The sequence below is a fragment of the Rutilus rutilus genome, assembly GCF_951802725.1.
Source record: "Rutilus rutilus genome assembly, chromosome: 18".
In the NCBI taxonomy this organism is placed as follows: Eukaryota; Metazoa; Chordata; class Actinopteri; order Cypriniformes; family Leuciscidae; genus Rutilus; species Rutilus rutilus.
Genome location: NC_140231.1, coordinates 31,961,506 through 32,105,684, shown reverse-complemented (window position 1 = coordinate 32,105,684; position 144,179 = coordinate 31,961,506). Strand labels below are relative to the sequence as shown.

The 144,179-nt window shown below is 39.6% G+C and overlaps 6 protein-coding genes and 1 long non-coding RNA gene across 14 annotated transcripts in view; 1 reads left to right on the top strand and 6 right to left on the bottom strand.

Moving 5' to 3' along the window:
- Positions 1–2,717, top strand: part of LOC311277508 (uncharacterized protein) — a 3,506-nt gene extending 789 nt beyond the window's left edge. Inside the window, exons 2-5 of the mRNA XM_084387834.1 lie at positions 1–1,310; positions 1,397–1,509; positions 1,580–1,683; positions 1,962–2,717. The exon at positions 1–1,310 is cut by the window's left edge and continues 313 nt beyond it. Coding sequence (XP_084243960.1) covers positions 1–1,310; positions 1,397–1,509; positions 1,580–1,683; positions 1,962–2,094 — 1,660 coding nt within the window. The 3' untranslated portion in view covers positions 2,095–2,717. The remainder of the gene's footprint in view (positions 1,311–1,396; positions 1,510–1,579; positions 1,684–1,961) is intronic.
- Positions 2,718–31,913: 29,196 nt separating this feature from the next.
- LOC311276823 (cytosolic 5'-nucleotidase 1A-like) lies at positions 31,914–52,817 on the bottom strand. 4 transcript variants are annotated; one of them, XM_084386766.1, is made up of 8 exons: positions 52,791–52,817; positions 52,518–52,647; positions 42,650–42,713; positions 42,415–42,512; positions 42,028–42,133; positions 41,320–41,433; positions 39,349–39,530; positions 31,914–32,463 (listed from the first exon to the last, which is right to left on the bottom strand). In XM_084386766.1, coding segments are annotated over exons 3-8 (834 nt in total). In that variant the 5' UTR covers positions 42,651–42,713; positions 52,518–52,647; positions 52,791–52,817; the 3' UTR covers positions 31,914–32,130. The 4 variants fall into 4 exon arrangements, with proteins under 4 accessions (XP_084242892.1, XP_084242893.1, XP_084242895.1 ...); XM_084386767.1 differs by having other exon boundaries at positions 52,518–52,572; XM_084386769.1 differs by lacking the exon at positions 52,791–52,817 and adding an exon at positions 48,066–48,125 and having other exon boundaries at positions 52,518–52,649.
- Positions 52,818–71,937: 19,120 nt separating this feature from the next.
- On the bottom strand, positions 71,938–81,678 carry LOC311276693 (uncharacterized protein). Of its 3 annotated transcripts, XM_084386536.1 has the most exons (4): positions 81,547–81,662; positions 80,511–80,627; positions 73,974–74,093; positions 71,938–73,611 (listed from the first exon to the last, which is right to left on the bottom strand). In XM_084386536.1, exons 2-4 carry the CDS (start codon positions 80,566–80,568, stop codon positions 72,929–72,931), a joined length of 861 nt encoding a protein of 286 aa, XP_084242662.1. In that variant the 5' UTR covers positions 80,569–80,627; positions 81,547–81,662; the 3' UTR covers positions 71,938–72,928. The 3 variants fall into 3 exon arrangements, 2 of the variants coding, with proteins under 2 accessions (XP_084242662.1, XP_084242661.1); XR_014625117.1 differs by lacking the exons at positions 71,938–73,611; positions 73,974–74,093 and adding an exon at positions 79,024–80,316 and having other exon boundaries at positions 81,547–81,678; XM_084386535.1 differs by lacking the exons at positions 80,511–80,627; positions 81,547–81,662 and having other exon boundaries at positions 73,974–76,234.
- A 20,064-nt stretch (positions 81,679–101,742) lies between these two features.
- On the bottom strand, positions 101,743–103,253 carry LOC311276694 (uncharacterized protein; the record flags this gene model as incomplete). The annotated part of the gene is made up of 2 exons (XM_084386537.1): positions 102,806–103,253; positions 101,743–102,425 (listed from the first exon to the last, which is right to left on the bottom strand). The coding sequence occupies exons 1-2, from the start codon at positions 103,065–103,067 to the stop codon at positions 101,743–101,745; spliced, it is 945 nt and encodes a 314-aa protein (XP_084242663.1). The 5' UTR covers positions 103,068–103,253.
- Positions 103,254–103,442: 189 nt separating this feature from the next.
- Positions 103,443–112,312, bottom strand: LOC311276692 (uncharacterized protein). 2 transcript variants are annotated; one of them, XR_014625116.1, is made up of 6 exons: positions 112,202–112,310; positions 109,427–109,540; positions 109,199–109,327; positions 106,047–106,983; positions 103,846–104,339; positions 103,443–103,732 (listed from the first exon to the last, which is right to left on the bottom strand). XR_014625116.1 is itself a non-coding variant. In XM_084386534.1 (5 exons), the coding sequence occupies exons 2-5, from the start codon at positions 109,482–109,484 to the stop codon at positions 104,264–104,266; spliced, it is 1,200 nt and encodes a 399-aa protein (XP_084242660.1). In that variant the 5' UTR covers positions 109,485–109,540; positions 112,202–112,312; the 3' UTR covers positions 103,446–104,263. The 2 variants fall into 2 exon arrangements, 1 of the variants encoding a protein (XP_084242660.1); XM_084386534.1 differs by having other exon boundaries at positions 103,446–104,339; positions 112,202–112,312.
- An 844-nt stretch (positions 112,313–113,156) lies between these two features.
- On the bottom strand, positions 113,157–115,486 carry LOC311276695. 2 transcript variants are annotated; one of them, XR_014625119.1, is made up of 3 exons: positions 114,895–115,332; positions 113,440–114,539; positions 113,157–113,224 (listed from the first exon to the last, which is right to left on the bottom strand). It is a non-coding gene; the product is annotated as an uncharacterized lncRNA (long non-coding RNA). The 2 variants fall into 2 exon arrangements; XR_014625118.1 differs by lacking the exon at positions 113,157–113,224 and having other exon boundaries at positions 113,902–114,539; positions 114,895–115,486.
- Positions 115,487–120,057: 4,571 nt separating this feature from the next.
- Positions 120,058–131,515, bottom strand: LOC311277524 (uncharacterized protein). Its single transcript, XM_084387844.1, has 5 exons — positions 131,401–131,515; positions 131,215–131,264; positions 122,467–122,680; positions 122,060–122,128; positions 120,058–120,368 (listed from the first exon to the last, which is right to left on the bottom strand). The coding sequence occupies exons 2-5, from the start codon at positions 131,227–131,229 to the stop codon at positions 120,316–120,318; spliced, it is 351 nt and encodes a 116-aa protein (XP_084243970.1). The 5' UTR covers positions 131,230–131,264; positions 131,401–131,515; the 3' UTR covers positions 120,058–120,315.
- Between the last annotated feature and the right edge of the window lie 12,664 nt (positions 131,516–144,179).

Genomic DNA, 144,179 nt, shown 5'->3' with positions numbered 1-144,179 from the left:
GACCAAAGTCAAAAGCCTCACTGCTGAGAAAAGCCAGTTACAGAAAAGCGTTGACTCTTTGAGTCAGAATAAACTACAGCTGGAGACCAAAGTCAAAAGCCTCACTGCTGAGAAAAGCCAGTTACAGAAAAGCGTTGACTCTTTGAATCAGAATAAACTGCAGCTGGAGACCAAAGTCAAAAGCCTCACTGCTGAGAAAAGCCAGTTACAGAAAAGCGTTGACTCTTTGAGTCAGAATAAACTGCAGCTGGAGACCAGAGTCAAAAGCCTCACTGCTGAGAAAAACCAGTTACAGAACAGTTTAACCTCTTTGATTCAGAATAAACTGCAGCTGGAGACCAGAGTCAAAAGCCTCACTGCTGAGAAAAACCAGTTACAGAACAGTTTAACCTCTTTGAGTCAAATTAAACTGCAGCTGGAGACCAGAGTCAAAAGCCTCACTGCTGAGAAAAACCAGTTACAGAACAGATTAAACTCTTTGAGTCAGAATAAACTGCAGCTGGAGACCAAAGTCAATAGCCTCACTGCTGAGAAAAACCAGTTACAGAACAGTTTAAACTCTTTGAATCAGATTAAACTGCAGCTGGAGACCAAAGTCAATAGCCTCACTGCTGAGAAAAACCAGTTACAGAACAGTTTCAACTCTTTGAATCAGATTAAACTGCAGCTGGAGACCAGAGTCAATAGCCTCACTGCTGAGAAAAACCAGTTACAGAACAGTTTAAACTCTTTGAGTCAGAATAAACTGCAGCTGGAGACCAAAGTCAATAGCCTCACTGCTGAGAAAAACCAGTTACAGAACAGTTTAAACTCTTTGAGTCAGAATAAACTGCAGCTGGAGACCAAAGTCAATAGCCTCACTGCTGAGAAAAAACAGTTACAGAACAGTTTAAACTCTTTGAGTCAGATTAAACTGCAGCTGGAGACCAAAGTCAATAGCCTCACTGCTGAGAAAAACCAGTTACAGAACAGTTTCAACTCTTTGAATCAGATTAAAGTGCAGCTGGAGACCAAAGTCAATAGCCTCACTGCTGAGAAAAACCAGTTACAGAACAGTTTCAACTCTTTGAATCAGATTAAACTGCAGCTGGAGACCAAAGTCAATAGCCTCACTGCTGAGAAAAACCAGTTACAGAACAGTTTCAACTCTTTGAATCAGATTAAACTGCAGCTGGAGACCAGAGTCAATAGCCTCACTGCTGAGAAAAACCAGTTACAGAACAGTTTCAACTCTTTGAGTCAGATTAAACTGCAGCTGGAGACCAGAGTCACATCTCTGACTAATGAACTACAGAGACTTAATGATAAAGGTAAGTACAGATTTGTTTTTGTGTAAGTACTTACTTTCCTTCTTCTTTGATGAATAAATTTTTTTTTTAAAGAGTGTTACTTTTAGGAAATTGGTTGGGCTGGTTTCTCATAACCCCTCCGTTGAGCTGGTCTGCCAGCAGGCAGTACTGCAAGGATCGTGGTGGTGATCTGGTCATTCTCAACACGGAAGCGAAGGAGGTGAGTTTGTGTGAGTGTTTGTTAATGAATGAGAGGAATAACACTTATTCCTGTTTTTATTAACCTACAGAGGTACGTAACTTCTATAGTCAAGGAGAATGTGTGGATTGGTTTGAATGACATACAGCAGGAGGGCATTATGAGATGGGTGGATAATTCAGCACTTACTCAAAGGTAAGTGCAAAAAAGCACTGTGTATTTATTAGTTTAGTATTTTTATTCTTGTTTAAAAAATCCATCACAACCACCAGCAAGTCTCTGAAAACACACCTCTTCCACAACCTCAACCATCACAAGCAAATCAACTTCCTATAAATAAATTCTATTATTCTTCTCTATTTTACTTTTATGCACTTTCACTTCTACTCCAGCTTATTTTGCTACTTTGATTATTGTTGATTTGTGAATTTTGGGGTTCTGAATAATTAACAAAACTGATACATGTTATTCAGGTATTGGTACAGAGGTGAGCCGAATGATGCATATAGAAATGAGGATTGTGTTGAACTGTATCCTTCAAATCCTCTCCAGAACTGGAATGATCTCTCATGCACCTCCAGCAGAAAAGGGGTTTGTGAGAAATAGGGTTCATCCTGGCTTGTGCTTTTATTTGTTTTATTTTATGGAATCATTTATATTGTGTTCACATAATTTTGAATGTAGGTTCCTGCCTTTTAAAACAGTCTGCTACTTTCATTTGATATGAACCGCTTTCATGATATCAATTTTGTTTTATGATTGTTCTGTAATGTACAAAATCAAGAATGTAAAATTGTCATTATTTTCTCATTGCTTTCTTAAACTCACAACATTCTGTTTCTCATGGGCTGAATTATTAATTACTTATTAATTACTGTATATTATTAAAACCTCGTAATTGGAGTCAGATGAAATAAAAAAGGAAGGAAATGTGTTTAATAGCTTGTTTGCAGTCACGTGATTCTGATGACGCACGAAATTCAGATGGAGGGCAGGAAGTGAAAAGCATTATGGATGAGATGGAAAATGGACGTGGAAAGTCCGTACTGTGCTGGTTTAAAACTGTATAAACAGAAAATCACAGCAATGTTGGATGTGATCCTTATGTTATGAATATGAGGGAATGTTTGTTAAATGAGTTTAAATGTAGTCAATATTGTATACATGTTAAAACAGTGTAAAATATGCTGTAATGCTGTACTCATCGACAATAAAGGCCAATGTCATGTATACTGGTGGTTGTAAAATTGGTTTTTAAATGTTTAAATGATAAATTATTTCTATTCAATTTTATTTGTTAATGTACCAGATGCAGTTACTCAGATTTACTTAATTTTTTTACTTGCATTTACTCAATTCATACAGTATATTTCATTGATTTCACAGCTTTAAAATCTACTCTTTTTTTTTTGGAGTGCAAAAATGTTTCACCAAAAAAAATGTAGTTAATCATAGCTAAAATTTTTAGAGTCTATACAGGCCACCAAGGCACCATACAGACTTTATCAAAGAATTTGCTGATTTTATAGTTCTAACTTTTGGTGATTTTAATATCCATGTAGATAATGAAAAAGACGCATTGGGATTGGCATTAACAGACATTATAAACTCTATTGGAGTAAGACAAAACGTGCCAGGATCTACTCATTGTCCTAATCATTTAGATCGAATATTGTCACATGGAAACAATGTTGATGCCATTGAAATTCTGAAGCAGAACAATGACATCTCAGATCATTATTTAGTCTCACTAAAGATTGCTTTATAATAATCTACCTGATCATGTTTTTACTCCATGGCATACCAGATAGCTTAGAGGAACTTGATGTTGCAACAGAAACTATTGACTCTCTTTTTTACAGCACTTTAGACACAGTTGCTCTTTTGCGTTTAAAGAAGTTTAGGAAAATAGTCCCACATCATGGTACAACGAGCACACTCGTTGCAGCCAGAAAAAAATGGAGCGCAGCAGGAAGAAAACAAAACTAGACGTTTTTCACATTTAGTGGAAAGAAAGCCTTATTGCATACAGAAATGCCTTAAAAACTGCTAGATCTGCTTATTTTTCGACTCTCTTAGAAGAAAACAAACACAACCCAGGTATTTATTTGATACAGTGACTAAATTACCGAAAAATAAAGCTTTGACTAAAGACGTTTCCTAACAGCACAGCAGTAATGACTTTATGAACTTCTTTACTTGCTAGATTGATCATATTAGAGAGATTATAAATTATAACCATGCAACTGTCTACTACAGTATCGCATCAGACAGTGCATTGTAGTGTCCCAGAGGAAAAATTAATTAATTCATTGGAAGAATTGTCTAAACTTGTTATCATCAAAATCAATGTAACGAAGTTAGTTGTTGTGGGAAGAAGGAGGCAGGAACTGGCGAACGTTCAAACAATTTTTTTTACTTTTGATACTTAAGTACTTTTAAAAACTTCCTTTTACTTAAGTAAGAAACCGTCTTTGCAACTTTTACTTGTAACAGAGTAATATTTGACCAGTAGTATATGTACTTTCACTCAAGTAAGGAAGTTGTGTACTTTGTCCACCTCTGGAATGGGGACAATTTTGTCTCAGAGGTCCCCTTTCTGACGACAGAATACACCCATGCGCCTTTTTTCTCATTGCCTAACTCCTTCGGAACGGAATGGTAAGAACGGTAAGCCCGATGCGCTCTCACGGATTGTTGAAGTAGAGGCTGGATCCACTTCTCCAGTAACCATCGTGCCCCCCAACCGGGTGGTTGGGCGGTTGCTTGGGGGGTGGAGTCCAGGGTCCGTGAGGCGTTACGCGATGTCACGATTCCTGCGGGGTGTCCAGCAAGTCTGTTGTTTGTGCCGGAGCTGGTCCGAACTAGCGCACTTCAGTGGGGTCACTCATCCAGTCTAGCTTTCCACCCAGGATCAACTCGAACATGTTCGTTAATCAAGCAACGGTTCTGGTGGCCTTCGATGGCGCGGGATGCTCGAGAGTTTGTTTCAGCTTGTCCATTGTGTGCAGTGGGTAAGGGCTCGAATCGACCCTCAGCAGGGCTACTCCGGCCACTGTCACACATAGCCGTGACCCTGGTCACACATAGCCATGGAATTTGTCACAGGTCTACCCCCGTCTAGTGGCAATACTGTGGTGGACAGGTTCTCGAAGGCGGTTCATTTCATTCCCCTCCCCAAATTGCCTTCAGCAAAGGCCATTGTCTTAGACCACGTTTTTCGCATCCATGGCCTCCTGGTAGACATGGTCTCTGACAGGGGTCCCCAATTTGTGTCTAGATTTTGGACAGAATTCTGTCGACAGTTGGGGGCAACTGCAAGTTTATCTTCCGCTTACCATCCGCAGACTAACGGTCAGGCTGAGTGAGCAAATCAGGACTTGGAGAGAGTCCTGCGCTGTGTGGCGTCGGCAGAACCGTCGACTTGGAGTTCTAGATTAACCATGGTCGAGTACGCACATAACTCACTCCTGGTCTCGTCTATGGGATTATCACCCTTCCAGTGCTGTTTAGGCTACCAGCCCCCTTTATTTCCCTCCCAAGAGACCGACGCCATTGTTCCATCCGTGCAGACATTCATTCAGAGATGCCTTCGTACGTGGAGGCTCGCCAGAGAAGCCCTTTCCCGGACTGGCAAAAGGAACAAGGTGTCGGTGGACCATCACCGTTCTAGGCCCCCACTTTACGTGTGTGGCCAAAGGGTTTGGTTGTCAACCAAGGACATTCCCCTCAAACCTCCCGCACGTAAACTGGGACCCAAATTTATTGGACCGTACATTATAACCAAGGTGCTTAACCCGGTGACTGTTCGGCTCAAATTGCCCCCCCACCAGCTTAAGAGAATTCACCCAGTGTTTCACGTTTCCAAGATCAAGCCCGTTATTCGCTCCCCACTTCAGCCAAAGACCTCTGCTCCGCCGCCTCCCAGACTCAGGTTCCCTGTTCTGCCACAGGTCAGGGTGTGTCACCGGCCCCTCTCTGTTGTTTGTTTTTGTCCTGCCATTTCTGCAGCTTGTGATGTGGGCAATTAGCACAATCACGAGCTGATCTTCCTCACCTGTCGCTCGTTTCCCCTACCCTTTATATTCCCAGCTGTGTCTATCAGTGTTGTCAGTGGATTGTTACGTGTCGCATGTGTGTTCCTTGTCTGTTTGTGTTCTCTCATTACTGCATTTGAGTCCTCCTCATCTCTATACACCAGGCCTACCCGACACAATCAATCAAAACATGTTAGACCCTATACGACTAAGCTACTGAAAGAGAGTAATATCATTAATTCCTCTTTGTTATTAGGATACGTACCAAAAACTTTTAAGCTGGATATTATTAAACCTGTTATTAAAAACTTGCAACTTGATCCTACAGAATTAGTCAATTACAGGCCGATCTCAAATCTACCTTTTCTGTCAAAGATACAAGAAAAGGCAGTATCCTCACAACTATGCTCCTCTTTAGAAAGAAATGGTATCTACAAGGACTTCCGGTCAGGATTTAGGATGTATCATAGTACTGAGACTGCTCTCATTAGAGTCACAAATGAGTTGCTCTTATCATCCGATCGTGGTTCGTGCTACATTTGATACCATCGACCAACACATTCTTTTGAATAGACTCAAAAATGATGTTTGCATGAGTGGAATTGCACTGGCGGGGTTCAAATCATACGTATATGACCATTATCAGTTTGTAGCAGTAAATGAATAGACGTCATTTCGATCACAAGTTCAGTATGGAGTACCACAATGCTCAATACTAGGACCATTCAGAGACCGTCAGAATGGGAGAACTGTATAGTGATAAGCCACCCCTAGAACGTGAATCTCAAGAACGTTTTGTAATGAGAGGCTATTTGGATATGAAAGTAAGCATCTTTCAGATCCACGGATAAGAACCAGTCCCTTGGACAAATTTGCGCAAGGATCTGCTTCAAAGTCAACACCCTGAATGGACTCTTCATTAATGTGCGATTCAGGAGCCTGAGGTCGAGGATGGGCCTGAGCCTACCATCTGTCTTTGGAACGAGGAAATAGCGGCTGTAAAAGCCTGACTCACTACTCTCTGGTGGGACAGTCTTGACGGTGCCCATCACCAGCAGACACTGCACTTCAGAGTGGAGAACGTGAGTGCCGTTGTCCTGAACTGAAGTTTGAACCACACAACTCGAATTGAAGCAAGTAGCCTCAGTTTATAGTCTGCAAAACCCAGTCTGACACGCCCGGGATGGCTTCCCACGCCTGAAGTCGGATGGCAAGGGGTCTGAGTCTTTCAGGTTGCAGTTCGCTGCACAGGGGCAACCACATTGACGACCACATTGTCCACAAAGATGAGACGTGCTCTTTATAGTTGGTGCGTCCGCTTTCACAGCGGTAGTTTGCTTGGGCGCGTGCAATGTTGGTGGGACTGGCCCAGTGTTGACAGTGTGAACAAAGCTTCCAATGCCCAGAGCTAAATTGGGGGTTGGAAGGCAAACACGAGACTTCTTCGAAGGTCTGGCCTCAGCGGGACTTAGCCCTCTCCTCTTCTCTCCTGACAGATCTCGACGGCTTCTGTTCCGCCTGCGAGTAGGCCCTACCTGCTCGGGCTGAGGTGGTTCTACAGGGCTTGGATGGACAGCCTTGGCTTTCCATCCCAGAACTGTGGATGGGCAGAGGTTCCTCTTCGAGAGGAGGGAGCTTCTCACAGCCCTTTTGCTCAGCATCATCAACGGCAGTGAGGGCAGTGGAGGCAGAAGAGTGGACGCGGGCCCTGGCAGGAACCATTCATCCAGGCGGCTGTGGCTGGGCTCTTCTGGGGCTTACCACTCCAAGCCGAGCTCTTCAACTGCCTTTGTGTGGACGTGGGTGAGCTCGCTATCCACGCTGAGCCATGCACCACCGGGTAAGCAAGCTCTTCATTCGCATTTGTGAGGACGCAGGTGAACCATTCTTAGCCTTGCACCCAGGCAAGCGATGCACTCACCGAGGACACCCCTGCACGATCCACACTCGTAGCTCAACATTTTGAACCAGGGGAGAAGTGCTGAGGGAGAGCGACAGTCTTTGACCGTCAAATGCAGACATCAAAACTCAGCGATGGTGACAATCAACAAAGCAAAAGATGCATGCCGCAGTGCATGATGGGTACCGGACCGGTATAGCGTCAAACTCATGGATATGCTGATTCATACATGTTTGAGTACCACCACTGTTGAAATCTGTATTTTGAGGTTTGAAGTCTTCTTCTTTTAGTTTTATGGCGGATTTCAGACTAGTGTAAAATGTGGATACCGCCGCCTACCATACTGGAGTGTGCAAAATCATGGGTTCATTGATTCTTCCTTAAATTCTTCTACTAAGAACAGTTTCCTGCAAAAACCCCATTAAAGCCATAACAACTTCTATCTTAGAATTATCTATGACCAATACACCATTAATATTCAATTTCCTTCCTCGTTCACTAGTTTTCTTTAAGATTCTTCCCTAAATTTCTTACAGTTTATTAAAACATGTTCTACATTTATTTGCATTTGCACATCTGACATTTACCTGTGTTTACTTTATTCATTAAAAAGAATGTATTATTAAGTCTTGTATGTCCTTACCGTAGTCTTGTATAAATTATTTCTTCTCTTCTATTTCTACTTTTATATGCTCTAACTTTAATTGTTTTTTGTATCTTGTAATATTCCCTTCCTTTATTATCTGAATCCCATATATTTAGTGCCCAATACCCAGTGTTTATTAATGTTGCCCGTAATTAATGATTTACCTTCATTCTTTCCTAGGGAAATTTCTTTGATATCTTCATGATTTAATGCTTTTTTTTTTGGTAATATATCAGATATTTCATTTCCTTGAACACCTATATGTGCTGGAATCCAACAAAATTGGACATCTATTTGTAATTTTTCTAATTTTAGCAGTGTTGTGTATATTTAAATTATAATGTCTTCTCTAGATGGGTTGACGTTTTACCAGTATTAATACTCTGTAATGCTGCTGTTGAGTCTGATAAAATCACCACTCTGTCTGTTTTGATTTCCTACACCCATTGTAAACCTAAATATATTGCAATTAGTTCTGCTGTGTATACAGCTACATTATTGGAAATAATTTTACTAATATTTATTTAAAATTCCCGAATAACAATGCCCACTTCAAGATGTCCAATTCTTGAGTCTTTAGTCCAATTCCTGAGTCTTTAGATCCATCAGTATAAATGTCTAAATACCCCAAATAGTTGTTGTTTATATATATTCTTGTACTAAAATATAAATATTACCCTTTCCATTCTCTAACCATTCCTTTTTCCTTTCAATTCTATCTAAGTTAACCAAGTTTTGGTTATATCCAAATCCAATATCCTTTGAGGAACTTCTTGTTTTGACTTATAACTTTGTTTTCTTCAGCTGCATTAATGATCATTGAACTGACTTTATAAGCAAATTACATCCACATTTCTATTCATTTGCATATGTTGAGCTTCCCTCTTGCATTGTTGCTTAAATTCTTTCCATTTTGCTTCATAAAAGCACCATCTGTACACATAATTCTCTTGTTGTCTATGCACTTCAACATTCATTTTACTTACAATTGGAAAGTGATCACTTTCCTAGATTTTCTTCACTTACTTTCCATTCACTTAAACTCGCAAGATGTGGTGAAACCAATGTAATATCAATGTTAGACATTTTATTTCCTCTGAAACGATTCTGGTACCCATTCCATCATTGAGACAGACTAAATTTCATTATTCCCTAATTCCTTCTTACACTGTTCCATTGCTATCTCTATGATTACTACCCCATAAACTATTATGGGCATTAAAATCACCAAACCAAATTGCTCTATTTTTTTAATGATTTCATTTAAATCAGCTACCACAATTTCTTTACAAAAGTTAGCAATAAAGACATATTTCTATGACTATACATTCAAACCTAGTATCCTAAATGCTAATCATTCCTTAACAAAAGTAGCACATGCTCCTCCTATTTTATATACCCTGTCTTGTCCAATATGACGAAATTTAAATGTGTCCTCAACCAAGTCTCTTGGATACAAATTACATCTGGTTTTCTTTTTAGATTACTTAAAAGTTTTTTTAATTCCTGACCGCATGCAATTAGACTCATTGAGTTCCATTGCAAGATAGTCAGCACCATTCTTAACTACTATTTGATTCATAGTTGGATTCATCATTTTAAAAAAGCCTTGGTTTCTGAACTAGAATTAGATACTTCTTTGCTGCTTCTAATACTGTGTCAATACTTTCTTCTCTATCATTCTGCTCAGTTCCTACGTACTTTACATATGAATGCTATAAACTTTGTTCTGTCTCTTTCTTTATTTTGCATTGATGAGAGGGTTCTCTCTCAAAAAAACAAAAACAAAAACACTTTGACCTCCTGTTTCCTTTCCCTGCTTTTGCAGGTTTATTTCCAAGATTCTGTTTACTATTGACACTTTCTTTAAAGCTTCGGCAAATGTGATTTTATATGTTATTCTGACTTTCTTAGCTTCTTTGGCCTGTATTTGTTTCACACATCCTTTGTATGCTGCATACAAATTTAGATATTTTGTTATCTAAATATTTATTTTGTTATTTAAATATTTAGCCAACTTGACCGTTCTAACTTCCTCTTCTATCACATTAGTAATCGAGATCAGGTGGAAATTATCCTCAAATGTCACAATAACTTTGAATTTTTGCTTATTGACAGATGTTGCTTTATCAAGACCTCTTACTTACAGTTTTCCGATCCTGAATCACTAAACTTTTTGAAGTCTTAGCATGTGTATTAGACAACAAATCTGGCAAAATGTTTTTCCATCCTTCAGAAGCAGAATCTGCTCAGCCCATCAACTGTATTTCATATTATCACATGTATTGCTCACTGTATTGCTAAAATGAGCATAGATTCAACACTACAATTACAATTAATTAAGTTATCACTTACCACTCATCTTGACATTAAGTGGCCCAATTTGTCCTCTTTTTTTAATATTCAACATTATTATTGATCTGCCTGCATTGACACCATTATATGAGAACTGAACTGAGTTGGACGATGACAGAGCATTTTCTCCAGAGCGGCTGTATAGATAAATTAACTAAATTAACTTTTTTAAAACAGAAATAAATCAACATTGAATTTACCTAAGCTGGATTATGACCTTTTTTTTTTTTTTTTTTTTTTGTGGCTGTACAGCTGATCTAAAAGAAAATAAACTTTGTTGCATTATTTTCCTGTTATCACTGTAAAGCTGCTTTGAAACAATCTGTATAGTAATAAGTGCTATATAAATAAAGGTGACTTGACAAGATTTTCTTGGTATAATGTGTTTTTGCAAAGACAGGAAGATAATTTAATATTAAACAAAGCACCCAACCAAATGGAACTAATACATAATGGTGACTTCAAAATGTTCAAAGAAACAACATCAGCAACACTATAAGCAAAACTTCACTAATTAAATAAAAAAATATAAAGAGTTTTAATAAGTTATACATAAATATGTATTTTCTTTGCAATTGAATTATATCTAAATCTGTATGGCTGTACGTTTGCTTCAGTCTTGTTCTCTTGTTCTTCCTCTTTCCTTCAGAAGACTCTGTTTATTAACATCAGATGTCATCGGTAATTGTCAATTATCACTTGTAAAGTGAACATAATGGATTCATTTACTGCACAAACAATTTAATTTTTAACACTACAGAGTAGATCCTACACTACTTCAGTGTTAGTTTTTAACACCTGTGGATGAGACTTAATATATGTAATATATACAAACCTAACAGTGAACATTTAACACCGGTGAAGTTGCTGTGTTCTCAACCTTTATGCTGAGGAAATCCAACGTGACTTAGAAGAGAAGCATGATTATGTATTTCTGCCCAGCTAGCGACATAGGGCATCAACCACATGGCAAACAATATAATTATTTTTGTATACCGTTTACTCTATGGATAACAGTTCTATCTAATAACGTACAGAGGTGTAAAGTCCAGGGGTCAGAAAGTAAAAGTCCTGCCATATGTTTACTCAGCCAGCTGATTTCACTAATTAGTTCTATCTCCTGGCTAAAAAACTGTGCTAATTAGCAAATCCACTTGATTGGAACAAAATACTGAAGAGGACTTTTACTTTCTGAACCTGGACTTTACACCTCTGATAACGTATTATACAGGACTGTTAAATAGATTGTAAACTAATGAAGACGGAGAATGGAAGCGCTAAGCCGTTCTCAGCGCCGTCAAAATAAAGTCCCGCACAACAATCAAAGTGGCAGGGCGTAAGTGACCTATGGAACCCAAAATTTCTGGGCCCCCTACATTTTTTACAGATAAAATTTAACCCAATAAACATGCCCTGTATACTTTAAAAAAGATACTTAGCACATTGCATAGTTAAAATGTCTAAAGATGAGTACAAAGCCTACAAAAACAAGAAAAAAATATAGAAATATGTACTTGTTTACATAAAAGGGAGAACATTTATTATCTCAATTGCAATCGCAAGCACAACAGAACATAATGTACACATATTGACATATACTTTACATGAACAAGCTTTAGCATGGGTCAAACTGCTCAATCAGGAAACATCAGCTAGAACTAACCCATAATTTAAATCAGTCCAGGAATAAAACTAGCTAGGCCAAAAGGGCTCAAAATCAAGACACACCAGGAGTAATGCCAGGCCTAAACCAGTCCAGGCCTAAACAAGTACTGAACCAGACATCAACTGTTTGTTATCCAGGTCTAACAAAGTTATGTTCAACATCACTTTATAATGGCCCAGCGGCGTGCCTTTCTGCTGGCAAAATCATCTTGCCAGTTTGCTTTCAATGGATAGTAGCCTATGGCAAGGTGACAATTTTATATTATTTTTTCTGGGGCATTTTATTCATATTAAGAACGTCAAGTTTGACAGCATCGATCGTAGCAGCAGCACTGTCACTTCACAGAACACACGACACACACGGCAAACTGATTTTGTAATTTTTGAAGCGTGTAGATACCTTTTTGTTTTGTAAAGTTATCATCATGTGGCGAACACAGTAGATAAGACGTGTTTAGAGGCTTCAATCTTCGTGAAGTTTCGCGCTCAGGCTCACCTTGTTCGGCTGAGGCGGGGACGGGGGACGTGGGGGAAGGAGGACGTGGGTGTGCAGCAGCCGCTGAATCTGTGTCTACGAGACATGATAACCCGGAGACAGCAGAGATGTTATTATTGTTGGATGTAAATCATAATTCAGTCATTATTTTACTAAGCTAGCTAGATAAAAGCAGGTCATGTAGCAACAAAAATAAGTAACTCTGAAAGTTTTGGAATACAGGAATAGGGCAAGCTACCTTTCTTTTTGAAAAACTGTGTGACATACTGTCGACTTCTGCGTTTTGTCTTCTCTTTCCTTCTTTTCTTTCCGTTTTTGATGCCCTGACTTTTGATGTGACATGCCTGTGTGTGTCACTGTCTGCACTGCATCATAGCAAGTGCAGCAATAAGCAAGAGACGCTACACTAGCGATCTAGCTCGGACAGCGCAGGTGGAATGAACCATTGTGAGGGGGAGGGGTGTGACTGAAACAGTAAATAGCCTACATTATTTGTTTTTTTTAAATATTAAATCTATGGTCAAAACGGACAAAATACACATTTAGTGCATGAGATGCCCTAGCACATTTAATGTATGTATAAAAAAGAGAAAAGAAATAAGAAAAGAAAAGGGGGGTCTGCTCTTCTGGGCCCTAAATCAGCCTAGGCCCTTAGAATCGTCCTAACCTTCCACCCCTTTATGGCACCCTTGACGGCATGCATCACTTCACTTCAAAGTTCCTACTAGTGGTGCGAATGCAAGTAGGAAAATGGCCCTATGGGGAACATTTAGTTCTCAGGGGACTGCCCAGGTGGCTAGTTCCTAAAAGTTAGTTCCTATAACTACCAGGTTTGAAAGTCTTTTTTGTTTTGTGTGTTCGGGGCCTGGTGTCTGGATCCTGACACTTCTGTCTAGTCCAGTGGTGGACGAAGTACACATACCATGTACTTGAGTTAAAGTACAGATACTCAAGGTAAAATATTACTCAAGTAAAAGTAGAAGTGCTGCCTTTAAACATTCACTTGAGTAAAAGTACAAAAGTATTTGCCTTCAAATGTACTTAAGTATCCAAGTACTATGATTTTTTTATGGCTATAATGTCCTATTATAATTTTTGTCACAAGACTCTTGCTTAACTCAGTCTACGTGAAGACTCTAATGTCACTCTTGGCACATCAATCTATTAATAAAATGACATTAACTAGTCTATATATATATTTATATTATATATATTTGAATTGAATACATTTTTTGTGTGTTTAATTTTGGACGGAAGGGGACTGTTCCCATAAGGTATTATACATTTACAGTATTTACTGTATATATTTTTCACGAGCATCTATGGTAATAATTATAAACATCCAAATGTTATGATACATTCACATAAACCTGCACAATGCCATTTAATACACACACATATATACATCATACACTTTTCATCATGGTTTTATAGATTATATATATGAGGATGATGAAGTAAGTTTTGTTGGAAAACATCCACATCCATGAATGAAATAAACAATCAAATTAATCAATTATATATATATATATATAATTTCCCTCCAATATTAAACACCAAAACGTATTAATGCAGTGTTTCTGCTACTCCCTAGAAGAAAAAAAGCTATTATATGCCATTAATTGTAGTGTCAACGTAATAAGCAATGTTCATTATGCGTCAATATTTACCGATAATTGCTGCAATAATAGCTGCTGCTCTCTGCTCCGCTTAAAATCATTGGCAACGCGATTTGTTTGGAACTATTGAGAGCTACACGAATCACGTGACCGCGCGGCGGCGAGATCACAGTGGGCTTGTTTGACTTGAACCGGCGCTGCACACACAGACCATTCAGTGAATGACATTAAAATACTGCGAGAGCGATTAGAGAGTAGACGGCTCTGTATGCTTTTCAATCGCTCTCGCGATTTCGCTCTATACTTTGATGTCATAAACTGATCGGTCTGCAGCTCCGGTTCAAGTCGAACAAGTGTCGCAACCTCTTACTGTCTATGGTTGAAACCGGGTTGAAACTCTCATATTTAACGGCTCTGGTTTACGCTTAGGAGATACCGCCAAGGCAAGTTCAAAACAAAGCACGCACGTTGTAGCCCAGCAAGCAATTTCGCGTCTAATAGACGTCTAATAGCCGTCTAAACACAGCCCAGACGTCTAGGCTAAATCGAGGCTAATTTTGGGCTGTCAGTGAAAATCTAATAGACGTCTAAACATAGCCCAAGAATAGACAGCTATTGAATGACTATATATATACGTCTAATAGACGTCTAACCATAGCCCAAGAATAGACAATCAGACAGCTATTGAATGACTACATATATACGTCCAATAGACGTCTAACCATAGCCCAAGAATAGACAGCTATTGAACAACTATATTTATACGTCCAATAGACGTCTAACCATAGCCCAAGAATAGACTAGTCATCAATTAGACCACTATTAAACGACTACATATATACGTCTAATAGACAGGCAATATGGGTCTAGGCTAAAACAAGGCTTATTTTGGGCTGTCAGTGAAAATCTAATAGACGTCTAACCATAGCCCAAGAATAGACTAGTCATCAATTACACTACATATACATGTAATAGACAACAAAATGAGGCATAAGGATTCTTTTCACTCAAAAATAACAGGTTCTCATAAATGAAAATCCATCCAAACTAATTGAATATAAAGGGATTTATTTTGAACAATTATATAGACAACATTCAAACATAAAAATGAACAAATAAAACATTTGAAAAATATGTAAAACAAATTAAGATATTAAATTTTTTAATTAACAACTGTTTATTTAGATCCATAACCCCCACCCCCTGCCCTCCCTGGAGCTTGTTTGAAATGATTTGAAATAACGTTTTTTATTTCACATTCCGTAGCTGATGGAAAGCTGGTCATCACTGCGTCTGCCAAATGAGAAAAAGGAAAGAATTATTGCTCAAGAAAAGCATTGTTGACTGTCATTTAACTAATTACAGTCAATCACTTTTGCTAGGATGCACACTAGAGCTGGCCAATATAGAGTTAACAGAATATAGATTGAGACTATATAATTTATATCAATATAGACAATATTTGAACATTTTTGCTCGCGTAATGGTGATGCAATACGGGGTGTAACGATACGCGTATTGAACAATTCTGTACAAGGCATATTATATATATATATATATATATATATATATATATATATACATATATAGGCTATATATACACACACATACAGGTGCTGGTCATATAATTAGAATATCATCAAAAAGTTGATTTATTTCAGTAATTCCATTAAAAAAGTGAAACTTGTACATTATATAGACTCATTACATGCAAAGTGCGGTATCTCAAGCCTTTATTTGTTATAATTTTGATGATTATGGCTTTCAGCTTGTGAAAACCACAAAATCTAAATCTCAGAAAATTAGAATATTACATGGAATCACACAGTAATTACACAGTAATCCCATGGTCATTGAACCAGGTTTTGGCTCTTTTGGCAGTGTGGGCCGGTGCAAATCCTGCTGGGAAATGAAGTCAGCATCTCCATAAAGCTTGTCTGCTGAAGGAAGCATGAAGTCCTCTGGAAATGTCCTGGTAGACGCTGCGTTGAGTGGACAGCACAGTGGACCAACACCAGCTGATGACATGGCTCCCCAAACCAACACAGACTGTGGAAACTTCACACTGGACTTCAAGCATCTTGGATTGTGTGCCTCTCCATTCTTCCTCCAGACTCTGGGACCTTGGTTTCCAAATGAGATGCAAAATTTGCTCTCATCAAAAAAGAGGACTTTGGTCCACTGTGCTTTATTAAATCCAGAGTCAACGCAGCCGTCTACCAGGACATGTTCAGAGCACTTCATGCTTCCTTCATTTTCCAGCAGGATTTGCACCTGCCCACACTGCCAAAAGAACCAAAACCTGGTTCAATGACCATGGTATCACTGTGTAATTACTGTGTGATTTCATGTAATATTCTAATTTTCTGGGATTTTGATTTCGTGGGTTTCATAAGCTGTAAGCCATAATCATCAAAATTATAACAAATAAAGGCTTGAAATATCTCACTTTGCATGTAATGAGTCTATATAATATATTAGTTTCACCTGTTAAGTTGAATTCTTGAAATAAAGAAACTTTTTGATGATATTCTAATTTTATGACCAGCACCTGTACATATACATCTGAAATTTTCTTCTCGAATGTTCATTTTTATCAAGCTCATATATGCAAGTTCAGTAATTTCACTTAAATGGCAATGAAAATTTAAGTGAAATTACTGAACTTACATATATGAGCTTGATAAAAATGAACATTCGAGAAGAAAATTTCAGATGGCACTTAGAGGCTTTTGCATCTGAACTCTTCATATACATATACAGTGATGGGAATAACGGCGTTATAAATAAACGGCACGCGCGCCCTCAGATCACTTAGACGTGGCTGTGTATAAGAGGTAAAAACAATACAAATACTGTTCGTTTTCTGACACAAACCGCTCGTTTCGTGTCTTAGGCCATCAGTGTGTACTTATGGTGGGGAATTGTTTAATTTGGACTCTGTGCATGCTCTTTCAGGTGGTGACCATATAGACCTGCATTATATGACTGACAGACAAGAACAGTTCGACCTAAAAATATAAAAATTTAAACTACTGAAACAAAGACACCTACATCTTGGATGCCCATAAGGTGAGCTAAAACATATCAAAATTTAATTTCAAAGTGAACTATCACTATAAATCATTCATCACTTACTCATATAACTCTAATAAAAATAAAAAGATACTTATAGGCGTAGTTCACTTAAAAAAAAAAAAAAAAACATGTAATCATTTACTCACTTTCACTTGGTTCCAAACCTGTATATGTCTTTCTTCTGTTGAACAAACACAAAAAAAATATATTTTGGTGAATGTTGGTAACAAGACATTTATTGACAAGTACTTTGTTGACTGATTGCAGGATAATTTGCAATAAACAGTGTCTAAATCAAATAAAGTGGATTACATCACTCAGTTCTGAGGTTTTTACACTGGCTATCTGTCTGTCAAAAAATTAATATAAAAAAAACCTACAGTTGGTTATTAAAGTAACATTTTAAGGCCAAAGTAAATTTCTAATCTTCTGATGCACTGAACCATCCAGAGCAGACCTCTCGGGACATCTGGGACAGTAGCCAGCTACTTTTATATCTCCAAAGTCAAAACAAAACATGGAGAAGCAGCATTCAGATTTATATCTGAAACAAAATCACTGAAAACTGAATGTATGCTGCATATTTTAATTATTTACAAACAAGACTTTATGTTTTTTTTCTTTTCATGTTGCACTATGCTGCTGTTAAATCTTATATAAAGTAACTTACTTACAAAATTTGCTTTAAATCAACTGTAATTTAAAAACCAAACACTGGTATCTTATTAATAATAAAAAAATAGTAATGATAAGTTTCATAGTTTCATGCTACACATTCATTGAATTTATACATTTGCAATAACACGTGCAGGTAACGTTAACTTTTTGGAGAAAAATAGTACTCTGCAATGTTAATGTTAAAATGTCACGGTTCCTACACATTATAACAACTAACTAATTTAAACAATGAACATACCAAAAATAACACGCATACTTACAAGATCGAAGTATAAATGTTCAGATTTTCACTTAGACCGTTGCTCTCCGACAGCTGCCTCGTGTAAAATAAAATGGCGGAAATGTTTTCGCGAAATTTGGCTAAAGTGATCTAGTCGCGCAATGCCAGTAGTCCCAGTAGACATGCCTCAGTAGTGTTTCGATTGTGCCATCTAGCGGTTGGGAAATGCAATTGCATTTGATTTGATTTTTTATCGTAGATTGTGTATGAATGTTTGACATAAAACATATTAAGCTGTGTGAGCGAAAACATTTAAAAGAGTAATATTCTTATACTAGATCGCTGGTCTGAATCTGGGCTATAGCCAAGCCGTACGTAGACCCGATTGCTTTGATTTCGCCAGGTGGGCTAAAGCAGACCGCATATAGCCGTCCAATTCGGAGCTAAATCGTGACTACAGATCGACCATGTCGTGAAATGACATATTGAACCTTGTAGATATCATACCAATGCGGTATATACCAAACATGATGGAATATCAACCATTTCATGCACTGCCTGGCAAAAAACTACAATCAGTTTTGACTAAAAGTGGGCTACAATAGCCGGGTCTGAATACGAGCTAAATCGTGGCTACGCACAGCCTATAAAGTAAGCCAAACAACTTGTAATCACGGTAGACGTTGCTTACATGATGGAATATCATACATCTCGCAAGTTATTTTGGAAAAAAAATACATTTATCCAGATTAAATGTTATTTGGGCTAAAAGTGGGTTACGCATAGCCAGGTCTGAATACGAGCTAAATCGTGGCTACGCACAGCCTACACATATAACATCTAAAATAAAGTAAACCAAACAACTTGTAATCACGGTAGACGTTGCTTACATGATGGAATATCATACATCTCACAAGTTATTTTGGAAAAAAATACATTTATCCAGATTAAATGTTATTTGGGCTAAAAGTGGGTTACGCATAGCCAGGTCTGAATACGAGCTAAATCGTGGCTACGCACAGCCTACACATATAACATGTCAAATAAAGTAAACCAAACAACTTGTAATCACGGTAGACTTTGCTTACATGATGGAATATCATACATCTCACAAGTTATTTTGGAAAAAAATACATTTATCCAGATTAAATGTTATTTGGGCTAAAAGTGGGTTACACATAGCCGGACTATATCGGGTCTATATTTAACCCAGACGTTGAAAAGACGGCTATTGCTTGCTGGGAGGCTACTGTGATTGGTGGCTCGTTTGACCTGTTAAGTTTTTATCCACTCATAAATAAAAAGGAACGACTGATTTTGAAAATGTAGTAGAGTAAAAAGTAAGATATTTGACTTTGAAATGTAGTGGAGTTAAAGTAAAAGTCTTCCAAAATTTAAATACTTAAGTAAAGTACAGATACGCAAAAAAACTACAGAAACGAATTACATCGTTACTGTCCACCACTGGTCTAGTCTTGGTTCATTTTCAGTGTCGGAGTCCTGTCATCCACGAGCCTTATGCGTCAGTCTTGTGTTTTCTGTTTGAGCACATGGTGGATGAAAGTTTGTTTGTCTTTGCACATGGCTTTTTGTTGGTTTCTGTGTTTCATGTGCTCCTCTGTCATGTCTCACCTTCTTATCTTATCTTCTTATCTTATAATCGTTATCTGATTATTGTTTAATTTGCCTCATCTCCTCTCCCTCATTTACAGCCCCATTTTCTCTCCCTGTGTTCTCTGTCCTGTGCCAGTTTGCTGTGGATGTTTTCCTGTATAGGTATCTGTCGTCTTGTGTCGTGTCTCGTCTGACTTGCCCCAGTTGGCTTGCCTCACCACCACCAACCCTGGACTGTGTTTTTGCCGTGTTTTTAAATAAAGCCTCCTCTCTAAAGAGTCCTCTCTCTCCTTTCTGAGCCTAACATTATATATGTATATTATTCAAATCAGTTAAATGATTGTTAGGCTGCATAGATTAGGTCAGCCGGAACCGGGAACACTTCCTATAACACCTGATGTACTCGTTACATCATAAGAAGAATGGCATCTACGCTAACGTTAGTCGTTCTGTTTATTCCAGACATTTGTTCTAGACATAAACTTAATTCCAAAACCTGTTCTTGTGTTATATCATGTAAAGACAATACTCCTCTGCATAGAGTTGATACTATTAAATATCTTGGTGTATGGCTTGATTCTAAACTTTCCTTTAAACCACACATTAATCATGTTTTACGAAAAGTCAATGCTGGAATGAGTATCTTGCATCGATCTCGAAATTGCTTCTCTTATAGTGTTCGTAAGAAACTAGTTGCTCAATTAATATTTCCGTTTTTTGATTACTGTGATGTGGTTTATCAGACGGCATTAAAATCTGATCTTGTCTCACTTAATTCGGCATAGAATTTGAATTTGCAGATTTGTTGTAGGATGTTCTTTTCCACTCACCACTGTACAATGCATGATGCACTTCAGTGGCCATCTTTGAATGTGAGAAGGCAGATTCACTGGCTCCAATTTATTTTTAAATGTATTTACTTTGATTATCCTAGTTATCTACAACAATACTTTGTACTCTTTTCTTCAAACCACCAAGTTAGGCATTCTGTCCAGACTTACTTTCTCGTTCCTTGTGTTAAAAAAAAAACAATTGGTAAGAAAGCATTTATGTTTAAAGCCCTATTAGACTGGAATAATTTGCCTGTAGATATTAGATCCATTACTTCATTTCGGTTGTTTAAACAATCTTTATTATCTTATTTTAAAGTAGATTGCACATGCTATCATTGAAACTGTCGTTGTTGTTATGTGTATTGTTGCTTTTTCTTTTTTTTTTCTTTTTTATTGTTGGTGTTTTGTTATTTGCCTGTTTGTTGATGTATTGTTAATTGCAATCTTGTTATGTTCTTTAAGTTGTAATTGTGTTTCACTGTAAGGACCCCCTCGAAAACTAGATGATACATCTCAAGGGGTTAATCCTAATAAATTCTAATAAGTCAGCCGGATCTGGGCCGTATCCAGATCAGATGGTGAATAAATATTCTGAATGTTCTGATCCAATCTGACTTCTGACCTGTAATGCTGCCTGAATCATAATCAAACAGTTCGCTGGCCAGAGGAGAACTGAGCGACTGAGCCTGGTTTCTCCCAAGGTTTTTTTTTCTCTATTCTGTCACCTGATGGAGTTTGGGTTCATTGCCACTATCGCCTTTGTCTTTTGGCTTGCTTAGTTGGGGACACTTAATATTTAACAACATCATTGATCTGCCTGAGTGCATTGACACCATTATATGAGAACTGAACTGAGCTTAACAATGACATCACGGTTTTCTCATAACTAACTACAACAAAAATTAACCATCACTGAACTTACTTAAAGGGTTAGTTCAGCCAAAAATGAAAATTCTGTCAGTAATCACTCACCCTCATGTTGTCCCAACCCCATAAGACTTCTGTTCATCTCCGGAACACAAATTAAGATATTTCTGATTAAATCTGAGAGCTGGATCACTCCTCCATAGGCTTCTATGGGATCGAAACTTGCCGGCCCAGAATTTTTTTATTTTATTTAAATTTTGTAAAAAAAATTGTTACAATTTTTGGAGAAATTCTTGATACTGTAATGCCCCCACTATGTTTACTAAATTATATGAATATTGAATGTCTAATTAGGAAAAAGGAGGAAATATTTAGTTTTTAGTTTTTTTTTGTATTATTATTATAATTTATTTATATATATTGTTTTTTCTTTTTTTGTTATGACTTGTCAATTTTGTCTAAAGGTGTGATATTTGTCTTGTGAAGCATTATTGATGTATGCTGAGTTGCTGGAATCAATGTTTTTGAGTCATTTATTAAAAAAAAAAAAAAAAAAAAAAGTGGGCATTTTAGAAATTCCGGGCCGAGAGAACGGTTAGTAAACGTGGCGTGCCGAAGCAAACTCAAGTGGAACTAAACCTGGAACAGTTCCTTACTGTTCTTAGAACTGTTCGGCTTGACAGTGGAAAAGCAGCTTTCTGAACCATCCCTGCAAACACACATTATAGAGTAGACAAGTCACCTTTACTGTATATAGCGCTTTATACAATAACTATTGTTTCAAAGCAGCTTTACAGTGATAACAGAAAAAAAATTAAATGATGCAAACAGAGTTCATTTCATCTGTACTGCAGCTCTAGAAGAAAAAAAGTGTCATTGTTCAGCTGAAGTCAGTTCAGTGTTGATTAAGTTTTTTGTAAAGATCATCAATTATTAAATTAGTTTATTCCATCTAGCAGTTCTGCAGAAAACAGTGATGTCATTGTCATCCTGTCAGTGGAGTCAAATAAATAATATTGAATATTAATTCTATTAATTAAATATGAATTTAATACAAACATTAAAGCAAAACTTAGGCATTTTCTTTTCCCTTCAAGGTTGAGTCACAGCAAGTCTCTGGAAAAGCATCCACATAGAAAACTCAAGCTCATATAAACTTCTACTTAAACTTCTATTCAGTCCTATTTAAACAGCAGAATAAAATTAATTAGAACAAAACCATAATGAAACTCTTTTTCTCAAATGTAATAAATAACCTAAATAAATAAATTACAAAACAAGTGCGTATTTATTCTCTGAAAGCCGGTCTAGATGAGCTAACACTGGCTATGTTTACATGCACAACTTTTGTTTCAATTGGACTGAATTCATTCCGACTGATGAATCTGAGTCTTTACATGAGCGCTAAACATGCGATCAGATTGATCTGTCGCAAGCAGGGTTTCCTGCTGTTCCTGCAGTTTCGTTAATCAGCAGACTTAATATTTATCCATTTCTGGTCATAATTTGGAGACAATGAGCATTACCGTTGTGCCGTGCTGCTTATATTTATCAGGCAGTAAAAATGCCCTCCCTGCGCCCAAAACCAGTCTGTGGATGAGATTAATTTATGTGATTAATTTATTTCTAAGTCATTGCACACACACAGACATTTCAGCTTCAATCCGATCAAGTGTTTATATGTTTAAGTGTTTACAAATAACAGGTCTACATTTACATACAACTATTAACATTTTACATTTAACTAGCAGATGATCTCATGCAAAGTGACTTACACAGTTATGTATTCATATTCAAAGGGTTAAAATGCAAATAACTCTCAGTTGATGAGTCAATTCAACCTTCAATGGAAACTTGCAAAATCCTTCAACTTGAGTCCATTGCAGGGAGTAGCTGTAGGTTAGTTCTCACTTTCAGACACTAATGGAAATAAACAGACAGACAATTTAAGTGTCACATGTTATTAAGAACATTATTAGTGGAAAAGAAAATCAGATCAAGAGAGAGGGAAAACCTCCCTGTTTGACTCAAAGCATGCAGTGCATGTGACAATGCTGTGGTGAAGAGAAAGGTGATCAATTGATATTATCAGTAAATAAATTAATGTAACGAATGTTCGCAACTTGTTAAAATTATTAGGTATTATGGTGTAAGTTTAAAGTCCCACTGTAGTCAATTTTATCCCTTAAAACTTATCTTTGCTCACAAATATGACATATTAAAAAAAATTATAATAATCACAGGAATTTGAATAGCTTGAATGTAACTCTAAACCTTGCTTAATTTAGTATACATAGAGCCATGAATATAAAAATTAGCAGCACCTCCACTCACACCAGAGATTCATTCTGTCAGTTTTACTGAGGTAAAAAGTCCCTTTCTATATCTATAGTCTTTGGGTAAACACTGCACAATGTTAAGTGGAGGTGGATGAGGAGCTGAAAACAGGGTGGAGTAGAGAAGGAGGAGCGGACGGCAGAAGAAGCCCTGTGGGAGTGGGTGGTGGAAGGATCCATGGAGGAGGTAGCAAACAGGTAACCAAGGAAAGACAAACTAAAACTTCATGAAAACGAAAACCAAACAGGCAGACCTTGACAATTGTATGAAATTATAATGATTTTATGATCCTCAAGCATCGCATGCATCAATCAAAATAAATACTGTAGTTCTTACCGTTAGGACGCTCTAATTCACTGCTGTTACTTCGCTTAGGTTTCTTTTCTTCAGCCATTCTACCCAGTTCGCTCTCTGTATCTTCTGTTTTCCAGTACCGTGGTTTTATATTCCACTCCATCAGTCTTCTCTCCAGGTCTCTCTCTCTTTTATCTAGTTCTCTCTCTCTTCTATCCAGTTTTCTATACAGTTCTCTCTCACTTCTATCCAGTTCTCTCTCTCTTCTCTCCAGTTCTTTTTCTCTTCTCTCCAGCTCTCTCTCTTTCTTCAAATATCCTTGGAGATGACTGTATGGTGCAACATTACAATTGTATTTTACAAGCTTTTTTATCCTTTGCTTCTCACAGATTCTTTTACATTTACATTCATTAATTCATTAATCATGCAAAAATCACGCTTTTATCCAAAGAGACTTACAGTGAATTCAATGTATATATTTTTTATCTGTTTTTATCTTCCTGGAAACAGACAATGTCACTAGCCGCTTTTCCATAGCCTCAGACCTTAAGCTGTCAGACCTTTCCATGCACTGTCGGGCCAGTAGCCCCTCAGCACTGCTGTTAAACAACATCACACAACCTCACCATTTCACCAGCTGACTGAAGACTAGCTAGATCGCAAAATGAGCATGGCAGAAGCAAACATTTGGTTACATGAACATTTTATTATGCTTTTTCACTTTTTCAGCTTTTCTTTAGTTAATGTGTAATGTTGCTGCTTGAAGATAAAAAAGATCTACAAATTTACAAAGATCAAAGTTCACTCCAAAGGGAGATATTTTAACAGAATTCACTTTTCAACAACTACAACGAACGGCTCGTTTGGACTACAGCGCATTTTTTTCCAGATCTTATGAAGTCATAATATTCCTCCCACCGCCCACAGAATACACAAAAAAGTTGTCGAGGCCTGGTTGAGCTGCATTAGAGAAGATGAAGAGTGTTTTTGCTGTTTTTCCTACCCCAGAAAAAAGTTTGTCCTACGGCTGACAAACTGAGCGGTTCATTTAGTTTAAACACTGTTCCTGAACATTATAACCTCAACGTTTGTCTGTGCGCTGCACATTTTACAGCGAACAGCTTCCAGAAGAGAGTACAATGCAGGCTATACACACAAAAGCTTCTCCTGAAAGACAGAGCCGTTCCCATTTTGTGCTAATGTTAATGCATTAGTCCGTAATCAACAATGGCAAGGAGGTAAAAGACAGATAAAACATAAATACAAATAAATAAATACACGATTATAATCATGTCTATGTTCTTCAAGCAGTCTTAAAGATTCAAGCAGCCAAAAACCCCTGGCCGTTGGCCCAGAGGAAGCCCCGAAAGTGACAGTGGAAATGCGACTGGCCCTGGCACGCCCGCTTTTGGCCCGACAGTGGAAACACAGCAGTTGAACCTGTGAGCTTGTCTCTATGGTGTAATGTTCAAGTTGAGCTAACGAGACACTCCTCATTGTCATACTGTCATCTCTCTAGCTTTGAAAACATACAGCTTCATTTTTATGTCTTCTAATTCTGTCTGATTTTTATCAGTTTATTATTTTCCTCACATTCAGCATTAGAATCTTAAAATATGTTTTTGCTTCTCTGAAACACTCCAAATGTTTTGTGAAAAATAAGTTCTATTTGCTTTTGATGGGATGTGACACACTGTTTGCATCTGATGTACACATGGTTTTAGGCTCATCTTTTGAGTATTGCAAACTTCATTAAAGGTGCAATGTGTAAGTTGTTGTGGCATCTAGTGGTGAGGTTGCGAATTGCACCCAATAGCGGTGACAGTGGCTGACAGGAAAATATAAGAACAGAACAACCAACATACAACATTAAGAACTCACAAAGACTGAAACTAGAAACAGGGCTTAAATACACAGGCAAACAAGCAAAACATGATAACAAGGGGGCGTGGCTAATTAGAAACACCTGGGGAGACTAATCAACAAGAAAAACTACAAAGGACTGCAAAACATGGCACTGGACAAGGGGAACACAAGACAGGAATCATATCAACATTCTGCAGATCCTCCTAAATGTTACATAATGCACCTTTAAGTATGAACCCAAACCTCAAAGGTGCCAATATTTCAGCAGCAATAAAGGATGAATTCAGGTAAACTGAGCTTTTGACATTTTTTGACATTGAAAAGACACAAAATTTTCCTGAATTCACCCTACATAAGTAACTTTAAAAGTTTAATCAAATATGCACACATATTCCTCATTTGTAAGTCACAATGGATCAAAGCATCTGCTAAAAGAAAAAAAATGTAAAAGTAAAGTGTCACAACTTTTATTGTTATTAACAACTGTATCATTTATGAATGTGAATTACTTATGAAGGTCATAAAGCTGAATTTGGGTAAACTGCATCAAACCCTTAAAGTCTGCGTGAACCGGAAGATGCAAACGACTTTTCTCCAGTGCTGTGACGTATTTCCCAGTGAAAAGGAATATTGAACAGAGGGCAGGGTTTTACTCTAGCGCTCCTCCTCTCCATCTCTCGCTCATTACAGACTAACGATTTGAGGGGAGTGGATAAGCGTTTCCCAAACCAAGCCGTCAAGCATACGTCATCAGAGAAGGTCCTCCAAGGCAGAGGGGAGGGGCATTTTCAGATTTTGATTAAAGATTACGAAGCCAAAAAAAATGTTTCTGTGTTTTAACTTGCACGGATTAATTGTTCACCACAAGACTAGTAATATGCGCTAACAAAGTAAACAGGGTCCATTTTGATTTCATGCCGACTTTAAATTATACTTAAAAAAAAAAAAAAGACTCACCTCTGCCCCCATTTTCACCTGTAAATAAAAATACAGTAAAGTCACAATGATTTTTGCCTGGCATTTCATTATCAAAACTTATTTTAGCAGAAACTGTTGTGTCAAATCTCACAGGCTGCATCTGAAAGCTGCCTTGCTTCCTCACTTGGTCAGATCAAAGAGACATTATCATTAAAAAAAAAAAAAAAAAAAAAAAAAAACCTATTAAATTAAATTTGTATCTACAGATGTTATTAGATAGTGTAATAATAAAAATAAAAAAAAAACGTAAAAATGTATTTTGCATGTTTTCTTTTCACTATTCTGAAACAACACTTTATAGGGAGACCGGGGATGGTTGTAACATTTTTGACATTTCTCTATATCTTTGAGGTCTCTTAAGCCAGTGCATTCAAAATGTGATTCAAACTATTTTCAAATGTTAGCTATTAAATGACATAGCTGTTATCTTTGCAGCACAAACAGAAAATGCATGGTTTAGTTTCAAACACGAGGAGTGAAAAGTTACAATTCACCCCATCCGGGTTAGTAGCAACATACCCTGGGGTGAAATAACATTATAATATCCACTGGGGTGTAAAATTATGAAATAAGGATTATGACAAAAATGGATTTTGAAAGCTTTTTATTCAACACTGACTTATTAACATATTTGTTGTGTGTGCGTGTAATAAAAATTTATAAAATTAGCAAATGTGCACCAGCTTCAACAATTGAGCACTATTTGTGTATGTCTGTTACATTCTGTTACCTCCAGGAATGTGGTTGGGTACCCCTGCATTAGCATCATCATAATAAAACTGAATAACGTGTGTGTTATGATGTGTATTAGCATGTTTGTTTGAGTCAGTCACAGCTCTTGTATATCATCTGATGCTCTCTTCAAAATGCTGAGAGACGATAGATTGTCTGGGCCGCTTGAGTCTGGAGCTCCCCTACTCAACACTGATAAATCAACCGTTCAAGTTATAGCTTCGGTATAAATCAATAATACCTGTTCCCTAGGTTTGTTTACTAGTGTGTGATTGCTAAACGACAGCTTTTACCATCCTCTCCAGAGATAAAACGGCTGAAAGATCCAGATAATGAAGCGCTGCACAGCATGGTGGCCGTCTGGCCGAAGAGCTAAAACTACAGCTTGGTATCGGTCAAGATGAACCTGTATACCGAGTCGGTCCTTGGACTCGAGTGATCGACTGTCCACAAGTCCAGACAAAAGTATTATAGGCAGGCAGGAGACTTTGTTATTGTTCTCTGCTTTCTGCCTTCTCATTCGGTTCATTCGAGCATTCTTTCTGTTCCTTTAATGTTCCAGATGCTCTTGTAATTTTAAGCTTTTTTGTTACATGATTAACACCCCCTCAAGTGGCTTAGTCTCTAAGGTCTATAACTCTATTCTCTTTCAACAGTACTCCTATATACCAGCTATTTACTTCTGGGAAAAAGAAGTAACAATCAAGCCTGATTGGGATGTGATATGGGCCAGATGTTTCACTGCATCTAAAAACCTGGCACATCAGATGGTCCACTACAAACTTATTAATAGGGTGTACATTACTCCAAGTTTATTGTATAAAATGAAGATCAGATCTGATCCTTATTGGCATCTATGTAATAACTCTATAGTAGGTTCTTATTTGCATATGTTAAAATCTGTGATAGCTCCGTAGCCAATCCCGCTGAGGAGCAACCTCCTTGCACAGGCAAACAGGACTATCTGGCACCCCGTCCCGACTTGTGGGCCCTCCATGCATGGCCACTCAACGGGTACCCCAGGACCTCCCAGAAGGTGTCCTGAATACCATTATGGAGGCTAGAGCTCCGTCTACTAGGCGCCTCTACCACCTTAAATAGTCAGTGTTCTCCAGCTGGTGTTTAGCTCGGAACCTCGACCCACACACTTGCGAAGTACCAACGGTCGCAGCCTTCCACGTGCAAGTGGCCGGCTCTTCTTTAGGTAAAAGCGACCTTATAGTTTGCTTCCTTAAAGGAGCCAGAAGGCTTAACCTACCTCGACCACCTTCAGTGCCGGCTTGGGACCTTTCTCTGGTTCTACGGACTCTTAAGGGACCCCACTTTGAGCCACTTCAGTCGGCTGATCTAAGACCCCTCTCTCTTAAAAACCGCTCTGTTGTTGGCACTGGCGTCAGTAAAAAGAGTATAGGCGACTTACAAGCGCTCTCCACGAGCGCTTCCTGTCTTGAGTTTGGACCTAACGACTCTGAAGTCTTCCTTAAGCCAAGACACGGATATGTACCAAAGGTGCTCTCAACACCGTTCAGAGCCCAGGTTATCTCTCTATCAGCTCTCCCAGTTTCGGGAAAAGATAGTGATGCTCACACACTCTGCCCTGTCAGAGCCCTGAGAATGGAGCGTTCGGCCTCTTTCAGACAGTCTGAACAGCTCTTTGTCTGTTTCGGGGGCCGCACCAAAGGGCTGCCGGTCACAAAACTCACGCTATCTAGATGGATAGTGGATGCTATTGCTCTGGCATGCACCTCACTGGGCCTCCCGTGTCACATAGGTGTAAGAGCTCACTCCACAAGAGGCATACCTGTATTTACCGTCAAACCTGAAAAGGGGGGTCCGTCCAGAGTAGTACACCGAGATCAGCTCCGTCATTGCACATTTCCTTTGTCATCTAGTACGCCACGTACAACCACATGTAGACCCGTAAACCAGTCAGACTCTGAAACCGAATTCCCAGATCTTGTGTGTTTTCCAGCCACTGCACATAGTAGAAATAAAAGGGTGGTACAGATGGAAACCAATGATGTAGAACAAAGAGAGAGCTTAATACGAGAACAGGAGAATGTAGTACAAGATGTGGTCCCTATAGTAGAGTTGGGGGTACAAGAAGATTCTGATGATGCTGACATTTCAGATGTTGAGAGCTCAGACGCTCTCAAAGACAAAATCGTGGTAAATTACCTATGAGGTATAGAGCTGATTATCTGATGAAATAAGGTAGAAAAAAGAAAACATTAACTGAGGTTGTGATGAGAAATATGTGTGAACTTTTTTGAGATTGAAAAAAATGTATTTTGTACAATGTTGCACTTTTAAATTGTGTTCTGTTTATGTTCCAGGGGCAGGCTGTCTGGAGATGTCGATGGTATGGCAAGGTTTAGCAGGAGGGAATGTAACGGAGGTATTTTTCTCTATGGGGACTTTTATTTTGACGGGTTTTTCTTTCTCCGGCGTGCTCGCGGGAGATGCAAAGACGTCTGGGAAGAAGAGAGTGAGGCGAGCAGTGTTACGAGGCAGACACACCATGATCGCAGCACGAGAAGTCGAATTTTCTTTTTTCGCTGAAACTATAATGTAAGACAGCGGTGCATGGTTAGATTAAGTTTCGTGTACAGTGTGTGAGACTGGAGACGTAGTTAAACATAAGTTCGGCTGATTGCGTCATTGGACAGAGAACGGTGTTGGAGACTGGCTGAGAGCACAAGAGAGAGTTGCTGGAGCCGTGAGTTTCGTGCGGAACACTGTTGTTTTTGACGTTATTCTGACTAAGAATTTTTGAGCGTCCTACTGTTTTTCTGAGTGATCCATAAACTGTGTTGGAGCGAGAGAGATTGATTTTTTTTTTTGGTGAATCATTTAAGTGCACTTGTTAGTGCGCTAGGATGCGTCTGTGAGCTGAACGATCGGTTTTGAAGGAGTGATTCGTTTTTTTTTTTTTAGAGACTGACGATCGTCCATGATCAAGATTTGTTTTTGAGAGACATTTTCGTGTGTGATTAAGATCATTCGATCTATGCGTGCCACGTGCGAGCTGGCTGAGCTGCGCCATTTTGTTCCAGAAAGTTCCTGAGTTTTTCCTGGGTCGCGCTGAAACTTTTCTGTGTTTTTTCTTGTTTCTTGTCCATCCTTTCGACATCTCACTGTCTTGTCTCAGCTGTTCATTAATTCATCACAAGTCATCACATCAAAGTCGTCGTTGCCACAGACTGGTACAACAGTTCGATACACACACACACACACACACACACACACACGAACACTTCACTGATATAGTGTGAACCGAACTGAGTGTTTGAACAAACTGAGGGTTTCAACTGTCAATTTGAACTGTGTTTGTGATAACTGAGTTGTTTGGAAACTGAATCATAAAATTGATTCATGAGAATCGTTTAAGTGATTTCAAGGTTATAGTCATATTCGAAATGAGTTATTTGAAGTGAGTCATTTGGGTGGAGTGGGTTTATAAAGTGAATCATTTGGATTGAACTATAAGAGTCATCTATATCCAGTGTTGTCTGTAAATAAGGTTGTGCCCTATACTGACATTCATTTTGGGAAACACTTTTAAGGTGTTAAAAGAGGTTTGTTTTGAAAGTGTTAACCATTTGATGGTCTTTCAAGAAAACAAGGAATTTAAAACTTTATTTTTATTTTTTTGTTATTTTTTTGTTATTTTATTCCATTGAAACAGATCCTTCCAGCAGAAATATAATTTACTTAGGGAAGGAGAAATAAATTACCAATTGATCAAATTAAGACATTTGACAGTTATTTTTGAACTTGGGTAGGGGCGTCTCACGTACACTATTAGGATTAGGTGGGTGGGGATGTGAATTTCAATTTATTTTTCACCACATACACTTCAGGAAGCCACCGTGTCGACATACTCACCTGAAGCCTACGCTACCTATTCCTGTAGTATAAAATATAGTAAGATAAAACATATACATAACATATTGCATATTGAGGCTCAAAGCACTGGAACAGGGACTAATATCCTTTTGCTTTTAAGTCTCCCAGGGTAGTGTTCTAATTTTCCCCCTACGAGACGAGACTTACAGTCCCGTTACACAAGCTTGGTATGGCAATCTTTAGGTCTAATCAAAATCACAGCTTGCACGTCTTGTTTACGTCATGGGTGTAAGAGAATATAGCCTACATCACTTCAATAAATTTATGAGTCATTGGTTCTGAAGAATGTACAGACAATAGTGAGTGATTCAAGCCATGTTTTATTGATTCATTTCACCATTAAAACCTTAAAATCAGCTTTTGCCTTAATTTAATATATACTTTAAACCTTTAACAATATCACAAACAAACACCAAATTTTACTGTTCTGACTTTATAAATCACATAATAGAAGAAAGGATTGTGCTGCACCACAAGCAGGGCAGCGCATGTCACTCCTTTACAAATCATATTTGGTTTTATTCTGAATCACTTTTATTGCACACACCATAAGGCACATGAGCACAAATAACCTCATTTTGAAGGGCTCCGTCAATGTGTTGCATCTGGTCATCAAAGAAGATGTGAGGGTTGATTGCTTTCAGCACAGACACTTTTTGGGCACCACACAGAAAGTATGCCTCATCTATCTCCAGCCTGTTCTCCCGAAGAGTCTTCAGGACTCTTAATCCATCACCTGTTGTGCCACGTGATGTTACCAAGTAGGCACGAATTGGACGATTTTTCGGAGGTAATTCAGCAAACTTGAGATGGAGATGTACCAATGCTTGAAAAAACTTACTTAGTGGGCCCTGCAAAATAATTACACACACAAACACATTATTGCCACATTATTGCCAGAGTTAATTAATTATAACACTAAAATTGTCGTGTGCTGAATGTTAGCTAAATGTTTCAACCTAATATCTATTCAGAATACAGGGTTCGACATAAGCGCTTGTCCGGGGTACAAGTGGATTTTTTTGAAGGGACAAGTAAAAGAGACTTTTACTTGCCCGACCGGACAAGTAGCCTGATTATAACATAAATAACAAAAATAACTGGAATCACTAAACCCAGAGAATGATTCTGATTTTATTACATTTATTGTAAGTTGCGATCGATAGTGGATAATAAATATATTAGGCCTACAGAGCAGCTCACACAAAGAAACTCAGTTAACAACATACTGCCTATAAAAATAAAAAATGTGGAGTTTTTATATTTTTAACATATGATACAGTTAAGCAACCTCACATGACGAGTGCTGTTCTCTTACGAGAGATTCTCTCGTACTGCGTAGAATACGCTAGGGGCAAAATCCTTTTCCACGAGAATACTGAAGCCAAAAAATTATCCTTAATTTTGTATTAATGTAAAACGCGTTGCGGCAGCATACAGACATAGGCGAGGCAGCTCGCGCACCTATTTGCTGGTCAGCTGGCAACTGCTTAAGCCTATCGAGCGAGACCTAGAGTGACGTCAGACCCAATGAGGGTCACGTCCCTCCGTCACGTCCCGCCGAGACGGGCGTGGCTTAGGTCTATAAATACCGCTCGCAGGCATTATATCTCTGATTTTTCATCCTTCAGCGAAGCAACTCACATTGCTGGATCCGAGAAGAAGCCGCGCTGTTGAAGAAGCACTTCAGCGGGACGAGTCGACGAAGCTGCTGGCCGCGCCGCCTTCATCGCCTTCCTGCTGCGCTATCCAGCGCCCATATCCTTTATTGCACTGTGTGTGTGTGTTCGCCGGCGCGACTCACACTGTCTAAAAGAGCTGCGTCTTTTTCAAGATGCCTTCTTGCGGCTCGTGCAAAGCCACACTCAGCGACGGGGACCGCCATGTCATCTGCGCTTCCTTCCTGGGTCAAGAACATGCAGCTCTCGCGCTCGCTGATGGCGGCTGCCATCACTGCGAGCTGTTGCCATTAGCGACTGTTCAGCAAGACTGCGCCCACACCTGCTGTTGTGCCGCGCTGTAAAAAGCGCCGCGCTCAGCGAATCCCGGAGCCCTCTCCCAGCCGTCAAAGCTCACCGGTGCGCCCGCCTGCTTCTCCGGTTTCATCAGCTTCACTTCCGGACGGACAGCGGCCGCGGTCTGCCGCCGCTTCTGTTGATGACGCTGATGAGATCGACGCGCTGCTGCGAGAGGGGGATTCCTGCTCTCTCATAGCATCAGGCAGTGAGGACTGGGCGAGCTCTGAGGATCCCGCCCCCCCTGCCCGTGCTTCTACGGGTAAGAGAGCGAGCATTGAGGCGGCGCTCATGCGCGTGCTCACTCAAGCCACGGCGAGCCTCGGCCTCGAGTGGGTTACGCCTGAGCAGCCTGCTCACAACCGGCTGGACGGCTACTTCCTGCCTGGGGAGCGCGTTTCACCTGCATCCAAGCCAGCGCCTTTTCTTCCTGAGCTTCATGAAGAAGTCGCTAAGTCTTGGGGCTCCCCTTTTTCGGCCAGGACACGATCCTCTGTCTCTTTGGCGTTCTCCGCTGTCGACGACGCAAAGAACAGAGGCTACCACTCCTTACCGCCGGTCGAAGAGGCTATTGCAGCGCACTTATGCCCGCCCTCTGCTGGACGGCGTGCTAAGATGGCGCTGCCCTCAAAAGCCTGCCGCACGACGTCAGCCCTGCTCCGCCGCGCTTTCTCCACCGCTGGGCAGGCCGCGTCAGCGTTGCACACCATGTCCACGCTCCAGATATACCAGGCCGATCTCCTCCGTCAGCTGGACGAGAGAGGACCTGACGCAATCTGCGTGCCGGACTTGAGGAGCGCTACAGACTTCGCTCTTCGCGCCACCAAGTCAGCAGCACAGGCCATTGGACGGAGCATGGCCTCGCTCACCGTGTCTGAGAGACATCTGTGGCTGACGCTCTCGGACATGACTGAGTCAGAACGCACGTGTTCCTCGACGCGCCACTTTCCCCTGCCGGCCTCTTCGGAACCTCGGTCAAAGATTTCGCCGATAGGTTCGCTGAGGTGCAGAAAGCGACCCAGGCCATGAAGCACTTCCTCCCGAAGCGCTCCAGTTCTGCAGCAGGCCGTGCGAAACCGTCTGCTCAGAGCTCACAGCCTAAGCCTCCGCCCACCGCCTCCTCTTCACAACGCCGCCAAACCCAGAGCTCGAGACCGCGGTCTCGCTCATCCGGCCGCCGCCCCGCCCCGCGTGGCCCGCGGCAAAAGATTGCGTTGAAGCCAGAGGCCCCGAAATCGTCCTAGCATGCCTAGGAAAGCGACGGTGTCCAAGTCCCGCTGCGGCCGGACTTCCACCAAAGCTTGCCGCTCGTCCAGTTCCAGGAAGTGTGACTGGTCCAGCGTATTTAGCAGCCAACAAGCCGGTTCCATTGCCCGCTTGCCTGCACACAAAAGCCGTTTTTACGGCTACCCAGATAAATCCCTTAAAGAGTGTATTTTCTGGTGTCCCGGCCACGGCCGACGGTGTTTCATGTGTAGACAAAATGCCCACTACTCAGTGCCCATTCCTACACACAAGCACAGCCCTTCACACAGGGCTCGCGCACATAAAATCGACTCAGATCGATTGCGCTTCAAACGTAGCAAAAGTGCCCACTACCCAGTGCCCACAAACGCTACCACATGTCTCACGGTCCCTGTAAATACAGGACCAGTATGCATATGCTCTGCTCACGCGAGCAATGCTGTAAAGGTGGTGTATGTGCCCGCTGCTCTGCGCCCACGCCCACACACAGACATGAAACTAGCCCAGCCCTCCTCCTCTCAGCTAGACACTGCAGAGGAGTCGAGCGCGGGCATTCTGCCCGCTGTTATCAGCGCGCCCCCTGCCTCAGATGTCATGAGCGCGACGCTTATGTCACAGCACACAAAAGCCGCTGTATCGCGAACCGATCAGAGCGTGCTTCGCATCCAGCCCCTAGCTACTCGCGCACCTGCGTGGGAAAAGCTTCCCGTGGTTTCGAGATGGGTGCTGAACATCATAAAAGAAGGCTATTCGCTGCAGTTTCGCCGACGCCCTCGCCGCTTCATGGCGCGCGTCGAGACCACGGTAGAATCGAAAGTAGCTCATCTACTTCGAGCCGAGATTTTGAAACTGTTGAGCAAAGGGGCTATAGAACCCCTATCTCAAGCTCAAAGCGGAAGGGGGGCTTTACAGCAGATACTTCCTGGTGCCCAAAAAAGACGGGGGTCTCAGACCCATACTAGATCTGCGGCAGCTGAATAGAGCGCTTATGAAGCGCCAGTTCAGGATGCTCACAACCAGAAAAATCCTCGTGCATGTCCGCCAGAGGGACTGGTTTGTGTCAATAGATCTAAAGGACGCGTATTTTCAAATACAGATAGCGTCACGTCACAGGCGATTTTTGAGATTCGCCTTCGAGGGCCAGGCATATCAGTACACAGTCCTGCCTTTCGGCTTGTCCCTGGCACCCCGTACATTTACGAAGTGCATGGACGCAGCGCTCGCACCCCTCAGATTACGGGGCATACGAGTGCTGAACTATCTGGACGACTGGCTGATTCTAGCCCAATCTCACTCAGAGCTCATAGAGCACAGGACCATTTTACTCGATCACCACGAGAATCTCGGTCTCGCAAGTGAACTGGGAAAAGAGCTCGCTATTCCCCAGACAGATTATATCTTTTCTGGGAATAGAGCTGAACTCGCTGCTAATGACAGCACGCCTGTCATCTCAGCACACACTGGACATTCGGCGCGCAGCCGGCTCGTTCCGCTGCGGCGCGATAGTCCCTCTCAAAGCCTTTCAAAGGATGCTCGGTCTGATGGCCTCAGCATCTTCAGTTCTCCAGTTGGGCCTTCTGCGCATGCGCCCACTGCAGTTCTGGCTCAGAAAGAGAGTGCCACGCACAGCGTGGGCCTCCGGTCGGCTTCGCGTCAAGGTCAATCAAGCATGCATTGCAGCTTTGAAACCTTGGGAGGCAAAGGACTGGTACCAATCAGGTGTAAGCCTGGGGACTTCCTCGAGAGTGATGGTGGTGTCCACGGACGCATCCACCTCGGGATGGGGAGCGCTGCTCGAGGGCAGACCGCTTTTTGGCCAATGGTCAAAGCAGGAGAAGCTCTTATATATCAACTGCCTCGAAATGTTGGCAGTGAGCAAAGCGCTCACGCGCTTTTGTCCCCGCATAAAGGGACACCACGTGCTAATATGTTCAGACAACGTCTCAGTGGTGTCCTACATAAATCGCCAGGGCGGCCTCAGGTCTCTGACTCTGTACAGGCTAACCAGGCGCCTCCTGATATGGAGCCGCAGCAACCTACTCTCGCTGAGAGCAGCGCACGTGCCAGGGCTCCTAAATATAGGACCAGACAGACTGTCCAGGAACCAGGTTCCGACAGGAGAATGGTCTTTGCACCCACAGACAGTCCAGCTGCTGTGGAAGAAATTCGGCAGAGCGGAAGTAGACCTGTTCGCGTCTCAAGAAAACGCTCACTGTCCGGAATTTTTCTCGAAGAGCAAGGACGCGCTGACCCACGAGTGGCCTCGCCGTCCTCTCTACGCTTTTCCCCCCGTCTCCCTCCTGACTCAGGTGGTAGAACGGGTCAGGGAAGAAGGATGCTCAGTGCTGCTTGTAGCCCCACTTTGGATGAACCAACCCTGGTTCCCAATTGTGATGCAGTTAGCGAGCACCGCCCCGTGGCCAGTGCCTCTGAGGAGGGATCTCCTTTCTCAAGCCAACGGCTCGATTTGGCATCCTCACCCAGAGCTGTGGTCCCTCCATGTGTGGGCCATCAACGGGTACCCGCTGACCTCCCACAGGGAGTGTTAAACACTATCACACAGGCCAGAGCTCCGTCTACGCGACGTCTCTATGCCTCAAAATGGTCAGTGTTCTCTAGCTGGTGCACAGCTCGTGGTGTGTCACCCCTGCATTGCGGTGTGACGGAGGTTCTCTCCTTCCTACAGGAGCTGTTGGATAAGGGCAGGTCCCCTTCCACGCTCAAAGTCTGTGTAGCGGCCATAGCAGTGTTCTCTTCGACCACGCTCGGCCAGTCTATTGGAAGGAACGATTTAGTCATTCGCTTCCTTAGAGGAGCTAAGAGACTGAATCCTCCCAGACCTCCCACAGTCCCTATATGGGACCTTTCTACGGTACTGGAAGCCATGAAAGGTCATCCATTCGAGCCCTTGCAGAAGATTGATCTTAAACACCTGTCTTTCAAGACGGCGTTTCTTCTGGCTCTCGCTTCAGTGAAGCGCATAGGGGACTTACACGCGCTCTCAGTAAGCGCGACGTGCATGGAATTTGGGCCGAATGACTCTAGAGTTATACTCAAACCTAAGCACGGTTATGTTCCTAAATCCCTCAATACACCGTTCAGAGCACAGGTCATCTCCCTGTCTGCTCTGCCGGTCACTGAAGGAAATATGGACGAAAGCTCCCTTTGCCCAGTCAGGGCGTTAAGAGCTTATGTGTCTCGCTCGTCTGTTTTCAGACAGACGGAGCAGCTCTTTGTTTCGTTCAGCGGGCGTTCTAAGGGACTAGCCGCTTCGAAACAGACCCTATCCAGTTGGGTAGTGGACGCAATAGCGCTAGCTTACACAACCAAGGGCATGCTGTGCCCTCTGGGTGTCAAAGCGCACTCCACGAGAAGCATGGCTTCATCGTGGGCCTGGTCAAGTGGGATTGCCTTGCAAGATATTTGTATGGCGGCAGGCTGGGCCTCTCCGTCTACATTTATAAGGTTTTACAACCTAGAGGTTCCCGCACTACAGGCCAGACTACTGTCGGTCTAGTATGGCCAAAATCTCATAACTGCCGCTGTCAGTTATGCAGCTATTGAGTATTGCAATCCTTGCTCTATGCTGCTATAAGGAAGATAGTGGCTAAAACCCCCCTCTCTTCCAGGATTCCCTGTGAGTCCCCTGGGTGATTATGTACTGTATGAACTCCGGGCTGTCGCCCTTGAGTCTATAGTATCAGATCCCAGCACGCACGGCGTTTTACAGTAGGTTCCCCTAGCGTATTCTACGCAGTACGAGAGAATCTCTCGTAAGAGAACGTACTCGGTTACTAACGTAACCTCGGTTCTCTCTAGAGAGAGGAACGAGTACTGCGTATCCTGCCGTGCCTGCACGCGCTCTGGTTGCTTCGACTATGAAAAACCAGAGATATAATGCCTGCGAGCGGTATTTATAGACCTAAGCCACGCCCGTCTCGGCGGGACGTGACGCAGAGGGCGCGAAGCGCCCTCATTGGGTCTGACGTCACTCTAGGTCTCGCTCGATAGGCTTAAGCAGTTGCCAGCAGACCAGCCAATAGGCGCGCGAGCTGCCACGCCTATGTCTGTATGCTGCCGCAACGCGTTTTACATTAATACAAAATTAAGGATAATTTTTTGGCTTCAGTATTCTCGTGGAAAAGGATTTTCCCCCTAGCGTATTCTACGCAGTACTCGTTCCTTTCTCTAGAGAGAACCGAGGTTACGCTAGTAACCGAGTACGTTTTCCTGAATACCATCACGATTGAAAATGTGACATTGATTTCAACAGTTCAATAAACAGTTACAATTAAGTCACTTACATTTTAGATGCAATATTGACTGTTTTGTTTCAGTAGAAAGTTCCTTTATATATTACTTTAAATAACAAGGCTGTGCAACATGTACCTTGTGAATCTAAAATATAACATGGGTTAACTGAGCCATCTGAGATTCAGCAGTACTAACATGTTGGTTTCGGACCAACATTCTCACCGATTTCAAAGCGTTGTCCTCATTTTCGTATTCATGATCCAAGAAACTTTTTATCCCTTGTTTTTGGAATACTTTCTCTGACTCATCTGAAAACAGGACTCCATCACCATCAAAGGCCACACGTAACACTTCATCACTGTACTCGTGGTAATCTTTCTGGAACATGGTGGCTGCACCATAATCTGAAAAACATTGCCATTACCATTTAAAAGTGTTACTGTAAACTATCAGGTAAACATTAACTGCATGCAGCAAATGCCCACTTTTTCACTGGAGCACTGGATTTATATAATGCTCTCTTTTGCCTCATTCCACAGATTTCCCAAAATTAGCTTAGAAGATGCAGAAAAAAGCCAGACTGTTACAAGGTGTTTTGGGGGTAACGCATTACAAGTAACGCTAGCAATATAATCAGATAACTTTTTTTCAAAGAAACGCATTACTTTTAAATTTACAACAAAATATCTGAGTTATTTTCAAAAAAGTAACACAATTTACTTTGCTTTCTCATTTGTTGACTGACACCTCTCCTGTCCCCATGTTGAGAGAAATCATGAGTAAGTGCAGAGGCGTTGTGTGATCATGATGGGTTTAGTAGTTCTATAGACTAAATGTGAGCAGGCATATACTCATCTCACTTGCATAAAAACAGATTTAGTATTCCTCAAAATGAATAAAAACAGTGAAATGCAAACTCAAAATATTACAAACCTGAAGTAATTAAATATGTTAAATAACACTAATATCCCATTTAATCTCATTTTATTAACCACTTTATTAACCATCTCAGGCGTCCTATGTTTCTGCAATCCAGGGATGCGTTTCCCATACAACTATATAGCTCACTGCTTAACTACCATAGTACGATGCATCGTTGGAGAAATCAACTAGCTAGTCACGACTGTTTCCCAAAACCGTATGTCGCAAAGTATCGTTCAACCACGTTGGTTTATGACGTCTCGCATGTGGTGGACTAATAACTTATTTTAATTAATCTGTTTGAGATCGAATTAACGCTAGATTTTGTCATATAAGTTACAGACATGGCATCTGAAGACCATTTATAATTTTTCTCAGTTATTTTGCTTTATTACCAGACTCAATATTTGGCTCGTTCTTACATAGTAGAGCACGTTCGCACATGCGCAGTCTTCAAAAACGGTGCTTTGCTTTAAATCTCTTGACAAACTAAAAGACATAAATTACATTTGTATGTATTCTAAATAAATAACACGGGTTGTACTGAATGTCAGCTTGCTTATTTTGCTAAAGATAAGGATTTATTCAGTCTACATCTCATGTAAACTAGAAAGAAACTATGCTTCTAACCACAGCTCGAGAGCTGTCGTTCCAACCACACAAGTTTGCGATGCTGTTTGCGAACGTTCGTTGGAACGATGGTTTCGGGAAACACCAAATCGTTGAACTATGCTGATAACGACGGAACTTGCGACCATATAGTTGGCTAACGATGCTTTTGGGAAACGCACCCCAGAATGGCAGCACAGCTGAGAAGAGCTGTGCCATCTAATGTACTTTGCTGAATTTGCATTTCCTTCATTTTTCCATTCATTTCAAGTTTTGTGAGAAAGGGCCTTTACATTTGCCAAAAATAGAACTTTTGTTTTTGTTATTAAAAAACAAACAAACAAGCAAGCCCAAGTGAGAAAAAGTAACGCAAAAGTAATGTAATGCATTACTTTCCATAAAGGTAACACAATTAGTTAGTGTTTTAGGGAGTAATGCAATATTGTAACACATTACTTTTAAAAGTAACTTTCCCCAACACTGGTTACAAGTACTTGCAAAAAATTCACAAAAGTGAAGATATTGTAGGTAAATTCTTTAATATTGCAGCGATATAGGTAATATATGTTGCTGTGAGTAATGGATGCAAACCTGTACATTGCCTATTTGAAACTGCTCTGACATAAATGAAGAAAAAATAAATGAAAAAACTTGATGCATCACTTTCATCGATGGCCTTTTTCACATCCTCTGGGTTTGTGGACAGGAAGAGAACAGGCTTGATCTCTTCAAGATGTTCAAGGATGGGTTTTTCATCAGCGATCTCACAGTTCAGATCTGGACAGACAGCATCACAACATTGTGTTTAGTAAAATAACATGACATCTTTTTTATATATGTTGATACTGAAATTAGGTGCTTTAGGGTCTGCAGTAAGGGATAGGTCATAAAAAAGAACATTCACCATTTAATCAAAATGTCATTGTCACTTTTTTTTTTTTTTTTTGCATGGACCACAACAAAAAGTTTTGTAGAATGTTCACTCTGTTCTTTTCTATGTAATGAAAGGTAATCAATACGACTGATGCTTCACTTTACAGTAAGTGTTATAAGTATAGCCATATGATATTTCAACGCTATCTCACGACCAATTCGTACGAATGATAAAAAGTTGGCTAATTCGTACTAATTCGTACGACCTCACTCGTACGAATTTGTACGATTTGTCTAAACCCACGTGATGGGTAGGTTTAGGGGCGGGGTCAGGGGTAGGTCATTCGTATGAATTCATACGAATTGGCCAATTCGTAAAATATGTGAATATCAGGCTGAAATGCTGTTTCTAGTTTCACTGCATGCATTTATTGTATGGGAAAGAGCATTCTTCAGAATCATAAAATAAAAAAGAGAGAAAAACTCCTCTACTATTACCGTATTGTGTGATGTTGCTGTTCAGGTGATTCATGTCCTGTGTGTTGGCAGGTATCACCACTATTACACACCGCTCCGTCAAACGTTGATTCACCTTTGTAAGAGCCTAGTGCAGAATAATCAAAATACACTAAATACTAACAAATTACTACCAAATCAAATTAAACAAATTACTTAATCTTTGGGGATTCTTGCTAGTTATAACCAAGTTAAAGTACTGATTTCTTAGTGAAAATCTATGCACATGGATACAAAAAACTTCTACTCTGCTAAATGTTTAATGTTAGTGAATTCCAAAAAAAGTAAATGCATTATTGATTAACACAGAGAAAAAAAGCTGTTAATATAGAGGAACATACATTTTCACTGAAATTCGATTACATGTACCTTGACAAATGGAAAAGCAGCTCCTTCAGAGTAGATATCCCCTTCAGTCTCATGTCTGAATAATGCACATGATGACACTGCAATGGTGAATGATGTCACTGAAAAACAAACATACAGAAATATTTAATCAATGCTTTAGTGTGAAATAATAGATAGATTTAGATAATCTAAAATAGATTTTAGATAATGAGAGACAACCATATTTTTCTTTGATGTAAAGGAAACTTGAACATACTTGTGAACTCAGAGTTTGTTGTAATTTTGTGTTCCCTGCTTTCAGTGCTTGATCAGCGTTTTCTCTGTGTGTGGACAACAAAACAATTATTCCATGCTCTAAATTAGTAGTTATTTCATAAAAGCTTTACTTTTGGTTGGTCAGAATTATTCATGTAATCCATGATTTTTTTTTTAAAGGATATGTTACTGATTTTCCTCAAGTTAAAGAATGAACATTGATCTTGTAAGAAATAGACATGAACACATGAAAAGCATGAAAGCATTCAAACAAATAAAATGTTTTAAAAAACAGAGACAAAGACACAAACGTGACATTTGAGTGACGGATATTAGAAAAGCTTATTAAATTGCTCATTTTACTTTGTGTTTAACTCACACATCTACAGTATTTATAGACAGTGGTGTAAGAACTGATTTTCCTGCTAAGACCAAACTCACCCTGCAATAAAGCCATAAACACACCCTGGACAGAAGATAGCAAAGACAGAGCACAGGACATTGTCCTGTCCAAACGTTTCTTCTTCCTTATCTCTGCATCCCCCTCTCCCTCCTCCCTTCCTCTTCTTGTGAGTCAAGTCACCAAAAGTTCACTAAGAATGTCTATATCACATATGATGTATCTTGTGAATCTTTTGCAGGGGTCGGCAAGTAACTTTGCCGATATTTGCTTAAATATTGTTTTTATACAACATTTTTTTTAGCCAGTAGATGGCGGGCCAGCTACACGGAGTAGGCCTATGGAAACAAATTAAATTTTAAACAGATCAAGTACTATTGTGGTAACATATTACAGCCATTTTAATAAAGGTGTGAATAGCAATCATGCCTTACAGTCCGACTTTTGAACTTTATTCCTTTTTATTATTATTATTTATTCGGGACACACACATACACACCTAAGGTTTAAAGGAGAACTCCGGTCAATTTTAACATTGAGCTCATTTTTTTGTAAATTTGGAGTGCTGTCAGTACAGAGAACAACGACAAAAATCGGGGTTGCCTACACCGTGTTATCCTCTTTTTAAAATTTGCACCCTGTTGACTTCAGTGGGGCAAGTTTTAAACCTGCTTTTAGCCTCTTAACATCCTTGATGTGTCATTACAAGTGCACAGGTCATGTGAGTGATTCCTTCTGAATTTTATATTGTAAAATAAAAATAGGCTGATTAAAAAAAAAAAAAAAAAAACGGACTTCCAAAATAATCAGCGGGCCAGAAAATATTGCTGGCGGACCAGGTTTGGCCTGCGGGCCGCCTGTTGCCGACCCCTGATCTATTGTTTTTCCTTTTCATGTTTGGTATCATTTTAAGTGTCTCAGTGCGATTGGTAAAATGGTCTTAATTTCATTGCAGTCATTGGTTTAATGAGAAAGATTGAGAACTTGAGATAGAGATTGAGATAGAGAATCCTGTTCTCCTCTCTGGGTGATGTCTCTTCAAGATATCTCCCGAAACCAGGTGCTACCCCCTGGGGTACATGAACTGACCCAAAAATATTGGTACAACCCTTTTGTTCTGGGGCCTCATTTATAAAACTTTGCGTAGGATTTGCGTCAGAAGTGGCGTACGGATGAAACATAGGACGTGCGTACGCACAGAAATATTCGGATTTATAAAACCGTGCGCACGCACATCCTACGCAGTTTTCCCTTAATAAATCACAATCAATTCTAAATGAAGCGGCTTCATGTCACGCCCATAGTTGCCCATAAATAGTCCGTGAAACGCCCACAAGTTAATATTCATCGATTGCGAAATCATGGCAAACACAGAGAGGAAAACCAAGAAACGTAACTTCACTCAATGTGAAGTAGAAATTATCGTTGGCGAGGTGGAAAAGAGGAGTAAAATGTTGTTTGGAGGGCACAGAGTGGGCATTACTAATGCCAAAAAGGCACTTGAGTGGCAAAAGGTTGCAGACACAGTTAATGCTGCAGCCTCACAACCTCGGACCGTGGCCGAAATAAAAAAGAAATGGTCGGACATCAAAGTCTTCTTGCTGTCTGAAGATGCGTTCACTTCGAATCCTTCCATTTGCCACATCTTCTAAGAGCGTAAGATCAGCCATTGTGCGTCATTACGCATTGTGATGGCATCATGGCATTTTATTACCATCCATTTGATTGCATCTGACAAGCTACAGATGTGTTATGAGGATGAATTGCATAACATGCCAATATTATTACAGAACATATTTCTTTTCTTTTTGCAAATATGTGTTAATTTGCATTTCTGTTGTAATCTTCGTGTGATTTTGTTTGTTTTACACTGCAGATCGATCAAACGGGTGTTCGTGTATAGGCTGTTAATTGTAAGACTTGCTTTGTGAAGTCTTCATGTTATTTATGAGAGGCAGTATTGCCATTTCTTTTACACAACGGTCTACAGTTTCACACAATTTCACACACTTTCACATGTTTCTTCCATCTGCCGACGGTGTCGCCATTTCTTATTTAACCCGTTTTTGTGCGTACGCCTGGGTCAGAGTTTGCGTGAAGGACTGCACATTTTCCTGTCAAGTTTGCTTTTTATAAATACCAATTATTGCATAGAGAGCGGCGTACGCCTTCTTTTGTGCGTACGCAACGTTTATAAATGAGGCCCCTGGTCTGGGTATTTAAGGCTAGGTGACAGAGCAGTCTTTGGGACCCTTTACCAGGAAAATCCCCCATACAGTGCGGATTCAGTGTTTTCCTAATGGAAAACACTCACACTGTATGTCTCTGTCAGGAATGCATTGCTTACTTTTAGAGTCATCTTTGAGTAACTGTATTTATCATTCCTGAATTGGCTTTTAACCACTTGTGTAATTGGCATGATACATTTTACTTGACAAATAAATGTTACATCTTGATTTATTCTGCATTTTTCAGAAATCATTATTACTAGTAGATTAAAGTGCAGTCTGGTGTTTCCGTAAATCTCTGTACAGGATAGATCAAACCGAAGTCAGCAGTGAGCGGTCGCTTAGGGTAAAATAGTTGCACTGCACCCTCTGACTATTTCAGAACTGGCTAGTTTGTGATCGTGAGCGCACATTCGCAACGTGACGTCTCAAAGCGACACCGGGTCCTTAATGAACGAATATTTGAAATTATGAGATGCTCAGAATAATCAGAGATCTCAATTAATTGCTAATCAATATTTGTGATTATTTTCTAATCAGAAACACAATCTAAATTTGATTATCATTTGAAATTGGAGTCAGATTAAGCGTAGAGCTAAAGTAATATTGAAACTAAATTCCAATAAATGAAGTGAGCTTCACTGGAGTGCTGAAAAGACACGCATTATACCTTCGCCCAGGCCACTGAACTCCGTCATCAGGCTAATGGGTGGTCCTTACAGTTGAATAATGCTTCTAAATATTCACACAGTAGGCATTTCGTTAAAAGAATTCACATTTGGTCAGTTTAGTTAATCTTATTTTACATGCATTGTCCTTTAATTGTGCTACAATATTTATTCTTACTGCTTGTTTTTATAAACTCAATTTCTTTTGCCTTTTTTCACTTTTTAGTAAAAAGACATTGGTAACACTTTAATAAGGTTTCATTAGTTAACATGGTTAACTGTTTTAGTTAACATGAACTAAGATTGAACAATACTTCTCCAGCATTTATTAATCTGAATGTTCATTTCAACATCTACTAATATATTATTATTATAATATAATATTAATAATTATAATTATAATATAAAATATATTATTAAAAGTTGTTTGTTAACATTAATACACTATGAACTAACATGAACAACCAATAAACAACTGCATTTTTATTAACTAATATTAAAGATTAATAAGTACTGAAAAAGTGTAATGCTAGTTAATTTTAGTTAATAAATTAACTAATGTTAACAAACGAGACCTTATTGTAAAGTGTTACCAAAACATTTTTAACTCATGTGAGCCTAAAGCTATCCATTACCGGCACGTCACTGTTCAGCTACAATATATATGCTTGACATGACTTCATGAATTAAAGGAGAACTCCGGTCAATTTTAACATTGAGCTAATTTTTTGTACATTTGGAGTGCTGTCAGTACAGAGAACAACGACAAAAATCGGGGTTGCCTACACCGTGTTATCCTCGTTTTAAAATTTGCACCCTGTTGATTTCAATGGGGCAAGTTTTAAACCTGCTTTTAGCCTTTTAACATCCTTGATGTGTCATTACAAGTGCACAGGTCATGTGAGTGATTCCTTCTGAGTGAACACGGTGAATCTGACTGCAGTAGATGTGAAAGAAATATATAAAAAAATGATGTTTATTCAGCCAGCGCACATACCTGTATTTACATCCTGTTTTCGGTCGAAGTCCACAGTAATCGATTGTCGAGTTCACGCGCATAGGTTTAGTACCTATGATCACGCGCGGGAACTCGACAATCGACTACTGTGAGTCCCAACAGTGAGTTCAGAATGTCTTTAAATGCCAATCCCAATGCATCTTTTTCATTATCTACATGTATATTAAAATCACCAACAATTAGTACTTTATCTGCAGTCAATATTAATTCTGATAGAAAGTCAGCAAATTCTTTGATAAAGTCTGTATGGTGCCCTGGTGGCCTGCATACAGTAGCCAGCACAAATCTCAAACGTGATTTATCATTTACATTATATATTGCTATATTAAGCACCAACACTTCAAAAGAATTATATTTGAAACTAGACTTCTTAGTAATTCTAAAAATATTACTATAAATTACAGCAACACCTCCACCTTTGCCTTTCAGACGAGGTTCATGTTTATAACAGTAATCTTGCGGGGTGGTCTCATTTAAAGTAATGTAATCGTTTGGTTTTAGAAAAATATATTAAATAAATAAATAAAGAGCGCACAGATGGCATGTTAACAGGCTAGCGAATTACTAGCGTGTTGTGCTAGCAATAACGAATTAGATTGAAGCTAGCGATGTCAGGTTAATGTGTGATGTTGAGTAAGTTATATTTAGCAGTATAAACAACAGGGAATGATACTGTAGTAAATAATGATTCAAAACAGAAAGATAAGCTTACAGACGTAAACCAATACAATAGCAGCAGAAGCAACGAGGCAGACAAGAGCAATCGGTCCATATATTGTAGAATTTCGAATGTCGAATTTCTGTCACTCTACATACGTCATCTGGTATAATTGAAACGAATGGCTATGAGCTACGTACAGGCGCATTTGATAGGCATTCGTAGCGCCCAATAAACGGCTCTGGGCATTCATAAACCACGCCTCAAATACGAGAAAATGAACATGTGGTTCCCAGACCACGTCTCAATGAGACGAGGTCTGACGTTAGCCAGGCTAACTTTATACCCAAATGTCAAAAAATTTACTCGAATCAATGAACAGGACTAATAAAGCCCCAGTCTTACAAATCATTAACTAAAAAAAGTTGTTTTATGGTTTTGTTACCCTTTAAGTGGCCTCTGTCTGCTCCGTTCCTCTGTTCTTCTACTCCAGTTTTGATGTCTGCTGATTGCAGTACGACAAGAGGCTTGATAAAATAAGGTAAATATAACTACTAACCACATAGTCATATTTAAAAAGTAACCCTACTTCACTCAGAGAACCTGTCAATCACAGCTGTCAATCATGACGTCACACCACCGTTTTTATAGCATCAAGTAACTAAAAACAAACACTTGAAATTACATCAGCGTGATAAAAACTACAGCAAATGACAGAAACCATCTGATATTTGAAGTGAAAAAAAGATATTTGAAGTGTAATTTATTTATTTGTTTAGTTGGTCTCACTAGTATAGATCAGTCCTAGTAGATAAGATATAGATATAGTCCTAGTATAAACCCAGCCTCCCCATATTATTTAACGCAACGTTAAATAATATGGGGAGGCTGGGTTTATACTAGGACTATATCTATATCTTATCTACTAGGACTGATCTATACTAGGACCAGTCACTGGGGGGGTGATCGAGATGCTTGGTTTCATTTTTCAAGGCTTGCAGTTACTACCATCCCTGGGGCCTGTTTCAATAAGGAGGTTTAACCAACTCTGAGTTAAAACTTGAACTCTGAGTTGACTTACCCTGAGATGGGAAACTCTGAGTTTTCGGTTACAGAACAGCTGAAATGAGTTAGTTCAATCAACTCTGAGTTAACTGACCCTGAGTTAAGCGCGTGCACCACAACTATAAAAAGCCATTATCAATGGAGCGCAGATATTATGAGTCACCATGGCAACAGCGCCAAACAAAAAGAGGAATTACTGTTATACAGTGTTGGGTGTAATTAATTACCAAGTAATCTAAATATTGTGATTTAATTAAAGGGATAACTCTTAATTATTCTGTAATTTAAAATAAAATCTGATGTAATTACATAGACTATAGAACAATTCTGTATAAAACAATAGTGGATTTAACATACATTTTTAAAAGGTATATTTTTTATGTAACCTTCTCCCTCTACACACTTTGGTCAATTCAAGAATAGTTCATGCAATTGTATATTGTTTATTTGAAAGCATTAAAAGTGCAGTTTCTTGTCTCTCCTTGTATTGTTCAAGTGGTTGAGGTTGATATGGGATTTAGTAATTAGTAATAAGTAGACCAATACTTTCTAAAGATAGTAATTATTACATTGATCTAATTACATTGTTGAAAATAACATTAATAACTATTTTAGAGTAACTTGCCCAACTGTTATAATATCTGAGGTGAAACTGGAAGAACAGTATGTTATTCAACCTAATTTTAATTTTCATGTAGGAGCAATCCTGCAGGCATTAAAAGAACATGGCAGCAGCAGAAAATTAAATATAAAAACATAATTCAATCAGGTAAGGCTTGAGCATATCATGGGTGTAGGCTACCTGACTTCACAAACATTTGACATATTAAATAACTAAATAGCATCCAGTGTCCAGCAGTGCAGCAGAGCCAGTCACTCCCGAAGATCCATGGGCCTTCATAAAATGTAAGAGGTTTACATATGTGTTATTTTTTAGATAGGCTATTTTTGATATTTCCATTTATTTTACTTTGGGTTGGGTTTTTTGTTGGTCCCAACAGATTCTGATGGTAATATCTGTCTTTTGGAGCCTCCTGTCCCAACAGAACCCCAGGCAGTTGTAAGTACCAGAAATTATGACAAATAGTGCTATAAAGTGTACTCAACCAAATGCTCATCTTCACAGGACGATGGGGATAAAGAGTTTCTGCTGCCACAGAGAGGCCTACAGAGGTAATGTTAATATTATGTGTCTACACATCAAACAATCTACACATTCAGATTTATTTCAAATTTTTATGTGGATAATCTAAGTTTAAATCTAAGTATAAACGGGTATTCTTATCTCTCCCTCCGCCCCCAGAGTGTGGAAGAACAGCAGGAGGACGGTCCAACTTTTGTTGCACAGATGAACACAGTTCAGTGATTTCCAGTAAATGCCACGGTTTAATTCTGTAGAATTTGTTTAGAACTGCATTATGTAACTCTAATCTACTACTGTGTTTTCAGTTGCCAGTTAAGGAGTTATATAGACTTCATCTTATAAAAAAAAAAAAAATAGAAAAAAACTGCAGTAAAAATAGCAATATTTTATTTATAAATAAAAGATTAATTTTATTAATAAAAATGTACTGAAAGAATGAATGAGGTGTTTAAACACCGCTTCCCCTTTAAAAAAGGGGAGGAGACCGATAGAAACTCTGGGTTAACCGAAGAAAACCTGCTCCTGACCAGGTTAGGTCAAGCGGCAACCTCCCCGTCTCTCTCTTGAAACCAACAAGGAAGTGAGTTAAACTGCAATTCATCAACTGGCCGCTTGGGCTGGCTGCAGAAGTGAGTCAAATCTGTATCTCCCCCATGTTAAAATTACCAACTTTACAGCAGAAAAAAACATGTTTACAGCCTGGATCTCTATGTGGCTTTGGTCTATACAGCTAATTTTGCCCTTCATAACAACTGTGAGGGGGGTGAATTTTTTTATAACTCATCCGTTTAGTTTGGTGGTAATAACCATTTAAATTTAAGGGTGTGGCCACTTGAGTGACAGATGGATTGCCGCTGTCAATGCTAGCCGTTTGTCTGTTGTTACTAGCCGTCACTTCACCTCAGCAAATGTTAGCTGCTGAACTTGCTTTCTCTGCAGTGTTTGTGCTTTTTTTCGGGATTATTTCATACAATTTAATATACACCCATTACTTGGGTACAAAGCCCACGTCTTTGGGTTCCGTCATTGTCGTCGAGTATCGTTCGAGAGAACAACCAGCGCTGTATTTCAGTTGTTTTCCTCTGTGAACATGCACTAATGGATGTCTGACAATTTCGTTGCTTTTTGGAGTTTTCAAATTTAAAAACGTCAATAAAGGCTCGTTCGTTCTGCTCTCACGGAACAGATATAGATTATAATATGCTTATGTACCGTCAGATGAAATCATGCAGGCGTCGGCGCTTTCTCCGTCCGTGCTATAAATGCACATGAATCTAGCGTATTTACTTGAACTTCATAGGCAATATATCTATAGTTTAACCCATTTGAGAGGCGGCCAAAATCAGAATTTAAAATGGACTGAATAATAAGCTCTCTACGAACTTGAGCGATGCCGCGCTGACGGACCATAAGAAAGAGAGACTGACATGTGTGCACATAAATCACTGTCACACACACACACTCTCGAAGTAATATTAAGTTACTGCATAATACATTTTCAACTAGCAGAATAGTACAGAATCACAATACGCAGTCTCACTTGTAGCCATGTCTTTTAACTATTATAATATTTCAAAGGGCAAAAATAGGAACTTTTAATTGGCTTTAAATCATCAGCTAAATCGATCACGTCGAACTAGGTGATTTCAGATAGCCAGGCTCATATCTATGGCCAGGCTCCTCAGCTCCACTCACGGCGCGCCTGTTTGCCTATTTTCTGTTATCGGGAGTGACGCAAGGCCAAGATGGCGACGGCCGGCTCCGCCTACTTTAGGCTTCAAAAATGCTCTTCAGAAACCTACGGGTGACGTCACGGACACTACGTCCATATTTTTTTACAGTCTATGGGTTAGGTTCACAGAGTAAGTTACCATGGTAACTGACTCTGAGTATAAGTTACCTCTCTTTCTGAAACAGGCTTGACTTACTCTGCTTTCTCAGGTTTAACATACCTCCCATTCTGAAACAGAAAACTCAGAGTTTCCCTCATTTCAGGGTTAACATACTCAGAGTTTTCACTTAACCTCCTTTCTGAAACAGGCCCCTGGTCTCCCCCATAAAAAAAACAAAAAAAAACTAGTGCACGAATAAACAATGTTTTTGCCTGTAGTGTCTAGCCTTAATAATTATTAAAATACATAATTTTGGCATTGCCGAATTGATACAGTCCTATTTTATGTTTTCATATGCTCATAAATGACTAAGCATTATTCTTTCTCTATAGTTCTCTCCCTTCTCAATAACTCTTGCAAGACTGATCATTTTCCTGTGAACAAACTCTGTGAACAAGAATGAACGAAAATGGCTATTTAGAAAAAACTACCGATATAATACTACACTATATGACCATAACAAACCCGGAAACAAATGGCAGCATCTCTTTGAAAGTGAAAGTAAAAGGACACGCTATTCTTGCCTGTTCAGAAGGACACCCGAGCAGCAGACAAATACTGTTTATCTTATTTTAACTAGACTGTGTGTGTAACTGGTCTGTTGTCTGCGTTGTGTTTTGGTTGGTATGAGAAGAACAAGACAGCATTAGGCAGTTTCACTGTTCTTTTATTCGATATAAAACAAATGTAAACAGCCTCTTAGTTTGAGAGTCGCCCTCGCTTTATCTCTCAGTGTGTCACCAATGCAAAGAGAAAGAAATCACATTGAACAAGACTCATATAACAGAAAACATACCTGATATAAAACAAATGTAAACAGCCTCTTAGTTTGAGAGTCGCCCTTGCTTGATCTATAAAGCAAATGTGATGTACACTCGTCACATGTGCTCTCATTTCCACATTTAGGCCCAGATGCTAAAATATAACTTAAAAGGGATGAAATGACAAAAATAACCACGCAGATAGGTAAAATAATATTATATACATAAATTAAGTGAAAATATAGACATAAAAGCAACAATTACAATTAAGATTATAAAAGATTATCAGGAGCCCCAAATAACCTCACCTCTCAGTGCATCACCAACGCAAAGAGGAAGAGGAGGGGACAGAACAGGAAATGATATTGACTCATGATGCCATCACCGCAATTAAAGGGAAAGGCACTCACACTTCCATTAGGCAGTCATATCAGGTGTATGTAAATGAACAATTTTGTGTGAATTCTAATACACAATATATACATTTAACAGGAAACTTTCTGTACCTGTTACACCCCCCAGAATTTACACAAAGAACCAATACGCACAAAAAAATACAAGAATTGACACCTAGCATTGTCAGAGAACAGATAAAAAAAACAGATCTAAACATGAATAACAGGAGATACAGACTCCATACCAAGTAAGGTTTCGAGTTGAACCATTGACTCAATCAGATGAACGTGACAAAGAGTTCACTGGCAGAGACAGGAATTTGGGGAGAGTGGATAGCACCAGCCACAGCCACAGTATTATCATCAGTCACTGACACAGCAACTTGTGCATTTGGCTCCTCTTGATTTGACAACTGAGAATGCACCCATGAAGAAGCGCGGACATCACCACAAGTAGCAACAATGGAGATGTTCGACTTAAGGCCAATTTATACTTCTGCGTCGGGTGCGCGTAGAAGGTACGGCGTAGCATACGCATTGACGTGTACCATACGTCGTACCCTTCGCCGTACCCTGACGCGCACCTCCTCAAAAATGTAACTACGCGTCGCGGCGACGCGGACCGCAAGATCTGTGATTGGTCGGCTTGGTAGCATCGCATTTCCGGCTACGCATTTCCGGCGTGTTCTTCTGCACCGCCCGCCATTTTTAAATTCAGAAGTTCAGGTGAAAGTTCAGTGAAGAAAATGGAAATGGACCAAGTGACCGAGCGATTAGTTGAAGAAGTGCGGAAATACAGCCATCTGTATGACTCGTCTTCTGCAGAATACAAAGACTGCCAGATGGCAGCGAATTCGTGGAGAGAGATTTCCTCCAACGTCGGTTTGGATGTAGCGGATTGTATGAAGAGATGGAAGAACTGTCGAGACAAGTACGTTCGCCTCCGTAAAAAGCTCGCCACAAGGAGCGGGGATCCAGGAGGGAAAAAAGTCCCAGCGTTTTATTTATTCCTGTCTTGGCTGGCACCTCATGTGAAACACCGGCTTACGGAGTCAAACTTTGACGATAAGGTAAATAATGCACGTCCTTTATGAACCTCTGTTGTTTTTAGGTTAGCTAACTTAACTAGCAATGCTACCACGCCGTAACGTTATTGATTAGTGCAAAAATAATATACCTGGGAAACAAAAAGCATGTGTAATGGGTTTTAATTATATTGTATTTATATTATATGTAATAGATTGTAATTATATTGGGCTTGCAGATAATACAAACGCAACAACGTAGCAGTATTCATAGCTCTGTTTATCTGTGAATTAACACTGGATGCATCAGCTTTTATATATAAAAGACTAACTTACACTATTTGCTATTTCTTTCATAATCGCAGGATGGGAGCGATTCAAGCTCAAACTCCAATGGTTCGGCTGTTGTGAGACCTTCAGCCAATAACGACCAACTAGTATGTCCACCGTCCCCCCAGCCATCTCTTCAGTCCCCCCAGCCATCTCTTCAGTCCCCCCAGCCATCTCTTCAGTCCCCCCAGCCATCTCTTCAGCCCCCCCAGACATCGCTTCAGTCCCCCCAGACATCGCTTCAGTCCCCCCAGACATCTCAGTCCCCCCAGACATCTCTTCAGTCCCCCAGTCCAAGGATGGCACAGAAAAGGAAGAGGAAGGAACAAGAGGACTGGGTCCAAATGCAAGTTGCTCGGTTGGAGGCTCAGTTGGAGGAACGGCGGGTCGAGCTGCAACAGAGACTGAGTCATGGAAATGACGAGAGCGACCGGTTTGGGCACACTGTTGCCGACATGCTGCGAAGGGTGCCGGAGGAGCACAGGGCGCAGGCAATGTTTGATGTGTCCAAGGTCCTGTTTGAGTGGCAGCAGAAAAAATAAACAATTGTGCCTACTTCTACAACATTGCACCTTTTAATTCTGTGCACTATCTTTATATAGTTTGCACTTTTGCATCTTTTAGTAAGTTGTCTGTTAGCACATTTGTGTATATAGTTTGCACTTTTGCATTTATTCATATTTTGCTTGTTTGCACTTATTTGTGCAGGTTTTATTGTTTGCACATTTTTGTAAATAGTATGCACTTTAGCATTTTGTTTTTTAATAATTTTGTCTGTTTGCACCTATTTGTGCAGGTTATACTATATAGTTTGTAGCTTTTGTGTACAGTTTTCTCGTGCATTTTTATTGTTAATAGTGTATCATTGCACCTTAATACTTTGTACTAACTTGTACATAGAATGCCCGTTTGTGTATATAGTTTGCATACAAAAAATTGCCTGTTCCTGCTGTTTGCACATTGTTTTGTGCAGGTTACTGCAAATAAAGATTAATGTATAGTTTACCCATTTGTGTGTGTTTGCTCTTTAGCATCTATTTTTAATCTACAATTCTAGACCATTGCACCTTTATACATTGCACTTTTACATATTTTAACCTATTTGTATATATAGTTTGAAACCAATTATGTCATTTCCTGCTGTATGCATATTGTATGGTTCAGGTTACAGCAAATTAAGATCAATAACAGTATTTATTTGTGTATAGTTTGCTCTTTTGCATCTATATTTAATATAAACAATTCTAGACCATTGCACCTTTACATGTTACATTATTTTATACATAGTTTGCACATTGTATTGTGCAGGTTACTGTAATTAAAGAAGAAACAACGTGAACAGTTAAAACTGGTCTTTATTTACATGGTTGCATGTCATTTATTGGTGTATATATTTTACACCAGTACAATTTTCTCTCGTTTCTGCCTTTTAATTTGAGTAATTTCACTAAAATTAACTGTTTTTCAACCTCAATAAGCTCCAACTCCAACATGATCCGCTCTCTTTCAGGCGCCATTGCTTGTTGTAGTAGCCTAAACTCAAAACACCCGCGAGGAATCTAAACACAGTGGAACATTAAAACCCACCCCCGCCAACTAGCGTTTCGGCGGTGCAACTGCGGTGCAACTGCAGAGCAACGCAGACATAACGCAGAAGTATAAATGCTCACGATGGCGTCACCTACGTGCGTAGCCTACGACGTACACTACGGCGTACCCTCGACGCAGAAGTATAAATTGGCCTTTAGAGTCTGCATGTGAGAGTTCCTCAGCCTCATTCTGCCCATCATCTGCGTTCCCAGCAGACTCAATCTCGGCATCGTAGAAGTTAGACCACCACAGTTAGACCACCAGCACGCTGCCTCAGACATCTGTGAAGGTACACTACAGGCAAGTACTTCAGCAACCTCACGATCAGTACTAACCATGTCTGGTTCAAGCAGAGGGAGGAAGTTAACTTGAAGAAGATTTCGATGCACTTTTCTCTCATTACCAGCCCTGTCACAGATCTTATAGACATGAATGGAAGGCTTTGAGGCAACCACAGTGTACATAACTGGCTCCCATTTGTCAGCAAGTTTTCGTTTCCCTCTGCAACCCTTGTTAGCCACAAGCACTTGGTCACCAACGGCTAGAGGTAGGCCTTTTGCTCTTTTGTTGTACTGGCTCGACTGGTGTTTTTGTTCCACAACAGCATTCTTCTGTGCTAACGCCATGGGAGACTGAAGGTCGCTGATAAGAGATTGGACATACTTGTCATAATCACAGATTGACTTATCCTGCAGGATACTTTGGAATATGAGGTCAACCGGCAACCTTGGTACTCTACCAAACATTAGGTAAAAAGGGGCAAAACCCGTTGTTTTGTGTGCTGTGCAGTTGTACACAAATGTCATGGTCTGTACCAACTGCAGCCACTTCTGCTTAGGCCTAGGTGGAAGAGACCTCAGCATATTACCTAATGTCCTGTTGAAACGTTCAGTACCACCATTCCATTCAGTAACATCTTTTGTTTGTCTGAAACATGGCTTACGCCCTCGGTCCCGGACACTGCTGTAATGCCGAGTGAAAAGTTTTCTGTTTTTCGGATGGACAGAACAGCAGAGGCCGGTAAATCCAGGGGTGGATTTCCCCATGCATGAGGAGGACAAAAAGTATACCGCCTTCACAACACCACTAGGCCTGCACGAGTATAACAGAATGCCGCAGGGGCTTTGCAACAGTCCAGCGTCGTTCATGAGGATGATGCTGAGTATCTTTGGTGATCTTAACTTCAGCAGTCTCTTGTGCTACCTAGATGACCTCTTGATCTTTGCCCCCAATGAACAGCAGGCCCTCAGCAGATTGGAGGTTGTTTTTCAGAGGCTGTGGGAGCCCAACCTGAACTTGAGTCCGTAAAAGTGCCATCTGTTGCGGAGGTCTGTGAAGTTCCTCGGACACATCGTTGACGGTGACGGTGTTGCTGTTGACCCGGAGAAGGTCGAGGTCATCGCCAAAATGTCAAAGAGGGACTTGATGGAAGACGATGGCTGCACTCCTTCAGTCCACAGAGTGAAGTCGTTCCTGGGGATGGTATTTTACTACCAACACTTTATCCCAAATTGCTCCTCCATCGCAAAACCCCTGTTCGCCCTCACAGCTGGCCAGAAACGGAGAGGAAAGGCTGGGAAGTACAGTCAGAATCCAGGAGTCTACAGAAAGCTCAAACCTGCATATTGGACCTTTGACTGTGACTCCGCTTTCACCAGTCTTAAGGAGAAGCTCCTGAATTGTGTGGTCCTTACCCATCCAGACTTCTCTAAGCCCTTGGTCCTGTCCATTGACACGTCTCTTGACGGCCTTGGGGCAGTTCTGTCCCAGATAGCAGAAGGGGAAATGAAGGCACGCCCGATCGCCTTTGCCAGCAAGACCCTCACTGGCTCACAAAAGAGGTATCCTGCCCACCGCCTGGAGTTCTTGGCACTCAAATGGAGTGTTTGTGAAAAATTCAGCCACTGGTTGAAGGGCCACACTTTTACAGTGTGGACCGACAATAATCCTTTGACCTATATAATGACCAAACCAAAACTTGACGCTTGCGAACAAAGGTGGGTGGCAAAGCTTTCCCCATACACCTTCAGCATCAAACACATCCCTGGGGTAAATAATATTGTGGCGGATGCACTAAGTAGAGACCCTTTTGCTAAATCAGTGAGTCAAAGGTTGATCAGTGAGCTGTATGCAAGTCTTCTGGCTGAAGCGGAGGGAACCAAGGAGGAGAAAGTCCAGGATCTTTTCCGGTGTAAGACCCAGTGTCTCCAGGCACACGATGCAGGCTGCTGTGTAACCATGGGCACCACTCGAGACAGGCTGGCCGGCAGTCAAGAACCCTTGCATGTGAGATCTGCTTGTGAAGCTCACGTAGAGTGGGAAAGGGGAGCAGAGATAAGAGCAACACAGTTTTTCAATGCTCTTCCCCAGGCGGTGCTCTCAGGACAAGTCACACTTCCAGCCCTCTCCATTGGTGAGCTAAGGCACAGCCAGGAGACAGATCCTGTTATCAGGGAGGTCCTGCCACTCATTCAGAGGGGTGAGCCACCACCTAGGCGAAGGAGAAGTAGGTTGGCTCTTACGGCCCAGACACTGTGCAAGCAGTGGCATCATCTAAAAGTCCAGGACGGAGTCCTATATAGGGTAACCAAAGACCCATCAAGTAGAGAGAAGAGGTATCAGTTTGTGTTGCCTGTTAGCTTGAAGGCCAAGGCTCTCGCTGGTGTGCATGACCTCGCTGGGCATCAAGGGCAGGCTAGAACAGCACATCTCGCCCGACAGCGTTTCTTTTGGCCGCAAATGGGAAGAGACATCAAGGAATATGTGAAATGCTGCCGACGCTGTATCCTTGCAAAGACTCCTGAACCATCTGCCCGTGCTCCCTTGGAGAGCATTCACACTTCGGCACCCATGGAAATAGTGTGTATTGATTTTTGGAGTGCTGAGGACTAAGCAAATATCTGTGGATGTTTTAGTCATAACAGACCACTTTACAAAATTGGCTCATGCATTCCCCTGCGTCAACCAAACTGCAAAGCAAATAGCGAAGAGGTTATGGGATAATGTATTCTGCATCTACGGTTTTCCAGAGAGGATACATTCCGATCAGGGAGCCAATTTTGAAAGCAAACTGATAGCCGAACTCCTCAGCCTCACAGGGATTATGAAAACACACACAACAGCATACCATCCCATGGGAAATGGGCAAACCGAAAGGTTCAATAGGACGCTTGGTAGTATGTTGCGTTCCTTACCTTTGTCATCTAAACAACACTGGGTCCAACAAATACAGACTTTGACTTTTGCGTATAATGCCACCACTCATGAAACAACTGGATATCCTCCATTCTATTTGATGTATGGTAGAGTCCCCAGACTCCCAGTAGATATGGTCTTCAAACAAGTCTTGAAGGATCCAGTCGTGGTGAATTATAAGACCTATGCAGAGAAGCTGATGGCGAACCTCCATGTGGCTGGCATAGCTCAGCAGCATGCGAGGAAAGGACAGCAACATCAAGCTGATGGCTACAACAAGAGAGTGCGTGGAACTCACTTAAACGTTGGCGACCGAGTTTTGCTTGCTAATAAAGCGGAGAAGGTCACTGTCTTTACTCTCCTTATTTTAGATAGAGAGAAAAAAATAAAGACTCAGATATTTTTCTTTATCACCTGTAGTATGACTTGAGTCATGAGATGTTCATATTGGAGGGAAAGTGTTACGAGATCTAATATGGTGTAAAAGGCATCATATTCACTGGAAGGGGCAGTAGCCTGATCAACTGCTGTTTTCTTTCAACTTACTTTGTAAGTAGCTTTATATGCTGTGTATGGGGAATAGAGTCCCAGGGTTATCTTGGACCAAGTGAACAAGAGTTTTGTTTTGTATGTTTTGTTTCTTTTCTACCCTCTACGTGCTAAGGATTTTGGTGAAATTAAAGAGGGGTGAATGTAACAGGTCAAAGAATGACAAATATTTTTGCAACCTTTCATCTTCTATTTTCTATTGTTTGTGAGTTTATTTCACCAAAATATTGTATTGTTCAGTCATGTCATGGTAGCTTATAGGTATTGGGAGAGTTATTTGTTGTGTAAGTGTGCCCTCTATTGGATGTGAGGTCATATACTGAATTTTCACGTTCTTTTCTCAGTCTGCATTCTACTTGATTGAGAGAGGTATGTGTTCGCGTCAGCGCAATGTAAAATTGAGATACCTGTTAAAACTTTAGTTTCAATGCACATGGTAACTTGAATGTGTAATTTATGATGAGTGCACTTACATTTAATCGAGATGTGTCGAGAACTTTGCTGTTTTGAGAGTTTGAGAAATAGCTAACATAGCTAACCTCGTGTTTTGTTTACCTGTATGTTAGCGATCGTCATTCTATCCTCTTGTGTCGTAGCCCACATGTTTCAGTTGTCCTTTTTCTTATGTTAGGCTGATTCTGATTGATGATAGAATCCTGAACTTTTGCTCTCTTTGAAATTTAACAGTTGAACCGAATAAAGTGCCTTGAGGAAAGTCAGTGTCCTGTCATCAGTGCACCAGAACACAACGCAGTAGTCGGCGAAGTGCAGACCGCGCCGGCTACCCCTTACGAAAAAAAAGTATACTTCAAGTTAATTTTATGAAGTATACTTGAGTAATGTTCAAGTATATTTTTAAGTATACTTTATGTAGTAAGTATACTAATGTCAATATGTACTAGTAGTAAACTTGTAAGTGTACTATTTTAATACCGCTTGGGACTAAATTGGCCCACTTGAAGTATATAAAAGTATATGTTTAAGTGTACTATAAGTGTAACAGTAGTAAACTTTAAGTGCACAACTAGTTTATAATTATGTTTCTCATTTGTACTGCAAGTGAACTTATGAGTATACTAGTAGTTTACTATTTTAATACTTTAAGTAGCAACTTTGAAGTATACTCTCAGTAAACTACTAGTTTAGTAGTTTTATACTACAAGTTTTCTTTAAGTGAACTTAACATCATACTTATAGTTTACCATTTATATATTTTTTTTGCTCTTTTAGTGTACTCTCAGTAAACTACTAGTTTAATAGTTTTATACTACAAGTTTTCTTTAAGTGAACTTAACATTATACTTATAGTTTACTATTTATATACAATTTTTGCACTTGCAGTAGACCTATACTACTATGTTCAAATGTTAGTTTTTATACTTGAAAAATACCTTTAACTGTACTTTAATTTTAAAAACCTTTTATTAGCTTCATGCATCCTTTTTTATCAACACTTGAATGTTGGTAAGTTTCATAAAGAAAGGCAACATTTTAAACGAAATAGTTGAGAAAATCACATTTTTGTCAAAGACTATGCCTTGATCAGATTCAGAACGATGATCAAACACAGATGGAGTAAATCGAGTCCGACACCCCCACAGCTTCAGTCGTTTTCTCTTAATGGGTTACGCTTCATTTGGAAACATTAAGCAGTTTTGATTTACAAGCTGTTTAATGTTTGATGATCACATTATTTTACATTTGAGTGAGTAATCTTCTATCACTTGTTTCAGCTTCTTCTTCTCCTGTGTTTTGATACAGAGATTCTGTACTAGAAGATGTGTCATAGCGCCCCCTACCGTATACCAGTGAAAACATGGATAGCTGGAAAATTCAGTCAATGGTGGGGAAAAGTTGAATTAAAGTAAATTCCTATGTACACCAGTGGACTAGCCTACACAAAAATTCAGATACGCAGAATTAGAAACGTACCGGTTTTATATCAATATTTTAATCAATATTTTGAAACAAAGTTTCATAAGACTGTATATGAAAACCGATGTAAAAAAAGTATATAAAATGTAGACTGAAAGTATGCTTTCTTGTTTTTAGTTGAAAAGAAGTATACTAATAGAACACTTGAATAAACTTATTTTCCATGCTTATTTTATTTACTCTATAAGCTATTCCACCCGAAAGTTTGTTACTATATAAAGCTGAACATGTTAGTTTATACGACAGTGTGTAATATTATGCTTTTAAAAAAGTATTTAATAAGCTACTCAATCAAAATAGTAAACACAAGTACAAGCCAAGAATACTTAGAATACTTAATTATACTTTTAAGTATATCTCGATCAACAAGTAGAGGCCAAATATACTTAGACTTTTCTGTCAGTATAAGTCAAGTATACTTAAGTGGAATTATATGAAGTATATTTCTGAGAAGTACATAAAGTATGTTTCTGAGAAGTATATAAAAAGTAGACAGAGTATACTTTCTTATTTTTAGTTTAAAAGAAGTATACTAATAGCACACTTGAATAAACTTCTTTTTCGTAAGGGACACCAGGACAACTGTCTCTCTCTGAATGTGTGTAAAACTAAAGAGCTGATCATGGACTTTAGGAAGAGACAGCAGCAGCCCTACACTCCTCTTATGATCAGTGGGACCCCTGTGGAGAGGGTGAGTAGCTTCAAGTACCTCGGTGTAAACATTTCCGAGAACCGGACTACACACATCCAAACACAGGTTAAGAAAGCCAGGCAAAGACTGTACCATCTGCGACAGCTGAGGAAATTCAGGGTCTCACCAGCAATCCTGAAAACGTTCTATTCAGGGACCATAGAAAGTGTATTGACTCAGTGCATCTCAGTGTGGTATGGAAACAGCGCCAAACAGGACTGCAAAGCATTACAGAGAGTTGTGCGCTTAGCTGAGCGCATCTCAGGGTCTGCTCTCCCCTCTCTGCAGGACATCTACCTCAAACGTTGCAAAAGTAGAGCTGTCAAAATCATCAAGGATTCAAATCACCCTGGTAACCAACTATTCACTTTGCTACCATCTGGTAAGCGCTTCCGTAGCCAGATGGCAAAAACTGAGAGACTTAGGAGGAGCTTCTTCCCCCAGGCCATTAGGCTTCTAAACTCTAACTCTGTGTCACAACATCTCACGTTTCTTGCACTTTTTGCACAACTTTTTGCACATTCCTTCTTATAGTACTATTTAAGTCAACAAACAGACTGACCTGCACATTTATATGTATGTGTGTATATATGTATGTATATATATGTATATGTATATATATACATATATATATATATATATGTATATATGTGTGTATATATGTATATATGTAAATATCTTGATATTGATTAAACTTGCTCATTTTGTGGTCTTTTTGAAGAAACTGCTGCCCATTTATTTTGTGAATACATTTAGGGTTGATTTAAGTTCTTATATTTAACCCTACTAATGTGACCCACCATTTTATCCTTAACGATATTATTTATTTTTATTACGAAATCCCAAAATTGTCATCTCTTGAATATGTTGTTATTTTATTTTATTTTTTTATCCAAACATTTTCATCCACAAGCAAAAGTGGCTAACTGCTTTATTTTTTCCTCTTTTTCTTGTTGAATTTAACTGTCGTTTCATCCCTCAGGCCTAGGCCTATAAATAACAAAAAATGCTTTTTGTAAATGTATTATAATTAATTATTTTAGAAAATATATATTAAGATATTCAACCTTGTAGGTTCTTTTTTCCTGTGTAAAAAATCTCATGTATGCAAACCCATAATATATATATATATATATATATATATTATGGGTTTGCATACATGAGATTTTTTACAGATCTCATAACATCAGTAACTCGACATCCCTACCTAGAACGGGTTTCCTCAGCGTTTGTAATGTCTGCACAAAGGGCAGCTTTTCGAAGATTCGCCTTTGGAGGAAAACTGTTGATTTTATACTCGAAAAATTTAAGTATCATTAATATTAAAAATTAATATTATCTCAGAATGAATTGCATTGCTATCCCACCCCAAAACATACAATAACAACAACGATAAATGCTTACAAATACTTAATTATATTACTTTTTACTGAAAATGATATAATTCAATAAAACAAACAAAATGTAATGTATGTCATATGACATAGCTATGCATGATTGAATACACTCATTTTCTTTCAAACAATTAAATAAAACATTAATTAAATAATTATATTTTATTTACTGACAACAATGAGAAATATTAATAAATTAGTAAAAGAATGAATGAAAGTCACCATCACACAATAAACAAATGCATAAGTCAACACATGAAACAAAGCTTTATTCAAACTACAATCATGTATGTAGGCTACAGGCGCTGAACCCCACATCCTTCTGCCATCTCAACACAGCGGTTCCCATTCTGCGGCTTTATTCTGATGAATCAGCTGACCGCCAGAGGTGAGCCGTTCCCTCGTGCCGGAGGTTGTTGCGTGATGTGTTGTGCTTCTCAATAAGAGCAGGTGGAGTGATGGAGGGTCTCATAAGGGCAGGTGGAGTGATGGAGGGTCTCGTAAGGGCAAGTGGAGTGATGGAGGGTCTCGTAAGGGCAAGTGGAGTGATGGAGGGTCTCGTAAGGGCAAGTGGAGTGATGGAGGGTCTCGTAAGGGCAAGTGGAGTGATGGAGGGTCTCGTAAGGGCAAGTGGAGTGATGGAGGGTCTCGTAAGGGCTGGTGGAGTGATGGAGGGTCTCGTAAGGGCTGGTGAAGTGATGGAGGGACTCATCCATGGCACCGTTTCCAGGATTCAGCTCTGGGCTCCTCATCCTCAGTGCTCACACCAGCCTGCTGACATTTCAGATCCTACAAAATGCACAAACATAACACAAAAGCAGTAATTTTAACCGCACAATGTCATTTGATTTCAGTATTATTTAGAAGACAAAAACGCTTTTTTTCCACAAATGCCGCCATCATCTTTCCTTGCAGGTCCTGCTCCACCACAAAAGCTGTGCAGCAAATGCACAGAAATCAAGAATCAGAAAGGTGCTGTAATAGCTCTGTTTGAAATTACAATAATTAAAATAAACTACAACTTAAGATTTAAATAGTTGTTATTCATTTCTGTAGTATACTCACTCAAAGCCTTCATGAGCCACTCTCCACCAGATAAACACACATCTGTTCATCTGTCCTCTGTGATTTATGAACTCAACACTACATTTACATGTTGAGGTTGTTTTAACTTTTTATCCAACATAAATGTTCCTGAATTTATCAACTACTAATGGACAAATAAAATAGATAACTTATGTTTAACGTTAGTTACTTTATAGATTTGTTCTACATAATAGCACACATTCATCACTCAGATGTCTATTTCATGTTGTGATATTTCAAGATTTTCCTGTCAGATGTAAATAGACATTTAAAATAAGCGTCTTTAAGATGTATATGGTTTATGTAAATCCACTTTAGAGACGTAACTTACGTGTCTTTACTGGAGCTCCCCTGTTAGCTAACGTTATACATAATAAAACGTGTTTTTACAGCAAAATCACAACTACTGTATACTATACTGTGTAACGTCTTACACCTTCAACAATTCAACAGTTTACTCTACAGTAGTTCAACACATGCAATTTTAACAAAAGGAACTGTGTTTACTCACATTTGAAAGCACCCGCGTCGCCAATCTCTGCGATGTTTGATAATGACGTATCCTCTTGCGTGGCCTCCTGGGATAGAAGAGTATCCATCGGTTGAGCACTCAAAAATCTGTCCGAAAGCAGTAAGCCATCCGGGAACTTCTCGCCTACTCTTTTATGAATACTGATGTTTCGAACGTACTGCTTCCTTCACGTACTGTTTTCGCCTACTATATAGTAGGAAAGTAGGCATATTCGAACGCACTTAAGTCCGAATCTCACGATAATTAGTACGTCACCCAGGTAATTCTCACCTACTCTTTTGGATTCGTACATACTTTTTCGCTCGCCTACTCTTTTTCCCATACTAAATAGTAGGGAAGTATGCGGTTTGGAATGCAGCCAGGGTCTTTGTGCTGATGTTTTTTGCAAATCTATCAGTGAAAGAGAATGAAACACTTCCTCGTCTCCACTGATTAAAGAGTTCAGATCTTCTGCAGCCGATGTAGCTCTACATTCAGTTCCTCTTTCCCATTCATCACAGGAGGACAAAATGGAAGACACAGCATCAGCAGACATTGATGTATCCAGCCCAACATCAAGTGATCCTGTCCCTAATGTTTGCGGTTGGCAGGTAAGACGGAACACCTCTTGCACATTTCCATCCTCTACAATGTGTACTTGTCGCAACAATTCGGAATAAGGCTCGGACAAAAGCCGCTGACTCACTGGCCTGACAAATGGATCCCTACTGAGCGCATCCGCCACCACGTTGAGTTTTCCAGGAACGTATTTGATCTCAAAAGAATATGGAGCAAGTTTCGAGACCCAGCGCTGCTCACATGTATCCAACTTTGGCTTGGTCATAATTTATGTCAGCGGATTATTATCCGTCCACACAGTAAACTCATGGCCCTTAAGCCAGTGACTGAACTTGTCGCACACCGCCCACTTCAGAGCTAAGAATTCCAGTCTGTGTGCAGGATATTTTGTTTGGCTGCGGCTCAAAGCCTTGCTAGCAAACGCTATTGGTCTTGCCTTTTCCTCACCAGCAGGGATCTGAGAGAGTACTGTACCTATGCCATCCAGTGAGGCGTCAGTACAGAGAAGAAAAGGACGCTCAAAATCAGGATGAGCCAGCACCACACTGTCAACAAGGGCCCTTTTTAGCTCTTCAAATGCCACATCACAGTCAGGGGTCCAGTCCTGGGGTGTCAACTCCCGAAAAGTGCCTGCTTTCTTGTGACTACCAGCAGCTTTCACTGAGCATTTCTGGCCAGCTGTTAAGTTGAATAAGGGTTTGGCTATACGTGAGCAACTTGGAATAAAGGATTGGTAGTACAGGACCATACCAAGAAACGATCTGATCTTCTTTTGTGAAGGTGTGGTTCCGTTTTCCTTCATTAAGTCCTCCTTCTGAAAAGCAGAGATGACTTTAACTTTCTTCTCATCAACTGAAACACCAGTACCATCTATCACATGGCCCAGGAACCTTACGGATTTTCTCAGAAAGTGTCACTTTTTAGGTGCTAGCTTCAGGTTGCTGGTTCTCAATCGAGAAAACACGATCTCCAACCGCTTCAGTGCCTCCTCTTCAGAAGGTGCAATGACCAATAAGTCATCAAGATAGCAGAGAAGACTGGAAAAGTTAAGGTCTCCAAAAATGCTGAGCATCATGCGCATGAAAGACGCGGGGCTATTGCAAAGGCCTTGAGGAAGACGATTATACTCATACAAGCCCATTGGTGTTGTGAAGGCAGTGTATCGTCGGTCAGACACATGGAGTGGGATGTTGTAAAATCCTGAAGTTAAGTCCATGGTGCTGAAAAGGGCATTACCACCCAAGGCTACGAGACAGTCAGCTTGATGGGGCAGAGGGTGGGCGTCCTTAAAGGTTTTAGCATTGAGCCAATGAAAATCGGTGCAGACCCTCAGATCTTCTTTCCAGACCATCACTAAGGGTGATGCATACTCATTGACAGATTTGCTGATTATGCCTTTCTCCTCCATCTATGATAACACTTCTCTCAATTTTTGATAGTGGGCAGGTGGGGTGCGGCGATAGGGCAGACGGAATGGGCACTCATCATAAAGATGGATCCTGTGCACAAAATCCCTCGCCTCTCCACAATCCAGCTAATCAAGAAGAGCCGCAAATTTCCCCTTCCACATCGACCTCACATCCATCAATGTCCCTCAGACCAAGATCCTTCAGCAACTGTGCCGGATTAAAGGACGAGTCAGGTATGAGGGGATTTGAATCAGGAACATCACAATGGGTTCTGCTCAGACCCTGCATGACAGTGAAATCCTCCACAGCTAGACAGGAAGAAACAACAGCCAATTTAGTGTTACGGCGAAGGGACACTGATATTGGGTTAGGGTTCAGAATCTTCATTGGCACCCATCGATCACCCCACATCGGTGTTACTACTCGTCCGACAAGAATGTTTTTAGGAGCTGAACGTGCAGTGGTCGGCTCAACAATTACAGTACTTCCTGGGGAAACAGGCACATTAGCTGGCAATTTGCCCCAAACAAGATACTCACATTTGGGAAGCAGAGTGATTGCCTGACAGAGTTTCACAGTGCCAACTTTATCAGGCTGTTGAGGCCCAGACCATCGGGAGATGCAGCTCAACAGCTCAAGGAATTGCTCACACTCAGGATTACTGTTATTGCAGGAAACCAGCTCCCAGTACCTGTCATGCAATTTCATCTTCTGCACAACACATTTGATCACATTGCTTCCAATTATGAACCCATCTCTTTGTCCAGGCACCACAAGAATCTCCAAGTCGTATGTATACTTCGGCTGAATCATAAGGCCACCACAGCCAACCAGAACCACATTACTTGCAATCACTTGAGCATGTGGAAGAAGACCATCAGCTTGCAGCTTGGACTCACCCTCTTCACTAAGCGTGCAGGCCATACTACCAGAATCCAGTAACCCCTTTAAGGTGTAACGGTCGCAAACTGTTACAGGAGCATAAAACAACTCACTTGCCCCATCAACTCTCTGAGACCCTACATATAATACGGTTTTGTCTTCTGGCCGAAGTTTCAGGGGAGCGAGGGCCGCGTCCATGCACATCGTGAATGTACGGGGTGCTAGGGACAGGCCAAACGGTAGGACTGTGTATTGATATGCCTGGCCCTCGAAGGCGAATCTCAAAAATCGCCTGTGACGTGACGCTATTTGTATTTGGAAATACGCGTCCTTCAGATCTATTGACACAAACCAGTCCCCCTGGCGAATTTGCGAAGGGATTTTCCTGGTTGTGAGCATTCTGAACCGGCGTTTTGAAAGCGCTTTGTTCAGCCGTCTTAGATCTAGAATGGGTCTGAGACCCCCGTCTTTTTTCGGTACCAGAAAATATCTGCTGTACAGACCCCCTTCGCTCTGAGCTTGAGATAAAGGCTCTGAGATAAAGGCTCTAAACTCAACAGTTTCGCAATTTCATTTCGAAGTATATGTGCTACTTCCTTTTCCACCGTGGTTTCGATTCGCGCCGCGCTACGGCGGGGGCGTCGAGCGAACTGTTGCGAATAGCCTCTTTCTATAATGTTCAGCAACCATTCTGATACCCCGGGAAGCTTTGCCCACGCATTTGCATGAATAGCTAGGGGTTGAATGAGATCTGGGCTCTGGCCGTGACATAGTGACGGCCGGAGAGCTTCGGTATGCTGTAACAGACGCCACGCTTGCAGCGTTCGAGGCGGGGGGCGCGCTGATGACAGCAGGCAGCCTGCCCGCGCTCGACTCTCTTATGGCGGGTAGCTGAGAGAGAGCAAGCGGGGGGGAACCCGTGGGGCTCGTCATGACTGTGAGTGAATGTGGGCGCGGGACAGCGGGCACATTTACTACACTGAAAACACCGTCGGCTTGAGCTGACTGTATCTGTGTTGGTTTCGTTTTTACAGAAACCGAGAGACATGCAGTGTGTAGTGTTTGTGGGCACTGGGTCGTGGGCACATTCACTACATTTAGTGCGCAATCGACATGAGTCGATTTCATGTGTGCGAGCCCTGAAATGTGGCGGGCTGTGCTTATGTGTAGGAATGAGCACTGGGCGTGGGCATTTTACTACACTCATAACACCATCGGCTGTGGCCGGAATACCAGAAATACACTCTTTAAGAGATTTATCTGGGCCGACGTAAAAACGGCGTTTGTGTGCAGGCAAACGGGCTGTGGTACCGGCTTGTTTTCTGCAAAATACACTGGAACAGTCGCATTTTCTGGAACTGAACGAGCGAGAAGTTTTGGTGGAAGTCTGGCCGCCGCGGGACTTGAACACCATCGTTTTCCTAGGTGGGCTAGGAAGACTTTGCCTCGGGCTTTACCCGATAGCGTCATCTTGTCTTGTGACGGCATTTGATTGCGTGCATGCATTATAACAGGCTCGTTTACTGCAATATTGATATTACCAGTCGCCTGAACTTAGGAGGGGACTGAGAAATGTGTGAGAAATGGAGGTTGGTCCGGCCTCAGCGGGACTAATACACTCTCCTTTCTCCTTCCGCCGATGAGTGACGCACGCGAGGGGCGGGGTAGCTTTCTTTAACGTAAAGAAAAACTAGCCCCTTTGAAGGAAAAACATCCATTCAGAGAGCGTCATCATGTCTTGTGACGGCGTTCGTTTGAAGGCGTGCGTGTATTACAACAGGCTCGTTCACTGCAATATTGACATTTCCAGTCGCCTGAACTTAGGAGGGAACTGAGAAATGTATGAGAAATGGAGATTGGTCCAGCCTCAGCGGGACTAAAACACTCTTTTCTCCTTTCGCTGGTGAGTGACGCGCGCGAACTAAGCGCGGGGGCGGGGAAGCTCTCCTATGACGTAAAGAGAGCTGGCCGCGTGACCGTCCGCTTCTGACATCCCATGTGAGCGGCGCAGTTTGCATCGAAAGATGCCAGGCGAGTCCTCAGAGTCGCCACGGGCATCAGCTCGCGAGAGCTGCATGTTTCTCACCCAGGCGGGAAACGCGATGACATGGCGGTCCCCGTCGCTGAGTGGGGCTCGGCACGAGCCACAGGAAAGGGACATCTTGAAAAAGACGCCCGGCTCTTTTAGTGCAATGAGAGTGTGTGTCGCGGCGGCGAACACACACACACACACACAAAACACAGTAGAGGAGAAAAGGATATAACGCCGGATAGCGCAGCAGGAACGGCGACTGAAGGCGGCGCGGCCAGCGGCTTCAGATGCAGTGGCTCGTCCCGCTGAAAAGGCTTTTTCTGATGGCGCGGCTTCTTCTCTCTGGATCCAGCGATGCGAATGCTCCGCTGAAGAGATAAAAATCAGCTAACCAGCCTCTCGAAGCTATATTTATAGCCCAAGGCCACGCCCGTTTCGGCGGGACGTGACGTAGTGGGCGCGAAGCGCCCCCATTGGAGGGTTCGATAGGGCCTTATCGATAGGCTGCTGCAGTTGCTGCAGAGCAGCCAATGAGCCGTCTCGCCTGTGTCTGCATGCTGCCGCAACGCGTTTTACATTATTTCAAAATTAAGGATAATTTTTTGGCTTCAGTATCTCGCGGAAAAGAGATTTTCCCCATAGCGTAAGACTTACGCAGTACGAGAGAACCGCAGCCACCAGTGTCTACTGACTCTCTTGTTCGATCTCGTTCATCAAAATGAACAAATCTTTTTTGGAGTCATTTCGTTCATTTAAGGGGCTTTAAATGTTATACTATTAACTGGCAAATTCCAAGAACACATCTACCTACGCAATCTTGATATATATATCAAATCATTATAATGCAGTCAAATATCGTTTACAGGGAACATAAATAATTCCTACTTTACCTTCCGAGTCTTTCGTTCATTTGTCACGTGACAGACGCAATGGATCGTTCATGAACGACTCATCACTTACGTTATAAATCAAAACAAAAAGCAGCAAGGAGGCGTCGTATGATCATTTAAACGGGTTTTATGACAAGGTCGGTGAGGATGTATAAAATCTGACGCATAGCTTCAGTGTTAAAACTGATAAAATAATTGTATGTGGTTCAATATGGGCTGTGGCAATCATTTTGAAAAATAATATCTCGCAGCAACATGGAAAAAAAGAACTATGAACTAGTTCATTTTTGGAACTGTGAACTGAACTTTGAACTAGTTCATGTAGAAAGTGAACTTTCCCAACACTGACTATGAGTTAGTCTGTAAAGATGAACGTGAACATTGTTAAAGTACCACCAAATGCTCCTCAGATCCCTGTAACTTTATACAATGAAGTCCACCAGTCACTTTTCTTCTGCAGTGCGGTCGACAGCCTCCATGTGGGCTGGGACTTTCTCAGAGATAGCACTCTGTCTTGGCACTCTGTAGACAGGCTAAAGAGTTCCTTGGACCAAGATTCTTCATCAGTCCAGAAGGCAAACCGCTGACCATGCCTTTCAAACATTAAGAAGATTAATCTAAAGTGCCGCATAAGCAAAAGCATACACAAATGTCTGATTGACTGGAAGGTGTGGTTTAAATCAGTTTAAAGCACAGATAGTTCCAGTCTGTTTGTTCACCAAAATGAATGCACTACCTATAAACAATTGTGACCATGGTACCATATAGTTTCATCTGCATACAGTGCAAAGCAACTGTTGTAAACATTTCCTATTTACCTTACATAGCTAAATGGATGATGGCTGACAGTCATTACACTTATCTGGTGAACATGGTGATTTTGATAAATGAGCCAAGGCACAAAATGAACAATCAACTAGATGATAACATAATTTTTTTTTTAATAAAAAAACAGCACAAGGTATTAAAACCAGCAAGTGTTACAGAAATTAATATACATATATTGTTTAGTGATGTCATCATACCCTTCTATTTTGAAGCGCTCCATCCGAAGACGACACCACCACTTTCGAGTGGAAGGCATGTCCATCTGAAAGATATGTGACAGTGATGAGGAGGAGTATATTTACACTATATTTTGGTTTTATTCCCAGGTTTGCAGGGCTGACTCAGTCGACGGCTGCCATGTCACAGATTTTTTTCAGAAAGAATATATTTCTGAAAAAAGTTATTTTAATAACTACTAATGCCACATTGGGGTTTATCTTATCATTGACCAAAATTCAAGTAAAAGTTAGTTGATCTCTATACACTTGATAGCAGCTGTAAAACAGGTATTTGTCACAGACCCTGAGGATATTTTATTTGATCTTAATTGTATACACCTCTTTAAATATAAATTGAAAAACATCTGGTGTAGTTTTGGTTTAAAAAAAAAAAATGAATAAACACTTGATCAGAGTTACAACGTTTAACCCCTTGATTTCAGGTAAACAGATAAGTCCATTAATTAAATACGTTTTTATTTCTCATAGTCTAAAATGTACAGAGTTTCTGTGTGATCTCAATGCAAGAAAGTCTCTTGAATATGTTCTCAATGCTTCAGCCTCTAAACAGCTGTACTAAAAAAAAAAATCATGATATTGATTTGTTCATATTGTGGATGATGATTTCATGGACTAAATTTGCCATTGATTCACAAATTCCCATATGCACAATTAATGTAATTCATGCAACTCTTCAACATAAAATAATTCCCTTCATAAACTGCGGCGTTTTACAGCAACACACTAGTTTTCTGAACTGTTACTTTGACCTTTGGCAGATCAAATTTCATCTCTAATTTTAGCAAATGACACACTTAAATGTAGTCACTGTTAAAATTACAGCTTTTGCCAAATCTGAATATCAGATTATTTACTTGTAAGTGATGGACCTGAATGTGAACTTTGCTCACTTAGACAACTTTAGACAATGCTTTTTCTCATGAGTCCATAGACCAGATGATTGGGTGAAACTCTGTCCACAGTGTGAACACTTGTACGGTTTCTCTCCAGTATGAACTCTCTCATGATCTTTTAAGGATCCTGACAGAGCGAAACTCTTTTCACAGTGTGAGCACTTGTACGGTTTCTCTCCAGTATGAACTCTCTGGTGTGTTTTTAAGTCGCTGGATCCAGTAAAGGACTTTCCACAGTCAATGCACATATACGGTTTAACACCAGTATGAATAAGCTCATGCTTTTTTAAATGATCCCGTAATGAAAAACTCTTTCCACACACAGAACACGCATGAGGCTTCACATTTGCATGCATGTTCATGTGTCTTTTCAGGTGCACTTCCAAAACAAATGTCTTGTCACACTGATCACAGCGGAATGATCTTTTTCCTGAGTGAAACAGCAGATGATTTTGGAGACTAGTTGCCCATGGGAAGCTCTTTCCACACTGATGGCATGTGAAGGGTTTCTCTCCGGTGTGGATTCTCATGTGCATCTTCAAGCTTGATTTAGCTGTGAAGCTCCTTCCACACTGAGAGCAGATGAAAGAACATTTCTCTCCTCCTCTTTGAGTGTTTTGTTGAGGTTTCTGAAACTGATGGAGTTTCTCCTCCGCTTCACTTTGTTCCATCAGACCTAAAACATGTTAAATTAGACAATTCAAGATTGAAATAAAAGAAAGCAACCATGCTCAGGTATTTTATTTTAGGTTATTTATCAGGTGCTAAAAGTACTCCTGCAATTATAATATGTCATAAAATCTTGGCAACTACTTTAACACTGAAAGATAAATTTCCCCTAACTCATCTTAAAATACCAAACTATAAGACATGAAAATACAAGAAATGCATCTACAATACATCTTCTGTGACTATAAATGTATTTTGCCAAACTGATCTCTGTATTTTCATATCTGTTCCTAGTTAATGTTATTTTAGTCTTAATGGTAGTCTTAAGTCTTGTAGTCTTGATGTCCAGCGTCAAGAATGGACACCAACCTGTTTGTTCCTCTGTATCTTCATCTTTTATTCTGCAGGGTTCTTCCTTAATCTCCATCTTTACAATAGTATGTCCGTAGTTTCTCCTGGAGTAATTCCTCCTGCTTGCTTCTTCTTCTCCTGTGGGAAGATGGGAATATTCCCCAGCATTTAAACTCTCATGAACGGCTGTGGGAGCTTCACTGACTGAAGGAGTGAATTGTGGTCGTTGTTGCTCATTTAGCAGATGATCATCACACTTACATTCGCTCTCAGTTATCATGTTTTCAGTGTTTTCATCAAAACATTCGTTTAGAAACAATTCCCTGATTACTGAATTTACACATATGACCCAATTCAAGAGTTCGCATTCACTTGAATCTTCATATTGTGTCGTTACCTGGAGGATCAACGACTGTTTTTGTTTTGTGATAATTATTCATGAGGCGCTTGTTTGTCCTGAGCAGTTAAACTGTCCACTGTTAAATACTGAATAAAAAAACAAAATTACTATTTATGATCTCTTTTTTTTTAAGTTATTAACATTTTCCAAATTCTGCAAAGGATATGTAAACTTATGACCACAACTGTAGCTGATTTTTGTGTTGCTCTTACATGAGATATGGTTCATCACAGAGGCCACTAGATGGCAGCTATAAAACAGGTATTTAAGAAAGACAGTCATTATCTCCAGGAAATGTATATGCCAGGAAAGATGATGACAAGTAGCTCCCAGCAGGGATGGACCCTGGGACAAGAACCAATGTTTATTCTACACCACCAAGGTACGAAGACACAGCAGGCCAAAAGGCATCACGTTGGACACTGCTGCCATCACACCCAACAGTCTCTGAAACTGTTTGACAGTAAGTGACTAGCCTAGCTTCATCGTGTTTATGGTTGCGAGGATCGAAAACGATATGGGCAGGAGATAGACGTGCCTGAATCCTCTGCAAATCCCACACCATGCCTGGAAAAGTGGTCCTCTGTGTCAGAGAAAGCACACACTTCTTGGCATTCAGCCTTAACCCCAACTCTTTCATATGGACGAGGATAGCATCTCGATGCAAAATCGCCAACTGCTCTGATTGAGCTAATATCAATCAATCGTTGATGTATAGTTTAATATGCGAATGCCCTGAAGTCGCCGCGGAGCTAGAGCTGCATCTACACATTCTATCAATCCTGAAAGCAAACCTCAGAGACTTCCTGTGTTGTGGAAGGATGGATACGAGGAAGTATGCGTCTTAGAGATCTATATTGACAAGCCAGTCCTTGGATCTGATTTAAGAAACGAATTTGAAAGTTTTAACCATAGATTTAGTTTGGAGATCTATGATCGGACGCAACCCTCATCCTTTTTTTCGGAACGATAAAGTACCGGCTGTAGAACGCAGAATCTCTCTTGGGTGGAGGAACACACTCTATGGCCTCCTTCCCCAGGACAGTTACAATGTCTTGTTCTATTACCAGAGCCAGAACCAGATTTAATTATGTAGCCTCTTTCAGCTGCAGGACTCACTGAGAGATGACGCTGCCAGATGACGCCAGAGGATCTACTCTCGAGACTGGCCTCTGGTGTATTGCTAGTCACATCAGCGCCCTGAAGTGGATAACTGGCAGGGAACATCCGGGCTGGCTCCTCTAGTAACCTCCTCAGATGATTCGAGCCTCCCAGTGCAACATCCCCGGGCAGACACTGAGAGGTTAACCTTATGGGAAACCAACAGTGGAGGGGTTGACAGAACGATCCCCTGAGGGCACCGAGGATAAACAGGCACTGTATAAGGAGGTGTGAGCCTTTTCCGGAGGGGTCTGCCCTCCTAAGCCTGAGCACCTCGGCATCAGCCCCTCTTAAATTGCAAAACCCACAGAGACACAATTGTCAGAAATTGCCACACTGCCAAATAGTCTAAAGCGATATCAGCCCCTCGAAACTGACCTCTCGTGTAGGTTGAGTAATACGCCCAGTGCCCTGAAAGGCTCGCCAGCAGGCGACAACCGAACATACTTCTCTAATACGGTCCTCAGAGGGAGTGAGCCTCCCAGTTCTGCAACATTCCTGGGCAGAGACTGGAAACTGCTGTGCCCCGTTGCACCAGAGGTGGCGGGACTGGAAGAATGGTCCCTAAATACACTAAGGAGAAGCGGGCACTGTCGGTACACGATCCGTTCAACCTGCACGATCCGTTCCACGCATGCGTATAATGGGATTTTAGCAATATTGCGATTATGCTTTACCTCATGTAAACACAATACTTAATAATGTGATAAGCTCATAATCGCATCAACTATAATCGTATTAAAACAGGTGGCGTACGCCGTTTTTAACCATGTAAACACAATACTTAATAATGTGATAAGCTCATAATCGCATCAACTATAATCGTATTAAAACAGGTGGCGTACGCCGTTTTTAACCATGTAAACACTTGAATCGCACTAACTGAAGTGCGCGTGTGTTTTTGTAACGCACCTTAAGCGCGTATTCATTTTAAACTTGACATTAGGAAGTTTTCCCTGAACTCTGTCAACACGACTCACTGTCAGCAGTCTGCCTTCATCCAGAAACAGCTCAAATAACGTGACAGCAGTGTATAAAACTGTTACAGGCACCGACATAATATTTCTGTCTTCATCACGGCACAGAATAACAAAATACGTCCATAAGAACCCATTGTTATTTAACGTACGTAATTACGCGCATGCGTGAAACGGATCGTGCAGGTGGAACGGATCGTGTACCGACAGGCACTATATAATGAGGTGTGAGCCACCATACAAGGTAACTTCGAGTAACTAATGCACTTTCAACAGGTTTCTGAGTGGGTGTGTCACTGAGTGGGGAAAACCTCTTTATTGGTTCAATAGGAATAGACGTGCTGTTTTATCCCATGACTATTAGGGCTGGGTATCGATTCAAATGTTTCAATTTCGATTCGCAAGCTCTAAATTCAATTCGATTTCGATTTTCGATTTCGATTTTCGATTCGACTCAATGAATATATATTTAATACAAATCCTATATTTATATAAAAAATAAATAAAAGTGAACATAAGTTTACAAGTTGTTAATTAATAAAAAGATATTAAGAGCTACAAACCTGTATATTAAACTCTTTTTATTTCAGGTACACTAAAATAGAATCATATTTACCTGTGCCTTTCCTGTCTAACAGGTAGGACATATGCAGAAATTGAATAAAGTTATCAAACAGTCTGCGCTGCATTAATTGTAAATTATATATAGACTAATCCTTATTAAAGTTACAAAAGTTCTTTAGTCAAGAGCAGTGAGTGTTTTTCTCTGTTCCCTTTGTTCTTTGATTAACTTTAGCGACAGATATAATTAGTGGTTACTGTGTACTGTCCCTTTAAGACCAGCTGCTGCTGTCAGAGACGTGGATCTCACACACGCCTCATTCTCTCACGAGTCACAACTCTTCACGTTCATCATAAGACTGTTATGAAGATACTCAACAAAAAAGACATTTTGGCATAATTGTGTGTGTTATTGTTCGTTCAAGCACGAAAGAGAACTGTATTCTGCTGTCTTGTGCGCACGCACGATATCAGCGTGAGTCTTTCTGTGTGTCACAGTCAGGACATTCACAGGCAGCGAGCTCTTTTTAGTCTTGTTGCGCATGAATGGTTTACAAACATTTGCACGAATAAGAGCGGGATTATGTAACACTAGCCAAAGGATGACAAAAATTAACAGATGCTGCATTAATTGCATTAACAGCCCAAATTTGTTTATTTCATAAAAATCGCAGCATTTTGCGTAGACTTGACATCGGGATCGCGATTGCGATATGATTAATCGTGCAGCACTAGTTGAGGTTATTTTATGATTAAGATAAAACAAACAAAATCTCACAGCATTAACTATAAAATTGAGTTTGCAAACTTTTGAACACTGGAGAAAAACTAATACTGGCTTTTGGGTAATAGATAAATAAATATGAAAAAAAAAAAAACGATTTGTGGCGTTTGAGAATCGATTTAAAAAACGCTTAATCGAAAAATCGAGCCGTCTCACAGTCACACTGCTGCAGGGGATCTGCAACCAGACCCGAACAATGTACTAGCTAAGCTAGTCACATCCAAAGCCGTATTTAAAGCCCTTGCATTCTTACTCTCCTCGATTACAGTTTGGATGCGTGTCTCCAATTCTGAAATCTTTTCTGTCAGCCTATCTATTTCCCTGCTATATATCGCACATGAAATATATGAACCATTCATCGCATCTGAAACCCCCACCGCTGACAGAGAAGCCAACGCTAAACATGTGGCAAGCAGTACAAGTAACAATAGCAGAAGATCCCATGTCTCAGCGTGATTGTTAGTTGATTCTGAGTTACCACAGATGTTTGATGTTCACTTCATTAAAGGAATAGTTCACCCACTGATTATTTACTCACCCCCAGGCCATCCGAGATGTATTAATCTTTCTTTATTCAGCCGAAAAGAAATTAAGGTGTTAGAGGAAAACATTCTAGGATCTTTTTCCATCTACTGTGAGTGAACGCTGCTCACCGTAGACCATTTCTGACGGTCCAAAATCCAAATTTAGGCAGCTTCAAAGTAATCCACATGTCCTAGCTGAAAAGGGTCTTCTCTAGTAAAATCAAATGATTGGTCATTTTAAAAAAGAATGTTTGTTTATAATTTGTAACTACAAATACATACCTTGGTCCAGCTTGGTTTAATTCAAAACGTCTTCTGTGAAGTATGCACGTTGGAAAGGTCAAGTGTGACATAGTAGACAGAACAAAATGAAATCCTGGAATGTTTTCCTTCCAAATCCTTAATTTCTCTTCAGCTGAAGAAAGAAACACCTATACATCTTGGACAATCAGGACATTTTTGGGGTAAACTATTCATTTATATACAAAATTATTCTGATGATGAGACTACAAAGAATCTGCTTAAACAAGAATCAAGGCAATAAGTTAATTGTTTAGCTAGAATTTTTTTTTTTTTTTTTTTTATCTTATCATCGACTAAAATCTAGTGCAAGTTCATCACTTTACTATGGAGCCCCTTAAGGCACATGGGATGAAAAAAATATGATGGGAGGAAAAATAATAAATAAATAGACAAATAAACAAACAAACTAAAGGGAATAAACTAAAGTAATAAAACAAAAAATTTAAAATTTAAGAGAAGATTAAATGAAGTGCACATATGGTCAGTGTCTGTGGCAATAAAATACCTGTTTTACAGCTGCTATCAGTGCTAAAGTAAAGAGCCGCTAAGGGGACGTGGTGGTGGGAAATTATGAGATGGGAGGGAAAATAATAAGTCAATTCTTTTGCGCTCTCTCGCAAATGTTTTGTGTTCCCCCGAGAAACTTGAATGAAAAGTTTCCCTGTTGCATTACCACATACACAGACCATATGCACTTTATTTCATAATCTCTTCCATTTTCAAGTTTTATTTAAAAAAATATATACTACACACTTGATTTCAGGAAAATTAGTCACATAAGTCGTTCCGTTTTATTTCTCAAAGTCTCAAAATGTACAGTTTCTGAGTGATTTCACTATATCAAATTATCATATATCAAATTATTGAATATCAAATTATAACAGTGCTTTTTCTTACTCCATAGACTAGATTATTGGGTGAAACTTTTCCCACATGAAGAGCACTGATGCGGCTTCTCTCCAGTGTGAACTTTCATGATCTTTCAAGAATGATGATTAAGAGAAACTCTGTCCACAGTGTGAGCACTTGTATGGTTACTCTCCAGTATGAATTCTCCCATGAGCTTTCAAGGATTTTAAGTGAGAGAAACTCTTTCCACAGTGTGAGCACTTGTACGGTTTCTCTCCAGTATGAACTCTCTGGTGTGACTTTAAGATGCTGGATCTAGTGAAGGTCTTCCCACAGTCAAAGCACAAATAAGGTCTTACACCAGTATGAATACGTTCATGCTCTTTTAAAGACTTACGTTGTGAAAAACTCTTTCCACAAAAAGAACAATTTTGAGGCTTCACACCAGCATGAACTTTAAGGTGTTCTCTTAAGCTAGATGAAAAAACAAATGTTTTATCACACTGATCACAGCTGAACGACTTCACTCCAGTGTGAGAGCGCAGATGCTCTTTGAGAAAGCTCTTGCGATTGAAACTCTTTCCACACTGAGAGCATGTGAACGGTTTTTCTCCAGTGTGAATTCTCATGTGCTCTTTCAAGCTTCCTTTCTGAACGAAACTATTTCCACACTGAGTGCATGTGAAAGATCCTTTGACTTCAGTTTTTCCAGCTCGTTTTTGTTTGAAAGGCTTTTCAGTCCTTGAAACAACCTTTTTTTCATTTTTAAAACTAGGTTTGTCTTCTTTCACTTCCTTTGGGTCTAAAATCAACAAATTAAATTCCCACAATTCAATTAAAGAAAGACAAATGAGAACAAAATTAATACACAGTAAGTGAGCCTCAATTTAGCACAAATCTAGTTTACAATCGAGTCTACTAGTATCTAGTTTTAGATGCATTGTTATGTGAGTTGTTCCTCATCAGTCATTAAAGAGAATGAAGGAAAACACCAACCTATTTGTTCCTCTGTATCTTCATCTTTTATTCTGCAGGGTTCTTCCTTAATCTCCATCTTTACAACAGTATGTAGGTAGTTTCTCCTGGAGTAATTCCTCCTGCTTGCTTCTTCTCCTGTGGGAAGATGGGAATATTCCCAGCATTTAAACTCTCATGAACGACTGTGGGAGCTTCACTGACTGAAGGAGTGAATTGTGGTCGTTGTTGCTCATTTAGCAGATGATCATCACACTTACAATCACTCTCAATTATCCAGGTGCAAGTATTTTGCTCAAATAGTAATTTAAAAACAATTGCATTATTTCAGTTTTTTTTACTTTAACTTCTATATCATTAAGCTTATTTTTGCACTTTCATGAGATATGGTTAACCTAGATTGATCTTTTTTTTTTTTTTTTTGTGAGATTTCTTTTCAAACACTTTCTTGCAACAGAACATCATCCAGACTTATAATGACTAACATCAAAGGAGTGTTGTGTTTGTCTACTGTAAATAATTCTAATTTCTTTAAGTATTTTACTCATTAATTTCTCAAAAGTGGTGTTATTATCTATGTGCTCTATATTTCCATCACTGTTACCATCAATTCTTCAATTCAGTTCAGAGAGATTAAAATAATATTGATGAGGGTTTATTGCTGTAATCAGACATCGATTAAACGTGTCTGAAATAAACTAATCTTCTGTTGTTCATATTGTGTTACACCTTGTGTTTACAATGTTCAATTATCCATTACATAAAATAACACAACAAACAATCTTTACATGTTGTCACGTCAGTAAAGAGCTTAAGTTTCAATGTAATGTACAACATTGGTTCATTTTTAGAGTTAAGTGTTTTAGGGTTTAATAATATCAGAGTTAGATTATTTCAATAACCGCTACGGCTCGTTTATAAGTGTTTTTGATTCACTCAAATGAACCGGCTCTTACGAGTCATTCGCTCGGGAATCAGGCGCTAGTCGAGCTCATTGACATGTATAAGTTGACAGATTTAGATTTCTCTCAATAAATAATCAAATAAATGTACTCACAGTCCGGTAAATAACAGATGAGAATCTCTTTCTCTTCATGAATGAACCAAGATGGACTGGACTCAACAACAAGATCACGTGATTGAAATAAAAAACAAATGTGGCCATTCTAGACGACCATCTTCTTCTTCCAATGGAGTTTTATAGCGTTTGGCAAACCAACTTTCGGTGCATTATCGACACCAACTGGACTGGAGAGTGAAGAACTAAGCGTGTTGAAAATAACAACTTAAATAAACGGGTGGGGGAGAAGAAGAAAAATTACTTTAATTATTACTTTAAATAATTAAAGTATTACTTTAAATAATTAAAGGCCAATTACTTTAATTATTATTACTTCAATTACTTTAAACCAATTACTTTAAATTCTCCAGTCTACTCCTATTGCTTTAATATATTTCAAATTAGCACTAGGCCTATATATTTTATCTTGTTCTGCATGCACTTTCAAAAGGCTTTCCAAGATTCAACACCCAAGTTTCTTACTTCCTTCATATGTTCTAACCTTTCTTTTTCATATTTTGTACATTTTATTAAAACACGTTCAATTGTTTCTGCCTGATCACAATAATTACATTTATGTTTTCAAAGAATGATTTAGTCTAGTGTGCCCTATTTGAATGTGAGAAATACTTGTATCTTCTTTTCTATTCCTAAAAACACTTCTTCCATTTCCTACTTGTTTCTGTATACTATACATATGTCTACCCTTGTTATCACTGTTCCATACTTCTTGCCATTTGTTGTTTATGAATTCTTTAATTTTACCTTTAACCTCTTCTTTGCTCAGAGTCACTTGAATATTTTATCTCTGTGTGTTTTACAGCTTGCTTAGCTAACTTATTTGATCAACGTCTTCATTAGCCTCCACTCCCACATCAGCAGGAACCCACAAGAACACCATTAAGCTTACACTACTTATTCTTAACAAACTTGCAAGAATCTCATATATAATGTCTTGCCATGATTTCCACTTATTGCATGGCTTGGTTGAATTCCAATGTAGAATGAGGTCTTTTATTATTTCTTGATAACAGACCGCTACGAAGTATAACACACTGTTGCCATGAAAAACAGAGCGTTGCTATGGACGCAGGATTCTAACCGTAGAGACGGAACGGACTATTTTCTTTAGCGGAAGCAATCGTTTTTAAATAAATAAATTCCTTTTTTAAATCAATATATTGTGTCAAATTATTGATTTATTTGGTAGGTAGCCATGTAATAAGCGCTTCGCGTCGGGGTTCTGATCAGCTTGTCGGGGTTGTATTCGCTATAGCCTCGCGCTACATTATCCCTTACTTACGAGGCTTGTGATTGCTGCATGAGAATCAGAACATACTGTATTACTACTAATCTTGGTTCTCTTACGAGAGTACTCTCGTGTTGCGTAAGTTTAGCTTATGCTACGGGAAAAACTCCTTTTTCTCGAGAATACTGAAGCAGAAAATTATCCTTAATTTTGAATAATTTAAAACGCATTTGCTACAGCAGCAGACCTAGGCGCGGCAGCTTGTGGCCTAAAGGCCCGTTCACACCAAGCACAATAACATAAAGATAACGATAAAGATAACTATATATGCGTCCACACCAACGACCAATAATGGTCTTTTTATTCTAAGCACGCGCGCGCCCGGATGATCCAGATCCATTTTAAATGCGCGAGACCTTTAAATTAGAGTGGATTCTGATTGGCTGTCAGTGTTTTATCGTTCGACAGCTGGAAAAAAATCGTTCTGAAAGTGATCCCAACGATATCGTTCCTCATATCTTTATCGTTATAGTTGTGGTGTGAACTCTGTTATTCTTTAATATGGAGAACGATTTTTAGAATTATATCTTTATCGTTATCTTTATAGTTATCGTCCTTGGTGTGAACGGGCCTTAAGCCTATAAATACCCATCGCTCAGTTTGCACTATGATTTCGTCTCCTTTCAGCGTGTGATTCACATCGCTGGATCTTCCTGAGAAGAAGAAGCTGCGCCGTCGAAAAGCTTTTCAGCGGGACGAGCTCGAGTTAGAGGACGCCGGCTACCATCGCTGCCTTCACTCGCCGTGCCTGCTGCGCTATCCGGCGCCCATATCCTTTTCTCGCTCCATGTGTGTTCGCCGCTGCGACACACACGTTTACTTCTGAAAGAGCCGGCATTTATAAATGCCCACCATGTCCTGCGGCTCGTGTCGAGCCACACTCAGCGACGGGTACCGCCACTTCCTGCCTGGGCCGGGACCATGCGGACCACGCGCTCGCCAACGGCTGCTGCCGTGAGGACGAAGCACTGCCTCTTTCGACCCTGCGGGCTCGACAGGCTTTGTTTTCCGCTGAATCCGCCCCTCAGATGCCTCCTGTTGGACCGCGCCGTAAAAAGCGCCGTTCACAGAGGCCACCCGAAACTTCGACGAGAGAGCTCTCGCCGGCGGCTTCCCCGTGAGCCTCTCTCTCGGAGTCTCCTTCATCGACGGTCAGCGCCCCGCTACGATGGTGCTCGTCGAGTGGACTGCGTGCCAGGAGCCTGCGCCCAACAGGCTGTATGGCTGCTTTCTGCCAGGACGCCGCTCTTCACCTGTTCTGAGGCCCGCTCCCTTCCTCCCTGAACTGCATGATGAGCTCTCCAGGTCGTGGGGAGCTCCGTATTCGGCTAGGCTGAGATCCTCTGTTTCCTTGGCGCTCTCCGTGGTTGACGGCACCAAAGAAAGAGGATATCTCTCCGTTCCTCCGGTCGAGGAAGCGGTAACGACTCACTTGTGTCCGCCCTCTGCGGGATGGCGGTCCAAGTCTAGCCTACCTACTAAAGTCTGCCGGACCACCACGGCGTTGATCGGCCGCGATTATGCTGCCGCCGGTCAAGCCACTATGGCGATTTTGCAAATACACCAGGCCAACCTTCTCCGTTCCCTGGACGAGGCTGGCCCGACTTCGGAGCGTGTGACGGACATGAGGAGTGCGACGGATCTGGCTCTCAGAGCTACCAAAGCCGCTGCCCAGGCCACTGGACGTAATATGGCCTCCCTCACCATTACGGAGCGTCACCTGTGATTAACGATGTCCGACATGTCTGACTCTGCCCGCGCCACTTTCCTGGAGGCTCCTTTGTCACCGTCGAGTCTCTTCGGTCCCTCGGTGAAGGGCTTCGCGGAACACTACTCTGAGGTACAGAAGGCGTCTCAGGCCATGAGACATTTTCTGCCGCGGTGTTCCAGTTCCACAGTGGGTCGCGCTAAAAAGCAGCCGCCCGCTCGGAAACCAGCGCCCACACCGCCGCCTGCCGCACAGCATCGCCAGGCGCGGGAGGAACGTCAGCACTCGCGCTCCACTAGCCGACGCAGACCGCCTCCTGCCCGGGGTCCCAGGCCCAAGATCGTGCCGAACTTTGAGCCTCCTAAGTCTTCCTAGCCCCCCTAGGAAGGCGCGGATGGCTAAGTCCCGCTGCGGCCAGACCGCCATCGAAATCGGCACGACCCGCTCTCTCAGTTCCCTCAACAGAGGCGATTCAAAGAGTGTATTCAGCAGTCAACGAGCCAGTTCCTCAACTCGCTCGCCTGCACACAAAGCGCCTAACGCGAGAACGCGCGGCAGTAATCCAGTGCCTAGCAGCAACATTTTTAGTAGGGAGGAATCTCCCCCTCAGAGTGTTTCAGAGGATGATGGGTCTTATGGCCTCAGCCTCGACAGAGCTGCGGCTGGGTCTGCTATACATGCACCCCTTTCAGCTATGGCTGAGGCGGCATTTTCCGGCGCGAGCATGGACATCAGGCTTGCTGCGTCTCACGGTGAATCAGACATGCGTGGCAGCATTGAAACCGTGGACGAGGGCCGACTGGTACCAGTCCGGCGTGAACCTGGGCTTACCCCCCAGCAGTCAAGTAGTCTCGACAGACGCCTCCAACACAGGTTGGGGCGCCCTTTACGAAGGGAGGCCATCAATGGGCCTGTGGTCAGATGCAGAGAAGCGTCTACACATAAACTGTCTAGAGATGAAAGCGGTCGAGAATGCCCTGCAGTTTTTCCTCCCTGTGCTGAGGAATCACCATGTTCTAGTCAGAACAGACAATATGTCAGTGGTGTCTTATATAAACCGCCAGGGCGGCCTCAGGTCCCGGAGCCTTTTTGCAAGAGCAAAACACCTCCTTATATGGGCCCAGCACAATCTGTGCTCGCTGAGAGCAGCGCATGTCCCGGGCGTCCTGAACGTGGGCCCAGACATGCTGTCCAGGGCCAAGCCATTTGAACCTTTACATGCGGTGGAGCTAAAATACCTTTCCTTCAAAACCGCTTTTCTGCTGGCAATGGCCTCAGTAAAATGGGTGGGCGACCTACACGCACTCTCAGTGGGTGCTACGTGTCTGGAATTTGGGCCTAATGACTCTAAGGTCATCCTCAAACCAAGAAATGGTTAGGTGCTTGCGACTCCGTTTAGAGCACAAGTTATTTCCCTGTCAGCCCTCCCTGCACCCGACAGTGAGGATGGGGTTAATTTCCTTTGCCCAGTTAGGGCCTTGAGGATTTATGTGGAACATTCTGCTGCCTTCAGGCAGACAGAGCAGCTGTTCGTTTCCTTCGGTGGCCGCGTTAAAGGGCTAGCCACCTCGAAACAGACCTTGTCCAGATGGATAGTAGATGCTATTGCGTCAGCTTACGCCTCCAAGGGCCTGGATTGCCCCTTGGGCGTTAGAGCCCACTCAACTAGAGGCATGGCCTCGTCGTGGGCCTGGACAAGCGGGGTTTCACTTCAAGATGTTTGTATGGCAGCAGGCTGGGCCTCCCTGTCTACATTTATAAGGTTCTACAACCTAGAAGTGCCTGCCCTACAGGCTAGGCTGTTCTCAGTCTGATTATGCTATATTAACTACGTCTACCCAACCCAGTTCGCTTAGACTGTTGATATATTGCAATGTCCTGTGGGCCTATGCAGTTTCAAGCCTGATATATTGTCTTAACTGTATATATGTGTAAGCACCTATCTTTCATAATACCGAGTCGTCCCGCCCCGTTCTGCCGTTATGCGTCTATTCCACTTATACATGAGCCCCGGGCAAACTGCCCTTGGGAGATTGGTGTAGGAATCTTAGAGAACCGACGTTACGTTAGTAACCGAGTGTCGTTTTACATCCCATACCCACTGGAGTGCTACCATCATGGCAACTAATTCTGCTGCTAACACAGATACATGATCAGTTATCCTTTTCTTAATACTTGTTTGAAACTTAGGAATATATACAGTAGCTGCTGTTCCTCCAGAGATAGGATCCTTAGAACCATCAATATATATAAGTCTGATCTAAATACTGCTGTGCAATAATGTTCTTTGGGGTATCTCTCTCATTCTTAATTTGTAAGTCAATTATTGGCATTGGAAATATCCACGGTGGTATACTGGATAATATAACAGTTGGGCTAACATCACAGTCTGCAATACCAGCTTCTTGTGCTTCCCTGTGAACAATCCATCCCAAGCTTTTAATGTTTTTGTTCCCATGTTCCCAGCATTCTTCTATCACTCCCTTTACTGGATGACTCTCTTTATGACCTTTTATATTAACCCAATAATTCAGTCTAATTTTATGCATACGAAGGTTTAAAGGAGCTTCACCAACTTCTGCCTGTAAAGCTGCAATGGGAGATGTTCTGAACGCACCACAGCATATTCTTAAAGCTTGATTTTGTATTGCTTCAATCTTTCTGAGTATATGGTTTCGGTTGCAAATCCGTAAATTATACTTCCATAATCCAAACTTGATGTGATTAATATACTATATAATCTTTTCAGTGATAATCTATAAGCTCCCCATTCAACCCCTGATAAACATAAAATATTTACTTCTAGATCAGTTTTTTAGCATGTATTGCAAATGTCAGCCTAGCTTCAATCCATACACCGAGATATTTGACTACTGAAACTTGCTCCAGATCCTGCTCATATAACTTTAACTTGACCACTGGAACTTTTTCCTTTTAGTAAAACATATAACTTGAGTTTTAGCCACAGATAATCTAAAGCTCCAATTATTTGCACATACCTCCACTTCATCTACTGCTTTTTGTATACTTTGATACACATGAAATATTGCTCTTCCTACGTTTTACATTGCAAAATTGCACCTTTTAAATTGCACAAAAATATAATTTATTCTTTCAAGAAGGAAGTCCATAATCCTATTGTACAACTTTACTCCAATTCCCATACATTTAATTTTTATTAAAAGTCCCTCTTTCCAAAGCATTTCATATCCAATAACACCCCTACCAATACCTCTGTATTTGCTTGAGCTTTAGAGGAAGATCTGTGACGCTGCCAAACTATCGTCACTCACGCATTTGATTCTGAGGATCAAAACTACACACAAATTCTTTCCAAATATGAATTCTATGAAAGGACTTAATTTTTATTTGACGTTTAGCATATTGTTGAAAGTCCATGTCGTTAAAAGATTAATTTATTTTAGTTTTAGATAATATTTTAACCACTAGATATGACAGCTGTAAAACATGTATTTTATTCAGACACTGTTCAGTGTTCTGATCTCAGTGGTGTGTGTGGATATTTATGTCAAAAGCAATATTTTGAAAGAAAGTAAATTGGAAAAACATCAAGTCAAAATATTTTTATTTTAAAATATTGATTTATCACTGCAGGGTTAAATAACCATGAATACAATGTTGAAACCCTTTGAACTGAGATAAATGTATTAAGTCAGTCAATAAGAACAAGGTTATAAAATAAATTATAAACAATATGTAAGTTGCTGGCAAATATATAATATAAGCTGAAAGAAATTAATTTTTCATAATATCAGACTATTTTAAGTGATGGATCTGAATGTGAACTTTTCTCACTTAGACAACTTTGGACAATGCTTTTTCTCATGAGTCCGTAGACTAGATGATTGGGTGAAACTCTTCCCACATGAAGAGCACTTGTACGGTTTCTCTCCAGTGTGAACTCTCTCATGATCTTTCAAGGATGATAAATGAGAGAAACTCTTTTCACAGTGTGAGCACTGGTGCGGTTTCTCTCCAGTATGAACTCTCTCATGATCTTTCAAGGATGATAAATGAGATAAACTCTTTTCACAGTGTGAGCACTTGTACGGTTTCTCTCCAGTGTGAACTCTCTGGTGTCGGTTTAATTTGTGGTCTGAAATAAAGGTCTTCCCACAGTCAAAGCACAAATAAGGTCTCACATCGTTGTGTATTTTTAGGTGCTGCTTTAAATGGTCCAGTTGTGAAAAACTCTTTCCACACACAGAACACACATGAGGCTTCACATCTGCATGAATGTTCACGTGTCTTTTCAGGTGTGCTGCCAAAATAAATGTCTTGCCACACTGATCACAGCCAAATGATCTTTTTCCTGAGTGAAACAGCAGATGATTTTGGAGACTAGTTGCCCATGTGAAGCTCTTTCCACACTGATGGCATGTGAAGGGTTTCTCTCCGGTGTGGATTCTCATGTGCATCTTCAAGCTTGATTTAGCTGTGAAGCTCTTTCCACACTGATGGCATGTGAAGGGTTTCTCTCCGGTGTGGATTCTCATGTGCATCTTCAAGCCTGCTTTAGCTGTGAAGCTCCTTCCACACTGAGAGCAGGTGAAAGAACATTTCTCTCCTCCTCTTTGAGTGTTTTGTTGAGGTTTCTGAAACTGATGGAGTTTCTCCTCCACTTCACTTTTTTCCATCTGACCTAAAATGAACATTTTACATTAGGCAATTCAAGATTGAAATAAAAGTAATCCATAGTCTAATATGTCAGTTTTCATCTTAATGTTCCTCATCAGTCATTAAAGAGAATGAAGGAAAACACCAACCTGTTTGTTCCTCTGTATCTTCATCTCTCATTCTGCGGGGTTCTTCCTCAAACTGCATCTCAATAGTTTCTCCTGGAGTAATTCCTCCTGCTTGTTAGGAAAAGTTTATTCACCTGTGGGAAGAGTCAGACATGAATATTCAACAGTATTGAAAGATAAATCTTATCAGCCTGACTTTTCTGTCGCCGTGTCTCCCTGTTTTCTTTCGTTCTGGTCTGTAAGGCTGCAGGTGTTAGATATATATATGTAACCTCTCCACTCGAGTCCTACTCGCCCGGCTCTGTGCGGGCCTCAAACCCGGGTCTCTGGCATGAGTGTCAGGCGCTCTAACAAAATAAGGCTAAAGACTGCAGCCTCTAGCGTTTGTCGCTAGAGCGCCTATTGAGATCAGAGGAGTGAGGTTTACTCGCACAGCGACTACTAGTTGGCAGGCACAGCATTATGGGTGGGCCTGACGGGCCTTGGCCAACCCACTTTTCAACAGGCAAAACTTTTCTTAAAAAAAAAAAAAAAACTTTCAATATCTTCTAATTTTGTCAAGAATTATAAAAAATTGTCAATAAGCTCATAAGTTGTGCTAAAATAGTCTAAATGTTTAGTTTTAAAAACAAGCTGGTTATGTCTATTTTGATGTTTCTGCACAAGTTCAGCAGACAGTGAGGTTCGGGTTTGTTCTGATCAGAGCATGTGAGCGGAGAGCGCATTTCTGAATATTCCGCTCCGCTCGCTCATTCCACAGGGTCGCTCGCCCAACCCAGAATGGCCTGCTGGTTCGAAAATATGTGGAATAAGGGCTGCCTCCGACTAATTTTTTTCTAGTCGACTAGTAGTTGTTCATTTAAGCCATTAGTGGACAAATCGCCCCTTTATATTCATTTAATTACTTAAATAGGCTATATAGCCTACAGGATAATGAGCGTTTACGTAATATAGCCGCACTCAAGCGCACGACCGCACGCATAAAGCTTGCCACAAAGAACCGGTAAAAGTAATGATAATGAATGTGTCTAAAATAGCAAGGAGACATTTAATGTTTTTTTAATAAACTGGTGTTTTCTGTGTCACTGCAAAGATGAAGTTGACGATGCGGACTCGCCATGAACGCCAGAGAGAAATGCACATTTCATATGGATTACATAATCAGAGAGTAGCCTATTTCACCGGGTAACGTCGCACGTAAGAAGGTATATCTTAAAGGAGAACTCCGGTCAATTTTAACATTGAGCTCTTTTTTGGTCAATTTGGAGTGCTGTCAATACAGAGAACAACGACAAAAATCAGTGTTGCCTACACCGTGTTATCCTCTTTTTAAAATTTGCACCCTGTTGACTTCAATGGGGCAAGTTTTAAACCTGGTCATAAGTGCACAGGTCATGTGAGTGATTCCTTCTGAGTGAACACGAGTGAATCTGACTGCAGTAGATGTGCAAGAAATGGATAAAAAATGATGTTATTTAAGCCAGCGCAAATACCTGTATTTACATCCTGTTTTCGGTTGAAGTGGGATTCGGTTCTGATTAGTTCGGTTCGAGAGATCTCCAACGGGGGGGGGGGGGGGGGGGTGGGGGGGGGGGGAGGGTTCTGATTAATTCGGTTCGAAAGTAGAGATAAAATCCAGAGGCACACACGCACACTAGCGCACACACGCAAGGTCTCTCGCTCCCTCTCTCTGCCGTGCGCGCGCTACGCTTGCGCGCTCTTGCTTCCGGGAGATTTTAACTGATTTGCGGGCATCAGGGAGCCGCTATCAATATGCGGGAGACTCCCGGAACTTCCGGGAGACTTGGGATGTCTGAGTTCACGCGCATAGGTTTAGTTACCTATGATCACGCTAAAAGCAGGTTTAAAACTTGCCCCATTGAAGTCAACAGGGTGCAAATTTTAAAAAGAGGATAACACGATGTAGGCAACACCGATTTTTGTCGTTGTTCTCTGTATTGACAGCACTCCAAATTTACAAAAAAATGAGCTCAATGTTAAAATTGACCGGAGTTCTCCTTTAACATGAAAAAGCTTAACGTGGTTTAATGTACGTAAACAATGATCAATGATCACCAAATTTCTCTCTCAAGAGCAATATGAGAGAGAAATTTGGTGATCACTGATCGTTGTTTACGTACATTAAACCACGTTAAGCTTTTTCCTTACAATAGGCTCTAATGAAGCAGAAACGCTTAATGTCAGATAACGTCCATAATATTTGGACTTTGGGTTTGATTTGACGACAGTTTTCAGTGGTTATGAGGAGCAATATGAGAGAGAAATTAGATAATCATTGATGATTGTTTAGGTCAATTAAACCACGTTAAGCCTTTTCCTTCATTGTTCTTCGAAAATAATTATTTTCATGCTATACACCATAAAATCAATAAAAGCTGTGATTTATGAATATACAAAAACATCTGAAAATGTACAAAAAAAAAACCCTCTAACAAATAGAAGGCATATTAAGTCACAATACAACGTATTTTCATTATTGAAAACAATTATAATTTTACTTGAATATGATTAATAATTTTTCCTGGTTGTATAAATGTTTTACCTTTACTGTATTTTTTATTATATAAAAAGTGCAATTATTAATATTATAATGGGTAGGCTACATAGACTGCTAATGAGTCATTTCTGTCTCTCACTCACTCTCTCAATGTAAATAGAGAGGGAGATCACAAGATTTTGAGAGAGAGAGAGAGAGAGAGAGCGCTCTAAAGCAGCCAAATAAAGCATCACAGTCCCGCCCACAGCCGGTGCCGGAAGTAAAAATTCAATACAATTTCTCCATTGACAGTTGGGATATAAGCCATAAAAACGTAACCATACATGGTAGACTTAAAACCAGCTACGGCTGTTCTAAGCGATTGTATATGCTCATATAAACGCCAAAAGTTCATGGGGCACTAACCTTGTTTTGGGATAAATGCCTTTTATTCGCGATGTCTTGGAGAAGTACTTCATTACCCACAATCCCACAGTGATGCATCTGATTGGTGGAGCTCGTGTAACTGTCAGGTAAACCCCGCGAAAGTCCGTGAAGACTGAAGATCATTAAAAACCTGTGTTGCGTTTTTTGCACGGTAGATTTATCAGTGCAATCATGATCTCCTTGGCTGCCATGATGGCTTTTTTCAAGGAGGAAAACAAAAGTGTTAAAAGGGGTGAAAACCACTTCAAATCGGGTCATGTAGTTGAGTGTAGCGTGTCCGAGGGTCAGCTTATGGGTTTTGTAAGGGGCAGCATGAGGGACAAGACCTACATAGTTGTGGTGAGTTTTGCAGGGAGATGGCAACGTTAGTTAGCATTATCGTTCACTTTAGCTAGGCTACTGTAGCCTCCATATGGTATGAGTCATATCAAGCATTTTATGATGCCACTGTGTCAAAACAATATTTAGCTTAGGCATAGCTCTTCATGCATTTACTGAACATTTGTGTAATAATTCATGGCAAGTTAATACACTGAATATGATGCACTTTCTGGTTTGCTGACCATCACTTTTTAATTTTCACTTGTTGTTATTAAGAAAATACATTAATTGTTATTAAAATTAAGGATGAACTATAACTTCATGAATAAAATGAGCATGGACCACAAGTGGGAAATTGTTGAGGCATTTGTCAGCAACCTGCCCGTGGGCCGCTGAAACTGATGAGCAGAACGCCGCGGACCGCCAGATCGTGGCGTCATATGTGTTAACCACTGCACAATGATTGCAGTCAGGTACAAAGCACTGCACCATGTTGCTAACGTTATCATTAACCACTTTTCACACACGCACACAATATAAAATACACGATAAAATACACTATGATAAATATAAAATTCAATACACAATACCTATAAAAAACACTATTATTTACACGATTACTACTGAAAGAACTGCTATAAACTGCACAAGAAAAAGTTCGCGTGGCTGTCGTCAGATTTGAAAGTCGCTTTAAAGGCTCTTTCGCGGTTGTGGCTTCAGTCGACTTCAGTGAGGCGCGGTGGTTTATGGGATGAGTAGTTCCTTCCAGTGGCGTAGCGTCAGGGCATGCAGGGTATGCACGTGCAAATGGGCCCGGGCCAATAGGGGGCCCGCCCATGAGGAGCTTTTAATTAAAACGAGGAAATTAATTTTAAATTCGTGGCCACAACAATAAATATATTTCATTATTTTTTGTATGCTTGTCATCTGTAGTAATTTCTTGTTTCTCCCTAATGTCTACTTTCTCCGACATTTAAGGTGTGCATTTTTTTTTTTGCACCCCGCAGCTGAGAAGAACTACGCTGTCATTTTTTATATGACGCACACTACATTGCCGCGCCAAATTAAAAAAAGAAAACACAGAGTGAGAGGTTACTATCGGCTAGCTAATTGAACATTAAAGGATGGACAAATACAAACATAAAAGTGGGGCATTAAAGAGAAAAAGGAGGGTGGAGAAGTTATAGTCGCGACACAAAAAGTACCCAAAATAGACCGTTTTTTTGTGCAAACCTAGTGTAAATGACAACGATGTCGAAGGTCCCTGTTACTGTTGACATCGTGGATGAATTTGCCGAAAGAAAGGCCCGGTGAATGCAACTAAAATGAGTGAGTAGTTTTATGTTTTTACATTTTGGGCCGCCGTGCCAAGATCAGTAGGCCTAGTTTATTATTGACATTGGCAGTGCCTTGGTTGTTTTAGATTTGTTTTTGTTCCGTTCTGGTTGTGAAAAATTGTTGGGTAGAGTGTGTTTTTTATGGTATTGTTTAGTATGGTATTTTCTTGATACACTACAGTGAACGTCTATATATGAACGTCTAGCCTATATCTATATCTTCGATGTACTTGTGGGCGGGGGGGCCCGTAAAATTTATTTTGCATATGGGCCCGGGACTGACTTGCTACGCCACTGGTTCCTTCGCTCGGAAATGAAAATATGTACACAGTCTTGTACCTTTGACTTTTTTGGGATTTTCTCGTCGTTTTTTCACTCGAAATAATATGTTGTATGCCTATGAGTTCAGCCGTAGCTGGTTATCCTCAGACATGCTCTAAAACTCTTTAGATACGGATTTTCCAAAACGTCAATGGGAGAAATGAATGGGAAATTTACTTCCGGCACCTAAGCGCTCTCGGGCTGTGGGCGGGACTGTGATGCTCTATAGACAACGCTGCATCAGAGTAAAATAGTATTAATAATTGTAAAATTACTTTAATAAAAAAAAACAACGGTTACCTTTATCAACATGAATCTGAAACAAAATAGGTTTTCTCAGTCCTAGCAAATCTGCCCCATAGTGCGAATGACGACAGATATGACAGTATTAACGGTAATTAGCGGTGCTGAACAGTGTAACTACCATAGCGGAAAAAGCCACAGAAAAAGGCAGAAAGCCATTGTTTATGTGATCTAGATGTGGTCCGTCCATTTTATAGCCTACTTATATAGGCCTATACAAAAAATAATTTACCTCAGTAAAACTCTCAGTCCAGCTATGATCTCTAATCCAAAGGGGAGTCCGGCTTTGCACGCGATGGTCACGTGACGTTCTCTTGTTCTTTCGCGGGCTTTGCACTTGGTGTGAAATAGTAACGTTTATTTTTATTTATTTATTTATCACCATTTCTTTCAACATGGTGAAGATAATATAATAATTGTATTTGCACTGGTCTCCCATATTATTTGCTCCTAGCCTACCCCATATAAGTTCATATAAATAATATATAGGCACATATATTTCATTACAGTACAAAATTTGTATTTATAATTCATTTCTGTTACAGTTTTAATAGCAACAGTTATTCATCAAAAATGCATGTAATTATACTCTGTTTCCAAAGTGTCAAGCATCTGTTTCCACTGGGATGTGCCTTGCCTTCATGTGCGGTGCCTTCAGTCGGAAAGTGGCCATACATTTATTTTTATGTAGCTATTATATTAACTTTTAACCTTTTTAGCATACTAGCCTAGCCGTAAGCCTTATTTACACTTTCACCTGATACATTACCGTTTAAATTGTAGTGACTCTCCGCTCTCTAGTGATGGGAACACACATCCTAGCTACATACAAAACATTTGCGATTGGTTTGTGAACGGTATTATTTCACATGTTCGGGCTGTTCTCGCTGCATTTACACTGTTCTGACCAGCAGGTGTCGCCAGCTTAAAACGAGTTTATTCGGAGTACAAAAAGCTCCGTTTTTCCCAACATCACCACTTTTCTCCAGACTACTGCACACAACAATTATAAATAGCCTAAGTATGAATTGAATCAACATAAAAACTAACTCACTATAGACTCCAGCTGAAGATTTCACCAAGATCTAAGTGGCCGAGAGAACACTATTCATCTTCATCTATTGAGGGATTAATGGCGGGTTGTGATTAAACACTCTGCCATCTACTGTGCTGGAGTGAGAAGAGAATTAATTTTGTGTTCAAATTGTATAATATCCAAGGTACATATTTCTAGTAATTGTGCAGTTGATTCTCATTTTGTATTTTCAGATTTGGAGTTTTGGAATAATTTTCCTCTCCCCAAATACCGAAACCCAACAATAATGTAATAACAAGGCTTAAATTGACCTATTAAGATTTAGTTAACATCTATCTTGTAAATACATTTTTGCTATTTTATTAAAAAAAAGTTTTCACTGGTAAATCAATAACAATTGCAATTTTAACAATATTTCAAGTGTAAATTATGAGATTTGTTGTATTTTGAAACCAATCTTTCTTTTTAAAAGGTATAATGTTTATCATACTGATTTCAAAGTTAAGGATTCATTAGTTTAAATATTTATTTTAGTGTTAGTTCATATTTTAACCACTAGATGACAGCTGTAAAACAGGTATTTTATTCACAGACACTGTTCAGTGTTCTGATCTCAGTGGTGTGTGTGGATATTTATGTCAAAAGCCATATTTTGAAAGAAAGTAAATTGGAAAAACATCCAGTCAAAACATTTTTATTTTAAAATATTGATTTATCACTGCAGGGTTAAATAACCATGAATACAATGTTTGAACTACAACCCTTTGAACTGAAATCAATTTATTAAGAACAATAAGATAAAAACAAGGTTATAACATGAATTATTAACAATATGTAAGTTGCTGGCAAATATATAAGATAAGCTGCAAGAAATTACACCATTTGTTTTTTCAGAATATCAGACTATTTTAAGTGATGGATCTGAATGTGAACTTTGCTCACTTACGCAACTTTGGACAATGCTTTTTCTCATGAGTCCGTAGACTAGATGATCGGGTGAAACTCTTCCCACATGAAGAGCACTTGTACGGTTTCTCTCCAGTATGAAGTCTCTCATGAGCTTTCAAGGATCCTGACCGAGTGAAACTCTGTCCACACTGTGAGCACTGGTGCGGTTTCTCTCCAGTATGAACTCTCTCATGAGCTTTCAAGGTTCCTGACCGAATGAAACTCTGTCCACAGTGTGAGCACTTGTACGGTTTCTCTCCAGTATGAAGTCTCTCATGAGCTTTCAAGGTTCCTGACTGAGAGAAACTCTTTTCACAGTGTGAGCACTTGTACGGTTTCTCTCCAGTGTGAACTCTCTGGTGTCGTTTTAATTTGTGGTCTGAAATAAAGGTCTTCCCACAGTCAAAGCACAAATAAGGTCTCACAACATTGTGTATTTTTAAGTGCTCCTTTAAATTGTCCAGTTGTAACCAGCTCTTTCCACACACGGAACACACATGAGGCTTCCCATCTGCATGAATTTTCATGTGTCTTTTCAGTTCCGCTTTCAAAACAAATGTCTTGTCACACTGATCACAGCCGAATGATCTTTTCCCTGAGTGAAACAGCAGATGATTTTGGAGACTAGTTGCCCATGGGAAGCTCTTTCCACACTGATGGCATGTGAAGGGTTTCTCTCCGGTGTGGATTCTCATGTGTTTCTTCAAGCCTGATTTAGCTGTGAAGCTCCTTCCACACTGAGAGCAGGTGAAAGAGCATTTCTCTCCTCCTCTTTGAGTGTTTTGTTGAGGTTTCTGAAACTTCTGTCGTTTCTCCTCCACTTCACTTTGTTCCATCCGACCTAAAACAAACATATTACATTAGACAATTCAAGATTGAAATAAAAGTAATCCCTAGTCTAATAGCAGAAAGATTTAATACAAATTTAATTAAAGAAAGAAAAATGGGATCCAAAGAAATATTGAGCCTCAATTTAGAAAAAATGTAGTTTAATATTTACTCTACCAACGCTATCTCACGACCATTTCGTACACTTTTAGTTCACTCTTACAAATTCGTACGATTTGTCTAAACCCACGTGATGGGTAGGTTTAGGGGCGTCAGGTTAACGTCATTCGTAGGAATTGGGCAACTTGTAAAATATGTACGATTTAGCAAAAATTCGTACAAATTGGTGTGAGATCAGGTTGGACTCTACTAGTACCTAGTTTTAGATGTATCGTTAAAGGTCAGTTTTCATCTTAGTGTTCCTCATCAGTCATTAAAGAGAATGAAGGAAAACACCAACCTATTTGTTCCTCTGTATCTTCATCTCTCGTTCTGCGGGGTTCTTCCTCAAACTGCATCTCAATAGTTTCTCCTGGAGTAATTCCTCCTGCTTGTTAGGAAAAGTTTCTTCACCTGTGGGAAGAGTCAGACATGAATATTCAACAGTATTGAAAGATAAATCTTTTCTGACTTTTCTGTCTCTGTGTCTCCCTGTTTTCTTTCTTTCTGGTTTGTAAGGCTGCAGGTGATTATATACATATATATATATAAGATAAGCTGCAAGAAATAAGCTGTAATGGGTCCTTTTTCTTTGTCTAAGAGAAAGTGCCCGAAAGGCTGTTCTGGGATGTGCGGTGCCTTTTAGTCGGAAAGTTGCCATAAATAAACTTATTTTTATGTAGGCTAGCTATTGTATATTCTCTTTTGCTGGCAGCTACACTCCCCTAAACCAAGAATAAAAGCTATTGTACACAAGTAAAGTTGAGGAGGTTTTGTGAACGGATTGGCTTCATGTTCATGATTCTCTTTCCATGAGCTCATGCCATTCAACGATGAAAAAGGACAATTCTGAGAATGAGGCACAGAAGAAAAAAAAATAGAGATAAAATAATCTAACAGGTATTATAACAGGTTTGTGTGAATGTGGTCATTGAAGTTTGGTGAACTGGTCATTTAACATGCTTAACCTTTTTAGCAAACTTGCCTAGCCGTAAGCCTTGTTTACACTTTCGCCTGATACAGCACCGTTTCAACTGTAGTGACTCTCCGCTCTCTAGTGATGGGAACACACAAGTTACATACAAAACATTTGCGATTGGTTTGTAAACGGTATTATTACACATGTTCGTGCTGTTCTCGCCAGCAGGTGTCGCCAGCTTAAAACGAGTTTATTCGGAGTACAAAAAGCTCCGTTTCTCCCATCATCACCTCTTTTCTCCATACTACTGCACGATAGTTATAAATAAGTGTGAATTGTTACAACACAAAAACTAACTCACTTTAGAGTCCAGCTGAAGATTTCACCAAGATCTCAAGTGGCCGTGTGAACCATAGACATACATAGACGCCCTATTGGCCGCTTTGAACCGTTGCTGCGATACGTCAACGCGTCCGCCATTTTGCGGAGGGCAAGACTGCGCTGTAATCAATGCAAATGAACAGGTGAGCTGCTGTTTTTCTGGATAAAACCCCCCAAAAAATTACATTTATTAACCGATTTCAGTGGTTTGTATGTGGTGTACAAAAAAAGTTCCATCTCTAGTTATTTAAAATCTCGATAGTTGTATTTATAAAATATATATATATTTTTAATAAGGAATGGCCAAAGCTCAGGCTTATCATGTATTTGGCTTTTTATTCTTGGATAAGAATTGTGAACACTCCCATACTGAGATATATTATTTAATTTTCACATTAAATTAAATAAAGTTTTCTTATTGTGGAAAAAGCATTCTGTCATTGACCCGATTTTAGCATCCTTTATGGTAATACATATGATATGGTACAACTACAGTGCAATGCAAATAGTAAATATAAAATAAAGTGAGAAGTAGGCTAATAGTAAATAGTTTAGTCATTAAAATAAACAAACAGTATACAGCAAATAAAATAGTAATGAAAAGTATAATTATATAATATCATAAGTACTATAAAATAATAATAATATATTGATAATAGCATATAGTATAATACTATAATAATAGCAAAAGAATATGAAATAGCTTATCAATTACAGAATATAGACAATAAAAAATAATAAGTTAAATAGTTACTATGAATAGTACAATAATTTAACAGCATAACTATAATATATTGATAATCGCAAGTGGTATATTATTATAATAACAATAAATAATGTACATTTATATATTTAAAAATATTCTTACATAGGCTATATAAAATAAAATGACGCAACCATGTCTCTTTTTGTTAAATTTCAGTCTTTAAAAGGTATAAGAAGCTATACAAGCCAAGAAATACAGTAAACGATTATTCAGTCTAACACACAGCAGGCTACAACGTTAAAGTTAAATAGCCTAAATATAGCCTATAAAGTTATGAAACTTCACTTTGCCCTCAGCCAAAACGATTTGCCAAGGAACAAATTATAGATTAATGAGACTAAAGATCGCCCGTTAGATATACACAAGACGAATTATTCTCATGTTTAACCACTAGACTAAAGACATCAGATCCAGCGGCGCCGAGGTAAGGCTGTTCTCGGCGGGGTACATGAGCGCTGAGTGTCCGGTGATCACTGGATCTCACAACTCCGAAACCGCCAGATAACATTTTTAAATAGGCGCTATCTTTATAAATAAACCACAGATTTGAGCTTTAAACAACTATTGTCGACTGAAAAACTCTTACATTTCATGACACAGTAACAGTAGTATTTTTAAATTTCGCGGCCTTTCTCCTCTGAAAATAAAAATAGTAAATGAAATACAACCAAAAAACAAATTTTCAGTTTTGCTTGTGAAAGGTAATTCCCTGAGGCCTGTTTTCAATTGTGTGGCGATTTGTAAAGCCCCAAGCAGCACACGAAATAGGCATTTTTCTCAATTCTCGTTATGAGAGGTATGGGAAATTTGCCCTCCGCAGTATGGCGGCGCCGTTGACGTACGATCCAGCGGCCAATAGGGCGTCTATGTATTTATTATGTCTATGGTGTGAACACTATTCATCTTCATCTATTGAGGGATTAATGGCGGGTTGTGATGATTAAACACTCTGCCATCTACTGTGCTGGAGTGAGAAGAGTGAGAATTCAGTCTGTGGGCCATTTTACAGATTTTGTTCAAAGTCAGTTGGAAACATCTTGAAATTTTTCTTTCTTTTTTTCACAAATTTTGTATGTATGCAAATTGTATAATGTCCAAGGTACACAATTCTAGTAATCGTGCAGTTAATTCTTATATTGTATTTTCAGAAAGTTTTGGAATATTTTTCCTCTCCCCAAATTTGACACTACTGAAACCCAGTGATAAATAATTTATATTGACCTTTTAAGATGTTGTTAACATCTATCTTGTAAATAATTTTTTTGTTAAAAAGTTTTCACAGGTAAATCAATAACAATTTTAACAATATTTTAAGTGTAATTTGAGTTGTTTTATTTTAAATCCAATCTTTCTTTTTAAAAGGCATAATGTTTATCATACTGATTTCAAAGTTAAGGATTCATTAGTTTAAATATACATTGAACCAAACATTATAATAACATCTTAGTTGATAATTCAATAAACTTACTTTTTGACAAAACATTTCGGTCGACTGCACATTTATGGTAGTGACAGTGATGTTTTGGTAGCGGCCACATTACACTACAGTGTAATTTTAACTCACATAATTAAAACACTACTAAAACATACTAAAATACTAATGATTTGCATAACTGTACTCAAATTTTGTTTATATTTTCCCCAAATAAAGGATTACGTGTTCCCTTTTGTCACTACCAAACCAATGACGACATGTTTCCAAAGAAGACAAATTCTTTCCAAATATGAATTCTGTTTAAGGACTTTATTTTCATTTGACTTTTACCATATTGTTGATCAAAGTTCATGTCGTTAAAATTTATTTTAGTGTTAGTTCATATTTTAACCACTAGATGACAGCTGTAAAACAGGTATTTTATTCACAGACACTGTTCAGTGTTCTGATCTCAGTGGTGTGGATATTTATGTCAAAAGCCATATTTTGAAAGAAAGTAAATTGGAAAAACATCCAGTCAAAACAATTTTTTTTTTAAATATTGATTTATCACTGCAGTGATTCAACAATGAATACTATGTTGAAACCCTTTGAACTGAAATAAATTTATTAAGTCACTCAATAAGAACAAGGTTATAAATTATAAACAAGATGTAAGTTTCTATGATACGCTAAGCTGAAAGAAATTACATTTGTGACTTGTGAACTTTGCTCACTTAGACAACTTTGGGCAATGCTTTTTCTCATGAGTTCGTCGACTAGATAATTGTCTGAAACTCTTCCCACATGAAGAGCACTGGTGCGGTTTCTCTCCAGTGTGAATTCTCTCATGATCTTTCAAGTATTTTGAGCAAGAGAAACTCTTTCCACAGTGTGAGCACTTGTACGGTTTCTCTCCAGTATGAACTCTCTGGTGTGATTTTAATTCACCGGATCTAGTGAAGGTCTTCCCACAGTCAAAGCACATATAAGGTCTCACACCAGTATGAATAATCTCATGCTGTTTTAAAATTGCGAGCAGTGAAAAACTCTTTCCACACACAGAACACACATGAGGCTTCACATCTGCATGAATGTTCACGTGTCTTTTCAGGTGTGCTGCCAAAACAAATGTCTTGTCACACTGATCATAGCCGAATGATCTTTTTCCTGAGTGAAACAGCAGATGATTTTGGAGACTAGTTGCCCATGTGAAGCTCTTTCCACACTGATGGCATGTGAAGGGTTTCTCTCCGGTGTGGATTCTCATGTGTTTCTTCAAGCCTGGTTTAGCTGTGAAGCTCCTTCCACACTGAGAGCAGGTGAAAGAACATTTCTCTCCTCCTCTTTGAGGGTTTTGTTGAGGTTTCTGAAACTGATGGCGTTTCTCCTCCACTTCACTTTGTTCCATCAGACCTAAAATGAACATATTACATTAGACAATTCAAGATTGAAATAATAGTAATGCCTAGTTTAATAACAAAAAGCAACCATGGCTCAGGTATTTAATTTTTGGTTATCAGGTGCTAAAAGTACTTCTGCAATTATAATATGTCATCAAGTCTTGCCAACTATGTGACCGCAAATGCATTTTCCCTAACTCATCTTAAAATAAACAAACTATAAGATATGAAAAAACAAGAAATGCATCTACAATACAATTTCTGTGTGACTATAAATGCATTTTCATATCTGTTCCTATACTTCCTAGTTAAAGTTATTTTACAGCTCCTATAATTTTGTAAATGAGGGTTAATAGTCTTGATGTTAATAACGTATCAAGAATGGACACCAACCTGTTTGTTCCTCTGTATCTTCATCTTTTATTCTGCAGGGTTCTTCCTCAAACTTCATCTTTACAGTAGTATGTCCGTAGTTTCTCCTGGAGTAATTCCTCCTGCTTGCTTCTTCTTCTCCTGTGGGAAGATGGGAATATTCCCCAGCATTTAAACTCTCATGAACGGCTGTGGGAGCTTCACTGACTGAAGGAGTGAATTGTGGTCGTTGTTGCTCATTTAGCAGATGATCATCACACTTACAATCACTCTCAATTATCATGTTTTCAGTGTTTTCATCAAACAGTCGTTTAGAAACAATTCCCCGATTACTGAATTTACACAAATGACCCAATTCAAGAGTTCACATTCACTTGAATCTTCATATTGTGTCGTTACCTGGAGGATCAACGACTGTTTTTATGTTTTATGATAGTTATTCATGAGGCGCTTGTTTGTCCTGAGCAGTTAAACTGTCCACTATTCTTCAGAAAAATACTAAATAAAAAACAAAATGAAAATAATGATCCCTCTTTTTTTAAGTTTTTGACATTTTGCAGATTCTGCAAAGGATATGTAAACTTATGACCACAATTGTAGCTGATTTTTGTGTTGCTCTTACATGAGATATGGTTTATCACAGATTTAACCACAATATGGCAGCTGTAAAACAAATTTTATTGTAATGAAATGAAAAACACTTTATTATCCCCAAGAGGAAATTTGCCATGAACCCAATGTTTACACTGACAATATGTTGATCCATAAACAATATATATACATAATCTAAACACTCCCTATTAAAAACACAAGTCCCTATACCTAGCCTTGCATTAATTAAATAACATTTGTTGTTTCACGTTTTAATTAAGGTGGGTATAAAATATTTTTAGAGCGTTTGTACCGTCTTCCAGAGGGCAACAACTCATAATGTGCGTGATGGGTAACCTAAAATGTTATGTTCTTCCCTGGTCATATAATGACTTTTCCTTTTCCCTATGGTCTTCATTGTTATTTTACCAGGTGTGCAAGCTAGGACTTTGCTTGAACCGGAAGATTACCAAACCATACCGTAATGCCATTTCTAATTATGCTCTCCATAACTGCCTGATAAAATAAAACATTATTGTGTGGTCTACGCTGAAAATACATGTGTCAAATTGTATCCACATGAGTCCTTATTATCCATGTGAATACCAATGTACTTGTAGGAACACAACAGGAGGTTCATTCTCATGTTGAATTTAATAGAATTTAGAATTCCTTTTGAAACCCATGAACATACTCCAACAATTTATATGAAGTTCAAACATACACTATATTGCCAAAAGTATTGGGACATCCTTCTAGTTAATTTATAGCATCAAATAAACATGAATGAACAGAAGAAGGAATGTTGTTCAAAGGGGTCATCGGATGCCCATTTTCCACAAGTTGGTATGATTCTTTAGGGTCTTCATGTAAAGTTTGTAACACACTTTAGCCCCTTTGATGCCGGGATCGATGCCGGGTTGGGGACCTAGTAACATTGCCGTGTTCAGTCCCAGAACGCGCGCTGTGTGAACAAAAACCATAATCAATGCCGTGTCGTAATGATGACGCTGAAGCCGGGATTGTTCGCCAGCTAGTAAAACGGTACATAATGTGCAAGATTATGATCGAATCAGAGAAAAAAAAGTGCACAAGCGTGGTGCACAAAGTGCACAAATCGCAGCTCATAAGCAAACTTAAGACGCTGCTGAGACATTACATGTCACATCGATGTCACGTGTCTTTACGGGATTTTTACGGGTTGTATGTGAACAACAATTTTCCTCTGATTCCGGAAAATCACTGGCAGTGTGAATGAACTAAATTCAAACGAACCCGGGTCAAATCCCGGGTCACTTTATCCGTGTATTTTCCGGAATCTCTGTGTGAAAGGGGCTTTTGGTTAAAATTCCTCAATGGTTGTGTAAAACAACACGCTTTTTACCTCCTCAAAAACAGCTCTGTTCACAGCGACCCGTTTCGGTGCATGTCTCTTTAAATGATAATGAGCAACTGCTCACCACCCCTCTCTTCCATAGGGCGTGTCGACACAAGACAAGTAAAGTGCTGTCTTTGCGGACAGTATACAAATGGCTGAGGGCGGAAATATGCTAATACAGGACAGTCTGTCCACGGTCGTGGGCGGAGCATGAGTAATATGACATCATATTGCTCAGAAAATCCAAATGGCTTGATTATTGAGTGTTTAGGCTTTTTGAGGTTTTAATAAAAAAAAGGAGTGAAAGGATTGTTTTTATTGTATGGTGGTTGAGTCCACACACTGCAAAGACACATTTACATGCAAACACCATATAAAAATGAATTTTGCATCCGATGACCCCCTTAACCACGGAAAGACGTCAGTACACACAGTTTTTCAAGTTCAAATCCTCCAATGTTAATCTACTAACTCTCCCGATTGCTTAGTCGGACAAAAATGGCGGATTCTGCGGATGGCGGATTATGATTGGTCAGATCGCCTGTCAATCAAACACCCTGCGAAGGGTCAGTTGGGAACAACAGCAACTCAGCCACGAAGTGGTAGGCCACGTAAAATCACAGAGCGGGGTCAGCGCATGCGGAGGCGCACAGTGCGCAGATATCACCAACTTTCTGCAGAGTCAATACCTACAGACCTCCAAACTTCACATGGCCTTCAGATTAGCTCAAGAACAGTGTGTAGAGAGCTTCATGGTACGGGTTTCTATGGCCGAGCAGCTGCATCCGCCACTGGAGTCTAGGGAAGTAGAGATGTGTTCTCTGGATTGACGAATCTGGGTTTGGTGGTTGCCAGGAGAATGGTTCTTGCCTGATTGCTTTGTGCCAAGTTTGGTGGAGGGGGGATTATGGTGTGGGGTTGTTTTTCAGGGGTTGGGCTTGGTCCCTTAGTTCCAGTGAAAGGAACTCTTAATGCTTCGGCATACCAAGACATTTTGGACAATTTCATGATCCCAACTTTGTGGGAACAGTTTGGGGATGTTCCTGTTCCAACATGTCTCCACACCAGTGCACAAAGCAAGGTCCATAAAGACATGGATGAGCGAGTTTGGTGTCGAGGAACTTGACTCGCCTGCACAGAGTCCTGACCTCAACCCAATACAACACATAGCGACCCCTACAGGGAAACTACAATGTCATATGCAAGTTATATGAAGTAATGTTTAACAGTGTAGAAGTCTAGGGGGTTACATGAATATCAAATTATTTACTTGTGAATGTGAACTTTGCTCACTTAGATAACTTTGGACAATGCTTTTTCTCATGAGTCCGTTGATGAGATAAAGTGGTGAAACTCTTCCCACATGAAGAGCACTTGTACGGTCTCTCTCCAGTATGAATTCTCTCATGATCTTTCAATGTTCCTGACATAGAGAAACTCTGTCCACAGTGTGAGCACTTGTACGGTTTCTCTCCGGTATGAATTCTCTCATGATCTCTCAAGGTTCCTGACCGAGTGAAACTCTGTCCACAGTGTGAGCACTTGTACGGTTTCTCTCCAGTATGAATTTTTTCATGATCTTTCAAGGTTCCTGACCGAGTGAAACTCTTTCCACAGTGTGAGCACTTGTGCGGCTTCTCTCCAGTATGAATTCTCTCATGAGCTTTCATGTCACCTGACTGAGCGAAACTCTGTCCACAGTGTGAACACTTGTACGGTTTTTCTCCAGTATGAATCCTCTGGTGTGTTTTTAAGTCATTGGATCTAGTAAACTTCTTCCCACAGTCCAAGCACACATAAGGTCTCACACCAGAATGAATAATCTCATGCTGTTTCAAAAATTCGAGCAGTGAAAAACTCTTTCCACACACAGAACACACATGAGGCTCCAAATCTGCATGAATTTTCATGTGTCTTTTCAGGTGCTCAGCCAAAATAAATGTCTTGTCACACTGATCACAGCCGAATGATCTTTTTCCTGAGTGAATCAGCAGGTGAGTTTTGAGATTACATGCCCATGGGAAGCTCTTTCCACACTGATGGCATGTGAAGGGTTTCTCTCCGGTGTGGATTCTCATGTGCATCTTCAAGCCTGGTTTAGTTTTGAAGCTCTTTCCACACTGAGAGCAGGTGAAAGAACATTTCTTTCCTCTTCTTTGAAGTTTCTTCCTCTTCTTCAGTTTCTGAAACTGATGGTGTTTCACCTCCACTTCACTTTGTTCCATCAGACCTAAAACGAACATATTACATTAGACAAATCAAGACAGAAATAAAAGCAATCCCTAGTTTAACCCTCTGGGGTCTAAGGTGTTTTTGGGGTCCTTGAGATGTTTTTACATGTCCTGACATTTGTGCTTTATTCAGTTGCTTATATATTAATGGCAAAGGTGTCATTACACTATATTTAGCACAAACAGGGCTACCATAATATGTAAGCAACATGTATGTACATGTTTGTATTTTTGAGAGAATAATGTTTATGCATGGTTATTGAAAAATATAAAAATTAAAGTTTCTGAAATAAGGCCACAAAACACATACTAAATATGTGTCCACAAGACTTTTGACTAATGGATGTCGTCGCCTAGAGTTTTTGCTTCAAAATTATTTGAAAATCATCCTGCCAATCATTCACATAAAACAATACGTGAATGATCATGAATAATGCTGTGATTCACACCTGAGAAGAAAATGACTCGCATAATAATCCTTTCATGAGAGGGAACCACAACCATATTTCGTCTGTAACATATCGTTTTTATGATATATTAGCATATAAATGGTGGGGGCGGCAGTGGTTCAGTGGTTCATGTAGGTTGTCTACAAACCAAAAGGTTGGTGGTTCAATCCCCGGTTCCACCTGACCAAGTGCCGAGGTGTCCATGAGCAAGACACCTAACCCCAGCTGCTCCCGACGAGCTGGATGGCGCCTTGCATGGCTGACACCGCCGTCGGTGTATGAATGAGAGAGTGAATGGGTGAATGTGAGGCTATGTAAAGCGCTTTGGTGGCCATAGGTCTGTGAAAGCGCTATATAAATGCAGTCCATTTACCATATAAATGTTAATTTGCAGTTTAATACGTTGCTTATACAAATTTTATTTCAACATATTTCAGTCAATTTTTACTCATCCCAGTATAGCAATATAGTTTGGTAAAAGCTAAACTAATAGATGTGTTCATGTAAAAATAACATGTTTACTAATGTAAGTTTGAGTGTGAATGAATGGCACAGATGCGCGCTGTTGTTTACTACATCTGTGCAGTTCATTCATTCACACACAGACACGCGATTCATATTTTAAAAGTCTTTTTGCGGTTTACAGACACTATTCCATATCACGATTAGAACAAAGCACATAAGAATAAAGAACTTACTATTCACAGTCCTCAGCTGGATCCATTGCTCCTCGAAGTAAAATTAAACCAGCACTTCTGAGGTAAATTTCCTAGGATTATTATTACGCTAGTATTATTCCTCACAGCGTAGCAAGACGACGTAAAGTACATTAATCTGATTAAACTTGATGTGTTTTATCGAGTTGATGTGGGCGTTGACAGGTTTGCATGGATTGCCTCAGATCATTTGCGTTTGAATAGCGCACGCTCTCCATAGGCGTGTTCACATTAGCAGATAATGAGCTGAAATGAGAACGACTGACATCTCTCTCTTTTCATACAGATTACATAAACAGAGAATATTTGTTTTTTTATATAAATTACTAGTGGTCGACCGATATATCGCCAAGGCCATTTAAAAATGGCAAATATCAGCCGATACGTTTTTCTGATTGGCCGATGTGTTGGAAGCGGGACTTTTATTGTGACTGCAGATTCAAGAAGTTGCCATCTAAAATAGAAACATGTTTATTTTAAAGATTTGTTTTCTAATTTATTTCTAATTTATTAAATATTGATTAAAATAAATATGAAGTGTATATATATATATATATATATATATACACACATATATAAAATATTGGCTTTATATAGGCCATCGGCCACCCTGCTCTCTAAGATATCGGCATCGGCAATCAAAAAAACAATATCGGTCGACCACTATAAATTACTTAATTTAAAAGAAGACAATTCAAGCTTTATAAAGACATGTGACTGAGTATTCGCTGAGTTACAGTTCTGAGTTTACGTTTCAGAATGGACTTCACTGACAGAGAAAAGGCAGAACTCGCATTATGTTTCTTTTTCTTTTTTTGGCGAAAAACACAACATTTTATTTTTATTGTGAGTATACACAAAAAAAAGACACTTAACAGGATCGAATGATGTACAACACTTATATGTAAGATAAAAATATTTAGTATTGAGTATTTTGAGTCTCTTTTGCACTGATTAGAAAAAAAAAGCGAGCTTGTCGCGCCGGCGCAACAGCCGACCCCAGAGGGTTAATAGCAGTTATTAATGAAGTATCAAGAATGGACACCGACCTATTTGTTCCTCTGTATCTTCACATTTTATGCTGCAGGGTTCTTCCTTAAACTCCATCTTTTGAGTGTTTTGTTGAGGTTTCTGAAACTGATGGAGTTTCTCCACCACTTCACGTTGTTCCATCAGACCTAAAACGAGCATATTACATTAGACAATTCAAAATTGAAATAACAGTAATCCGTAGTTTAATAGCAGTTATTAATGAAGTATCAAGAATGGACACCAACCTATTTGTTCCTCTATATCTTCATCTTTTATTCTGCAGGGTTCTTCCTTAATCTCCATCTTTACAATAGTATGACAGTAGTTTCTCCTAGAGTAATTCCTCCTGCTTGCTTCTCCTGTGGGAAGATGGGAATATTCCCCAGTATTTTAACATGTCAACAGCTGTGTGTTCATTTAACAGATGCTTAACATTTTTGCATATTAGACTAGCCATAAGCTTTGTTTACACTTTCGCCTGATACAGCTGACAGAAAACATACAGTTATACAATAGTGTAGTGTGTCATTCCTGGGATTCAGTGCCTTTGTGTCCTTAGATCATGATCTTACTGCCTTAAAATGTTGAACAATATCAATTTTAAAGCTGTCTTTGAGGCCATTCACATGTCACGTCTTTTGTGTGCTCAAACAGAGAGCGCAACGTCGCAGCACTCACATGCTCGTTTTTTTGCATGTCCCTCAATTTATTGTCCACACTGTTATTTTTGATTACTTTCCCTTTAAATGAAAGTTGGAAAAACTCAAATTGGGTGATTTTAATTGTCTATTTTTTCCAATGATAAATGTGGTCAACTTTAGTATGTCCACCATGTTTAAGTAAAAAATGAAAAAAGTTAGTAGAACCAAACCTGTACAGTAGAACCAAAACTGTAACCATTTCTAATTATTGTTGTTGTTCTGGTTGTGTGTGTGAGTGAGTGAGTGAGTGAGTGAGTGAGTGAGTGAGTGAGTGTGTGTGTGTGTGTGTGTGTGTGTGTGTGTGTGTGTGTGTGTGTGTGTGTGTGTGTGTGTGTGTGTGTGTGTGTGTGTGTGTGTGTGTGTGTGTGTTGAAGAAATGTGAATGTTTTCTATTTGTATGTATCTGTTTTATAATGTACTTAGAAATGCCCAACCAGGGACAGGAGTTGAAAATTAGCATTAGCTATAAACTCTATATGCTGCGCGTCAGTTACAGGCTTTGTATTGTAACAATGTTTGACTGTATGGTCCCTGTTAAATAAATAAATAAATAAAATAAAGAAAGGTCCTATTTTAAAAATTACAGTTTTAACCCTTTCCCGCATTGAGGTCACTACAGTGGACAGCTATTCAAAAAGCATTTTCTTGCATGGGTTTTGATCGCATAGTTGTGCATCAGCCTCTACAGTGGACCCTAGTGCATCATCCTATGCATTGCCACCAAGTGGAAAGACATTGAATGTCGATTTTATTTTCATTTAAACCAAGATGGCCGATGGCCAGTCAGAAATGCCAAGTTGCTCCGGAATATCCATCCATTCCTTCTATCCTATGCACGTTACTTGTAATGCATTACTTTACTCGTAACATCAAAAAGTAATAATCTGATTATGTAACATGTTACTTGTAACAGATTACTTTACTCGTAACATCAAAAAGTCATTCCGATTACATAATGCGTTACTTGTAATGCATTACTTTAATTATTTTAATTTCGTTCAGTTAGAGAACAGACACTACAATTAAAAACTGAACGTGTCTGCTCAGTTCAGCGTGAGCTGAACGAGAGTCACAACACTGATCTGCAGCAGGAGTCAGATTTCACCTCACTTAGCCTAACTCTTGACTGACAAGATTTGGTTTCAAAGCGAAATGAAAAAGTCCATATTTTGGCGAGTTTGTCATTGTACTGCTTTGTTGTTGTGTTTTTCATTAAGAATAATAATGAAGCCACCAAACAATTGCTGCTCCCGAATTGGCGCTAATTTGAAAGTGAAAGTAAAAGGATCAACGCCTGTGCAGCAGTGAGCATTTTACTTTCACTTTCAAATTAGCTCAAGTGAAGCATGTTACTTGTAATGCATTACTTTACCCCTTACATCAAAAAGTAATCTGATTGCATTATACATGTTACTAACACTGCTCATCTGAACATCTGAAAATCTATTTGAAAAATATGTGAAAATATGTGAAAATATGTGAAAAAAATGTAATCATGCCCTAAGAGCAATAAAAACACATAAAAAAAATCCTGATTGAGGTTGTCATATTTTAAATTCATGCGTGAAAGGGTTAAAGCAACTCATGCAACTCTTTATTTGATAAACCTTCTACAGCATGTTAGCTTATTTTTGCTAAGACATGGTACAGTGGCTGATTTTAGGTTTGTAAAAAAAAAACACAAAAAAACACTTGCATCACAATAAGCGTTTTATTTTATTTATTATAATAACAACGTTATTATTTTTTAATGATATAGACTAAGTAAAACTATAATAAATATGTAATACAGTGGACATATTTAGCAAAATACTCCTCTCTATAGCTAATTTTACGTGCTATGGTCATCAAATGGCTTACCTGAGGTAAATGTAATGTTATGTGACATTGTTCTCGTTTTATTGACCTCTTTCCGAGGTTGAAAAACACTGATTAATCAATATTATGTATGAGGCATACACATTTCGGTAAGTTGTATCCTTCAACATACCTACTGTTGATTCGTGTTTATTTACTATTAACTAGTAAAGAGTAAGAGATAATCGGTTCACGTGCTGCTTGAACTGAGGCGTTGCAGCGAAACCAAACCGGTATTTATTGTTTGAATTTCGTAATAAAATTGACAGAATCGGAGAGCTGAGAATTAGTTAAAACAACAGCCCATGCAGCCGGCGTTTCCCACGCACTTTTAGACGCGACATGTTGTGAACAGCCAGAAAAGCTCCGTTTCTCCCATCATCACCATCTCTCTCCAAACTACTGCACACATACGGAAATTATAAATGAGTATGAATTGTTACAACATAAAAACTAACTCACGTTAGACTCCAGCTGAAAATTTCACCAAGATGTTTTACTTGTGTGTTGTGAGTGTGACTGAGGGAACACTATTCGTCTTCATTTACTGTTGGATTCTTCTTCTTCTTGTACGGTTTAATGGCGGTTGACAAGCCAACTTATGGTGTATTACCGCCATCAACTGGACTGGAGTGTGAAGCATCTCATAACAAAAACATAACAAGGGGATTTAATTTAATTTAAATAACACATTTTATTTTCTGCTCCTCTGTTACCGCTATGGTCCAGGTGTACTCATAGTCATCGCCCCGCTACAATAAACTCACATTGCATACATGCTATGGTCATCCATACACACACATTCATATACAGTACCATATTCATATTTTACCAGTTAGTAGATTGGTTGTGTGATATTGGTCAAGTATAGGTCTCTGCAGGACAGTGGAGTTACCAGACCAGTGGGCGAGGCCATCCCAAGAAGAGGGCGGAGGCTTCACAGCCCGTGTCTCTGATACACTGCCAAAAACTAAAACATCTGTTTTGACTGTTTGATTATCATCTCTATCAAGGTCATAATCACGTGGCATTGCAGTTCAGTTTATTATCTGCATGCGTTTTAAAGCCGCATCAGTCAAAATTTTTAGAAATATGTTTTTCTGATTACACACATCTGAAGCACGAGCACAGAAAGCTGGATGTCAGACGTCAGTATTAAACTAAGCTCTTTCAGGACTTATTGCGCTTAAAATGTCAAATACACACAAGGTTATGTCAAAAACATGCAAAGTTCTCATAAACAGTCAGTTATGTCTGAGTAAACAGCAGGGAAATAAATCACATGAGTATATTATCTGTGTGTGCCGAGTAATATACAGGACCTACTGCAATATCTGCTGTTAATATGAATCAAACAACAAAAGGAAAACAGAAAATCACTCACTGAATTGATTGATTTTTTTTTTTTATATAGCTTTAATAAGAATACATTTCTTACTTGAATCCTGCTGTTACATGCTCTGGCAAGGAGAAAAACATGGAGGACTGTGTTCACATTTTACATTTACATTTATTCATTTAGCTGACGCTTTTATCCAAAGCGACTTACAATTGCTATATATGTCAGAGGTCGCACGCCTCTGGAGCAACTAGGGGTTAAGTGTCTTGCTCAGGGACACATTGGTGTCTCACAGTGGATTCGAACCCGGGTCTTTCACACCAAAGGCATGTGTCTTATCCATTGCGCCACACCACCCCACAGTGTTCAGCTCACTGAGGGAAGGGTCTATGGTAAATAGACCCTATAATAATGCAGTGTGACATCACAACAGCTAGAATCTGCAAATGACTTGTTCTGAAACACTGCTTATGATTTATGGGGATTAAAAAAAGGAGTGGGTGGATTTTTACCATTATAGGGTGGTTGTGTACACACACTGCTGACACACAATTATGTTCAAACACCATGTAAAAGTGAAATTTGCATTACAGGTCCCCTTTAACTGAAGTAATTCTGTTGAAATTCCACCTTTTGCCAAATCTGAATATCAAATCATTTTCTTTAAAGTGATGGATCTGAATGTGAACTTTGCTCACTTACACAACTTTGGGCAATGCTTTTTCATATGAGTTCGTTGACCAGATAATTGGCTGAAACTCTTCCCACATAAAGAGCACTGGTGCGGTTTCTCTCCAGTGTGAATTCTCTCATGATCTTTCAAGGATGATAAATGAGCAAAACTCTGTCCACAGTGTGAGCACTTGTACGGTTTCTCTCCGGTGTGAATTCTCTGGTGTGATTTTAAGTCACCGGATCTAGCGAAGTTTTTCCCACAGTCCAAGCACACATGAGGTCTCACACCAGTATGAATACTCTGGTGAATTTTTAAATATTGGAGTTGTGAAAAACTCTTTCCACAATCAGAACACAGGTGAGGCTCCACATCTGCATGAATTTTCATGTGTCTTTTCAGTTCCGCTTTCAAAATAAATTTCTTTTCACACTGATCACAGCAGAATGATTTGTTTCCTGAGTGAAAGAGCAGGTGAGTTTTGAGACTACTTTCCCATGAGAAGCTCTTTCCACACTGATGGCATGTGAAGGGTTTCTCTCCGGTGTGGATTCTCATGTGCATCTTCAAGCTTGATTTAGTTGTGAAGCTCTTTCCACACTGATGGCATGTGAAGGGTTTCTCTCCGCTGTGGATTCTCATGTGTTTCTTTAAGCTTGATTTAGTTTCGAAGCTCTTTCCACACTGAGAGCAGATGCAAGAACATTTCTCCCCTTTTCTTTGAGTGTTTTGTTGAGGTCTCTGAAACTGATGGAGTTTCTCCTCCTCTTCACTTTGTTCCATCAGACCTAAAACAAACACATTACATTTCAAGATTAAAATAAAAGTAAGTAACAGTAAAGTAAAAGTAACAGGTGCATTTTTCCAAACTCATCTTAAAATTACACAAACTATAAGATATTATCTGAGCTGTAAAATAACATTAACTAGGAACAGGTATGAAAATACAAGATGAGTTTGGGAAAATGCATCTACAATACAACATTGTGTCAATAAATCCATTTTCCCAAACTCATCTTGTATTTTCATATCTGTTCCTAGTTGATGATGTTATTTTACAGCTTATATAATTGTGTAAATGAGGGTTTATAGTCTTAATGTTCTTCGGCGGTTATCAATAAAGAAACAAGAATGGACACTGACCTATTTGTTCCTCTGTATCTTCATCTTTTATTCTGCAGGATTCTTCCTCAAAATCCATCTTTACAATAATATGTCAGTAGTTCCTCCTGGAATAATTCCTCCTGCTTGCTTCTTCTTCTCCTGTGGGAAGACATGCATGTTTAACAGTATTTTAATAGGTCAATAGCTGTGTGGTGCTTAGGCTAACCTTTTTAGCATATTAGCCTAGCCGTAAGCCTTGTTTACACTTTTGCCTGATACAGGACCGTTTAAACTGTAGTGACTCTCCGCTCTCTAGTGATCAGAACACAAATCCTAGCTACATATGCTTCATATTTAAGATATTAAATGATTTGTAGATTATATAGATAACGGTTTCATGAAAACATTTGCGATTGGTTTGTAAACGGTATTATTACACATGTTCGGGCTGTTCTTGATGCATTTACACCATTCTGACCGGCAGGTGTCGCCAGCGTTCGGCGCTTCCAAAGAGTGAATCATTCAAAAAGAGTAAACTCACTTCGAGTTTATTCGGTGTACAAAAATCACTCCCATAATCACAACTTCTTTCCAGACTGCAGCGCACAACAGTTTATCATAAATGAGTATGAATTGTAACATGAAAACTAACTCACTTTATAGACTCCAGCTGAAGATGTTTCACTTGTGGTCAAAGAGTCAATATAAGTTCTTTGTTGTGGCTGAGGTAACACACCATTCGTCTTCCTCTATTGTGGGATTAATGGCGGGTTGTGAACTAACCACACAGTCTGCCATCTACTGTGCTGGAGTGAGAAGAGAATTCAGTGATATAAGGCTGAGTTCCTTACATTCTAACTTTATTATAGCTCTAAAATCAGCAACAATTCTCTCCTCATTTCCCCCATTTACATTCAGTTGTTCTACTGAGCGTTTCTCACACCTTCATCACTCTGTGATCTTCATCACCCCTAGGAAAGGTTGCACACCCTCCACCATCCCTTTTATCCTTCCTCATGATGAACATGTAGTCTGGGTTTAACTGCAGCTTCACTGCATTGAGTCTAAAATCAATTACAGTTGTTATATTGTCTGTACATTTGTATGAAGCTTTTGACTTTTTACAATAACTGAGCATGCCCATCAAAAAAACATTTATTGTAGGCTATTTAAAAATATATATATATTGGAAAGATTTGTTTAAAATATATGAGTCACACAGACTGTCAACAGGTAAATGATTTCTTTCTTAAAATGTCTATAAATTATAACTTTGAAAATGGTAACTGGTTTCCCACCAATCATGTCTTTTTCTCTTTTTAGTTTAACAGAACATGTAAGTGTGAGCAGCTCTGTTCAGTTAATAGTCATTTTTTGAAAAAAGGTTGAACAAATTGCAACAGAAGCAAACTCAACTGATTTTGTATCCTCAATATGTCCTGAGTAAGGAAAAAAAAAAAAGCCCAGAAGAATCCCATTTGGGGAAAGTTTCGAAAAAGACCCAAATATAGCCTATTCATACGCCTATTCATTCTTTTTCTCACGGGAATAGGGTGAAAAATGTTAACCTTTAGATATCATCATGAAAATTACTGAGTTGATTACTTACATAAAGACACAAAAAAAATGTATTACAAGTTTTTTGAAATGGTTTGTTAACATGGACAAACGGTGCATAATTTAATTACGTATGTGCTAATTTGCATAAATACCGCAACAGATCTAAACATTGGGTATAGCCAGGTGAAAATGTCTTGTTGAATCTTGTTGACACATAACAGTAAAATACTTGATGTTAAGGTATGAATGGAACCCATTTAGGCTACCCATGCGCATTAATACAAAGAGACAGGAAGGAGGACTTTAAACCAGCCTTTATTAATTATTATTGCAGAGATGGGGGTTGGGGCTGGGTCTGTGGGACTGTTTCTGGGGATTCACTTTTTATTTTGCCTACCTTTTGTCTTCTGCTTTCTCCTTACCATTGTCTCCTGTTCTTCCCTCAGACTCGTCCCCCAGAAACAGTCCCACGGACCCAGCCCCAAACCCCATCTCTTAAAAATTAATAAAGGCTGGTTTCTAAAATACTTCTTCTTGTCTCTTTGTATTAATGCGCATGGGTAGCCTAAATGGGTTCCATTCATACCTTAAAGGGGCATTCCACCCATTTGAACATTGTTTTTTTATTTAAAGTGGGTCATATATGTAGTCGAAATGTAAAATAAATTTTGAATTTGGTGCCTTCGTGACCGAGGAAAGACAAAAAATAACTTCAGGACGCATTTGTATGAAAGACAACAACTCCCACAATGCACCACATTGCACAGCTCCGCAAGCCACTCCCACTAATCCAGAAAGCGCATATCTGCCTATAAGAGAAATCACTCTTCCGTCTACAAGGCTAGCTACCACCAGAGCTTGAAATTCATTTCACATTCACACAAAATGTCTAGTTAGTTGGCGAACTCATTACTCCTCGTTTGTATTTCTTTCGAAAAGGTGAATTATTGCATGGTACCTGGATGTTCAGTCAGAACATATGCGGTGCGAAACTAGGATAGTTCTCAACACAAACGTCCGTGTCCTCGTCTGATTCAGAGATTTCGTCCAGGAGAAATTGTCATCGTTGAAATTCTTTGCCGCAGACGGACTCTATCTCTGTGTTCGTAGTTGCATCTTACAGTCTATGAGTTGCATAGTGAGATCACCGGCGCCACCAGTCCGCCCTAACTCGAGCCAGTCCGGGCTCCTCGTCCACGGCAGGCAGGTCTTCTGCCTCGGCTGCTCTTCGCTATAATGCGGCTTGTAAAGGTAGCCACAAACACCTGATTCAAGCATCAGACTTCCGAAATCCTCTTCTTCTATATCATATTGAGCACTCTCCTCCGCTATTGTCATAACTTTACATCTGGCTCCACAGCGCCTGTTAGCTTAGCTTCAAACAAGATGGAGGATATTGCTTTCAGTTTCAGAGAGTAAAGTCCCACCCACTGATCTGTAATAGGTCTGTAGCGTGAGCGGGTCCCGCCCCCTGGGAAAGATGAGGAACTAGTGCTTGTAGTCTCAACAGAAATCCCCCCCTCTTACACTTCCTCCTACAATGACGCAAAATGACGATTTTTGCGTCATTGTAGGAGGAAGTGTAAAAGGTAAATAACGGATTTCTCCCGTCTCAGGGGAAAATGAGAGTGTTGCACGACCATTCAATAGTATGACTGGGTTTCTAACAATGCAAAGCTTAATGCAAATGGGTGGAGTGTCCCTTTAACATCAGGTATTTTACTGTTATGTGTCAACAAGATTCAACAAGACATTTTCACCTGCTAGACCCAATGTTTAGATCTGTTGTGGTATGTATGCAAATTAGCACATATGTAATTAGATTATGCACCGTTTGTCCATGTTAACAAACCATTAAAAAAAACGTGTAATAAATTTTTTGTTGTTGTTGTCTTGATGTAAGTAATCAACTCAGTAATTTTCATGGTGATATCTAAAGGTTAAAATTTTTACCCTATTCCCGTGAGAAAAAGAATGAATAGGCGTATGAATAGGCTATATTTGGGTCTTTTTCTAAACTTTCCCCTAATGGGATTCTTCTGGGCTTTTTTTCCCCCTTACTCAGGACATATTGAGGATACAAAATCAGTTAAATTTGCTTCTGTTGCAATTTGTTCAAGGTTGACCCCCATTTTGGCTTAAAATGACTGGACTATAAGGATACTCATCTTCTCTTCTCCACACTGCAAGTAACAGACATATGGAATGTATGGTCCATATTGTTAGATTTTTTTTTTTAATTATTACTTTATCCCTAAACATACCCAGTCCCAAAAGAAACATTAAAGCTATCCCATGACTTTATACCACTTATTATTTTTAACAGATGCTGTTACGTATCATAACCTCATCATCTGCAGAGAGAAACTGCCAGTCAGAATACACACATAATGAAGGACATAAAGACATCATAGGGGATCGTGAAGATGTTTCACTGGAACTTGGTCTTCATTACATCAATATCGTGTTCTATATCAATTGTTATCAGCTAACCTCTGTTGTTAGAGCACTGTCATTTTTGCTACAATCTGCCATTGTCAATACAAAATAAATGTAGGCCTACCTAATTGACACAACAAGCTGTTTTTTTGTTTTATTATCTAAAACCCAAATGGTTACAAGATATAATAAGACCAGGCAGATAGAGGACTAAAAACAATATTAATAAATACAAAAAATAATATTTATAGTATAATTAATAATATAGTTGTATTATTAATATGAAAAATATACTAATATTAATGAAAATAAATATTGTTGAAAATGTTATTTATAACACCAGTAAGGTCCTACAGCACTTTCAAAGCATGGTTCTTTATGGAACCTTAGAAAAAGGGTTCTATTTAGCACGAAAAAGGGTTCTGTTCTGTTGTTACAAGCCGAAGAACCCTCATTTGGAACTGTGTAGAACTATTTTTCTTAAGAGTGAGGTGTAGGTGATGTCATAGATTTTTGGCTGTTGTCCAGTTGAGCGTTGGCATCAGTTCATGCTATATGAAGTCCAGCGTAGTTCCCGAACTGATGCATGCTCCCTTCATGATCTGTGTATGGATGCAGGCTATACAGTCAGTAGTCAGTGTTTAGCTATACACATAACATTGAGTGGAACATCTTGGACTGAAGTTGACAGAATTAGATTATAATAAGTCATCAATTGTTAAGTAAAAATATAATGCTTTTATATAATATATTGTAGGCTCATATATTCAATAATGCACTAAACATTAAAGGATTAGTTCACTTCAGAATTAAAATTTCCCCACGTCTTCCAAGATATTTATGTCTTTCTTCTGTATATAAATGTTTATTTATTTTAGAAAATGAACAATTGTTTGGCTAGATAAGACCCTTATTCCCCGGAAAAATCCTGGAATGTTTTCCTCTAAAACTTTTTTGAGTTTTCCTCTAAAACTTTTTTGAAAGATTTGAGTATCTTAGATGACGTGGGCTTGAGTAAATTATCAAGAAATTTTAATTCTGAAGTGAACTAATCCTTTAAGCTAATCAATAAATTTGTTCTAGCCAGTTAACAAGCTACAGTATTGGAAATAGATACCTTACCTAATGTTATTGTAACATTGATGTGAAGTGAATTAAGTGATGATGTTACAATCTCAGGAAGGAAGGACCCAAAAGCAGAAGAATACTTAACCACAATTTACTGAAGCATAATAATAAAGACAGTACAGAAATCAGGCAGAGTCCAGGGAAATCAACTCCGGATCGTGAGACGAGAATCAATGTCAGGATGGTCAGGCGAGGGGCAAACAGAACTAACAAGGAAACCCTAACTCACAATTGGAAACAGGCAGGTGTTCACAGCAACAAAGCAATGCAGAGAGAGAGGCGATCGGTAAACCTGGGAAATCTAAACTCCAGCACCAGTAATAGTAAAACTGGTCAACAGCAACAGAGAGCAAGGACTCCTGGAGAGGAACGGGGAATCGGACAACCTGGGAAGAGAAAAAACATGTCAGATATCAGAAAACTAGACAAGAAAAAAAAAAACGGGCAGGTGAACAGCAAAAAGCACAGAACACACTGGCAGAGAACAAAGAGGAAGGAAGCGTAGATATGGCATAGAAATCAAGCAATAACGGGAGACAGGTGAGCAAAACCAAGTGGACGCGCTGAAACACAAACTGGGGTGTGTTTCCCGAAAGCGTCGTTAGCAAACTATGGTTGCAAGTTCCGTCGTTATCAGCAGTTCAACGAGTCTGTGTTTCCCGAAACAATCGTTCCAACGAACATTCGCAAACAGCATCGCAAACTTGTGTTTTTGGAACGACAGCTCTCGACCTGTGGTAACCAGAGTTTCCAGTGTGCATGACACCCCCCCCCCCCCCCCCCCCCCAATCTACTTCAGCGGAGCCTACACCAAACACTGATCCCTAAACCTACCCGTCATTGTAACCTTAAACAATGAAATTAGCTGCAGGGCGGGATTTCTGCTTAACTGGTTTGCGCCCAGTGGGATTTAAAAAAAAAGTTTATAGAAAGATTAAAAATACGGGAGAAATACAGGAAAATATTTAAACGGGATGATAGTGAGATAGCAAGGTAAAATACGGGAGAATTCCGGGAAAACAAGGAGGGTTGACAGGTATGTAAAGGGGTGATGAACTGAGAAATCAAATTTTCCTCGAGCTTTTGACATATAAGATGTCGACATGTCGTCATATAAGAATATCCTGTAAGTTTCAGAACTGAAAACTTCCTTGTTAGTCCAATAAAAGCTTTTACTGACACCAGGCGCAGCGAACGACAGGTTTTTCAAAGTGGGGATCTATGACGTCAAAGGGTCTCAAACCCCGCCTCCGCAGAAGATCAACGCCTACTTCAGCACTGCCTGTTTAGCCCCGCCCACCGATTCACGCATTACATGAAACTCATTATAATATGCAAAACTGTTATCCAATCATAGCAGTGGGCGTTTACTTCCAAGTCTTCAATGCGGCGCACGCCCATAAAAACCGAGCGTTTCAGGAGCTAGGCTCAAACCAGGGTAGAAAATAGCCTATTATTTATTCATTTTGATGTTTTTAAATGTAAAAACCAAGCGAACGTCATAAGTTGACCTCAGACAACAATATGTTTAAAAAAAAAAGCCAGTTCATGACCCCTTTAATAAATCCTTATCTTGAGCAAAATAGGCTAGCTGACATTCAGTAGGCTACAATCTATTATATTTTATTTGTAATACATACAAATGTCATTTACGTCTTTGTCCAGATATTTAAAGCACCGTTTTTGAAGACTGCGCATGTGTGAACGTGCTCTAGTACATAAGAACGATCCTACGATTGAATCTGGAAATAGAGCAAAATAACAGAGAAAAATGAGAAATAGTCCTCAGATGCCATGTCTGTAATTTATAGCAAAACATCTAGCGTTAATTCGATCTCAAGCAGATTCATTAAAAAAACTCCACGTGCGTGAAATCCTTAACCAACGTGGTTGAACGACCACTTTGCGACAATATGGTTTCGGGAAACAGTCGTGACTAGCTAGTGGATTTCTTCAACGATGCATCGTACTATGGTAGTTAAGCAGCGAGTTACGTCGTTGTACGGGAAACACACCCCTGATGTGTGCGAACGCACGTGGAAAACAAATCAAGAAGAAAGCAGAAGGAAGATCAAACCTGTGTTCTGACAGAAGAAGGAAACTGGTTCCTCTCCTTCTGCCGCTTGATTATACCAGCAACCGCAATCTGTCATTAAAGAGCATCAAACAAACACTCATTGTTTGAATTGCACAATAAAATTGACATAAAGATGATGCTTTATCAAACATAGCATAAAGCTCAGAGTAGGGGAAATGTAAGTTTTCTTTTTTGATCCATGAAATAATGATGCAGGTCATAGGCTCACCGTCACCTCGTTTATCAGTTTATTACAGTTTTTATGATTTTCATGCATCAAAGGACACATCTTATTTATTTAAAGAATTATTTTTGTCGTTTTTGATTTAGCTGAGATTATGACTGACTTTTGCTCCTCTGTCATCATATGCATCAGTCAAAATGTGAATCAAAACCATAATTCTTACTGTTAGGTGCCTCTGATTCTTCGCTTTTGCGTTTCAAAAGATCAACTCCTCCAGCCTTCTTCAGTTCTTTCATTCCTTTATCCAGTTCCTTCTCCCTTATATCCAGTTCCTTCTCCTTTTTGTCCAGTTGCTCCGCTCTTTTATCCATTTCCTTCGATCTTTTATCCAATTCCATCGCTGCTTTTTTAAGATGTTCATTCTCTCTCTCACTTGACTGCATGATGTAACATTAAGATTGTATTTTTACAAGTTTTTTTTTATTAGAAAAAGCATGGTTTTATCCACTGCAAATGAAGAGTGAATTCACCATATACGTTTTATCTGTTCACAGGAACACTGTTAAAGGTACAATATTATGTAAGAATTTTGTAATAAAATATCCAAAAATCACTTGCATAATGTGATAGATATATTTCCTGCAGTTGAGTACTAACAATATCCCAAAAGTTCCCCAAGATTTTTAATTTCAGAGAAATTCCAATGTACATACAACTAATCAATGTTATATAGCTCAACATGATGAAATGTTAGAATATGATCAGTATGTTATTCTAATGTTGATCTAGCTTACTGCTAGTCTCATACAGGCAAACTAACACTGTCACCTTGTGGGTTTTGTTTTTTGTTTCTTGTTCTTTTCTGTCACGTGATCCCGTTCTAGTCATGTGATCCTGTCATGTGTTCCCTTGTGTGGGCTGCGTTCTACCCCGACAAAACGTTGCACAACGTTTTTTAAACAGAAATGGTGATGCGTTGAACCAGAGGTGTCAAAAGTATTCACATTCATTACTCAGGTAGAAGTATAGATACTGGGGTTTAAAAAGACTTCTGTAGAAGTTGAAGTATCAACTCAAGCTTTTTACTCAAGTAAAAGTATAAAAGTACTTGTTTCAAAACTACTTAAAGTATAAAAGTAAAAGTAATGTAAGGAAAAAAATGCAATTAATGCTCTCTCTCTCTCTCTCTCTCTCTCTCTGAATCAATATTTGACGCGATTTGCCCCGATTTCTCCCTCGCTTACCGCATCTAGGTTTCCTTCGGAGGAGTTTTCGCGCTTCGCACAACCAAATGTGACTACAGCCTCTCACAAGTTAGAAAGACACCACAACGCCAATCAGTTTAGCGATGTGTGTTCAGGAGGCGGGACTCAGATCTAAACCGTTTGTGTAATTGGCCAATTTTTTTTTTTTAACGACGACAAGCCGGAATGAAATAGGAGTAACGAGGCTATTTTTAAAATGTAAGGAGTAGAAAGTACAGATAATTGCGTGAAAATGTAAGGAGTATAAGTAAAAAGTCGTCTGAAAAATAATTACTCCAGTAAAGTATAGATACCCCAAATTTCTACTTAAGTAAGGTAACAAAGTATTTGTAACACCTCTGCGTTGAACACACTGTTCTGATGACGCAAGAGTTGCAACTATGGCAGCTGAGAAGGCCATTCTTTGTGTTCTTTGTGAAGAATTTTCTGAGCCTGATGAAGTCGGTATAAATATGTTTAATAGGCAAAATATGCCCGATGTCACAGTTACTGCACTTGCCGCCCAGAACAAAAGAGAACATCCCAATCGAGTGAAGGGATTGCTGAAACTGAAATGGAAGCACACATCTTACCTAATTCAGACTAAAACACATCTATTTAGCCTCACATACTGACTTTATTTGTAGTTTATACTGTTTTAATACCCTGTATTTTCTTTCTCATTTTTAGGAAAAGCACTTAATTACCATTGTTTATTTCTATACCAAATATCATACACTTGCAATGTAGCTAAAAATATAAACAACTACATCATTATGTTGATGTATTGTATGTTTTTACAATAAAACATGTCTTATAATATAATATCCTCAGTTGTTGCGTATACCGAGCTGCATCGAACACATTTGTAAATGACTTTCCTTGAACCCATTGTGCGAGTTCACTTTAATACCGCGTGCTTTATATACATGTTGCTGCTGATTGGACTGCAGTTCTGACACACCCACCAAACAAGAGAAAACGTATCTCAAACCCCGTTGCAAACCGGTGCACGCCGTTTCCAGGAAACATGACGTTCAACTCGAAAACCGTAGCAAAACGTTGCGCACCGTTTTGAACCTGAACGTGCCCCTGTTGTGTCATGTTGTCATTGGTTGATTGTTTAAATGTTCACAGGTGTCCCTTGTCTAGTTTAGTCTTGTATATTTAAGCCCTCAGGTTTGCCCTGTGACTATACAAATCACAACGTGTAAATAGGAAAATGTTGGCATTATTTTTGTCACTTATTGGGAGCAGTATGCTTGCTGGAGCCATTTACCTCCAGTCTTTGTGCTAAGCTAGGCTAGCAGTGGGTGCGTCAGACAGAGTTACGGCACGCACGGAGATGAGAAGGGTGTGTATGGACTTATCTAACTCTGGGGGATACGGTGAATAAGCTAAAGTCCCAAAAAGTCGGTGTGTTCCTTTAAATGTTCACAGGTGTCCCTTGTCTAGTCGTTAGTCTTGTATATTTAAACCCTCATGTTTGCCCTGTGTCTTTGTCAAGTATTGAATGTTTCTTGTTGATGTTCTTGTTTTGAGTTTCGAGTTTCATGCCTGGTCATGCCTCTGTTTCATCATGTTTTGCTGATTTAAGTTGCATTTGGGTTCAACTTGCCTCCAGGGTTATATCATTTCAAACACATAGAATAACATTATAACTTTCAACACACTCAAATTCAGTTTAGTGTGATAGTGTAGACCAAGTGAAACAGCGCTGCGTTACCTCACAAGTTTCATTCGTCTAATAAACTGACCTGTGTGAGTAGTAATAAAGCACTTGAGGGTAGTTCGGTCAAATTAAATGTCCTTATTCCTTTATATCTGTGGGACTTGCGTGTAGTGCTGATATCTGTCTCTCATTAGCAATCGCACCCTGCTTCATACCACACTATGACACACATGTTCAACAATATTTCATTTTTAATATGAATCAGAATGAATAATTTTTACTTTTAAGTTGCATTTGTTTGGTTCTTTTGCTCGAAACAATTATTTTATTTTTATTAACTGTAAACTGCAAACATTAAACTGCTGAAATTTAGTTGAAAGTGTTGTCAACTCTGCTAAACTAGAAGTGACATGTCTTGTCAAGTATTGTTTCCTGTAGATCTCTGGTTGTAAGTCTATGTTCATGTTCATGTTCATGACCATGAACCCAGCAGTTGGGTCTGCCGAGCCGGAGACTCCTCACGTCGAGTTTGCCGAGCCAGAGACTCCTCACGTCGGGTCTGCCGAGCTCGAGCTTCCTCACGTCGGGTCTGCCGAGCTCGAGCTTCCTCACGACGGGTCTGCCGAGCCGGAGACTGTTCCCATCATGCCTACTGTGCCTGTGTCTTCAGACAAGATTGCCGCACATGAGTCAGCTCTGGAAGATGCAGCGCTTCTCGTAGTGGCCACAGCTATTTTGTGGCCTTTCATCACCTACAACCCGTGAGCCCTCGGTCAAGATGGCCACCGCCACGCCAGAGTCTCGTCCCAAGATGGCCGCCACCATGTCTGTTCCTGAGCCGGTGTCTGTTCCAGCCCATAACCCCATAGCTGCCCTTCCACATATTTGACTCCTTACTAGCAGTGATTGTATGATTTTGAGATCCATCTTTTCACACTGGTGATAACTGAGGAACTCATACACAACTCGTATTACAAATGCTGCAAACATTCAGTGATGCTCAAGAAGGAAACATCCATTAAGAGCCAGGGCGTGTAAATTGGTGTAAATTGCTCTTATTTTGTTTAAAAGTTTATTTAATTTAGTACTGCCCTTCAGAGGCTAAATAAGATATAATAACATGTAAAAGAAAATAAGACAAATGTACACATCATCACCATTTTCTTGCTTAAAAGTTTACACCTGGCTCTTAATGCATCGTGTTGCATTATTGAGCATTACCTTGCAGATTCTAAAAGATGTGACCAATCATAATACAGATATCCACCATTTTTGTCTGACAAAGAAACCAAACCAGACAGTGGATTTGATCTTGAAAAATGGTGTGTATTGACATCATTCATTCATTCATGTTTAATTTGTGCTATAACTAAAATAGATGATCAGTTCACATGCTGCTTGAACTAAGGCGGTATTTATTCAATTTGAAAGCTAAGATTTTATTTTATACCAAAAGGAACCGGCTCTGTCTTGTCTGTTGGCACACTGTCAGTGTCTTCTTTGCTCCGCAATATATTTTTCACTGTGTGAGAACATGTGGAGTGAGAGCAGAATGGCTTGGCGGACGTAGCAACAGTAACTAAGAGGGGCGGGTCTTTAAACTTGACTTGGACTCGACTCGGACTCGACAAAGGTGGACTCGGACCCAACACATTGTTTCCTGTAGATCTCTGGTTGTAAGTCTGTTCATGTTCCTTCCTGTCTTTCCTGTTTTCATGCCACACTATGTTTTTGTTTCATGTTTGATCTTATCTGTAATAAACTGCACTTGGGTTCTCTATTATTTGCCTCTAACGGATCCTTACAATGTTGCATCATTTATTTTTATTTTTTCTGAGCCAACATTATTTTTTTTAGTGTATATAGTCTTCACTCTGTAAATTAAATACAGACAAATACTTATTAAAGCTACAAGAGTTATTCAGTCTGATTTTTCTCTTTGTACTTTGCATGATTAACATTAATGACACACTCTAAGAGCTAATTAGCAGCCTGTCAGAGTGTGAAAACTGAATTTGAGTTCCTTTTTCGCACTTTCAATAACTCCTTTTAACATCAAGCACGTCTTGCTCTTTATTACTCATTCATCCATGTTGCTTTTTTGCTCTAACGAGCAGTGGCGGTTCTACATTGAATTACACCCTGGGCGAGACCCCCTTCGAGCGCCCCCCCCCCCCCCCCTTTAATTTTAATGGGGGGGTAATTTTTCTTACCCCATTGGCAGATCATCATGTTTTGCTTGTTTTAAGCAAAAACTCAATTTTAAGTGTTTCACTCAATTTTAAGATATTAAGTCTTGTTTTCTGAAAAAAAAAAAAAAAAAAAAATATTTCCCCAGAAAACAAGACTTAATATCTTATGTCATTTTACCACTTTGTTAACGTTATGCATCTTTATTTAAGAAATGTTTGATATTTGGACTGGAAACAAGACAAAAATACTAATTAAGAAAAGCATTTTTTGCAGTGTAATAACTGAACTTGTCACAGTTTTGTTGCAAAGCACAATATTATGGTGAAATTAGATCTCGTGTTTGAGTTAAAACCGAATTATTGTTAAGCATAGCAAGAATCATAGCAAAAAGGATAACAAATAAGAGTTATACCCACCAATTAATATTGCCCCTTCATTCATGACATGGATACCGTAATAATACAGAGAAAACATAGTTGCATACCTTTATCTTTCGCTCGTTTCTAAATTGGACACCTGATGGCTTTGACCTTTCTTGTCCATCTCTTATTTGGCACTCGACATCGACAATCAACAGATTTCCCCTGATCCCCCCCATCCCAACTGTCACTCACGAGTCACGACCAGAAGTCAAGACTAAACCAATTCACCTTGGTGGTGGTGACCAAGTAATCGTTTTGTATTACCTATTTTTATTCAGACCATTCAGAAAAACAAAAATGTGCAGGAAATATAGAGGCCTGTATTTATAATATTATGAATGAAATGTGCGTTATTTGGAAGAAAGTCGAGGTGTGACTGACTTAGATAACTATATGGATCCCCCCCCCCTTGTCCGTTCCATTTGGGAGAGACCCAGAGGTGAACTGTCATCCGCGCCCGCGCCTCCGCGCCCCCTCCCCTTTCCCCTTCTCAAACAAACAGCTTCTGTGCGCGGCATCTTCTCAGCAAGTAGGGGCGCCTGCAGCTGCAGGGGGCGCAAATTTGCCAATTCCCCACACAGTGAAATGATAGATAATAGAAATCCGCTTCGCGGCGCAGATTATTATTATTTTTTTTCGTGCCGGCGGCGCCGCCCCCCCAAAAATGCCGCCCCGGGCGATTGCCCGGTTCGCCCGTGCCTAAAACCGCTACTGCTAACGAGTCAATAATTCCTGCTAAACCAAAAGCTTCACAGATATATTTGCATTCTGCGATATATAAAGGGTATAGAAAAGGCTAAATCGATTCTCACTTTATATCATCGCTACCCTGGTAATCCAGAGTAGAGGCGAGCTAAACAGAGACGACAGCGCTGTGACGTCAAAGTCATTAGTAAACATTGCAAGATGGCTATGGATGAACACCAGTTGTTTGAAACGGCTTTGGCCGCTACAATGAACGAGTTAGACGTGGCTTTTTATCTAAAACAGGAACAGAAGACGCTGCTCGAATCGTTCCTTTGCAAGAAGGACGTTTTTGCTGTTTTGCCGACCGGATACGGCAAGTCTCTAATCTACCAGTTAGCTCCGCTGGTAGCTAAGCGTGGGGTCTTGTTGCGATTGGTCGTAGTGTTATCCAATCCTCCTGCTGGTGAGGTCGACTAACAGCAGATGGAGAGTATGCTCGGTAATCTACTGCTTTTCCTGCAGTTCCAGGATGTCAATGTTGAATTTACTGTCGAATTTGAACCACTGAATTTGTGGAAGCGAATTTGCAAAGCGAAATAAAATGGACCGAAAAATGCCTGTTGTACTTTTAAACAGTTTGAATATTTTGGAAGTGAAATATGAAAGGTGAATATGGATTATTTATTTTTTAATAATGAAAATGTGTTTGAAATGTTTTTAATTGAAATATTCACAGCTTAAATATTCAATTATGTTGAATTTCAGCCCATAAAAATGCAAGGCCTAAAAATACAATGCATTAAAATGCAAGCATGTTTAATGCAATGCCTATTTTTTTCAAGTAGTGCAATTCAACAGGCTTTTTTGTTTCAAAAACATTTGACATTATTTTACTTCCATATATCATCATCCTCATCATATTACCCAGTCCTAGAAAGCAGATTTGCACAAAACACATTTGACGAGCTTGTTGACAAAACCAACAAACTATATTAACTATCAAGACAGGATAATGCATTAGTACTTCAAGTTAACTGAAAGCAAATCTGAATGATGTTGTGTTTTAACCTTAATCAACAAGTAGAATCAAACATGGCTAACTTTATATTATTCCAGAAAATTCCCTCAACCGATGCAAGATGACATAGAAAGTCATGCGCCACTTACACACTGCAGTTCAATTCGTTTTTAGTGATTAATGCCGTTCTGTTCAGTAATTTACAGTAATAACTGCATTCCACAACTGAATTAACTCCCGAAAAATGCAGGTAAAATAGTTTGTTAGTGAATTTGGTTGCAGTGTGTACTAGCCATTACTGAACCTGTGACATTATTGCTATTTTAAACGTACAGTATGTAACTTTTTTCGCCGCTAGGGGTCGCTAACCTCTTACAATAACAAAGGCGTAGTTTGATGACGCAACATTTGCTAAGAATTATGGATCTTGTCGTCAACGTCAAGCCGACCGATCTAATAATGTTTATGGATGAGTGAATACATCAATGTTTTTATCATGACTGTGATATGAAGCAGGTCGGGATTGCTAAGAGACAGCTATCAGCTCCACACGCGACGCGAGTCCCGCGGATATAAAAGGAATATGGACATTTCATTCTACCGAACTACACGCAAGTGCAGAATTACAACTCACAGGTCAGTTTATTAGACAAATTAAACTTGTGAGGTAACGCAGCGCTGTTTCACTTGGTCTAACATTACACTATCACACTAAACTGCATTTGAATGTGTTGAAATGTAACGTTATGTGTTAGTTTGTCTGTATGAGACTAGCAGTGAGCTAGATCAACATTAGAATAACATACAGATCATATTCTAACATTTTATCATTGTTGAACTATATAACATTGATTAGTTTTATGTAAATGTGCTCACCTGTTTAATAAAGTACATGTAGGAGCGGTCGAAGTCTCGGACGTGGAGCTCTCGATTATATACTGTCTATGGGAGCTCTCGGCATCTCGAAAACACCGCGCTGATATTGATTCTCGTTTTAGTTCTCCTTTTTTATCCAAAGTCTGCTTGCCATGGTCCATAATGTTTGAACGAAACAACAACAGCGTGCAAATAGACATTGCGAACTACACAATTGTCCACGTTAGTCGCCTTGGTTACTATCAGAGGGCTCTGGTTGCTATGGCAGTACGAGCGGAAACCCGGGACAACGCGGATATGACGCCATTGACGGCGACAAAACGGAAATAAAGAAACGGGACGTGTCTTCGAATTAAATTACAAATTTCTTCTGGTTTGAAAGTTGTTGGAAACAGTCGGGATAATGTAAGTACACACACAAAAAAATATATATATAACATAGATATAGTGATTTTTGCTATTTTTAAAGCAAAAAAGATACATATTGTACCTTTAATGTTGAGCTACTACAAATATATATGTATATTTGTGTGTGTGGTTTAGTTTATTCCTCTTGCAATCATGTTTTAACTGTTCTGAAACATTCCAATTATTGTGTGAAAATGTTTTGCCTTTATGCATTGTCAGTTTTTTTTTTTTTTTTTGTGATTTCTGTTTTTTTTTTTTTTTTTTTTTTTTTTTTACACAGATAGTGCATCTGCTAAATGAACAAATGTATATTTAAAGTACCAAATTGAAAGAAGCAAAATTAATAGGCTATATCAAAACAACAACTGCATTACAATGTGAAATACTTATGAAGTTCATAAGCTGCATTATGTTAGCTCTGTCAAACTTTTAAATGAAAAATATGACTTACATTTGCTGCCCCCATTTTCTCCTGAGGCTCGGCGATGTTTTGCGCAAAATCTGTAACAACCCCCATTTGAAGAAAGCATAAATGTGACGTCGAGAAAAGTAAACTTTTTGGAGATAGGCATTTGGAGTTTTTCTATTCTGTAAAATAAAAATGAAGTGAAAGTAAGGAATGCTGTTTCTGACTCACCAGGATTTCCCAAAAAATGTATGTGTGTGTTAATTGCAAACTCTCTCGGTGCAGTCAGAGGCTCTACTGAAGCAGATCTGTGCGGTGATGTGTGAGCGACTCGAGCTGTCACGTGATGAACGAATGACTCGAACCCACTGATCTATAAGGACTCTTTATAGATCAGTGCTCGAACCTTTTTTTACAGTAGATGCTCGACCCCGAAGACTCGGGATGAACGAACGGGTTAGATCGGGAGGTGAGGTGAACTAACAGACTGCATAGCCTGAAGACCCATACAAGCAATGAATTAATCGTTTCTGTTTCTCATAATTTGGTCTTGTCCTTGCATTGCATTTTTCTTATTCCAAATGTGTTAACATTTTCTGTGTTTGGGGAATTTGGCTATTAACATGTAACAGTTTAATTATATTCTGCTGCAATGAACGAAATTACTTGAAAAAAAGATTCGTTCGTTTTGACGAATGAGATTCTAAGATCCGAGTCAGTAACATGATCCGAACTTCCCATCATCAACTCGATGTTCAGGAGTTCACTGTTCTTATCGCTGGTAGAGATGGGTGGTCCACTGTTTGTGATGATCAGGGATGGACTGGTCATCTAGTTCACAGTAAAAAAAAAAAAAAACCCTGCTCCTGATGGGCGTCCTTCCCTGAATTCGACACAGAATTCTCTGTTATACACAGTAAGTATGATCTATGAGAAGGTCTTTCCTGAAGCTGAATCCTAACATCCTGTTCACTGGAAACTGGAAACTGGAAACTGGAAATGATTGTATAGACTTAAAAGCTTTTCAATCAACACACCACACCACCCATTTAGAAAATTACCTTGGCTTGCACTGTTTTATTTTTACTTCATTATTTTAAATAGTTTTTTTTATTTGATTTTTCAACTTGTTTTATAAACCATTTAATAATGAGAAGTGTGGTTTTGCTTGTAACTACCATTGTTAAATGCTCTGTTCATTTATTTTTTTACAGATTTCATTAGGCTATATAGGCCTAATTGCTAATGTCAGCAAATCTATCTACTTTACTGCATCCAAACAAACCAATGCTTTACCGTCAATTGTAAATTTTCTTTCTTTCTTTCCTTACTTAGGCCTACTGACTTGCTTGTAAAAAGTGTTCAGTTCACTTACTTCACTTCCACCCCTTCAGTCCCCCGTTTTAGACCAATGTGGGGTCCAATACCACCATATATGGTCTTTCCATAGGCTGCTTCAAAATGTTAGTTCATCATTATGAACATGCAAACAGCTCCAACTTACTGCACAGCCTTGAAGCAGTGTGTCCCAATGTAAGCAGGGCCACTGATAAGCAGATCTCTGTATTATTTTGTCAGTCCACCTGTGGCGGATTCAATCACAATAGTGAAATTATTATTGGCAGCACATTCATTTTCATAAGCTGCACGGAAACACTTAACATATTCTAAGGGGTTTTCACAAAGTTTGTTTCACTTTAGTCACACTTTTCCCAATTGGACATGATCCCGGACCCATAATTAATCATTGTAAGCAATACAAGGCTCTTTCTTTGTTTATAGCCAGTCAAGATGTTGTTGACCTTTCCAATCAGAATCAAAACCCTGAGTAACCATTTTCTTAATTTCTGCTAATTTCTTTGAAGTGAGGGCTGCTTACAGCGTTTGCTCTCTTCCATCTCACTATTTGTTTCAGGACTGATCAGGCTACTCAATTTTTCTGGCATATGTGACCTTGGATCACAAAACCAGTCATAAGTCGCACAGGTATATTTGTGGCAATAGCCAACAATACATTGTGTGGGTCAAAATTATCGATTTTTCTTTTATGCCAAAAATCATTAGGATATTAAGTAAAGATCATGTTCCATGAGGATATTTTGTACGTTTCCTACCGTAAATATATAAAACATGTATTTTTGTGAGTGAATGCAGCGAATCGTGAACATAAATGGACAATTTTAAAGGCGATTTTTCTCAATGTTTTTTTTATTTATTTTTTTTACCCTCAGATTCCAGATTTTCAAATTGTATCTCGACCAAATATTGTCCTATCCTAACAAACCACACATCAATTGAAAGCTTATTTATCAAATCTTTTTCCAATCAAAATTTACCCATGTGACTGGTTTTGTGGTCCAGAATCACATAAATGTATGTATAAATGATAACATGCATGCATAAACATATTCAAAATAAATAATAAATAAATAGATAAAGGGACTACAGTAGCAATAATAAAACAAAATAAGAATAATACCAATTATAAATAATAATATTGGTGACTAGGTTAGTCACAAAGTTTAACAATCAAAACCTACAGAAACACATGAAAATATTTCCCATGCATAAATCTATCATCATATAAATCTGTATACCATTAACATAAGCCTAAAGTGGAGAGTGATACATGTCATTTGGAACACAAAAGAACATCAGAACACACAAAAGAACCCAGACCATTCTTTGTAAGTTGCAAAGTTGCAGTGCCCACCTCCAGTATAGGAGGAACCCCACACCCCAGAGAGCCCTAATTGGCACACATGACTATATTTTCTCACATCCAAAGGCAAGTGATCTATAAACAGAGACCATAAGTTTGGAGTAAACTGGGCTTAAAGTACACTTGTCAGGTTTCACCAGAAACTCTCTCAAGTGTTAGTATATTGGTTTAGTGTTGATGTGGAGCTGTGATGAACTCTTTGAGAGTCAATCTGTCGCTGTCCCGTCCGCACATGAGTTTAGGTTTCGATACGTCATCAGATCGACTACGCGTTGTCATTGGTTGAATCATGACGCAGCTTCGTGGACACCAGTTTCCAACTGACATCCGAAGACGTCGACATTTTGATTCCGCGGGACTGTAGGTAAGAAACCACCAAGTGAATCATGCCGAATATTCCTGTTTGTCTTCTTGTTTTAATTCTCATAACTAAAACACTAAAAACGCTAATGTAGAAATAGAAGAGGCGTGACGTCTGGTAATTTAGTTTAACTAGCTAACTTACTATACCAATGGTAGCTAAAGTAATTGCGAATGTTAAACCTGGTAAAACTCTTTTTTTTTTTTTTTTTTTTTTGGTAACGTTAACGTTAATCAAATGATCGCCCATTAAATAAAATTTCAAAATGAAAATGCAGCATTCATTTGTTCGCTGCCGCTCCCAATCTCGGGCCTTGTGCAGCCAAAATTGGCTAGCTAGCCTTATTATTTGAAAGTTAACGTTACAGATTCCCGCCTTCCTCAGGAAGTCTTAGACCCAGATCCACTGTCCTGGCTCGTAGGAATGTTGGGGTTCGTCACCTAAAACTGGCAAAGCAGCTTTCACCTGCGATTGGATATTTTAAAGTTTTAGTTGAAGACATCATATACTTTCTGAATTGTTCATCGACCGCCGCAAGGTCCTCCTGGGGAGGAGGCTTGATTCCCACTCCCATAGGCCAAACTGCAAGAATTTAATGTGGGCTGAGGTCTGTCATGGTCCCCTTTTCGGGCTCTTATGGCCATCAAGTCTATTTGGTTTTTACAGTCTGACTTGCCCAGTGGCGTCATGCCCATTCAAAGTGAGGGGGCACGTGCCCCCTCAGATTTTTCCTCCCTGATAATTTTTTTGTCACAACTTTATTCCTATTATGCTCCATAATATACCAGAGCCTAAAACGACTCAAATGTATTCTTCTGGATGTGTAATAAATCGGTCAGCATCAGCCCGCCCCTTTTTCCTAATATGGTGTCTGTGTATCAAATCTAGAGCGCTACGCGCGTCTTTCGATAGGAACGCACGTTGAGCTGGCAATGTTTTACAGATGGTCTTGAAGTGGTAAGTGGGCAAAGCAACAAATCGGCATTGAATTAGTTATCGGATCATATTAAAAGGTAGTGGGATTATTTGTGGTTGACCTGGAAATTTTAACTTGATCAAAAAGTTATGGATTTGATATTAGCTGCGAATTCAGAGCATTAACTTCAGTTGTGTCAGTGTAACGTTATCGATAGCTAGCCTAGTCTAACCGTAAACTAGTTGGCTAACGATACTGCCATACAAAGCCATAGTAACGTTATCTGATCGGTTTTGAAACATAATAATGAGCAGTGTAACTACAGTATTTCAATGATTTTACTAAAGTAATGTTACATATTACTTTTTTACATTTCTGTCAAATATTAACCATTTTCAAATAAACGGGGTAGTGTTAACCTTATTCAGCACTGAAATCTGTCAAACTTCTTTCAAAGTCCTTCATCACATATTAAGCATTTAGCATATTTTCAGAGCACCACAAAGTCAGACCTCAGCACCTTTATGTACCTTTAATGTAAGATCGTTCTTAGGTCACATACCAATTTAAAATCATAACCTAAAAACTGCAATGGTACTGTTTTTAAAATCATGTGTAGTAGGCCTAAGTGTACAGTAAGTGTGTCTGTAAACATGCTTTAATGAAGTAGACTTCAAAAGCTTTTGAATTTGAGCTTACAGTTCTTTCATAAACCTGTCTTTTACATAAACTTACAAAATAGATACTTTAACTTAGTCCTCAGATAGAGGAGGGTTGCTGCTAGCTCCGTTAAGGTATTTCTGTCCCTCCCAAACTGCATTGAAATGGTATGTTTAGCAGCCAGAATTTAAACATTTTCAGGGGGAGAAACCCCCTGACCCCTCCTAACATGATCCATATCACCCGTCAGAAAACAATTGCAACGTCTCAGATTGTGCCCCCCCAGAATTTTGGCTTGCATGACGCCCCTGGACTTGCCCTTTCCACTGAGCCTCAACTTTGTGGATGAGTTTTCAAATTTATTCTCAATCCGCTTGCCAATTTTGTGATTAATTTATTTACAAAATGTGTCCCATTAGCACTGGACAATATTTTTGGTACTACACATCTTGGGATAACTTTTCCAATTAGAGCTACAGCCGTAGCATCAGCTTTTCTATCTGGGAAACACTCAACCCACTTTGAAAACATTTACAAGACGTAGAACTTCCACGTATAAATATCCAATAACTTTGGCAGAAATCCATCATTATGTGCTGAAAAGGAAGTTCTTTTGTGGGGTAGGCGGCTTTAAGTTTGGGGCTTACTTCGTCTTCCCACGTTATTCGCTGCGCAGATGTAACAGTTCTAACACAGTTTCTCTGCCACAACTGTAAATCATGGGGCCTCACAGGAAGTTCCAGTTTGATCATTTCATTGCCAGTTGAGGTGTGGTCTGCCTCGTGAGACCCCTTTGTGAAATTTAGATACAATTGTTTTGGCAGGGAAGGCTTTTTGTTTTTGCATCTTTCCATACCCCATCTTTACATTTTGCACCCCCCTCTGACCAACGTTTTCTCTCCTGATCGGTAGCCCATATTTTGAATTTCGATCAACGTTGGTGGGAGCTGAACATAATCGGGCACCAGAGATGTGAATGCGGTTAACGCGATTGGCTGTTGTTGGTTAAGTGCAGCATCCTTTGCTGTTCATTGCTTTTTCTTGTGCTGCACATTTACAGATTTTAATTTCTGAAGGAAGTTGTAGGTTTTGAGCAACATAATTAATTTTGAATGCGTTGTACAGTCATGAGGATCTCCGTCATCCTCAGTACTGTAGCAATGTGGATGGATTTTAGTATGGTGCACCATTTCAATGTGACACTGAATATTATCAGTGATATGTTCTGCCAGTGCAGCGAACAGGTGGCAGTTAAATGAGCCGTTCATGACTGCATTAGCAGAGTGTGCATGTGGAATAAACACAGTTAAAAGGTGGAATACCACCAAAACCGAGTACGCTAAAACAGCTTCAACAGCGGCCGCTACTGAATGAAGGCACTGTGGCATTCCACTAACAACAGTGTCTAATCATTTGGAGTAATATGCGATTGGTCGACGGCGATCAGCGTGGGGTTGTGTTAGAACCGTGGACATGAACCCCGATTATTATTTTATTTTTTTTTATTTTATTTTTATTTTTATTTTTTTGGAACAAAGAGTTCAAAAAATGTTGAATAGTCAGACATTGTGCATTGGAGAAAGCCAATTGATTTTTTTTAAATGCAACCTGTCATTCCTTTTCAGTCCAGTCCTGTCAGTCCATACCAATTTGTCAGTTAGAGCTTTCTGCTCATGAGCTGCTGTTAGTAAAGGATTTGAAATGTCTGCTTTATCTTGGATCCCTGGCCTACAATATCCCGTAACTCCCAGAAATAACATCATTTGGGATTTTGTGACGGATTTCGAAATTTGCGGAACTTCTTCTATTTGTTCAAATCCTAGCGTGTGACCAGTTGCTGAAATGAGGTGACCAAGGTACCTAGCTTCCTGCGGTATTAACTGTAGTTTTGATTTTGACACTTTGTGCCCATTGTCTGCTAAAATCCAGTAATGCGCGTATATCGATTTCACAGGTGATTTTGTTGGGAGAACACAGCATTAAATCATCTACATACTAATTTAGGGTACTTCCCTTTGGGGAAGGAAACTTTTCTAGATTTTTGGAAAGTTCCTCTGAAACACTTTTAAAATCAAATTTGGGTTGTGTTCTCTCCTTGCTACACAGATTGCTGCATTACGGGATACGCATTTACCCCCTCTTGGTTTATGTAGTTTTTCCTACTACTATACCAAGTCCAGTTCCCAGGTTTTTTCTTTTCTTTTTTCTTTTTTTTAACTGGGTAGTGAGAAAACCCCCACGTTTGCCCACGAACCTTCTTTCTTTCCCACAGAGATGTGGGTCTTGACTGGTGTCTAATGAAAAAGAGCAGATTGAGCAGCACTAGCGGCGCCAGGATTTTGATTGTAGGTGGGCCTCCAGAAAAATAAAATAAAATAAAAATGGGTTCCCCTTCATCTCCGTTTCAGCGCTTTTCTGCGGCACTGAGGACAGCGACTCAGTAGCCTACCTGAATTTAATGCGTAGCCTAATTAGCATAGGTAAAAAAAAAAAAAGTTGCTTTTTTTAATGCAATTACAATTTCATTTAATTTATTGTTTAAAAAAATTATAGGGCTATTATTTTTAGTTTATTAACAGCAACAACAGCTGTAAAGATGAAGTTGACGATCACCATCTCCGTAGAGAACGCGCCTATAGAGAGAAATGCACATCATCATGGATTACATAATCACAGAGTAGCCTATTTCTTTTCGTTTTAAATTGTTAAAAAGACATTTCAAGCTTTCTTAAGATATATTTCATGTCTGTGAGGCATACGCTGAGTTTCGTTAAGTTAGGATGAGATGCGCTCCAGTTCACGAGCAATGCAAGTGACCGCGCCGACGCCTCCATGATTATATCGTCTGATATATTTGATTCTTATTTATTAAATCCAGGCAATTGGTTGATACAAACAAAACTTAATTAAGTGGTCAAAATCATGTCTGACCCACTCATGGCACCTGATATATTGCGCATCCTATCTTACTCATGTGGTTCACTTTTCATAATCAACATAGATGAAAAAATAACACTATAATATTTTAACAAATATGAAACTAAATGAGCTTATTTAATGGCTTCAACACGTATAGTAGGCCTACAGACTCTCTATTTGTACAAATTGCTGCACATTCATTTTATTCTGAATTTTGCACACATTTGTTGTTGAAAGGCATTTGTTTGTGCATGCATAGTAAAACATATCTGCAACATTTATCAAGTTCACTGATAATTATGCGTGCATTTATTAATTATTATCTTAATGACTAATCTAACAAGGACGAAGCATGTAAACTGCGTTGTTTGTTTAGAATGGAATGGATCGCAAATAGATCCGAATGAAGAAACGTACAAAACCATAGTAGAAAATGGGTGGGCCCAGACCTAAAATGAGTGGGCCCAGTGGTAGCGCCGCGGCTGTTGAGCAGGTGTTAGTTTTACAGAGATCAATGCAGGGTATTGCTGGGCTACCAATAAAATCAAGATCCAATTTTTTCCTTGGTGGTTTTTCTAAATCTGACAACATTTGTTGTTAAGCAGAGGATGGATCAAAGGAAAGAGTTAAAGCCCAACTATAATGCCAGTTTGGTGTAATTTGCATAAAAGAAATTGAAATTGGAATTGAACACTTCCATACCATCATTTGAAATAAAAATGATCAATTCCAATTTGGACAATAAATCTCTAGCCATTAAATTTACAGGGCATGTTTAAGAAACCAGGAAAGAATTTGTCACATGTTTCAGCTTGTTTGTTACCCTCAATGACATAGTTAACTTATCAACCAATGGTATGCCAGATAAACCATATTTTGTTTAAGAGCGGTCTCTGCAGTGATCAAAAGAAAGGTTTCCTTCGAAAACAAACAAAATATGGTTTATCTGGCATACCTTTGGATGATAAGTGTTTGTGTCCACCAAAAAGGTAATTTAAGTCCTTTATCTTATTCATGGTCTCTCACATTTGATGGAAACCAACAGCTGTTAGGGGAAAGAGGAGATGGTTCTTTTGTGAGGAGTAGATGATTCATGTGTGAGATGTTGTTTCCTCTCACTTGGACAATCCTTGGCCCAGTATCTTTTTCATCACAGACGCGACATGGATCTGCAGCAGTTTTCCACTGTTATAATGTCCCTTAACAGCCTCCTGGAGATTGCACACTCTAGTGGTCTTCTTGATGGTTTGTGACCTCCTCTATAGCTGCTTTGTGTGTGATTGCTCCCCAATCAACCTCTTTCTGGCACTCCTAGCAGTCTGCCACCCTGCATCAGCATTTATTCTTATAGTTCTTCACCAGTTTCACATACCTCAGTTCATTTCAAACCAAGCTTGTTGCTGGAAATAGCTTCCCAGTCTCATCCTGTGGGTTTGTATGTGGCAACGATTGTTCTCCATGGTACCGTACAACAATACTACGCATGTTCTAAAGAGAGAAACCCGTATTTTAGAGCGTAAATGGAAACAAACTAATTTAGAGGTCTTTAGAATCGCGTGGAAAGACAGTATGTCACGTTATAAAAAGGCCCTAAAAGCGGCCAGGGCTGAGCACCTCCGCAAACTAATAGGAAATAACCAAAATAATCCAAGGTTTTTATTTAACACCGTGGCTAGACTAACAAATAAACAGATGTCACCCGAACAAAATATCTCGTTACAGTTCAGTAGTAATGATTTTATGAAGTTCTTCACTGAGAAAATAGAAAGCATCAGAACCACAATTGTAAACGTTCAAACTTCAATTGCGCCTTATAATTCAGCCTCAATTATCACCCCGCAAGAACAATTACAGTGCTTTACAACTATAGAACAAAAAGAGTTAAATAAACTTATCACTTCATCTAAAACAACAACATGTTTATTAGATTCTATACCAACTAAGCTACTGAAAGAAGTGTTACCTGTAGTGGAAGAGCCTCTCCTCAATATTATTAACTCGTCTTTATCTTTAGGTCATGTTCCAAGAACATTTAAACTGGCAGTTATAAAACCTCTCATTAAGAAACCACAATTAGATCATAATAACCTAGCAAATTATAGACCCATTTCAAATCTTCCATTTATGTCTAAAATGTTAGAAAAAGTGGTGTCCGCTCAATTGTGTTCTTTCTTGCAAGAAAATGATATCTATGAAAAGTTTCAGTCAGGATTCAGGCCGCACCATAGCACTGAAACTGCGCTCGTTAAAATCACAAATTATTTACTTTTAGCTTCTGACCAAGGCTGTATCTCAATACTAGTTTTACTTGATCTTAGTGCTGCGTTCAATACTATAGATCACACAATACTCTTAGATCGACTACAAAATTATACTGGTGTTCAAGGACAAGCATTAAGCTGGTTCAGATCATACCTATCTGACCGCTACCATTTTGTCTATTTAAATGGAGAAAAATCGATCATAACTCCAGTAAACTATGGAGTGCTGCAAGGATCTGTGTAAGGCCCTCTATTATTCTCAGTATATATGATGCCACTTGGAAATATTATAAGGAAACATGGAATTAGTTTCCATTGTTATGCTGATGACACTCAATTATATATTTCATCACGGCCAGATGAAAACGCTAAATTATCCAAATTGACAGAGTGTGTTAAAGATATAAAAGATTGGATGACGCGTAATTTTCTTTTATTAAATCCAGACAAAACAGAGGTACTAATCATCATACTAAACAAAAACCGCCCACAAAACCTCTCGCAATACAAGCTTTAACATCGTAGGATGTCCTGTTACTTTATCCTCTACAGTAAAAGACCTGGGTGTTATACTCGACTGCAATCTGTCTTTCGAAAATCATATTTTATGTTACAAAAACTGACTTTTTCCACCTTGGAAACATTGCTAAGCTACGTAATATGCTATCAGTTTCTGATGCAGAAAAGTTAGTTCATGCATTCATGACCTCGAGACTAGATTACTGTAATGCTTTATTAGCTGGTTGTCCTACATCCTCAATAAACAAGCTACAGTTAGTCCAGAATGCCGCCGCTAGAGTTCTTACTAGATCAAGAAAATATGATCATATAACACCGATTTTATCATCACTGCATTGGTTACCTATAAAGTTCCGTATTAATTACAAGGTATTGCTACTGACTTATAAAGCCCTAAACGGCTTAGCTCCAGTCTATTTAACGGATCTTCTATCGCCCTATAATCCATCACGCTCTTTAAGATCACTAAATTCGAGGCTTTTGGTCATACCTAGGATATCCAGATCCACCAAAGGAGGGAGAGCATTTTCACATTTAGCTCCAAAACTCTGGAATAGTCTTCCTGATACTGTTCGTTGCTCTCCTAGTTTAAAACTAGATTAAAGTCGCATCTCTTCAGCCAGGCATTCATATAATATTTTTAATCTTACAGTTCAAACTACAATCCGGCCTCTAGTTAATAAACGCCAGAGGAGAACTGGCCCCCGACTGAGCCTGGGTTCTCCCAAGGTTTTTTTTTTTCTCCACTGGGTCACCTGATGGAGTTTTAGGACACCATTAGGTCACTTGATGGAGTTTTTCGGTTCCTTGCCACTGTTGCCTTTGGCTTGCTCAGTTGGGGATATTTTGGGGATATTTCATTTGATTTTATCAATCAATAAATTCCACTAGAAACAAACCTTGTTGTATTATTTTAATTTAATACTGTGAAGCTGCTTTGATACAATCTGTATTGTGAAAAGCGCTATACAAATATACTTGACTTGACTTGACTTCTCCACTGCTCTGATAAACCGGTCCCTCCCCTTTTCTGGGTCTGGAAGTTCCAAGGTTGCTTCACCCATATTGGCCCTCCTTCTCCAGGAAAATTGAAGCTTTAGCAGGTTGAGGGCTTCTTGACTCTCCAGTCTTGGCCTTGGATCTTGTTATATTTCTAATTAAGATTCCTCACTGTGACACCTTTTTATCTGAAAGGATTTGATAAAAGTCTCTTTGAATTTTCTCTTGCAATTTGAAACAATTTGTTTACCTCCCTCCATAGCAATGCCAGTGGCTCATCAGTCACCGTGTCATTGTCATCAGGTTTAATCTTTTCCTCCTCATGGATGGGGCAAAAGGGACCTTTGCTTCCTCAGTTGCAGCTGCCTGGACACTTTGATCAGTCAAAATTCTGTAGGGAGGGGGCAACGACTTGTGCAGGCCATATCTTCCTCTTACTGTTTCTGCTGCTAGTTTATACAACATTAAGGGCTGTATGTTCTGTGGCAGATTTTCTTTGCTGTTTCTGTTGCTCTGTCCCTTTCTCTCCCACTTGTTGAACAGGATCCAGTCTACCTGCTTTTGCTTCTTCAAAGGCAACTGCTCCAACTGCTTTCTGGTTTCTTCTAGAATTGAAACATTCAGAGAACCGCATGAGTCAAAATACCCTTTTGCCTTTTGACCACCATTGTATCTGTTCAATTCTCAAATTCCCACCCCCTTTTTTTTTTTTTTTTTGAGGGCCCCTCAATTCAGGGACCGCATCTGGTTTACCACAGCAATTCCCCATTCTATTTAAGCAATTCTTCTTTGCAGAAAGGAAAAAATATAGAAACTCACAATATTTTTTTTTTCAAGAGTTCTTTGCCAGATGCCAAAAAATAAAATAAAAAATACTCACAATTATAGAATGATTTGTGAAATCAAGCAAATTCTGTTTTGCAAAATGTAAAAAAAATATTAAAAAAAACCTGTTGCAACTGATAATTAAAAGCAAGTTCTTTGCAGAAAAACAGTAGTGATTGTGATATTATTATTTTTCAGTGCCTCAGTGTATTTCCACAAATGATTCCTATTTGAGTAGAAATTTGGTTTCTATATAAGTGTAATATAACAATATTTTCTTCTTGGTCACCCAACTTCAGACATTTAATACAGTATTCATACTCCGTGATACGTCAATATATAAAACAAATATTAAACTATAATTTTGTTAATATTTTCTTAGGATGCAGGATTTTTTACTCTATTTAATTCATATAATTTTATTCCTGAGATCTCAGATCTGATTATTATTATTATTATTATTACTACTACTATTATTACTATTTCATTCAAACAAAAAGCAAGTTGTAGTCTGTCTTACCTACAAGTTCTTTGAGGCCATGAAAGGATTTATCATCCCTCCGGCGGGTTTTGGTCATTTTGAAATGGGAGAAAAATGTCTCCTCTTGTGATTTTTATATCAATAATAAAAAAGGAAGGAAAAAAAAATTCCATTTCCCGCCGCTGAAAGGAGGAGATCCTCAGGCCTCCTGGCTTAGGCTCGTCAAAACTGTCGTGGAAATTCCTAATACGAATACAACCTACTTAATCTGACTTCTTCACCACGGACAATTTAAACAACTTGCAGTTGTTAAAAATACAATACAATACAATACAATACTTCCCTGA

Coding starts and splice junctions, on each gene's coding strand:
- LOC311276823 (XM_084386766.1), bottom strand. Junction 42,134..42,414: donor CTGCTTTTCCATTTGTCAAG/GTACATGTAATC, acceptor ATTCTGCACTAG/GCTCTTACAAAGGTGAATCA. Junction 41,434..42,027: donor CAGCAACATCACACAATACG/GTAATAGTAGAG, acceptor CTGTCTGTCCAG/ATCTGAACTGTGAGATCGCT.
- LOC311276693 (XM_084386535.1), bottom strand. CDS start 74,235: ATGATAACTGAGAGCGAATGTAAGTGTGATGATCATCTGCTAAATGAG. Junction 73,612..73,973: donor AGATACAGAGGAACAAACAG/GTTGGTGTCCAT, acceptor AACATGTTTTAG/GTCTGATGGAACAAAGTGAA.
- LOC311276692 (XM_084386534.1), bottom strand. CDS start 109,484: ATGGAGATTAAGGAAGAACCCTGCAGAATAAAAGATGAAGATATAGAG. Junction 109,328..109,426: donor AGATATAGAGGAACAAATAG/GTTGGTGTCCAT, acceptor TGCTCGTTTTAG/GTCTGATGGAACAACGTGAA. Junction 106,984..109,198: donor AGATACAGAGGAACAAATAG/GTCGGTGTCCAT, acceptor TGTTCGTTTTAG/GTCTGATGGAACAAAGTGAA.
- LOC311277524 (XM_084387844.1), bottom strand. Junction 122,129..122,466: donor AGAATCAGAGGCACCTAACA/GTAAGAATTATG, acceptor CTTTAATGACAG/ATTGCGGTTGCTGGTATAAT. Junction 120,369..122,059: donor CTTCTTCTGTCAGAACACAG/GTTTGATCTTCC, acceptor TTCTCTTCCCAG/GTTGTCCGATTCCCCGTTCC.